The 140,326-nt window shown below is 41.9% G+C and overlaps 5 protein-coding genes and 1 long non-coding RNA gene across 6 annotated transcripts; 4 read left to right on the top strand and 2 right to left on the bottom strand.

Moving 5' to 3' along the window:
* Nucleotides 1-3,367: 3,367 nt before the first annotated feature.
* Nucleotides 3,368-18,265, bottom strand: ndnl2 (necdin-like 2). Its single transcript, XM_067447030.1, has 11 exons — nucleotides 18,153-18,265; nucleotides 17,796-17,858; nucleotides 17,333-17,446; nucleotides 15,701-15,764; nucleotides 14,572-14,651; nucleotides 14,399-14,493; nucleotides 11,308-11,387; nucleotides 11,170-11,212; nucleotides 11,009-11,071; nucleotides 5,351-5,465; nucleotides 3,368-3,559 (listed from the first exon to the last, which is right to left on the bottom strand). The coding sequence occupies exons 2-11, from the start codon at nucleotides 17,844-17,846 to the stop codon at nucleotides 3,500-3,502; spliced, it is 765 nt and encodes a 254-aa protein (XP_067303131.1). The 5' UTR covers nucleotides 17,847-17,858; nucleotides 18,153-18,265; the 3' UTR covers nucleotides 3,368-3,499.
* Nucleotides 18,266-19,303: 1,038 nt separating this feature from the next.
* si:dkey-150i13.2 (mitochondrial carnitine/acylcarnitine carrier protein) lies at nucleotides 19,304-43,561 on the top strand. The gene is made up of 9 exons (XM_067447028.1): nucleotides 19,304-19,469; nucleotides 20,094-20,168; nucleotides 26,405-26,532; nucleotides 26,764-26,854; nucleotides 29,038-29,155; nucleotides 32,973-33,045; nucleotides 33,120-33,229; nucleotides 42,909-43,030; nucleotides 43,162-43,561. The coding sequence occupies exons 1-9, from the start codon at nucleotides 19,359-19,361 to the stop codon at nucleotides 43,222-43,224; spliced, it is 891 nt and encodes a 296-aa protein (XP_067303129.1). The 5' UTR covers nucleotides 19,304-19,358; the 3' UTR covers nucleotides 43,225-43,561.
* Nucleotides 43,562-50,381: 6,820 nt separating this feature from the next.
* On the top strand, nucleotides 50,382-50,907 carry LOC137079440 (uncharacterized). The gene is made up of 2 exons (XR_010905515.1): nucleotides 50,382-50,686; nucleotides 50,839-50,907. It is a non-coding gene; the product is annotated as an uncharacterized lncRNA (long non-coding RNA).
* Nucleotides 50,908-57,924: 7,017 nt separating this feature from the next.
* On the top strand, nucleotides 57,925-69,311 carry tafazzin (tafazzin, phospholipid-lysophospholipid transacylase). The gene is made up of 13 exons (XM_067447027.1): nucleotides 57,925-58,047; nucleotides 58,200-58,327; nucleotides 58,822-58,944; nucleotides 59,397-59,525; nucleotides 64,892-65,020; nucleotides 65,103-65,148; nucleotides 65,245-65,330; nucleotides 67,661-67,741; nucleotides 67,830-67,871; nucleotides 67,952-68,014; nucleotides 68,089-68,141; nucleotides 68,236-68,313; nucleotides 68,394-69,311. The coding sequence occupies exons 4-13, from the start codon at nucleotides 59,417-59,419 to the stop codon at nucleotides 68,493-68,495; spliced, it is 789 nt and encodes a 262-aa protein (XP_067303128.1). The 5' UTR covers nucleotides 57,925-58,047; nucleotides 58,200-58,327; nucleotides 58,822-58,944; nucleotides 59,397-59,416; the 3' UTR covers nucleotides 68,496-69,311.
* A 12,788-nt stretch (nucleotides 69,312-82,099) lies between these two features.
* atp6ap1a (ATPase H+ transporting accessory protein 1a) lies at nucleotides 82,100-101,065 on the top strand. The gene is made up of 10 exons (XM_067447026.1): nucleotides 82,100-82,266; nucleotides 83,083-83,209; nucleotides 83,985-84,059; nucleotides 85,401-85,591; nucleotides 87,734-87,774; nucleotides 87,885-87,970; nucleotides 90,342-90,604; nucleotides 94,297-94,347; nucleotides 94,493-94,730; nucleotides 99,933-101,065. Exons 1-10 carry the CDS (start codon nucleotides 82,148-82,150, stop codon nucleotides 100,140-100,142), a joined length of 1,401 nt encoding a protein of 466 aa, XP_067303127.1. The 5' UTR covers nucleotides 82,100-82,147; the 3' UTR covers nucleotides 100,143-101,065.
* A 1,232-nt stretch (nucleotides 101,066-102,297) lies between these two features.
* tnnc1a (troponin C type 1a (slow)) lies at nucleotides 102,298-126,833 on the bottom strand. Its single transcript, XM_067447025.1, has 6 exons — nucleotides 126,705-126,833; nucleotides 119,895-119,925; nucleotides 115,626-115,772; nucleotides 112,135-112,249; nucleotides 111,913-112,049; nucleotides 102,298-102,950 (listed from the first exon to the last, which is right to left on the bottom strand). Exons 1-6 carry the CDS (start codon nucleotides 126,726-126,728, stop codon nucleotides 102,919-102,921), a joined length of 486 nt encoding a protein of 161 aa, XP_067303126.1. The 5' UTR covers nucleotides 126,729-126,833; the 3' UTR covers nucleotides 102,298-102,918.
* Nucleotides 126,834-140,326: the final 13,493 nt, after the last annotated feature.

Here is a 140,326-nt window from a genome sequence, read left to right as displayed (position 1 = left end):
TTGGAGTGAAGGGAAACATCTGTTAATGTATAATGTTCATTTATGTTTGACATTTATAGAATTTCTGTCATGTTGAAGTTTCGACCGTTACCATTGCACAGAAGAGTATAACATAACTCAAAGTCAAATATAAACAGGTCATATCCATTTACTCTAATTTATACCCTTTATTTAAAGTCAACTTAAATTAAAAAAGCACATACTAATAATATTAAATTCATCATGTGCTATAGACTAAATAATTTAGGGAAGTTTACTAAATTTATTCATGTAGATTCCACAAAAATTTTGGTCTGGAAACTCTCCATTGACAGCTCAATCCGAGGGGCGGATAAACGGCTGTCTGTCAAACTCCCTCTGCACGCGATAGGATAGCGCTACACCAACCAGAGCAACGAAGGTGAAGCAGAGCTCGCTGACAGATTAAACATTCACCGTATCCTGTCGGCTAAACTCCGAACACATCTTCCCTTCTTAAGAATGACTTCAGTGCCGTTCTTTGTTCTTTTCTCAGAGAAAAGCTTTACTCAAGTCTTCCAGAGTCCCGGTCAGAGCTGGTTCGAAATGCCTCCGTTCACCAGTTTCTGTGTTTACTAGAAGCATGCAAACGCAACTTGGCCGTCGTCATTATGGTCCCGCCCACCGACTCTATACACGATGTGATTGGCCCGACCAGAGTTAGGCGATTACAGCTCAGAAGGGTATTGAGAGTTGCTAGACGACACTCGCGGGCAGATTAGATTTGCTGCCGCTAGGGTGCGTCTAGATTTCTAGGCTACAAAAAGGTAACAACTACTTAAATATTATGTGTAATATTTTTACCATCATTTTTTAAAGTAGATAGTATATTGTTTAGTGGTTGCATGTAATGAAATTGTGTTGTCATTAAATTACAAAATGAATGTAATTGTTGTATTACTGATGTAAAATGTGTTAATTTAAAAATTTAATTAGTTACTAATCATATTAAAAGTAAATTAGTCTGCGTTGATAAAGTAATCCAAACCACATTTATAATGGGTAACTTAATACAGTAAGCGATTGCATTTCCAAAGTAACCTCCCTAACACTGAATGTGTGTGAGATTAAACACACTCTTTCTGTTGTATGACTGTGGGATTTCTGTAAATTGTCATGAATTTAATTCTACTTCCTGTGGGGCGGAGTCAATTCAATTCAAATTCAAATTCATACATTTTATGGAGGCCAATTCTGAATTTTACAAGCAAAATTAGGTATAAAGAAATCTGATATTCTAAATTCTTACAACAAAGGGGGTTTAAATGTTGTTGATTTTAGTTCTTCAAATTATACTTTTAAAATATATTGACTTCATAAAAATAAAATATATTGAGTTTCAAACAATGTATTTAAATTTTCTATGTAATAAAATATCCTTAAGTTTTAATTTCAAGGTAACTTATTTTTTTAATTTAAACCAACAATATATATTTTTTTTTTACAGTGTGAAATATCAAGATTTCATCTGGAATATCTTCCCACAAGTTTTTCATTTATTGGAGGAAAGATTTCTATTGATGTTCAATTACACAGCTGCTCTACGACATCCTCAATAAACCCGTCTCCGGTGTGACGACTCCAATCTTCAGAATAATCTTACGATTGATCTAATATGACTTAAGACCTGTAATGTCGCCAGAATCATAATCATACAGAGGAGAACTGGCCCCCCGACTGAGTCTGGTTTCTCCAAGGTTTATTTTTCTCCATCATGCCCTGATGGAGTTTCGGTTCCTTTGGTCGCCTTTGGCTTGGCTTGCTCAGTTGGGGACACTAACATTTCAACTATCACTGATTGGCCAACATTGTAGCTCTATGATAAATTAAAATATGCTGATAACATCACTGTTTACTCCAGAGCAACTGTACAGCCGAATCAAATCCTGCTGCAGTATTGTCCTGTTTAACACTGAAGCTGCTTTGACACAATCGGCACTGGAAAAGCGCGATATACATAAAGTTGACTTGATGATATTATTTCCAGATCTCCTGCTATCTTCTACTGGAATAATTTAATTTAAAAAAAAACTAAATTGGAAAAAGATTTAGTCCTTACAACAAAAGTATTTTCTCACTAATAGAGTAAAAGTGTCTTTCAAAATAATAATTTTACCATGTTACATATTTTATGATTAAATATAAAATTAAAGGGTCAGTTCCCCCAAAAATGAAATGTCTGTCATTAACTCCTCTCCCTAATGTCGCTCCACACCCGTAAGACCTCCGTTCATCTTCACACACCGTTTAAGATATTTTATATTTAGTCCGAGAGCGTATGCAAGTGTATGCACACTATACTGTCCATGTCCAGAAAGGGAATAAAAACATCATCACAGTAGTCCATATGAGACATCAGTGGGTTAATTAGAGTCTCTTGAAGCATCAGAAATACATTTGGGTCCAAAAATAACAAAAACTACGACTTTATTCAGCATTGGCTTCTCTTCTGCCCGCGTTCCTCCAAAGATTCAAACGGTGTAAATCGATCAATGATTCGGATCGCGTCAATCCGTCAAACTGCTGAATGCACGTGACATTGGCGACCCAAAGCATTGATCGATTCACTGATTCATAACTGTTTGAATCTTTATGGAATGAATGTTTTATTTTTATGATGGACGAAAGTTTCGGAAGCAGTGTGTAAACGTGATTGACACAACATAAGGTCATACATATATTTTTTAACGCAGAAATTTTGGATGAGAATTTCGGACTGTGCAAGGCCTGGAGTAAGATCTGACAGGAGGAGCTCAGTCCGCGAGGACGAGATGAACTTCTCAATCTGACCTCCTCTGCTCACGGACTCCTGATTTCAGTTCTGCTCATGTCTGGGAAACTTGTTCAGATTACATCTCAGCTGTTAAATCTTTTCATGTTCATGCAAATATTAAAATATTAAGAAATATGCTGGAAGAAAACCAGCCTGGAGCTTCTGACAGCAGGACTAAAGCTCTTGAGTTACACGGGTTTTCAAGCTAAAAGTTGCCCATGAACGCCGTCCCATTTCTTGCATGCGATGAGCTCGTAATCACGACTTCAGAAGTGGAAATATCATTAAATATTCCCCATAGCATGTGAAGCCAGCGTTACACCCCCATACTGTGCATAGCAATTTCTCCCTTTCACCTTCCCTTGGTACACCTAAAGTCTTCGGCCCAGATGTGATGGTTCGAGTGTGAGGCTTTGTGCACACACACATTGACCAGCGCATCATTCTCTAAAACGTCATGTGATTTTGAAGCACTGTGTGAAATTGTGCGGCTGGAATAAGCTGTTCATTATAAAGGCCCTTTGCTTTAAATCATCATACCAGACTGCTGGAGGAAAACACTGTGAACGCAGTAAATAAGAGAATTGAAAAATAAATTTATTTTGTTTACAAAATACAAAGAAATATCACAATTTAAAAAGTCTAGCGCACATAACATAAAGCATGTAAAAGATCAGTTGAGTATTGAAGTGAACGTTGACAGGCAGGCTAGGATGTGCTGGCCTCTCTGAACTGCTGAGTCCAGCTCTGAGGATCCTGCTCAAACAGCTGAGACAACACACACACACACACACACACACACACACACACACACACACACACACGATCACACTACTGACCAAACTCACACTCTATTCAGACGCATTACACTAAGATCTGTTCAGCTGGAAGGCATTATACACTAATAGCAGTTGAACTTATTCATGTTAAGGCTAAATCCCTGTCCAGAATATGTCAGAGCTAGTTATCAGCTCAAACTAAACGCTTCTTTTAAAGATCCTGTGCAAAGCAATGTCTCGGTTTATTAGCTAACAGACAATGATCGTGGATTTAAACACATCAGGGGTGAAAAAGACCCAAATGTAGGTCACGGTTTATGAAGTTTCATTTATAAGGCAGAGTGGTAATATTAGGGTTGACTATAGACATTTAAAAATTATATCATGTATTGCTTTAGGGTTAGCAATCATAAATACAGTAACAATTTGTGCTTTGAAAAGCTGTAGTCATATTTAGGATTAAAGGTAAAAGTAATCATGGGAGAAAAATCTATATAGATCACGGGTTTGCTTGTATTTATCAAAGGTGCACATATATGTAGAAAGCGCTGTAGATGCACAGCTTGAGATAAAAAGAGAAAGATTGCACACTTATAGAAGGCAAGATAGGGAGGTTATAATGAAAGCTTGTGTTTGGGTTAACGATAATGTCCGTAAAATGACTGCAAGCTGCCACAACTGTTTGCGTTATTTTCCAGACTTATGTCTTAAAGGGTTACTTCAGCGATTAGCATATGGCTTTGTATAAGTAGAAACCCTGGAGTATAATCAAATGATTGTGCTTTCCCCCCTCATATCCCCCTGAGACGAGAGATTTATGCATTTTATTTCTGGAAAAGTTCCTCCTATGATGCAAATTGACGATTTTTGCATCATAGGAGGAACGTTTAGCCAAAGGCTAAAGACTACAGCCAGCAGAGGGAGCCATTTCCACATGTTTTGAACCCGCTCATGGGGGATGGAGATCACACTCACAGCTCAGCTCAGCTACAGGCACTCATTTAAACGGAGCTATGGTGAGCAATGGAAGTCTTTTAACTTCTCAAATTAATTTCTATGAAAGTTAAGCTTGCAAAGGCATGAACTAAAAACGCGGCAGACTGAACTCGTGTTGTGAACGTATGCCGCGAGCGTAGTGGCGATTACCTCAGCTCTCATCATGAGACCTCATCAGCTCATTTATCTAACTCCTGCAGTCAGTGCTCAGTGCTGTGAGACTCGCGCGGCGACTCTCATTATATTGAGCACACACGTTCAGTTTTTAATTGTAGTGTCTTCTCCAACTCAGTCACAGTAATCAAGTTGGTGGCTTTGGGAATGGCCTCACAGGACAGCGAAGTATTCTGGGAATTGTAGTCTTTCATCCCCATGGGACAAAAATACATTTTCTGTCTTTTCTCAGTCTAGAAGGCACCAAATTCAAAAATAATTTCACATTTCTACTACATTGATGACCCAGTTTAAATACAGATTCATCTTCCCAGCGCTGAAGTACCCCTTTAAGGTGTAGGGTTGAAGCTAAACTGTGCAGGGCTCCAGGAACTGCTGAACTGCTCCGCTGATGTAACAGATATATTACAGTACACAGCTGGGTTACATGATTTAAATTACATTACACGATTTGAATGCATGATATGGAGCCAAAATATTAATTTTCAAAATGAATCAAAAGTGCCCCTCACAAAAATGTTAAATTATAGTGATACATTTTGTACATTTGATCCCTGCCTATGAGAAACTGTCTGCACGGTGGATGTAACATAAGACAAAATGAACAAACCTCTCCAACGAACTCCAGTATCTTGAGTTTGGACACCTCCTTCTCCGCCCGCAGACCCCATCTGAACTCATACTCCACCGGCTCTGTGTGGGGGATCTTCACATACTCCAAATATCTAAAACAGACACGTCAAATCAAAATGCAGTATTCAGTCCATCCACAGACAATCCATCATTTTGACCGATGCAGAGAGCACGGCAGTCAGAATAAGGTGGCACATGCCTATGCGGCACTGTAAAAAAGGATTTGAGGCTTTTACTCCCTCAACTAGTTTTCATAAGTCAGTTCAACTAAAATGTTGAGTATACTTAAGATATTAAGTTTACCAGTGCCCAACGACTCAGTTTAATCAGAGTAGTTCAGGCAACATCGATTTCTTAGCTGTATGAGCAGCCCCTGCATGAATACATCGGGAAACCCCGTCGATCTCTCCTACGAGCCCTCCAAGAACGAACTTCTAACTTTCTTATTTTATGAAAATGCTTGTTGAATTGAGTGTAAACTAGATAAATATTACACAGGGTTGTTGGTGGCCGCAATAAATATATTTTTGTCTGCATGTCACAGTGTTTTCCACATGACATACGGACAAAAATCGATTTAAGTTATAGTGGCCACGAATGTATCACTTGTTCTACGAATTCGTTCCTCGTTATAAATCTTTTTTTGCCCACAAAGTATTCTCGTCACTTCATAATATTAAAGGATTAGTTGACTTTTAAATAAACTTTTGCTGATAATTTACTCACCCCCATGTCATAATTTAATTACTAAATACTTCATTATGTTCTTTAGACGACAGGCTCTGAACGACAGGCTTTAAAAGAAGTTGATGTTGGTCTTCTCATCTTCTCGACTGAGGAAGGCGGAAGCAGCCAAGCAAAGGATATAGTCGACATTTGGAAGAGAGCATTGTCATACGTGATCTAGGGGATGTGTCAGATGCCTTTTCTACACTCTTTGGTCTTTTGTACTGCCTTAATATAGACTATCCCAAGAGACTAAGGTACACATTTGAGATGGTCCAGAAAGTTTTCATGGCCGTCTGGGACAAATTTAGCAAATCCTAAAAGATTCCTCTGATCCTAGGCTAAAATCTGACGTCTTTGGTCATTACTTTGACATGTTCACCGGCCGCCGATTAATGAGCGCTGCGATCAAATTTTACCTCAGACGAAATTCTGGCAGTGTCAGAAGATTTGGCACACAATCCTGCAGTGTGACTTCTCCTGCGACGACAGTCAAATATCTCAGTTCTTCAAGACAAACTATGACCAAAACGAGAGCTAGAGATTTCTCTGTAGTCCCCATTTCAGTCCCGCGTGTAATGCAGCTCACCGTCACTGAACGCGTCATTCATTGATGATTGTGGTGTGGCAAGCAGCGGGGCGAGGGACCGCGAGAGCGGGCCGGTGATTAACGTTCACGAGTGCCAGCTGCGTGGCACACCGGTCTCGTCTCGCGGCCATGTGACGGGAGCATAAAAGGAGGAGCAAGGACAGCGGAAGACGAGAGAGGACCAGGCCTGGATTTTATGTTATGTTTTATTTTGTGTGTTTGCGGGCAGTCGTCCGTGAGGGGCTGTCCGCGGTTTTACTTTCGTTTTGTTTCTTTACTTTAAATAAATGTTTGTTGAACGTTCGCCGGTTCCCGCCTCCTTCCTTCCCATCTACCAACCGTATTACATTGGTGCCGAAACCCGGGAGGAAGGAGGGACGCGCTGTCGGAGAGCCCTCGCTGCTGAGGGGGATCGCGGTGCTGAGGAGTTCGGGCAGCGCGGATGATGAAAGACCGCGAATGGCTGCCCGAGGCGATGGTGCTGGAGCGAGTGAAGACCGGTGGGATGGAGAGCTCGCTGCCGTGCCCCTGGGTCGAGGTGGGGTGGCGGCCGTCCTGGAGGGAGCGGAGGAGTTGCCGGCGTTCGCCGTGGGCCGGAGCCTGCTGCCATCCGCCGGAACGGGGAGGAGCAGGGAACGCGGAGCTCGCTGCCGACTGCCCTCAATAGGAGGAGCCACCGCCGGCCGCCAGGGGGCGGAGGAGGATCGGGCCGTCCACCGGGCGTCCAGCACCATCGCATAGCACCGCGAGGAAGAGCCTCTCGGCTGGTGAGGACCGAGCGGCAGTGTGTCGGGGAACCGGACCAGAATTTTTCTTTCTTTCTTTTTTTCCCTCTCTCCCCTCTCTCGTCCGCGGGCTCCGTGGGCTCCTCGTGCTCCCGTCTACATTTCTCTCGCCTCTCTGTCCTTACCCCCAGGTGCCGCGGCCGCCATGATCGGCCCCCCCGGGAGAGGGGGGGGAGGGGGAGTAGAGCGCCGTCTCGGGAGTGCCCCCCGGCCTGCGAGGGGCGATGGGGGTATGTGGTGTGGCAAGCAGCGGGGCGAGGGACCGCGAGAGCGGGCCGGTGATTAACGTTCACGAGTGCCAGCTGCGTGGCACACCGGTCTCGTCTCGCGGCCATGTGACGGGAGCATATAAGGAGGAGCAAGGACAGCGGAAGACGAGAGAGGACCAGGCCTGGAGTTTGTTATGTTTTATTTTGTGTGTTTGCGGGCAGTCGTCCGTGAGGGGCTGTCCGCGGTTTTACTTTCGTTTTGTTTCTTTACTTTAAATAAATGTTTGTTGAACGTTCGCCGGTTCCCGCCTCCTTCCTTCCCATCTACCAACCGTATTACATTGGTGCCGAAACCCGGGAGGAAGGAGGGACGCGCTGTCGGAGAGCCCTCGCTGCTGAGGGGGATCGCGGTGCTGAGGAGTTCGGGCAGCGCGGATGATGAAAGACCGCGAATGGCTGCCCGAGGCGATGGTGCTGGAGCGAGTGAAGACCGGTGGGACGGAGAGCTCGCTGCCGTGCCCCTGGGTCGAGGTGGGGTGGCGGCCGTCCTGGAGGGAGCGGAGGAGTTGCCGGCGTTCGCCGTGGGCCGGAGCCTGCTGCCATCCGCCGGAACGGGGAGGAGCAGGGAACGCGGAGCTCGCTGCCGACTGCCCTCAATAGGAGGAGCCACCGCCGGCCGCCAGGGGGCGGAGGAGGATCGGGCCGTCCACCGGGCGTCCAGCACCATCGCATAGCACCGCGAGGAAGAGCCTCTCGGCTGGTGAGGACCGAGCGGCAGTGTGTCGGGGAACCGGACCAGAATTTTTCTTTCTTTCTTTTTTTCCCTCTCTCCCCTCTCTCGTCCGCGGGCTCCGTGGGCTCCTCGTGCTCCCGTCTACATTTCTCTCGCCTCTCTGTCCTTACCCCCAGGTGCCGCGGCCGCCATGATCGGCCCCCCCGGGAGAGGGGGGGGAGGGGGAGTAGAGCGCCGTCTCGGGAGTGCCCCCCGGCCTGCGAGGGGCGATGGGGGTATGTGGTGTGGCAAGCAGCGGGGCGAGGGACCGCGAGAGCGGGCCGGTGATTAACGTTCACGAGTGCCAGCTGCGTGGCACACCGGTCTCGTCTCGCGGCCATGTGACGGGAGCATATAAGGAGGAGCAAGGACAGCGGAAGACGAGAGAGGACCAGGCCTGAAGTTTGTTATGTTTTATTTTGTGTGTTTGCGGGCAGTCGTCCGTGAGGGGCTGTCCGCGGTTTTACTTTCGTTTTGTTTCTTTACTTTAAATAAATGTTTGTTGAACGTTCGCCGGTTCCCGCCTCCTTCCTTCCCATCTACCAACCGTATTACAATGATATAAAGCTCCGGGTGAGTTTTCTTGCGCGCGTCCGTTTTTAGCGCGCCTAAACTATCATGCAGTCTGACATTAATGTCAACTGAGATCTTACAGTGTGACACGGGGATCATGTTCGTACAGTCTGACAAGGGACATTCGCAAAGTATTTTGAAAAATCGCACAGTGTGCTGGGCGAAACGGACGCGCACAAGAAAACTCACCCGGAGTTTTATATCATCAATGAATGACGCGTTCAGTGACGGTGAGCTGCATTACACGCGGGACTGAAATGGGGACTACAGAGAAATCTCTAGCTCTCGTTTTGGTCATAGTTGAAGAACTGAGATATTTGACTGTCGTCGCAGGAGAAGTCACACTGCAGGATTGTGTGCCAAATCTTCTGACACTGGCAGAATTTCGTCTGAGGTAAAATTTGAACGCAGCGCTCATTAATCAGCTGCCGGTGAACATGTCAAACTAATGACCAAAGACATCAGATTTTAGCCTAGGATCAGAGGAATCTTTTAGGATTTGCTAAATTTGTCCCAGACGGCCAAATCGTGGCCAAAATCACACAGTGTGCACTCGGCTTAAGGCTGAACGATATGGACAAAATTTCATATCTCGATATCGATACAATACGATATGACTACGTGTTCGGTGAAAACCAAGCATTTCTCTGAAAAATAAAAAGATTTAAGCCTACATTTCAAAAACTTGTGTCAGAAAATGTATTGTTTTTAAGCCTTTGGCACGTACGATCACAGGTGTAATCAGAGGCTGGTCCCTGGAGCGAATGATCGAGTGCATCACATGATCAACTGCTAATCCAAATGTTGACTTTAGCCAGTGCTCAGAGCTCTTATATCACAACTTTTCAGTGTTTTCAACCCCATACTGTTTATTTTAGGTTTCAAACATATAAATTCACATAAGTACTAAAAAACAATACATTTTGAGTTTGTAAAATACACACTGATGTCTATGGAAGAGGTAATAATAATCCTTTCCATTATCATCGACACATTTTATTCATATCAGATACACACATTGTGAATTGAGAAATGGATGAATTCACATGTTGTTAACATAGAGGAAATCCAACAGATCCAATTCTCTGAACTGCGTCTGCAGCACAAACTAACACGACGTCACCATGGAAATGATTTCAATTTAAGTTAAATGAGCTTGTTCATTTTTAGTGTGGTTGGTACCACTTTCATTTGGAAAGCTCACTTTTTTAGCTGTGGCCCCCAATCTCCATAGAGTCTAAGCCTTTGTTTGTTAACCCAAATGGCACACGGCTCAACTAAACTGCGGGTCCTGTTTAAATAGCAGGAGTTGAGTTAAGGGGTTGGTTCACCCAAACATGTAATCATTAATTCCTCTTCCTCATGTCCAAACCTGTCAGACCTTCGTTCATCTCCAGAACACAAATGAAGATATTTCTGATGAGATCTGAGCTCTCTGACCCTCCACAGACAGCCATTTAATGAACACGTTCAAGGTCCAGAAAGGAAGTAAAGACATCGGTAAAATAGTCCATGTGACTCCAGTGGCTCAAGGGAGAGGAATTAGTGACAGGAGTTACATTTGTGGGTGAACTAACCCTTTAATGTTAAAAGCTGCCAAACGAACCTTCAGCCCTTGGGGTGTCAGCAAAGATCTTTAACCATTACCCTCGAGGCGCCATCTAAAGCCACTCTCAGTGCACTCATTTCATTAACAGTCCCGCTGGAACAGAAACCTTTCCAAACAGTTGCTCAATGCTACTGTAGTTATAGCGCGAAGCCAAAGAAACGTGTCAGGAGTCCTCTGATGAAGATCATGAATCTTTCTCTGTCTTCATTCTGCTGGACCCCTTTATTGTCTATGGTGTGATATAAACCACCTGTTCATGGTCTGAGGAACAGCAGCTCTGAACACACCAACCCACAGCCCTCCGCTGTACCCGAGCTCATTAATGAGTATTCACAGTGAGGGCCATTTAAAGAAAGACAATCATTCACTTACTTCTGCCGTACAAACTCATCTGTGACCACCTTCTTTACATCACCAAACTCGTCATGCTTCTCCCTGTGCCGAGACACAAACATCACAAGTGACGAATTTAAAAACACTAAATTATTACCAATTATTTCTTAAATTAATATTTTAGGATCTCGTCCACAAACCCCGGATCCACCCGCAGCTTTTTGAGTGTATTCCACACCAGATCTACAGCATTCATGGGAAACACATTAGAAACATCACAGAAACGGATCAGCAGTATAATGGCATTGGTGTCATGTGACTGGGCGCGGTGCACTCACTCTCTTTGACGACCCCACCCTTCATGAAGACGACACTGAGAATGACAAACAGCAGGCCCTTCTTTGGGTTTTTAGGATGCCTGTGAGGACAGAAGAAACAGAAACATTCACCACAGTGAATCTCACAAAAACATATTTCAGTCCATCTGTCTGTCTGTTATATCCATGGCCGTCCGAAGCAAATAATAAGTGGGTGGGTCCGCTCTCTGACTCTCTCAGATTTTTTTTTTTTTTACTGGAGTAACGTAAGATGCAAATATACCGCCGTTTACTAAACGATTGATTGGGCCAGACTAAATTACAGAAATCAGTGAGTCATTAACCGTGGCTATAGTGTAGGGGTTAGAGACGCATGGCATCAAGTTTAGATGCAAATCAATCAGAGGTTTGAATCCGCCTTTTGCCGAACTCGCTCTACTCCCTTTTCCCATCACATATCAGATCGAGAGGCGTTTATTTTCAATAAAAAAGGAGAAAATATTAGAAAAGTGGAAATAAAGCATCTAACGGCTCTGTGAAATACTTGACTCTGATTGGTCAATCGCTCATTCCAGCGGTACGTTATTTCCAGATAACACACACCGCTCATCCGGGTACTGCGAGTTAGCTTGACCGGTTCTACTTCTGTGCTTAACGCTGGCGCCATCTTGTGGCTTAAACAGCCGTGGGTTACAATGGAAGACTTCAAGGCAGGTTTCCTTTATAACGTTTTAAATATGGATATTTTTCTTACACAAACGCATCGATTGGAATCAGAAGGCTCTATTAACCCATCGGAGTCGTGTGGAGCACGTTATTTGACGGACAGCTGCATTTTTATGGACTTCAAACACAACTACAACTACTGCTGGGATTAACGTTAGCCTGGACTTTTGAAATATAACTCCGATTGTATTTGTCTGACAGAAGAATGTCATAAACACCTATAATGACTTGAGGGTGAGTAAATCATAGGCTTGGTTTCATTTTTGGGTGAACTAACCCTTTCAGCATTCATTCTCAACATTTAGCAGCAATAGATAAAGGCTTAAAGCAGTCTGGAACTGTTTTTCTTTTGCGGAAGCTTTGCGGAAGAGCTAATAAAATATTTAATCTCAAGACAATATTTTGTGTCTAATTTATTTGAGACTAGTAGCCGTGTAATAAGCGGGATAATGTTTATCCCTCCGCTTCGCGTCGGGGTCCTGATCACTCTGTCGGGGTTTATTCTGCGATAACAACCGGCTGGGTGGACATTATCCCTTACTTATCAGTTAAACAGACGTGCTGAATTATATGATTCAGCCCATGCTGAATTCGCTAAGAGTGAGTCTAAAATCATTGGTCATAAAAAGTGTGTGGGTCTTGTCCTGATTCTGACACCAATGATTATATCCAATACTGCAATGTGACATTTTCATGGGAACAGAAAGATACAGATTCAACAGATACAGTCTGTTCAGACTAGTCTCCTAATTAAAACGCCCCGTTCGCACCATATGAGTGAAACAGGCCTGAGCCATAGATGGACATCCTTTCATAGGTGCACTGTTGATAAACTCAAACTTCAGCCATGGTGTTGACTGCGCTCAGGCTATTGGATGAGAACTGAACTGAGCTGGACGATTAGACACTGTTTTCTACAGAGCTGATTGAAAACTCATTTTATATTTGATAACTTTACACAGTTATTGAAATGAATCAACACTGAACTGATTTCAACTGAATAATGAATGCTGTCTTTTTAGAGCTTAATTAATTCTGTTTGCGCGATTAATCATTATTATTTTTTATTTCTATAGCACAGATAATACAACAGGCAAGGTGCTTCACAAACATTGTTTCTACGTTATCACTGTGAAGCTGCTTTGAAACAGTCAGTATTGTAGAAAGCACTATATAAAAAAGTGACTTGACTTAAACCCAGAATAGACAAAATAATTTGTAAGAAGAATTTAATTACTGCAGAAGCACATCAAGTCTTAACTAATTTTGAAAAACAAACCAAAGTGACCGCAGCTTAAAGTTAAACTCAAAACAGTAAATGTCCATTTTTGATAAAGGTACCGTCATGTGTACAAACCAAGCGGCAACCGGTCTCTTGAAGCCAATACTGAAGTGCCTTAAATTGCAGTTCCTCGAACGGCCACTAGAGGCAGGCTCCAGAAGAATCTCACTGAGCTCATGTTAAACTGCCCAAATTTACAGCAGAATAACACATTTAGTCTGGTACAAATGGTGGTTTTGGTCTATATGTACTGCATAATTAAGGGCGTGGCCACTTTGAGTGGCCACTTTACGCTTCAGAACGGCTCTTCAGAATCATATGGGTGATGTCACGGACACTACGGCCATATTTATTTACAGTCGATGGTACGACCTCAGTTCAGTCTATAAGCATGCAGTGTTTCTTTATGGAGTGACACCGCCATCTACTGGCCTGGCATGAATAATATAGCCTTTTTAGTTGTTTTCACGGATCCATATGAAGGGGAATCGTGTAGACAACGTTGCCGTCTGTACGCAAAAAAAGGAAAAACATTTCAGTTTTTAGTACACCGATGTCATGTAAACGTAGTCTTGGACTCAATTTTTTTTAATGTTACTCAAATTTAGTATTTTTTGCTGTTTTAGTGAATTTTTATTGTCATATTATGGAAGCCTTTGAAAGCACTGCATATTGTTTTCTTTTGACAGCTCTAATACATACGTGTACATGGAAGTGTGTTATAGTCTGTTAGTGTGTTTATTCATCTAAAGTGTGTGTGTGGCTTGGTAAACCCTACGCTATGAGGCAATATCCGCAATCCTTGTCGTTGTGGGGAAATGTTTTGGTCCCCTTGAGGAAAACATCCTATAAATCATACCAAGTGATGTTTTTTTTTTGAAAATGTTAAAAAGCAGAATGTTTCCTTTGATGGGTAGGTTTAGGGGCAGGGGCTGTGAGTGTGTGAGTGTGTGAGTGTTAGGTAGGTTTAGGGCAGTGTAGAGGGATAAAATATACAGTTAATACAGTATAAAAACCATTACGCCTATGGCAAGTCCCCATAAAACATGGAAACACAACGTGTTTGTGTGTGTGTGTGTGTGTGTGTGTGTGTGTTTTACTTACAAACTGACAGGCTCTCCATGAATGGGCTCCAGCTTATTGACCAGGATATAAATGTGATTTTTGGGATCAGTCTCCACCAGCTTTAATCCAAACACCTGCATCACATACACACGTTCACCACTGCTCAAACCTATTAAAGGGCATTTAGTCACAGTATTCTCCAGCTGCTGTACCTGCTCAAATGTACGGCAAACTCTGTTGTGGATATCTGCATAGAGGTTTTTGTAATCCTTTATCACATTTTTGCCAATGTCTGCAGAAATCAGCCAAAAGACAGCAAACACAAATAATTTTATTAAGTATAAATACAATATTTCCAATTATGAATAATTACTTATTTAAAATGCAGTACTACACTGCTCAAAAAAATGAAGGGAACACTTAATCATCACAGTATAACACCAGGTCAGTTAAACTTCAGGGATATCAATCTGTCCCATTAGGAAGCGCAAGTGATTGTGACTCGGTTTTACCTGCTTTGGTGCAAATGAAACTGATAACAGGTGCACTGGAGGGGCAACAGCAAGACAACCCCCAGAAGGGAAGGATTTTGCAGATGGTGGCCATAGACAACCCAATCAGGTACTGCCTTACAGGCTATACGTGCAGTCGCAAGGAGGATTGGTGTGTCAGCACAGTTTCAAGAGCATGAAGGAAAGACAGGCAGTTACATGAGGAGAGCTGGACTGGGGTGTAGAAGGGCAACAACCCAGTATCTGCTCCTATATGTGCGAGGACGAACAGGAGGAGCAGAAATGACCTCCGGCAGGATACTGAGTGCATGTTTCTGACCAAACAATCAGAAACAGAGTTCATCATGGGGGTGGCATGAGAGCCGGACGTCCTGTGATGAGGGCCAACAGCTCGTTTGGCATTTGCCAGAGAACACCAGAATCGGCACGGCTCTCTTCAGGGATGAGAGCAGGTTCACACTTGTGACAGATGTGAGAGGGACTGTGGCTGGAGATGCCGTGGGGAATGTTATGACGTGCGCAGCATCCTCCAGCGTGACCGTTTGGCCGTGGCTCAGTGATGGTTTGGGGAGAAATATCCTTGAAGGGTCGCACAGACCTCCACGTGCTAGCCAATGGCCTGGGAGGAAATCCCCCAGGACACCACCCACCATCATCTACAGTTTATTTTAGGTCTGATTTTGAATCCAGCCCTCAGTGTGTTGATGGTTTGGGTTTCCATTGACTGTTGCCATATACATTTTGTGATTTAAGTGTTCCCTTAATTTTGAATATGTGTACGATTGGGATGTAATAATAAAGTGTAATTTACTGACTGTAGAAGACAAACCTGCTCTTCGAATGGGTACTTTTTTTTGGTCTTTAATCAAGATGAACTGGACCACCTCTGCCACCTTGGCATAAAAGCAGAGAAATATATTCAAATATAAGCATTACTGATCAACATTTTTATAACATGTTTACAACACTTGTTATTCAGCAATAATATTAATGATTTGACTGCACTGACACTACTGGATGAGAACTGAACGGAGCGGATGATGATCATACACTGAATTCATAACTGATGAATTGTACTCAGTATTGAACTGAACTGAATAGTAGTAACAGTTTACTATTGTCTTTTTAGAGCTACTTTACAGCAGAACTGAACTCTGAATGCCCGTTCCCAAAGATATGCTGCTGCAGAAGGCTCATCATGGCCCACTGGGGAACGCTTTCTGACCAGAGATCCTGCCCGACTCAGAAACCTCGTGTGAGAGGCAGAGTCTGGTATATATTTTTCTGTGTGTTCTGCTAGAAAACGAATTGATCAGTTGATCCTCCACCATCATAGATAGTTATGATATAGTTATACTTCACTCATACTAATGGTAATTAAATCAAATGTATTTGAAGGGTTGTATATTTACTATCATTCAAAGGTTTAGGGTCAGCAAGATTTATTTTTTATTTTATTTGGATATAAATAAATACAAATTCAGCAAGAATGGATTAAAATGATCAAAAGTGACAATGTAAAGCTATCTATAAAGTTACAAAATAGTTTACATTTTTAAATAAATGCTCTCATTTTAGACGTTCAATTCATCACAGAATCCTGAATTTCTTTATGTTATATTAAGCAGCACAACAAAACATTAAACTTTTTTTTTTTTTTTGAGCAGCAAATCATATTGGAATGATTTTTGAAAGATCATCTGACTGAAAGCTGGAGTAATCATGGAGTAATAACCCATATGTGACTCTGGAGCACAAATCCAGTCCTGCGTCTCTCGGGTATATCTGTGGCAATAGCCGACAATACATTGACAGGGTCAAAATTATCCATTTTTCTTTTATGCCAAAAATAATGAGGATATTAAGATCATGTTCCATTAGATATTTTGTAAATGTCTTACCGTAAATATATCAAACATGTATTATTAGTAATAAAATGCATTTTGCTAAGGAGATTTTCTTAATATTTAGATTTTTTTGCCCCCTCAGATTCCAGATTTTCAAATAGTTGTATTTCGGCCAAATTTTGTCCCATCCAAACTTATTTGTTCAGCTTTCAGATGATGCATTAATCTCAATTTCAACAAAATGTACCCTTATGACTGGTATTGTGGTCCAGGGTCACATAATATGATGCTTGATATGGAAACTGTAACCATGTCTTGTCTCTTCCACAGGATAAGTACTTTCCAAATTGCCCCTTGAGTGCCTTCAAGTGATTTCTTAATGTTTGAGTTGAGGAAGTTCAGTGTTTATCCAAACTCAGTTGAACTCATGTACTCTGTTACTGCTAACTAACTTCACCATGTTCATCTACAGGACTGAACTTCATCAGTACAGACTCGACTTTTACAGAGCATTAACTCTCAAGCACAGATCTTAAATGACCAGACTAACTCCTTCACATGCAGAATATATGATTTAAAACAGAAATGAGTATCATAGATGCCTTCACAGGTACCTTACGGTCTATCTGGTCCGGTGTGAAGTTCTCTCGGGCTCTCTGGACCTGAGATGATGTGATCTGGCTGAGGTTCGCATCCTCATCTTCCTCATTTAGTGATGCCTGAGAGCGCTGTGGTCCACACACACACACACACACACACACACACACACACACACACACACACACACACACACAATCATTGACAATGCCTTGTCATAACTCATTACCAAAGTAGCTCTCAAAAATCAGAATTTACTTGTTTCCTCTGCCAATTTTACCTGCACGTTTATATAAACATCATTTGAATGCAAGATCTTCTTGAACAAGATCTTGATGATTGTTATTTAACTTCATTCCTTAGATGATTACCGTCATTAACGTTATACAACAGTTAAAATGCGATCGCTCACAATGTATTCATAAATTTAAAACAAGTATATTTAGTTTATTTAACACATCTGTAAGTGTGATTTCTTACTCTTTGAGTTTTGTTCTGAGAAGCTGAAACCGCTTTCCTCCTCTGAGACATATCGATCGATTCCTGAGTAACACACACACACACACACACACACACACACACACACACACACACACACACACACACACACACACACACACACACACACACACACAATGGAAGTTAAATAAAATACACACAAATCCATGTAAGTTACCGTTTCCCTCTCATTTTTGGAAGTTACAAACGCAATGCACGATATTAACAACACATTCAATTAGATAAACAATAAACATTAACGTTACATATGTTTGAGAAAGTAAATTATAATAATAAATGATAATGATAATATAGGATAGTGTTTAAACCTGTTTTTACCTGTCAGTGATGTTTATTCTCTCTCTCAGAGCAGCAGTTTCCCGGTTGTTTCTTCTGCTGCTGAAGGTTGAGAGTGAGCTAACAGCGCCAGGGCGCCACAGCGCCACCTGCAGGATTTGGCGGGTTCTGCATCTCCATCTCCAGCCTAAATAATAGTATGTGACAAAATTAGGAATAGTCAATACTTTTAGGTCGGATAGCATGTATGGAAGCTTGTTTCCGACATGGAATAAAAAACAAAAAACGTAATTGTGCGAGATATAAACCCGCAATTGTTAATGTTATAGAAATGCGAGATCAACTATTTCTCTTCAGAATTGTACATTTGATAAATATCTTTCACATTGCTATGATAGGAGTAATTCCCGTAATTAAATGCCTTTGTCACCCCTGAAACCACTGCGACTAAATGAGCTCACTTCACCCACTGTTATTATAGCTAATAAATGAATATAGCGTACGCAATGCATAGGCCTACATCTCTCATTTGCATCGTGCTTATAAGCTTTGTTTGTTATAATCTGAGACGGACACTCCGGACATAGGCTAGGGAAGCAGACCTATTTTACTGTCTACTCAAGTACATTTGTCGAGTAAATGCACTTTATCAGTTTTTTTCTTTGGAAAACATCTCATACTTTTCATTAAAATTGTAGTCCTTTCTTACGTGTAGCCTACTCAAGTAAAACTTTGAATTACGAGTAAAAATAATAAAGTATGCCTACAATATTTTTTTTATGTAATTGAGTATCAGCCTAAATCATATTCAATATGAAACATAGTGCATTAAAAGTATGAGTAAAACTTTTCCTAGAAAAACAGTATAGACCTCTTTGTTTTACAGTCTATGGCACTTGAAAAATTTACCAAGCAGAGTGAAGATGAATACTCCACCTTTGGTTATAATGAGAGTATTTGCGAGCGTGACATTTCAATTTACACACAGCTGGGTAGAAAATTAAACTTTGTGAATTGTAAATTGAGCGAAGCACTGGGATTCGGGCAAATATTTAAAATAATAATAATATTTTATTATATTTATTCTGCATGCGATTCTGATGGAATTGCCGGTAGAGGAGGCCATTGTAAAGGTTGAATGATGTTCTGCAAGCTCAGGGAAACGGTGGTAAAAGTCCTTTCAAAGCAGATGATCAACTCAGAGGTAGTTGTGTGTTTAGGTGAATACTCAGTAGTGTGTTTGTAATAATGGACACTGCAGAGTCCGACCGAAGGGTCTCTCCTCTGAAGAACTTTGTGGCCGGAGGGGTTGGTGGGATATGTCTCTTATTCGCTGGACACCCGCTGGACACTATCAAGGTAAAAAATAATAAAAAAAAAAGATCCCCGAAGATCAATAATACGATTCAGGAAATTGAGTAAAATGAGGATGAACATTAATTGACAAGGGTGTAGTTTATAAAGTAATATTTTGTATCTGCTTTAGTATGATTTAGTAGAAGATTTGGGGTGACAGTTTTGGCATTCATCTAGACAAACATAATGCATACTGCTCTGATAATATAATATGTAAAAAGAAGATCACAATTATTGTGCAAACTTAATTCTGTTCTTTACTTGACAGAATTTACTTGGCTGCCAAATATTTAAAATTATAGACTTACGAGTGCTTAATGTATGAATGCCTTTTTTATTTCTCTTCACAGTTCCTTCAATAATTGATTGCTCTGCAGTTTAGAGTGGTTAATGTTTTGAGGACAGATGAAGAAACACACTCACACAGACGTATCAACAATAAGACATTTTGTGACTGTAGTGATATGTTATCCAAAGACACAGAGGGAGCGAATAACAGATAACGCCAGCTTCTACTGACATAGGGCTTTATCAGTGTTTATTAGACCATGCTTTATCTCAGAGGAAGATAAACATGTCTTACTTCTCATTGCTGTGAGAGTTATATGAGTATGCATGTTTCCATAGGTCCGTCTGCAAACACAGGGAAGTCTCGTCTACAGAGGAACATATGACTGCTTCCGAAAGACGGTTTTCAAAGAGGTAATAGTTTTCTGTAAGCAAATGTTTGTGGAATAGCACACACACAAGTGTCCCCATCACATGACAGATGCCAGATATTACTGAAATACACTATACTGCCCTACAAAGGCAAAAGACCTTAACTCACTGGAGTGTGGAACTGAGAAAAATGACTTTAAAGATTTTTTGTTGTCCAGCCAAATTAGTTATAGGTAGGACACTGGAAATCTGGCATTTAGATGTTTTAGTAATGACAATTATCTACATACACTTTTTTTTTACTCAAACTTGACTTTTGACCCCTATTTTGAAGTTACGGCACTCTGCCTTTGTATTGTCTGCAAACAATGTGGAGTCATGCCAAGGCAAAAGGCAGTAACTTCCATATTATCAATATTTGGTTGCTGATCACCATTTGCAAAATCAATATAGTAACACCTTTATAAAATCTAATGATCATGGCATTTATTTTGGATGATTTACAATTAATTATAGCCATCTTATTATTATTAAGGACACAATACCTCTAGTAAAGAGAATCTTCATTGGTGTGCAGCAAAACTTACAGGTTGATAGGTGACACTGAATTATATGAACAAGATAAGATTATTTCTAATGAGTAAACATTTGCATATATAATGCAAAGATATAAAAAATAGAACAAATAAAAAATCTTGTAAAAATGCATGTGATAAATAAGACAAATAGCAAACAGTGCCGCTGGTTAATCAAGGGTTAAGTTTGGCTATCACGCTATTATATTTTGGCTAATGACAGCGCTGACTGGATCGGATTGCCCATTCATAGGCTAAACAGAGTAATTATTTATTGCAATATGTTTTTAATGTTTTTATCTAGTAAAAAAAGATACAATAGGCTACATAGCTTATGCTTTTACATCTTTGAATGAAAATCGCCAAGCCTAAAAGGACAACTTTTAGATTGATGTGAACGACAGGAATAATTCTCAGAATGCTTGTGGATTAAACATCCCCGATGACGTTCATTGGCATGGATTTTATCGGGTTTACAAGAAAAGGTAGGATATATGGATATAATTGCGAACTGTTACTAGCCTACTGATTGTATGCGTGATCGCACGCTGTCACTGCATTCGAGTAGCCTACACACACTCGTGCAGTGGGCAGCCCCAGACTGCCTGACAGCGCGCTGAGAGAATATTCTGCATTATGAAAACATGTATGACAGTACACAGGCTACACCGTAACTCAAACGCGGCAAACTTTAATAGACATTAATACAAAGGCGGGACACCATAACTGCATGTCGGTACCGTAACTTAATTTAGACGCATGGCTAAACAAAGGCAGAGTACCGTAACTCAGTTTGAGTGTTCTAAAACAAAGGCAAAGAGCGGTAACTGCTGTTACGGTGTTCTGCCTTGGTTTCTCCTGGGCTTTTGGAAGTTACTGTTCAGACAATCCATAATTTTCTCGAAAAAACAACATAATTGACTAACGATATTTATCCACATGATAAAGGAGGTCTTGAAAGTCCCAAAAATGTCAATAACTCATTTTCGACCAAAAACGAAGTTACGGCCTTTTGCCTTTGCACGGCAGTATAGTGCCAAAAGTATTGGGACACTCCTCCAGATCCCTGAGTTCAGGTGTTCAATCCCTTCATGGCCACAGGTGTATAAATCAAGCTCTAGGCCTGCAGACGCTTCTACACACATTAGTGAAAGAACGGGTCGCTCTCAGGAGCTCAGTGAACTCAAGCGTGGGGCCGTGATAGGTTTCCACCTGTGCAATAAGGCCATTCCTGACATTTCCTCACTACTAAATATTCCACGCTCAGCTGTTAGTGGGATTATAACAAAGAGGAAGCCATTGGGAACAACAGCAACTCAGCCACGAAGTGATAAATCCCAGAGCGGGGTCAGCTCATGCTGAGGGTCACAGTGCGCAGAAGTCTCCAACTTTCTGCAGAGTCAACAGCTCCAGACCTCCAGACTTCTGTGGCCTTCAGATGAGCTCAAGATCAGTGTAGAGAGCTTCATGGGATGGGTTTCCATGACCGAGCAGCTCATCAGAGCCTTACATCACCAAGAGCAATGCAAAGGGTGGGATGCAGTGGAGTAAAGCAGCCGCCACTGGACTCTAGAGCAGAGACGTGTTCTCTGAGCGACCAATCACGCTTCAGTCTGACAATCCCATGGACGAGTCTGGCCTCTTAGTTCAGTGAAAGGAACTCTTCTTCTTCAGCACACCAAGACATTTCGGACAATTTCATGCTCCTAACTTTGTGGGATCAGTTTGGGGACGGCCCCTTCCTGTTCCAGCATGACAAAGGCGGGACACCATAACTGCATGTCGGTACCGTAACTTAATTTAGACGCATGGCTAAACAAAGGCAGAGTACCGTAACTCAGTTTGAGTGTTCTAAAACAAAGGCAAAGAGCGGTAACTGCTGTTACGGTGTTCTGCCTTGGTTTCTCCTGGGCTTTTGGAAGTTACTGTTCAGACAATCCATAATTTTCTCGAAAAAACAACATAATTGACTAACGATATTTATCCACATGATAAAGGAGGTCTTGAAAGTCCCAAAAATGTCAATAACTCATTTTCGACCAAAAACGAAGTTACGGCCTTTTGCCTTTGCACGGCAGTATAGTGCCAAAAGTATTGGGACACTCCTCCAGATCCCTGAGTTCAGGTGTTCAATCCCTTCATGGCCACAGGTGTATAAATCAAGCTCTAGGCCTGCAGACGCTTCTACACACATTAGTGAAAGAACGGGTCGCTCTCAGGAGCTCAGTGAACTCAAGCGTGGGGCCGTGATAGGTTTCCACCTGTGCAATAAGGCCATTCCTGACATTTCCTCACTACTAAATATTCCACGCTCAGCTGTTAGTGGGATTATAACAAAGAGGAAGCCATTGGGAACAACAGCAACTCAGCCACGAAGTGATAAATCCCAGAGCGGGGTCAGCTCATGCTGAGGGTCACAGTGCGCAGAAGTCTCCAACTTTCTGCAGAGTCAACAGCTCCAGACCTCCAGACTTCTGTGGCCTTCAGATGAGCTCAAGATCAGTGTAGAGAGCTTCATGGGATGGGTTTCCATGACCGAGCAGCTCATCAGAGCCTTACATCACCAAGAGCAATGCAAAGGGTGGGATGCAGTGGAGTAAAGCAGCCGCCACTGGACTCTAGAGCAGAGACGTGTTCTCTGAGCGACCAATCACGCTTCAGTCTGACAATCCCATGGACGAGTCTGGCCTCTTAGTTCAGTGAAAGGAACTCTTCTTCTTCAGCACACCAAGACATTTCGGACAATTTCATGCTCCTAACTTTGTGGGATCAGTTTGGGGACGGCCCCTTCCTGTTCCAGCATGACAAAGGCGGGACACCATAACTGCATGTCGGTACCGTAACTTAATTTAGACGCATGGCTAAACAAAGGCAGAGTACCGTAACTCAGTTTGAGTGTTCTAAAACAAAGGCAAAGAGCGGTAACTGCTGTTACGGTGTTCTGCCTTGGTTTCTCCTGGGCTTTTGGAAGTTACTGTTCAGACAATCCATAATTTTCTCGAAAAAACAACATAATTGACTAACGATATTTATCCACATGATAAAGGAGGTCTTGAAAGTCCCAAAAATGTCAATAACTCATTTTCGACCAAAAACGAAGTTACGGCCTTTTGCCTTTGCACGGCAGTATAGTGCCAAAAGTATTGGGACACTCCTCCAGATCCCTGAGTTCAGGTGTTCAATCCCTTCATGGCCACAGGTGTATAAATCAAGCTCTAGGCCTGCAGACGCTTCTACACACATTAGTGAAAGAACGGGTCGCTCTCAGGAGCTCAGTGAACTCAAGCGTGGGGCCGTGATAGGTTTCCACCTGTGCAATAAGGCCATTCCTGACATTTCCTCACTACTAAATATTCCACGCTCAGCTGTTAGTGGGATTATAACAAAGAGGAAGCCATTGGGAACAACAGCAACTCAGCCACGAAGTGATAAATCCCAGAGCGGGGTCAGCTCATGCTGAGGGTCACAGTGCGCAGAAGTCTCCAACTTTCTGCAGAGTCAACAGCTCCAGACCTCCAGACTTCTGTGGCCTTCAGATGAGCTCAAGATCAGTGTAGAGAGCTTCATGGGATGGGTTTCCATGACCGAGCAGCTCATCAGAGCCTTACATCACCAAGAGCAATGCAAAGGGTGGGATGCAGTGGAGTAAAGCAGCCGCCACTGGACTCTAGAGCAGAGACGTGTTCTCTGAGCGACCAATCACGCTTCAGTCTGACAATCCCATGGACGAGTCTGGCCTCTTAGTTCAGTGAAAGGAACTCTTCTTCTTCAGCACACCAAGACATTTCGGACAATTTCATGCTCCTAACTTTGTGGGATCAGTTTGGGGACGGCCCCTTCCTGTTCCAGCATGACTGCGCTTCAGTGCTCAAAGCGTCGCTCCATAAAGACATGGATGAGGAGTTTGGTGTGGAGGAACTTGACTGGCCTGCACAGAGTCCTGAGCTCAATCCGATAGATCAGCTTTGGGATGAATTAGAGCGGAGACTGAGAGCCAGGCCTTCTCGTCCAACATCAGTGCCTGACCTCACTAATGCGCTTCTAGAAGAATGGGCAAAAATCCCCATAAACACACTCCTAAACCTTGAGGAAAGCCTTCCCAGAAGAGCTGGAGCTGTTAGAGAGGGTGGGCCGACTCCATATTAAACCCTACGGGTTAACAATGGGATGGCATTAAAGCTCACGTGCATGTAAAGGCAGGCGTCCCAAAACTTTTGGCAAATATAGTGATGTGTCATGGACACTCACTTCTGTTGTTGCATGTGCCAGCCTTAAACTCACGTCAGCTTTATTTCTGTAATGCTTTAGAAAATAGAGATTGTTAGCAGAATAAATTACACAAACTTATGAATACCAATTCACATTCTGCTGCAAAGCAGCTGTAGCAATATAAGTGTCTTTATTCAGTGCAGGTCAGTTCAATAGCTGTGTAAAGATTATCAAACAAGGTCAATTCAGTTCCAAGCACCTCAGAAGACAATAGTGTGTGTCATTATTCAGCTCGAGTCAGTTTAATGTTGATTCAGTTTGTGTCGATAACAGTGTCGATTTTGCAGAGCTAGTCAATCTTACAGCATCTTTTTCCTTGACATTTAACACCAAGTGTACAAATTTTGATTATTTTGTGAAGTGGCTCTCAGCTGCTTTTCCTTGAGGACCTACATTTGACATTGACCAAATTTGTTTACGGTACTAAAAATGTTATAAATGTGATTATTAATATATTTATGAATCAAGTCATGACAACTCTCTGGCTAAATATTTACTGTGTAATATTTTTATATGACAAGTGAAAGATGAATTAATTTACACCAAAATACTCTGATTGGATGCACAACCGTTGACTTCAACAACAGGAGATATGAGAAGAACTTAAAATCATATTTATTTTGTTAACCTGCGGTCCGCAATGATAGATGTTGGTAGTTTAAGTTAATATTCTGTTATGCTGGACATTTAGGGGAGTTTCTGCTATTAAATGTTGTGGTTACCACTGTGATGAAGAGTAGTGCTGTCAGTGGTGATTTTCACTTACGGTAATGTGTTTAAAGTCCCAGAGAACCGGAAGCAGCGAGTGAGTTTTCTTCAGTGCTGTGACGTATTTCCAAGTGAAAGTGAATATTGTATTGAACAGAGGGCCGGGTTTTACGTCAGCGCTCCACCTCTCCATCTCTCGCTCATAGCAGATGAACGGCAGAGGGGAGTGGTGACGCGTTTTAAACCGCAAGCCGTTGAACAGACATCATCTGAGACATCAGCTGAGAGGGAACGCTGTTTGCAGACCGGACGTAACTTCTCAGATTTTGATTAAAGATTACTACGGCAAACTATTTTTTTGTGTGTATTAACTTGCACGGATTAATTGTTCACCCTAAGACCTGTAATATGTGCTAACAAAGTAAATAAGATTTTGCTTTAATGAGGACTTTAATAACCTCAAATCACAATTTGTCAGTGAAGGAAAAGTGCTGGAGCAGGTGTGCCTGTGTTGAACCCTGAGCTTTATCAGAAATTGTATGTTGGGTCAATGTAACTCAATCAAGTTGAAACAGCATTCCCTTGTTTTGTGTTAAATAAACCTGATTGATTTAGGTTACAACAACACAGTTAAAATGTATAGGTATAATCAGGTAGAAATGCACATGTTCACTCTTCTTTCTCTGCCCTAGTTCCAGTCACATTCCCCTGTTTTAATGTCTGCAGGGAATATTTGGCCTGTATAAAGGGATGGCTGCTCCGCTAGCAGGTGTCACCCCAATGATGGCTTTGAATTTCTTTGGCTTTGGGCTGGGAAAGGAACTTCTGCACCGTGACCCCACCGTACCAATCACGTTAGTACAGGAGAGAAAGGGGACGTTTGTCACTCGAAACCATGTCAAGTCTGTGCCGAATATGTCACATTTAATACTTTCAGTTTCCGTCATGTGTCTGAAGGTACAGTTTGTAGTCTTAATAAAAGTAGTACAAATGTTTATCTTCATGTATCTGAAGACAGCAGCAGATTTGTTCAGTTTGATGCTTCTCTTTTCTCCTTCTCTTCCTCATGGCTTTATTTCTGTCAGGTACACACAGATCTACCTGGCAGGTATGCTGGCAGGAGTGTTCACCACTGTGATCGTGGCCCCAGGGGAGAGAATCAAGTGTTTACTTCAGGCAGGACACACACACACACACACACACACACACACACACACACACACACACACACACACACACACTACTGTCATAAATACACCTGTATCCATAGTCATTAAGCTTGGAACATACTCTGCAAGAACAAAGAAATGTGTTCAGTTTCTCGAGGTGTCGAGAACAAGCTGCGAGAACTCACAAACCAGGGCTGGAGAACAATAATCTTTGTGCTCTGTTACTATTGATATGAAACAAAGTCTCAGATTTAAATTACAACCGTTTTATTACGAAATGTAAAAAATCAATACCGTTTTTTGTGCTGTGGCGCAGCTCAGTAGCCTAGAAATCTAGACGCACCCTAGCGGCAGCAAATCTAATCTGCCCGCGAGTGTCGTCTAGCAACTCTCAATACACTTCTGAGCTGTAATCGCCAAACTCTGGTCGGGCCAATCACATCGTGTATAGAGTCAGTGGGCGGGGCCATAATGACGACAGCCGAGTTGCGTTTGCGTGCTTCTAGTAAACACAGAAACTGGCGAACGGCGGTCTTTCGAATCAGCTTTAACCGTGACTCTGGAAGACTTGGAGTTAAGCTTTTCTCTGAGAAAAGAACAAAGAGCGGCACTGAAGTCATTCTTAAGAAGGGAAGATGTGTTCGGAGTTTAGCCGACAGGATACGGTGAATGTTTAATCTGTCAGCGAGCTCTGTTTCACCTTCGTTGCTCTGGTTGGTGTAGCGCTATCCTATCGCGTGCAGAGGGAGTTTGACAGACAGCCGTTTATCCGCCCCTCGGATTGAGCTGTCTATGGTGAGTTTCCAGACCAAACATCTTGATGTGGGTCTGGCTTGTCAGAATAGCAGCTCAGCTCAAGAGAAGATTAACTGATCATCTCTTCTGCTTTAATACCAGTTACAGCATGAATGAGCATCTGAAAGTGTGTTAAAAGAAAGAGTACAATTTACTGAAATCAGTATCACGTCATGTAATCACTTAATCGGTGTTTCAACCGTGTGAAGACGTCAGTAAAACAGCTTATGAACAATATCACATAACGTCACAATTACCTCAGAAAAACCACATCCAGTGTCCATAAACTCGCCAGTCAGCTATAATGAACTCTAGAGGTCAGCATTTAGATAAATATATGCACCATATTACATATTCATTATAATCTTTATATATATTTTCAGTCACCGTTTAAATATTTGTAGAAATATTTCATATAACTTTATTATAATAAAAAACATCATTGAGTGTTTGTATAGAAATCAGTATTATAGTAGGCTGACCTCTGAGTCCCATAGTTTACAGCATCAGTTCAGAGATTTGTTTTTCCTGAGAAAATTGGCCATGTATTGTACCTGATTCATATCCAAAATAATCGATATTGAATCGAAATTAAATCGAATTGCAGACTTGTAAATCGAATGGAATTGTGAAATGTCTGTCGGTATACCCAGCCCTATTAACTCCACAACGCCGTGCCAAACTTGCACAGAATGTTAAAGCAACAGACAACCAATCACACACTCATATCTGGAGGCTTCGGACAGTCACGGAAACACTCTCCACTGGATATAAAAGTCAATTCAGCGTTTGAAAGGAAAAATGTCAAATGTTGACAGAAAAACGACACTTTGAGTGAAGAAGAGATTGTTTCATTCCTTTATAGTCGGAAATGTCCATCAGTATAAACTCGATATTACAGTCAGCAATATGAACATGCTAGAGCTTTTATGTAAAAAGATCATAAACTGAACAACGCATACTGCGTTCATCCAATCAATTTCACTGACACCGCAAATAAGAACATTACTATGATTGCCCATAGGATTAATTGCATAGAGTGTGTTGGTAGCAGCACACGAAGAAGACAAAAGAAGATATAAACAATTAAGTCTTGTTTATATAAGTCTCAAATGACTTTACCCCCACGTCCTCATGTTAATCTAATCCCGTCCAAATAGGGCTAATAACCCGGGGAAACTGAGCAGAATGTCAAAACCAAACATAACCATTACAGACATGTGCTCTGGAAATGTAGTTCATTGACTTTATGTCTGTGAAATCACATTGGGCCGAGTCACAAGAGGGAACATTTATAAATCACTTCAAAAGAAAGAAAATAATTAAGAATGTGTGTGTGTGTGTGTGTATGTGCGTGCGTGCATGCGTGCGTGTGTGTGTGTGTGTGTGTTTTAGACCCAGTCGTCGGCCGGGCAGCTGAAGTACACCGGACCAGTGGATTGTGGACTCAGACTTTATAAGGAAAAGGGAATTTGCAATGTCTACAAGGGCACTGTTTTTACTCTAATCAGAGGTGTGTGTGAGTAAACTATACTGTATACTGTACTGTATGTGTGTGTGTTCTTCAGATGTGATATCATATAGTCCCTGACCTGTAGACTAAGATCAACAGCTGGCCTTATGGATGCTGCACACACAGTGACACACACACATTAGCTTGGCGAGCCAGTTTGTCATGCTACAGCTGTTTTAACACATCAGCAACCCTTACAGAAAATAAAGATACGTCGAGTTCATTTGCTATACTTTATTAACTAAGTATTCTAATATCACTTGCACGTGTACTATTTCAATACTAATTGGGACTAAATTGGCTTTGAGTAAACAACTAATTGACTGTTTTTTCGTTTGTGCTGCAACTATACTACAAATTAATTTATAGGAATACTGATAGTTTAATCATAAACTATCGGCTCAGCTCCTTCTTCACCACAACAGACCGGTACATCGCCCGCATTACTGCAGATGATGCACAGATCCGTCTGTCAATCTCCCGTTCCATCCTTACCTCACTCGTGAACAAGACCCCAAGATACTTAAACTCCTCCACTTGAGGCAAGAACTCTCCACCAACCTGAAGTGAGCAAGCTACCCTTTTCCGACTGAGAACCATGGCCTCGGACTTGGAGGTGCTGATTCTCATCCCAGCCGCTTCACACTCGGCTGCAAACCGTCCCTGTGCATGTTGAAGGTCCCGGTCTGAGGTTGCCAACACGACAACATCATCTGCAAAGAGCAGCGAAGAAATCGCGTGGTCCCCAAACCGGACACACTCCGGCCCTTGGCTGCGTCTAGAAATTCTGTCCATAAAAATTATGAACAGAACCGGTGACAAAGGGCAGCCCTGCCGGAGACCAACATGCACCGGGAACAAATTTGACCTACTGCCGGCAATGCGAACCAAGCTCCTGCTCTGGTTGTAAAGGGACCGTACTGCCCTAAGCAAGGGGCCCCGGACCCCATACTCCCAGAGCACCCCCCACAGGGTGCCACGGGGAACACAGTCGAATGCCTTCTCCAAATCCACAAAGCACATGTGGACCGGTTGGGCAAACTCCCATGAACCCTCCAGCACCTCGTGAAGGATATAGAGCTGGTCCAGCGTTCCACGCCCGGCACGAAAACCACACTGCTCCTCCTGAATCCGAGGTTCCACTATCGGCCGAATTCTCCTCTCCAGTACCCTGGCATAGACTTTCCCAGGGAGGCTGAGGAGTGTGATCCCCCTGTAGTTGGAACACACTCTCCGGTCCCCCTTCTTGAAAAGAGGGACCACCACCCCGGTCTGCCAGTCCATAGGCACTGTCCCCAACCGCCACGCGATGCTGCAGAGGCGTGTCAGCCAAGACAGCCCCACAACATCCAGAGACTTAAGGTACTCAGGGCGAATCTCATCCACCCCCGGCGCCTTGCCACCGAGGAGCTTATTAACTACCTCGATGACTTCAGCCCGGGTGATGGACGAGTCCCCCTCCGAGCCCTCAGCCTCTGCTTCCTCAAAGGAAGACGTGTCGGTGGGATTGAGGAGATCCTCGAAGTATTCCTTCCACCGTTCAACAATATCCCCAGTTGAGGTCAGCAGCTGCCCATCTCCACTGTAGACAGTGTTGGTAGGGCACTGCTTCCCCCTCCTGAGGCGTCGAACGGTTTGCCAGAATCTCTTCGAGGCCAACCGATTCATGTTTTTGCCTCCACAACCGCCCGGGCTGCCGTCCGCTTGGCCTGTCGGTACCTGTCCGCTGCCTCAGGAGCCCCACAAGCCAGCCAGGCCTGATAGGACTCCTTCTTCAGCTTGACGGCATTCCTTACTTCCGGTGTCCACCACCGGGTTCGGGGATTACCGCCTCGACAGGCACCGGAGACCTTACGGCCACAGCTCCGAGCGGCCGCGTCGACAATGGAGGTGGAGAACATGGTCCATTCGGACTCAATATCTCCAGACTCCCTCGGGATCTGGTCGAAGCTCTGCCGGAGGTGGGAGTTGAAGATCTCTCTGACAGGGGGTTCAGCCAAACGTTCCCAACAGACCCTCACAGTACGTTTGGGTCTGCCGAGTCTGTCCAGCTTCCTCCCCCGCCATCGGATCCAACTCACCACCAGGTAGTGATCGGTTGACAGCTCTGCCCTTCTCTTCACCCGAGTGTCCAAGACATACGGCCGGAGGTCAGATGAGACGACCACAAAGTCGATCATCGACCTTCGGCCTAGGGTGTCCTGGTGCCAAGTGCACTGATGGACACCCTTATGCTTGAACATGGTGTTCGTTATGGACAAACCATGGTTAGCACAGAAGTCCAATAACAGAACACCGCTCGGGTTCAGATCAGGGGGGCCGTTCCTCCCAATCACGCCGCTCCAGGTGTCTCTGTCACTGCCCACATGGGCGTTGAAGTCCCCCAGTAGGACGATGGAGTCTCCAGTCGGAGCACTTTCTAGCACCCCTCCCAGAGACCCCAAGAGGGCCGGGTACTCTGCACTGCCATTCGGCCCGTAGGCACAAATGACAGTGAGAAACCTATCCCCGACTCGAAGGCGCAGGGAAGCGACCCTCTCGCTCACCGGGGTGAACTCCAACACATGGCGACTGAGCTGGGGGGCTATAAGCAAACCCACTCCAGCCCGCCGCCTCTCACCATGGGCAACTCCAGAGTGGTAGAGAGTCCAGCCTCTCTCGAGAAGTGTGGTTCCAGAGCCTAAGCTGTGCGTGGAGGTGAGCCCGACTATTTCTAGTCGGTATCTCTCGACCTCCCGCACAAGCTCAGGCTCCTTCCCCGCCAACGAGGTGACATTCCACGTCCCTAGAGCCAGTTTCCGTGTCCAGAGATCGGGTCGTCGGGGGCCTCGCCTTCGACTGTCGCCCGATCCACTATGCACCGGCCCCTTATGATCCCTCCTGCAGGTGGTGAGCCCACAGGAGGGCGGCCCCACGTCGCTCTTTCGGGCTGAGCCCGGCCGGGCCCCGTGGGGGAAGGCCCGGCCACCAGGCGCTTGCATACGAGCCCCAACCCCGGGCCTGGCTCCAGGGTGGGGCCCCGGCTGCGCCATGCCGGGCGACGTCTCGGCCCTTGTTTTTAATTTCTTCATAATGGGCTTGTGAACTGCTCTTAGTCTGGCCCGTCACCAAGGACCTGTTTGCCTTGGGAGGCCCTACCAGGGGCATAAAGCCCCGGACAACATAGCTCCTAGGATCATTCAGGTACTCAAACCCTTCCACCACGATAAGGTGACAGTTCAAGGAGGGGGGGGGGGGTTTAAATATAATGGTCAATAAATATAGTTTACTATTTATATATTATTTATGCACTACTGTACTATACAATAGTATACTACTATGTCCCCTTTTAGGTATTAATTTTTATACTTGAAATATACCAATGTACACTACCAGTGGACTACACAAAAGCTCACATACTCTGCAATACATCTGTGTTCTTCATAAATCAAAATAGTTGTATGCAAAAATGTAAGTTTATAAGATAGTATGTAAATCTATGTGAAAAAAAAGTATTTAATAAGCTACTCAATAAAAAAAGAGTAGAGACAACCACAAGCCATGTATACATTGAATACTTAATTATACTGTACAGTATATCTCAATCAAAAGACTGAGTTCAAATATAGGCCAGATATACTTGACACTTTTCTGTCAGTATAAGAATATTTCTAAGAAGTACATACAAAATAGTTCTTATTTTTTTAGTTTAAAAGAAATATACTTGAATCAACATCTTTTTGTAAGGGGATTGTTAATCTGCCTTAAGGAGCACAGCTATGTATATTAAGAAGATGATTATGATTAACACTAACTGTTTTCTTTTTGATGTATTTAGATGTGCCCTCTAACGGTGTATACTTTCTAACATATGACTTCTTAAAACACTATCTGACCCCTGATGGAGAGTGGTAAGAATCAGTCTGTTGTCCTGGACATCAATAATATCAAGGTTTTGATCTAATATTGATTTTCTTTCCCCAAGTGTTCATCATCTCAGCACATCCAGAGTTCTTCTCGCGGGGGGGATTGCTGGCATGTTAAACTGGCTGATTGCTCTGCCTGCAGATGTGCTTAAGTCAAACTACCAAACAGGTACACAACCAACATTTCTTCAAATTCAATTATCTGACGAACATGCCATACACAGTTTACCCTAGAGCCACACATGACACTTAAAAAGGAAGTTGGTGAAATATGTGGGCAAATAACCAAACGGTTCCTCCACTTTGGCGTGTGGTATTTCAGTGAAAACCCTCTGCAAACTAATTTGCCAGTTGCAAGCTGTGCAGCGTGTAAAAGCTGTTTGCATACACTCTCTGGTGGTTACGGCTGAAGTATTTTGTCGAAGGATGGAGATAAGTGTTGATAAGTGACTAAACTAAACCCACTAATCCAATCGTAGCGCACAGGAGCCATTACTACCTCTCACGTGACTTCCCCCATTCATTCTTAATTACCCCCCCACTCAACCCACTGCACGCTTTGGGGTTTCACTTTTAAGTCAGAGTAGCCAGGATGCCAGCCGAACTTAGCCCCGCCCACAAAATCTTTAGGTCGGACAGTTCGGGCAGATCCATAGAGGAGTAATTATCGCCGAACAGAAACTGTTTGGACCAATGAGATCATCAGGGCGGGCTTTAGCCGATGACGGACAGATGATCAACAGAAACTGACCAATGAGATCATCAGGGCGGGCTTTAGCCGATGACGGACAGATGATCAACAGAAACTGACCAATGAGATCATCAGGGCGGGCTTTAGCCGATGATGGACAGATGATCAACAGAAACTGACCAATGAGATCATCAGGGCGGGCTTTAGACGATGATGGACGGATGATCAACAGAAACTGACCAATGAGATCATCGGGCGGGCTTTAGACGTTGACAGGCAGATGATCAACAGAAACTGACCAATGAGATCATCGGGGCGGGCTTTAGACGATGACGGACAGATGATCAAGAGAAACTGACCAATGAGATCATCAGGGCGGGCTTTAGACGATGACGGACAGATGATCGACAGAAACTGACCAATGAGATCATCGGGGCGGGCTTTAGCCGATGACGGACAGATGATCAACAGAAACTGACCAATGAGATCATCAGGGCGGGCTTTAGACGATGATGGACAGATGATCAACAGAAACTGACCAATGAAATCATCAGGGCGGGCTTTAGCCGATGATCAACAGAAACTGGCCAATGAGATCATCAGGGCGGGCTTTAGCTGATGACAGACAGATGATCAACAGAAACTGACCAATGAGATCATCAGGGCGGGCTTTAGCTAATGACGGACAGATGATCGACAGAAACTGACCAATGAGATCATCAGGGCGGGCGTTAGACGATGACGGACAGATGATCAACAGAAACTGACCAATGAGATCATCAGGGCGGGCTTTAGACGATGATGGATAGATGATCAACAGAAACTGACCAATTAGATAATCGGGGCGGGCTTTAGCCGATGACGGACAGATGATCAACAGAAACTGACCAATGAGATCATCAGGGCGGGCTTTAGACGATGACGGGCAGATGATCAACAGAAACTGACCACTGAGATCATCAGGGCGGGCTTTAGCCGATGATGGACAGATGATAAACAGAAACTGACCAATGAGATCATCAGGGCGGGCTTTAGCCGATGATGGACAGATGATCAACAGAAACTGACCAATGAGATCATCAGGGCGGGCTTTAGCCGATGACGGACAGATTGATCAACAGAAACTGACCAATGAGATTATCAGGGCGGGCTTTAGCCGATGACGGACAGATGATCAACAGAAACTGACCACTGAGATCATCGGGGCGGGCTTTAGCCGATGACGGACAGATGATCAACAGAAACTGACCAATGAGATCATCAGTGCAGGCTTTAGCCGATGACGGACAGATGATCAACAGAAACTGACCAATGAGATCATCAGGGCGGGCTTTAGCCGATGACGGACAGATGATCAACAGAAACTGACCAATGAGATTATCAGGGCGGGCTTTGGCCGATGACGGACAGATGATCAACAGAAGCTGACCAATGAGATCATCAGGGCGGGCTTTAGCCGATGACGGACAGATTGATCAACAGAAACTGACCAATTAGATTATCAGGGCGGGCTTTAGCCGATGACGGACAGATGATCAACAGAAACTGACAACTGAGATCATCAGGGCGGGCTTTAGCCGATGACGGACAGATGATCAACAGAAACTGACCAATGAGATCATCAGGGCGGGCTTTAGCCGATGACGGACAGATGATCAACAGTAACGAAATCATCACGTCATCAAAGGGGCCTGGTTTATATTTGTTTGAATCCAAGAGCTTGTTTGTATCTGCATCACCTTCACAATTTCTCTCTGAAATGATGATCATGTTGGGTAAGTACTCTGTGTATCAATAAATTATTTTATTTTTTTACAACACCGGCAAAGAACGTTCATTCCAGCACACGTGCATACAGGGTTGCCAAGTTTTTACAACAAAACCCGCCAACTACTAGCCCTAAACAATAGCTTCTCGGTGGGGTTCTCTGGGAAAAAAATGGTGTTTGGGGGTAAAATATGTGTTATTTTGGCAAGGTTGCTGCTAAAATTCGCACTCTTGGGTCTATATATCACATAATAGTCGCTCCAACCTGCGGACATAGAAAACAACCAGTGGAAAAATTGCAGACTTGGCAACACAGTTCAGTTGAGCTCCGTTGACATTTGACAATGCATTGCTTGGTTGCTCTGATTGGTTGTTGGTCTGTCCAATCGAGGTCTTTCCTGGTTGGGTTGAAAATGCCCCATAATCACAGCCCAATGGAGCACAGACTCATATTCTGACTAGAGCTGAGTATGACCACATCAGACTAAAGTCAGGCTAAAGTTGGGCTAAAGTCAGGCTAAAGTCGGGCTAAATTCAGGCTAAAGTCGGGCTAAAGTCAGGCTAAAGTCGGGCTAAAGTCGGGCTAAAGTCAGGCTAAAGTCGGGCTAAAGTCGGGCTAATGTCGGGCTAAATTCAGGCTAAAGTCGGGCTAAAGTCAGGCTAAAGTCGGGCTAAAGTCAGGCTAAAGTCAGGCTAAAGTCGGGCTAAAGTCGGGCTAAATTCAGGCTAAAGTCGGGCTAAAGTCAGGCTAAAGTCGGGCTAAAGTCGGGCTAAAGTCAGGCTAAAGTCGGGCTAAAGTCAGGCTAAAGTCGGGCTAAAGTCTGGCTAAAGTCAGTGGGGACCAGAGGAGGAACAAGAGATGCGTTCTCCCACTGTAACCTCACCTGCGGGTGCGGGAGTTACTTTATCAAAACCAGAGACTTTTACACTTTTTAATGTCACATTGTAATATTTGTTTATAGTTTTATAAGTTTTATATAGTTTCGTAGTTTTATTTTTGTATTATTGATTATTTTCTCATCCAGTTTTTTTTTCTACTCGGAGGACACGCCCCTGATATATATATATATATATATATATATATATATATATATATATATATATATATATATATATATATATATATCGGTCAGGCATAACTGTCTCATGTCTGTCTTGTTGAGCACATGTGGTGTTTTGATATTTTCTAGCCATGTGCTTTGGGTTGTCATGTTTTGGTTAGGTCCTGAGTCTGACCCCGCCCCTCTTGTTATCTAATTATTGATTATTTGCCCCTCTTGTCTGTCTTCCCTCATTACCTGCCTTGTTAGTCTCCCTGTGTTTGCTGTGCTGTGCTAGTTCGTTATCTTCTGTTCCATGTCTGATGTCTCCTGTTCCCCGCTTAATGTTCCTGACCCTGGTATTTTGTCTTTGGTTAAGTTTGGTTTCCCAGCATGGGGGTGTTTTGTTTGTTTTGTTATATTTTTGTAAATAAATCAATTTTCCTCCTGCATTTGAGTCCTCGCTCTCTTCTCTTCTCTGCACCCGCAACCGTGACATTAGGTTTGTTTGAGATGCGCCTCGCCTGAAATAAAGGCGGCGGAAGTGATGGGAGGAGTGAAAAAAGTGCAGGCAAGCCGGACACCTACGAGATCAGGTGTGTGTGTGTGTGTGTGTGTGTGTGTGTGTGTGTGTGTGTGAGATTACAGTTCTCTCTTCTCGTAGTGGATCAGACACCTGCGAAATCAGTTGTGGATATCGCCGGTATGTCAGTCTCTATCTCTGCTTCCTCCGGCGGTAACTTTAGCTCATCACGGGCCTGCCCGGCTGCTTGTGGTGCTCTTATCGCCGCTAAGGACCTTCACCAATTCTGCGTGGTTTGCTTGGGCCTCAAGCACGTGCAGGAGACCTTAGAGAACCCGGAGAACTGCAGTCACTGCCTAGTGCTGCCAAAGAAACTCCTGCGTCGCCGCCTTAAAGTTGCGCTACCCAGTGCAGCGAACTTGACTGCTCAGACTCGGATGTGGGACACGGTGACGACAGCTCGCTACCCGGGACCCCCCGGGACGCGACTGCTCTTATCTGGGCTGACCAGCCCAACCCTGAGTTCCCCGAAGAGGACATCTTTGCGGGCAACCGCCCGCTCGCCAACGATCCGGCCGGGTCTGGTGACGAGGACGATGCGGGCCTTCTCGGGGTCTCAGAGGATGAGGAGGCCATCCCGCCCTCTGGTTTTCCCCAGGCCAGCGCCCCCGCGGCCTTGCCTCAGTCCATCCTCCTGGACGTGTGTGAGCGAGCGGCCGCTCATCTCAACATCGAGTGGCCTGCGCCACAGAGTGCCACCGACCAGGAGAGGGATCTTTATGACGGGAAAGTACTGGGAGCTCCCCCGGGCCCTAGGAAACAACTTTTTCCCATTCTCCCAGCGTGTTTGAAGCACATGAGGCACTTCTGAAGCGACTCGCTGGACTTCAAACACGGTCTCGCGGGTCTGGAGGTTAAGGATATGGCGGCTCTCGGTATGGGCGAACCGCCTGCTATCGAAACCCTCCATCGCCAGGCACCTCAATCGAACCCAAGGAGGGCTCCTCGCCCCTCCTAAGCCGGCCCTTCCTAATAAGATGGACCCTTTTTCTGCGTCGGTACACCAGGCCGCTTATAAATCCTCGGCCTTGGCTGTGAGGGCCCTTAACGTCTCTTCCCTCCTCTCCGCCTACCAGGCGGAGATTCTGGACGAGCTGGGCCAGCAGCTGGACAAGGGATCTCCTTCGCCGGCGCTATGGAAGGAGATTGTCACGGTTAACGATCTCGTTCTCCGTAACGCTCGTCAGGCCGTCCAAGCCTGCGGGCGCTCTATGGCGCTCTCCGTAGTGGGAGAACGCGCGCTCTGGCTCGACCTCTCGGACCTCCCGGATAGTGAGAAAAGACGCGTCGCGGGCGCCCCGGTAGAGCACGGACGGGCTCTCTTTGCCCCCGCCGTCGCACTGATGCAACAACGGTGTGACGATAAGAAGAAGGAGGACGAGGCCTTCAAGCTGTGCCTTCCTAGGAAAGCCGCCCCACGCCAGGTTCCCCCTGCGCGTTTGCCTAACCCCCCGGCCCCGGGACGTGGTTTTCAACAAGGCAAAGGAAGGCCCCACAACAAGCCCGCGCCACGGCAGAGTAACCCACCCTCTGCTAAGCCCTGGGGGAAACCACCTCCTGCCGCTGTGGGAAAACCCCCGAGCTCTACCCCCACCGACTCCAAACGCAAGCGGCCGGCCTGATGTTTGACCGATGGGGGATTGCGGTCTACGATCGCGAGCGACGAGCTCTTTGGGCCCTCTTCCTGCCTAGAACCCCGTCCAAAAGACAGAGGGTCTCTTCTGAGGGGTGCCCCCCTCCTGTGGCTGCCCAGCCCATGTGTTCAGTGGATGATGTGTGTTCCCCCCGTTCAGGGGGTCTGTTGTGAGGAAATGTGCCCAAGCAGTGTCACCACACTGCACTCATTGTGTTCCCCTCACCCAGTTAATAAAGGCTTCGGCCCCAGTTTTTTTCCCTAAAACAAAACACACTAAAAATCATTAAAAACACAGTAAATTTAACAAATCAAATGAATTTGTTACAGAGAGATACCCTCTCTCTGCAGGGGACGTTTTCTCTGCAGGGAGTGGATAGCTCTCTGAACTCACGCATGCCGTCCCTAGTTTCTCCACTAGAGGGTGCCATTGCATCACAAATGAGCCAGCTGGGCAAAGAGGCTAGCACGATGTGAGTGGGCACGCTCGCTAGCCATGTGCCTGCTTGGCGAACTGCAGAACCACCCGAATGGGTGTTGCGTACAATATCGCAGGGTTATCGTCTGCAGTTTGCAATGAAACCCCCACGTTTCAGCAGCGTTCGTTTTTCTCACACTGAGGAAAGCACGGCGCATGTTCTGAAGGAGGAAATCTCCTCTCTGCCGAGCAAAGGTGCGATTCAGGTGGTACCCCACAATCTGATAAACCAGGGGTTTTATTCTCGTTCTTTCCTGGTCCCTAAGAAGGACGGTTCTCTTCGTCCAATTCTGGACCTCAGGGTGTTGAACAAACATTTGAGGAAATACAAATTCAGAATGTTAACCTATGGTTCGCTCGCCTGCACCATTAAACGGAACGACTGGTTCACATCAGTCGATCTGAAGGATGCTTTTTTCCACATGAGCATTTACCCACCACACAGGAAGTTTCTTTGTTTCGCCTATCAGGGCATTTGTTACGAATTCACGGTCCTGCCATTCGGTATGTGTCTAAGCCCTCGTTGCTTCTGTCTGTGTGTGGAAGCGGGCTTGACCCCCCTAAGAATGTCTGGTCTGCAGATCTTGACATACATAGACGATTGGCTCATCATAGCCGATTCGAGGGAAAAGGTGTTGCAGGACACCTCCCGTGTGCTCGCGCACATCACATCCCTGGGCTTCAGGGTAAATGTGAACAAGAGCAATTTTACACCCAGTCAGAGGGTGATCTTCCTGGGCATGGAGCTGGACTCAGTCTCCATGCGAGCGCGTCTCTCTCTGACGAACTGTCTGTCACAGTTCAGAGAGGGGGCGAGGGGACGATATCGCACTTGTCTCAGGCTACAGGTTCTTATGGCTTCATCTATCCAGGTTTTGCCACTAGGACTCCTGAGAATGAGGGCGTTCATGAAATGGGTTTTGTCACTTTATTTCAGCCCGTTACATGATCTTTGCCGCTCCGTAACAGTGCACCTGCGCTGCAGCTCTGTACCACTGGAAGAGCGCAGACTTTTACGCACAGGGCACCCCTCTGGGGACTGTCATGCTGCGGGAGTCGTAACGACGGACGCGTCCTTAACAGGCTGGGGTGCCATCCAGTAAGGCAGAACTGTGAACGGTTTGTGGCCGAGCAAACTACGTTCAGAGCACATACATTTTTTAGAGCTTCTCGCCATTTGGAAGGCTCTGAATCATTTTCTGCCTCGTCTGCAGGGACATCATGTGCTCGTACGCTGCGACAATACCACGGCAGTGGCTTATATCAACCGTCAAGGTGGCGTGCGCTCGCCGAAGCTTCATGCCCTAGCTTACAAGCTTTTGGTATGGAGCAGACGAGTTTTCCTGTCGTTACGCGCAACTCATGTTCCCGGGAATTCTGAACAGAGGCGCGGCTCTTCTATCGAGGGGTGACCGTCTTTTTCTGGCTAACAGGACCTCACTGTGAGTGTATTGGGCAATCGGGGAGCTGTCCATGTCTCTCCCATAGGTGGATCTCGAAACGAGATGATGAAAGAGAACAATAGGTTACTGTCGTAACCCCGGTTCTCTGAAACATCGAGTGGAGAGATCCACCAGCTTTGCCCCGCTTGCCGCACGAGAAGCGAATATACTTACTGATGTACAGTAGCGTATGCAGCCTATATATGCCCGTGGGTAAGGGGTGGGGCCTTACTGGGCATTGGCTGCGTGCTCCTGCCTGTCTTGTCAGACTTGGTTGGACAATTGGATGCTTCTGCAGAGGTCAGGTACGGATGCCCTTCCCATAGGTGGATCTCGAAACGAGATGTTTCAGAGGACCGGGGTTACGACAGTAACCTATTGTTCTGTTGCTTTTATATGAAAATAAATATTATGAACAAGACACCCAAAGTTTTTGTTATTTATTTCCTTTCGAAAGGCCTGTTTATCAAGCATTTTTACTTTAATTACACACGTTTTTATATATTTTTTATAAATATGACAACAAACACATAACACACAGAGAGATCGCACTGTCCGAGAGTTTGGGAATATTCACACACAATTTATTCACATTAAAACATGATATCAGAGTTTTAAAATCAAACATTTTAATGGCGATGGCGCTGTCCTACTTCCTCCCGGGTTTCGGCACCAGTGTGATAATGTTCGTGGTTGGGAAGGAAGAGGACAAGGGGTCGGCTTGACTGCTGACGCTTTTTATTATAAATCAAGAACTCAATAACACTGTTCACTCTCAGTGAGTGTCTATTTCTCTCAGTCACTTCCAGGTTCTGGTTTAAACGTCCGCTTCCGGGTCAACGTACTCAGGTCAGGGTGGAGCGTCAGCAGTCCCTCTCTCTCTCTCATGCTTCCGATTCCACAGGCGTTTTATCCTCTCCCCACACCCATCACTGGAACAAGATACAGGTGTTATCAATCTGCGTCCAACCCACTCACTTACCGGTCGTCCCGTGGCTCTCTCTCCCGCTGCAGACCTCGCTGAACCACGCCCCCCTTGCCACAGTAAGGATTTGAGCAAGTTTGACAAGGGCCAGATTGTGACGGCTAGACGATTGGGTCAGAGCATCTCCAAAACTGCAGCTCTTGTGGGCTGTTCCCGGTCTGCAGTGGTCAGTATCTATCAAAAGTGCTCCAAGGAAGGACCAGTGGAGAACCGGCCACAGGGTCATGGGCGGCCAAGGCTCATTGATGCACGTGGGGAGCGAAGGCTGGCCCGTGGGGTCCGATCAAACAGACGAGCTACTGGAGCTCAAACTGCTCCAGAAGTTAATGCTGGTTCTGATAGAAAGCTGTCAGAATACACAGAGCATCTCAGTTTGATGCGTATGGGACCAGTCAGGGTAACCTCTGACCTCTGACCCCGCTGAAAGCACCAACAGTGGCACGTGAGCATCAGAACTGGACCAGGGAGCAATGGAAGAAGGCGGCCTGGTCTGAGGAATCACGTGCTCTTTTACATCACGTGGATGGCCGGGTGTGTGTGGCTTACCTGGGGAACACATGGCCCCAGGATGCACTACAGGAAGAAGGCGAGCCGGCGGAGGCAGTGTGATGCTTTGGGCAATGTTCTGCTGGGAAACCTTGGGTCCTCCATCCATGTGGATGTTACTTTGACACGCTCCACCTACCTAAGCATTGCTGAGACCATGTTCAGCAGTCTGCTGTTCTCAGCTGACAGGAGCGTCACCGGTGTGTGTTTTCTGCTGCTGTCGCTCATCTGCTTCCAGATTAGCCGTGTTGTGTGTTCAGAGATGCTCTTCTGCTGACCTCGCTTGTGCTTACTTGAGTTAATAGCGCTTTTCTATCAGCTGAGCCAGTCTGGACGATTTTCTATACGGACATGAAATAAATACATACAAATAAATGACGTTAGCCTTATGTAATTTGCAAGAATGTGTTTTTAACAAAAAAAAATGTATTACTCAATAATGGAATATATTTAATTAACCAATTGCCACATTAGTATAACTATGTTTTGGAGGAGAAAAAATATATTTTTTAATACATATCATTTTACTCCATTTAAAATCCATAAATTGAAGATTTTTTTACAGTGCGATTGCTCATAATTACCAAAGATGCCTATACTGTAATGAAGCTTTATACCTATTGCATGTGGTATTACTGTAGACTATGGTTTAACCCAGAAGTGTTCTGTCCCCTGTCCCACAGCTTCAGATGGGCGGTACCAGGGTTTAAGAGACGTGTGGAGAACTCTGTTGAGGGAGGAAGGAGCTCATGCTCTCTACAAAGGCTTAAGCGCAGTCATGTTACGAGCCTTTCCTGCTAATGCGGTGAGAAAACAACCTCGTGCAGTACATTTACAGTATCAGTTCAAGGGGCACAGACTGCTAAAACGAGTGTTGGTATGTTTGGAAATGTCCTGCTTCTCTCAGTGTTATCTCTGTGTTTCTCCTGCGTGTAGGCTTGTTTTCTAGGATTTGAGGTTACCCTAAAGTGCTTAAACTACATGGCTCCAGACTGGTGATTTCACGATGACAACCCACCAGGGTTCCTATTGAACACATTGTTCACTGTCTTCACTGAGGGACAGGGAGACACGAATGCTTATTGGTGTATCTTTTCCTCGCCATTTAATTTAGAGCAGATGACAGGTTTTGTGGCTTTACAGGTTACAGTCAAGTCTGTTACTTTTCTAAGACACTCTCTTCTGTCATGCATATACTTGAATGTACTTTATGTATATCATATATGTTATCTTATTATATTAATTATTTGCTATTTAATACTAATGATACTGTTTAATTTACACCTGACAATGTTTGAATTGACTTCTGGGTTTTTAAAAATGTGTTTTGCATTAAATACCTGTATTTAAAATGATGTTTTGTGTGCATTAATGGGGTTTCCTCAGCCTCAGCAGCAGCTGTAGTGGGGACTCCCAGATGTCCTCTCCAGCATACAGGACAACACTGACAAAAAGGCTCTTCTTACTCAGTGTTTTCATCTTGTTTCTAGTCCAAACATCTAACAATTCTTAAAACAAGAAGTATTTACTAGACAAGCAAAAGTAATTGTCTTGTTTTGGGAAAAAATAACACAAAAATAAGAGTTTTTGCTTAAAATAAGCAAAGTAATCTGCCAATGGGGTGAGAAAAAAATTCAAACAGAAAACAAGATTATTTTCTGCTTTCCCCATTGGCAGATTAGTTAGCTTATTTTAAGCAAAATCTCTCTTCATTTTGGTGTCCAATCTGGTGTTGTTCATGTTCTCCAGGACCTCCAAGTCAAAAGAGTCCACAGACTGACATCGAGAGAGAGATGTTTCGATTCTGTCGGAAGGATCCCTTTTTCCTTTTGGGTTAAAGCCCATTGCTCTGCCACTTCCACACCTTTTTCTTTTTTTCATGCAATACATCCATTTTTGTATTTATTGATACAGCCATTATTATTGCTTTCTCCATACTTCTAACTGATTTCTCCAAGTGTCTGACCTGCTGTGTGTTGTTGCTGGTGCTGACCCGTTGAGAGCTGTTGGTGTGGGTTTGCTGTTCATCCTCCGGAGGTCATTTGTCAGCCGTTTGTGTCACTGAGGCTGCTTCATTTCAGTTAACTCGCCACTACATTTCAAAGTCATTTAGAAATCACAACGATTTACGCTTCGAAAGGAGGACAGCCTTCGAAATGAGACACAGCCCTTATAAGGAGCATGTTTTGTGTATCCTCTCTGCCTGTCACCTGCCCCCAGGTTAATTATTAAATAGCTTTTACCAAAGTTATGCTGCTTCCATCAACTGTCAAATTGAACTTCCATGCCAATATCAGTGACTTTTTCATTGTCGTGTAAATGTGTTCAATCATAGCCAAACCAGTACGATCTGATTGGTGTGAAAGGCTCGTTTTTGCACCGCTGATCTCTTGAGCATAATCCGTCTGCTCGTTACTGAATGTTGATCTCTCTTTTGCCACCAGATAGGCTGATGTTAGTCGATCAGCTTTTCTCTGACAGGAGCATCGTTCACCTTCTGTTAGTGTGGCTTCTTTTCTACACTTCTAGAAGAAAAGGTTATATCTGCGCTGTATTTGGACCCCTAAAAGGTTCTAGAGAAGTGCCAAAGGGGCTCTGTCTTGTCACTATAGAGCATTTTTAGCATAAAAGGTTCTTTGGAGTTGATTATACTCAAAAATAAACTTTTATGCTAAAAAGGTTCTATAATGACAAGAAAGAGCCCCTTTGGCACTTAAAGGCACAATATGTAATGTTTCAGCATTAAAAATATAAAAGATCACTATATCTATTTTTAAAGTTGTGTGTTTACATTATCCCGACAGTTCCAATTAACTTCTAAATCCAGAGAAATTAATATTTTAATTCGAAGACACGGACCGTGTCTTTATTTCCGTTATGTTGCCCGTCTTTCACGTCATATCCACGTTTGCGTCTTGCTTCCTGCGGAACCGCCAAACTCAAAGAGGAACACTGACAGTATAAGGGGAACCCCCGTATAAAAAAGTCTGTATGATAATGGATCACGACTACTCTTTGCCTGTACGTTTTGCCAGCTCAACAAAGCGCAAACGTACGGGTGAAAAAAATGACCCAAGAAGATTTTGGGACAGTAGAAGAAGCAAGAGACGTGTAAACCTTGGAGAAGCCTTTGAAAGATGGCGAAATCTTCGTGACAAGCTCGGACTGCAGAGAGATATGCTGATCTCGCTTTCGTTTTAATAAACAGGTAATTTAAGTAACCATTCAGCTAACATAATAATCATATAATCATGTTTGCATATTGCATAGCGATCTTGACCACATTGAGACGCGTTTAGCTGAATACGTATAACGTTACATTTTGTATTGCATCGGCTTTTCAAACAGGCGGATTCTGTGTTTTTGGAGACTGAAACAGCTTTTTTTTTTTTTAACTGATTCAAAAGTATATTTCTATCCGTATATTTGGTGACACGATGATGTCGTGTAAAACGCAGATGGACTAGCTATTATTGGTTTTATATGTAGCTGGAGAAAGTAACGTTAGCTTCATAAGGTAATATGCCACTATCTTGGTCAATTAATATAAGGTGACCGTCACTTTTATCATATGTTAATACTAGCTACATATAATATTGATTTAATAATGATCTACTTATTCATATATCTCTGAGTTCCAAAATAAATGTTTATTAGAATGATTGATGAACGTGGGGAGCGACACAGCGCGTGTTCCAATGAACAACGTATTGCTGGTGCTGGTTCTCTCATTTACTATGTTTTATGTTGGTAATGATAAACTAAATTGAAATGTATTTCCTTATTGAACAGTTGATATACAGAATGTTCGACAATCGCGGATGCCATGTCAACATATCTATAATTTGAGTAACTCAAATTATGATGCGGTTAATATGTCAACATAGCCTACCAACTTATAGGTATGTTGACATAGCGACCGCCCGCACAACATTCTGTCTCGCACATTAGCTAACGTTACTGATAAGTTTGTTACGTAACGGTAGCTCGCTGCTATTTTTATTAGATTGACATTATATAAAGTGAAAAGCCTTAACTAAACTTAACAATAATAGAGATGTAATATAACAATTACCTTGTCAGTGAACATGTTTTCTGCTGGAGATGCCAGATTCGCTGGTTGACAGTAACAATGACAACAACTCCCATGAGCCCACACACTTTCCCAACGTCATCAAAGTACGTCTGTTGTTATTATTTTGAATGAGTGACCCCTAGTGGCCAAAAGTTGCATACTGCACGTTTAAAAAGGGTTCGAACACTGCAAACACATGCTGTTCTTACTTAGTGTTTTTGTCTCGTTTCTAGTCTAAACATTTAAAAATTCCTACATTAAGAAACATTTACCAGACAAGTTTTTTGCTTAAAATAAGCTAAATAATCTGCCAGTGTAAGCAAAATAATCTTGTTTTCTGTTAGAATTACGAATGTTTCTCACCCCATTGGCAGATTATTTAGCTTATTTTAAGCAAAAACTCTCTTCATTTTGAGTTATTTTTTCCCAAAACAAGACAATCATTTTTACTTGTAAAAACCAAGCCTGCAGCACCCCTCTCAGATACTGAAGCTTTCGCGCCTCGATCGCCCCCCGGTGGCCGGTCCCAGTATAGCTTTCGCGCCTTGATCGCCCCCGGTGGCCGGTCCCAGTATAGCCGCCCCTGTGTGTTTTCTAATGGACGCGAGTCAAACTAAACAATAAAATTACACCTCAAATATTTTTTCCCCAAAGTTAGTTCATGTCATTGAAGGCAGTTATCATCACAATGATTTCATTTCAAGTGTTCGTTTTTAAAATAAGTTTAGTGTTAATTAGTTATCTGATGCTGTAAAAACGGGGGGTGTGACGTCATGATTGACAGCCGAGATCGACGTCTTCTCTGAGTGAAGTTCTCACTGAGGCACTAACGGACTTTTTTCTGGATTTTTGGGAGCAGATTGGAGCTTTAGCTTTAATTTCTACATTTCCATAACTGTTTATTTCACACCAACATAATTAATTTTTTTACGGTCTATAGTAAATACTTTTTGTTGTAAGAATTTTTAGATGTTTGGACTAGAAACAAGACAAAAATACTAAATACTAAATAAGAAAAGCATTTTTTTGCAGTGGACCTTTTAAGGGTTCCAAATACGCAGTGCCAGTAGAACCTTCTAATGTCCTGAACCTCTTCTTCTAAGAGTGTAGATGCGTCTGATGAGCCAGACTATTGTTTAAAGCCCCACTTGGCTACTTTTGCTCTCGGGGTCCCCCTACAGTTTGGAAAAAATAATGTCCTCAAATACTGTTGTAAGAGCTGTCATCCTACAACAGGGGATGCCATCGCGCGTGCATTTGTTGACATGACAACCCTGATAGCCCTGAACTAGTGATGCGCGGTTCGTCTCATAACCCGCGGACCCCGTATGTCTATTTAATGGTCGCAGGTGCGCGGCGGGTTGTAAAAATATATACAGTGGTGCGGTGCGGCCAAATAACTTCATAAAAGCGCCCGCGGGTCGGTGCAGCACTAACAGTTCCCCTGAAAACTGCAAGAGGAGTTCAGATGCAGGTGTTCTTCTGGCGTCGCGTGTGAAATGTCTTCATCCCAGGTAACGTTACAGTCAGTGGCATATGCTCCAGCATGTCATATGAATATAATTTCATGGGTTTTATTTTTTTCAAACGCCAAATAATCACGAAGCTCACGTTTACAAGCCAGCGTCATTATAGTAGTCTATTGGTTAGCGTTTTACAGAATCTATATGATATTTCAGTTCAATGTTTGAGTGGTAGCTCACCGTAACAAGCAGGACAGCATCGGTCGGGCACGCCTCCTTCAGCTCACGCCGACGAGCAAACGCTGGTCACATGTTGATCCTCGTCCTGCCTTTAATCCCATCACTTTTTCATTTCCTCTTATTGCTTTCCTCCAACAAAACCTTTTCTTTCTTATTTGTCTCTGCTGCTTCAGACATGACTATATTATCCGACGAACAAAGTTGGGCTCGCACGTCCGAATGTAAGGAAGTGTGTGTGTTGGTGGAAGTGACGTATATGCCGTAAAGCAGTCAAGTTTTGTAGTTCTTTTCTTTTTCTCGGGTTACTACCCGAAACCCGAAGTTTAAAAGTACGATTAAAAACGATACAGACCCCATCAGGCTATGGCAGACGTGTCATTCAACCTATTGTAAGTCGATTTATCATCACAAGAGTCTTAAAAAATATATTATAAAGGTTGAAAAGTTACCTAGTGCTGCTTTAACATTCATTGCTTGGACCCTCCATTCCTCTGCCACTTTAACAGGTTTTGGTTTTGGTACACATTTTTTATTTACATGTCATGCAATCCATCCAGTTTTGTTTTCATTGATGTACAGCCATGGGGAGTATTGTTTCCTCCATATTTCTCCTTGGAGAGCCATGTAAAGCTGCTGTTATTCGGCCTCTTGTGGTGTTGTGGCAATTCCCAATTGTCTTCAATATGTCAAAGAAAATCTGAGTCGAAGTTCCAGGTCTCAGGAAGGTAAACTTTATTGTGTGAACAACAAAGTGAGACGCCAGCTGACCATCTGATTCTCAGCTCACACTTTTATATACAGTTCTAGCTCATGATTTCATGGCAGGTGCAGTACTCCCCACACTCTTTGCCATGTGGCTCCATTCATAAACGTATCTAGCCTTCTTCAAAATGGTGGACGAATGCCACTTGTTTTTCTTTCTCATCCAATAGGCATCATTCTATTTATCTGTGTTGATCACCTCATAGTTTTCCCACAATTATATACAAACGCCCCTTTTCTTCTAAGGGGCTGCTTGGCAAAGTTACCACTGGCAGGGGCGTAGCACCAAATTTTGGGCCCTGGGTACAAACCATCTTGCTGGGCCCCCGTACCATGTATGTGTATGTATAGAAAACTGACTTCTAAGGCCCCCCCCTGCCTCGGGCCCTGGTTACTCAGTACCCTTTATCCCCCCAGTCCCACGCCCCTGCCCACTGGACGTTAATTATGACCATGCTGACTCATCACCTGCATCCCACACAACAAGGATAAGCTTCCTTTGTTGGCCCTTCTTTGTTTATTTATTTATTTATTTTTATCTTTTTTGATGCATAGTCTAAGTGTACTAAAATAGTTTTCTACTAAAATGAATTTCCTCTACAGTGGCTAAACCGGTGCTGTGCTTGCCTTAGTGTTGGTCCTCCTTTACCTGCACTCCAGACAATAAAACATTTTGGTCTCAATTAAAAGAAACATACATAATACAAATAACCGTTCAAAAGGTTTAGATCGGTAATATTTAGTAATATAGTCTCTTCTGCTCACCAAGGCTGCATTGATTTAATCCAGTAATATTGTGAAATATCATTGTAACATGCTGATTTGTTGCTTAAGAAACATTTATTAGGCTATTATTATCAATGTTGAAAACCGTTTTTTATTTTTTTTTATTCTTTGTTGAATAGAAAGTACAAAAGCATTTTTTAATCTAAAAATAAATATTTTATGTATGCCTTTATTGTCAGAACATTTCCTTGCTAAATAAAAGTATTAATTCTCTCCTCCTACCCCCCAAAAATTAAAATCTGACTGACCCCAAACTTTTGAACAGTAGTGTATAATGTTACACAAGCTTTCTGATTCTGATAACTGGTGTTCTTTTGAACGTGTCATTATTATTATTTATTAAGATTAAAATAAATGGGCACCCCCCCCCCCCCCCAAGTCTATTTTTTACTTCCTCCATTGGAGCACTGCTCTGAAGTGACACAGATCGTGATTCATGATGAAAACAAAGTTAAGGCAAACCTGTGCGAATTGACAAACTTTTAGAATTAGTTATGGGACGGGGAGTGTTATGGGTGTATGCAAAATAATTGTTTAATCTTTGTTTGTATAAGAGAGCTATGGCATGTCTATCTTGAAGGATAAGCGATGTGACAAGAAGTTGTTTGACATACTTCTGTATAAGCCAAAAAATGTAGTTTTTTGTGACTCAGAAATAATGCCCCTTTATTATACATTTATAATTAAAGTTGAAGCTAAGTGAAATAGTGCGTTCTTTTTCCCTGCGTGAGAACTCTTACAAAACAACTGAACAAGATGGAAAATACAAACAAATGTATACATTTTTATGAACAATTAAAAATATACATATTGTAGCTGTCGCAGATAGAGTATTTTTCTTTCTGAATATTTTGGTCACTTCTTGAAAGTTTTGTTTTGTTTGTTTCAAAATGTTGGGATTCATGAACACTTATTTTGAGAATAATATATTTATTTTGCATGATAGTTTGGCAATAGTGACACCTACAGGAGAAATTGAGTAACCTAGGACGTACCAGTCATGTGATTTGATTTGCATTAAACATGGAAAACATGAGGTGTTGCGCACACGAATTGAGAGTTCTGAAGATTGAAAAGAGTGTTTGATAAGAAGATGTCTCCTAATGTCTCCTGAATCCTGATTGGAAAGCACACGGTATGTTTGTTTATAGCTTGGTTGTTGTTTGTTTATAATTTAATGTGCTATGTGTATTAATTTCAGTTTCATAAGATATGGTCGTAATCGAACAACGTCATGGAAAAAACAACTTAAACACGAATTTGATTGTAATTTTTATTTATTTTCAGTTTTTCACGTTGTCCATTTGATATGTGTGATTGTCCTGAAGACAATAAATATTGAAGACATCGAAGGCATCAGTTGAAGCGTGGTTTTTCTGGTCCGGAGAAAACATTCAGGAGCCGTTATAGTGAAAAACGTGTATTAACAACCCCTTGGAAGAGTGCAAGAGTTCATCATGGAAAAGGAAAGATCGTTGCCAGCCCTCGATGTGAAGAGCATTGTCTACGCGGTGGAAAATGTGGCCATTGGTGAAAGTGAAGATGTCGCCATTCAAGGGAGCATCGCGATTTCGTTGCATTAAAACTCCATTGCGTTTTACGTGTCTGCATTCCTTGCCGCGCAGAAGAGACACGCAAGAAGATTATTGCTGCAGTGACGAATGATAGCCACAAGGAGGTAGTGTCGCGACGTGTTGGACAATTAATTTGTCAATAAGAGTTGCTACCTTTGGATTTACAGGTCAGACTGTATCTTTTCAGCTTAATCTCATTGGATGTTGCCTTAACACATATTCTAGTTTAAATTGTATGCAAATTGTTGAAACAAATATTTGCATTTGATGTTTTTCTAAGTTGATTGAAGTGAGTAACTTGTTTAATAATTGACATTTTGCAATTACCACGTAATATTAAGGCTTGTTATCAGTGTTTAAAGCTGAATAATAGTGTGGTTTAAAGCAAGGTACAGACATGGAGCAAAATAGAGCAGACAGTTATGTCTTAGACCAAGTAATTCAAGCTCTTGAAGATGAAAAGGCACAATTAGAGGGGAAATTAAAAACTGAAATTGATGTCTTTGACAGACAAAACTATGAGGAACTCTTAGCAGAAATTAATGTAGATCTGGAAGTTAATAAGACGAGACTCCTGGAATCATCATTACGAGCTGAGCAAGAAGTTAGGCGATCAGAAAGAGAAAGGCGTCCAACAGAAAAAATGCTTGAGTTGAGACATGACGGGTTAGCAAAAAAAGAACGCAAGTTTATGTTCACATACTTAAACTTCAAAGCTGAAGCGCAGTTTATCAGATCTAAACTAAAAGAAGAATGCTCTAAAAATGAGTTGAATGACATGATGGAAACGGTAGAGAAACGTGAGGCAGAGTTAAAACAGACATATGAGAGTATACGTGCACTGAACGTCCCATCTCAAGATATCAGAAGGAGAATGGACAGCTGCTCTTCAGTTACTAGTGAAATAACCGCACTTCTGAAAAGACGTTGCACAGAAGTTGGCACTAAGGCGTTTGATGCTGAAGCTGTAAAAGAAACACTCACCCAGTTACTGCAAAGAGATGACGCCAGGTCAATTTATGGATCAACTGTGTCGAGAGCTGAAAGAGATAGTCAGCAGGGAAGTCATATGTCAGTAAAAAGGGCGGAAGCAGCGGCACGTTTAGCTGCAAAGCGCGCTGAACTAAAGAGAGAAAAAGAAATCTCAGCTCAAAGAAAAGAGGTACTAGCTCAACAAGAGAGGTTGAAAATGCTGGAGGAGCAAAGGGATTTTGAAGTCATGGAAGCTGAATACATTGTGTATGCAGAAGAGGAATCAAGATTGAATGCTGAAATAGGAGAGACTAAAGAAAAAAACACTCTACCTCCACGTCAGCATCCACTGCAGCACAATAACCCTTCATGCGACAAGCTTTCCCAAAAAACTCAACCTTGCTCTGAAAATGAGTCAGAGAAAAAAGTAGATGAGGTCTTGTTAGTGAAAGCACTAAAAGAATCCCTGGCCATGACTAAACTTCCAGCTCCAGAGCCGTTCACGTTTACAGGTGACCCACTCAAGTTCACTGAATGGCGCACTTGCTTTAAAGCTTTGATCGAAACAAACTGTACAACTCCCGCACATAGGCTGTTCTATCTGAAAAGGTACATAAGTGGAGATGCGCTTAGTGTACTAGAGGGAACATTTTATAGGAGTGATGAGGATGCATACATGCAAGCTTGGGATACACTGAACAAACGTTATGGACACCCTTTTGTCGTTCAAAGGGCTTTTAGGGCAAAGCTGAGCAATTGGCAAAAAATTGGACCTAAAGAATCGTTGAAATTAAGGGAGTTTAGTGATTTCCTCGTCTCTTGCAAAAATGCAATGCCGCATGTACATGGTTTGGGAGTTTTGGACGATTGTGAAGAAAACCAGAAATTGCTGCAAAAACTTCCTGAATGGGTAACAACTCGCTGGAATAGGTATGTCACTAAAGCACTAGATGAAGAGAAGCCATATCCAAATTTCACTGAGTTTTCAGACTTTGTGGCAGAGGAGGCACGTATTGCATGTAATCCTGTGTCCTCACTACTTGCTTTAAAGCATGCAGATGAAAGGCCTGCAAGGGAGCAGAAACGTCTCAAGGCCAGTGCTCTGGCGCAAAATGCTAAACCCATTGCAAAGAGCTTGAGTGCATTGGAAAGTGAGAAAGGCTTCAAACCCAGCCCTTCTTCCATTCAGGATAAGAGGCAAATAGAATGTGTTTGCTGTCAGCAAAATCACTTTATATACAAATGTGAAAAGTTTGCGGCAATGCCTCTTGAGGAGAAGAAAAGGTTTGTCATCAACAATAAGATGTGCTTTGGTTGCCTCAGAATCGGTCATATCTCCAAAAACTGTAAAAAGCGAGCTACTTGCAACATCTGTAGACAGAGTCACCCCTCTCCACTACACGAAGAACGCTCTCAAGGAGTAAAACCAGAAGCTTCACTTGAGGAAAGGGCTTCCACTAGTTTATGCAGTGTAGAGATGGACAATGGTAATCATACTTCGATGATCATTCCAGTGTGGCTCTCTTGTGCAACAAAAGACAGCCCAGAAATTCTATCCTATGCATTACTGGACACGCAGAGCAGTAATACATTTATCAGTCAGGACATCTGTGACAAACTGCAAGCAAACACAGAGTCTGTGAAATTAAAGCTGTCCACAATGACGGATAGAGCTTCAATTGAGAATTGTCAGAGAGCAATTGGGCTAAGAGTGAGAGGTTATAATCTGCAAGAGTACATTGAGCTTCCACCTGTATACACTCGAGAATACATTCCCTTGGAACGAGATAACATTCCTACTAGCAAAAAGGCTCAAGGATGGAGTCACCTGCTCAGTGTTGCAGACAAGATGCCAGATTTGTTGGATTGTCCTGTAGGGCTTCTAATTGGCTATGATTGTCCAAGGGCTCTGAAGCCAACTCAAGTGATATCAGGAAAGGATCACGAACCATACGCAGTCAAGACGGACTTAGGATGGAGTATAGTGGGATCCATAACACCCAGTACTTGCTCTAGAAATGTAGTGGGGTTCTGTCATCGCATTTCTGTAAAGGAACTCCCAGCTATCACACCTGCCTCTGTGATCAGGGCATTAGAAGCAGACTTTCGGGATACAGACTCAAGAGAAAAGACAATATCTCAGGAAGACATTCAGTTTCTTCAACATTTGGATGAAACAACTCAGCACAACAGAGAAGGACATGTGGAAATGCCCTTACCTTTTAGAGAACGTCCTCAATTACCGAACAATAAGCAGCTTGCTACAGTTCGCTTAAAACATTTGAAAAGAAAACTGGAGAGAAATACCAAATACAGAGAGGACTATGTGAGGTTTATGGAGAGTGTATTTAGAGATGGTGATGCCGAAGAAGCAGAGGCCACATCAAAGGAAGGCAATACATGGTACATTCCACACCACGGGGTGTATCATCCCAGGAAGCCAGAAAAAATAAGAGTGGTATTTGACTGCTCTGCCAAATTTGAAGGTACGTCTTTAAATGACCACTTACTCACAGGTCCAGACTTAACAAATGCTCTGACAGGAGTGTTGTGTAGATTTCGTGAGCGTCAGATTGCAATTGTTTGCGATGTGGAGAAGATGTTTCATCGCTTTCACGTCAGTCCAGATGATCGTGATTTCTTGAGATTCCTATGGTGGGAAGAAGGGAACACTGAAAAGGAACCTAAGGAATACCGCATGCAAGTGCATATTTTTGGAGCGGCATCCTCTCCGGGTTGTGCGAACTACGGCATGAAATATCTTGCCAGTAAATATGAAAAGGACTATCCACTGGCAGCGAGATTCATTCGCAAAAATTTCTATGTGGACGATGGACTGGTCAGTGTTGATTCCATCGAGAAGGCCAACAGGTTGATTGGTGAAGCGAAAGAAGTCTTGGCAAAGGGAAAACTGCGTTTGCACAAGTTTGTGTCTAATGTCAGAGAAGTCTTGAGTGCAATTCCAGAGAGCGAACGTGCCAGTGTTGTGAAGGATGTAGATCTGAACTACAATGAGCTTCCAATGCAGACTGTACTGGGAGTAAAATGGAACATAGAGACTGATACATTCTCATTCAAAGTTGACCTTCCTGAAAGAGCTGCCACTCGGCGAGGCATTCTGTCAGTGGTTGCAAGTGTGTACGACCCATTAGGTTTTATCGCTCCTTATGTCTTGATTGGGAAAAGAGTGCTCCAAGAGATGTGCAAACAAGGGGTAGGATGGGATGAACCTCTTCCCTCTGATCTGAAACCAAAGTGGGATACATGGCTCCATGACTTGGAGAATCTCCAAAGGGTTCAAATACCAAGATGCTTCATTCCTGAAAATATGGGCAAAATCCAGAAAATAGAGCTGCATCATTTTTCAGATGCCAGCAGTGAGGGTTATGGGCAGTGTTCATACATTAGGATTGTTGCTGATGAACAAGTGCATTGCGCACTGGTTATGGGTAAGGCTAGAGTAGCACCTACGAAAGTTTTCAGCATACCACGCCTTGAGCTGACCGCAGCCACAGTTTCTGCGGCAGTAAGTCATGTTCTTAGAGAAGAGCTTGATCTGAAGGTAAATGAGGAGTTTTTCTGGACCGATTCCCAGGTAGTCCTAGGGTATATCAAGAATGAAGCTCGGCGCTTTCATGTCTTTGTAGCTAATCGTGTCCAGAAGATTAGAGACTCTACGGATCCAGGGCAATGGTTCTATGTGGAAACAAGTCAAAATCCTGCGGACTGTGCATCTAGGGGTCTCAAGGTGGCAGACCTGATGAACTCAAGTTGGTTGATGGGTCCCAAGTTCTTATGGGAACGAGATATTATCACTCATGGAAATCCCCCAGAGCTTCTTGTAGGTGACCCTGAGGTAAAGGTCTTGAAAATAGATGCTTGTGTAAGAAGCAGCTTTCTTGAAAGACTATCAAGATTCTCAAATTGGAATACAGCCCTCAATACGATTGCAAGGATTAAAAGACTGGTGAAAAGAGACAGGTCAGGGTTCATTAGTGTAGAGGAGAGAGAGAAAGCAGCTTTTGTGCTCATCAAAGCAGCACAAAAAGAAGCCTTCGAAGAAGAACGGAAATGGCTCGATCAAAACCCTGCTAAGGTGCCAAAGAATAACAAGTTATACCAACTTGATCCTATCCTCCAGAATGAACTGCTCAGGGTTGGTGGACGCTTAAGAAAATCTAATGCAGCATTTGAGGTGAAACATCCAGTAATTCTTCCCAAGGAAGGCATTGTCACGCAACTAATCCTTGACCATTGTCACAAGAAAACTCAACATCAAGGCCGAGGTCAGACCCTGAATGAGCTCAGAGCCAGTGGATATTGGATATTAGGTGCCAGCAATGTAGTGGCCAAGTACATCAAAAATTGTGTTACTTGCAGAAAGCTGCGTAGACCAGTTGAAGAACAACGTATGGCTGACCTTCCAGCAGACAGAGTGGAACCCTCTCCCCCATTCTCGTATTCTGGTATTGACTGTTTCGGGCCCTTCTACACGAAACAAGGTCGGAAGGAATTCAAAAGGTATGGTCTGTTGTTTACGTGTTTAAGCTCCAGGGCTGTACATTTAGAAATGTTAGAGGATCTCACTACCGATGCATTTCTGAATGCTCTAAGATGTTTCATAGCAATCAGAGGAGCCGTTCGACAGATTAGATCCGACCAAGGCACGAATTTCATGGGGGCGAAGAATGAGCTGGAGAAAGGTTTGAAGGATCTGGACCAAGAGAGGATCTCAACCTATCTTGCAAGTAAACAATGTGATTTCCTTATGAATGTTCCTGAAGCAAGCCACATGGGAGGTGTGTGGGAACGCCAAATAAGGACAGTTAGGAGTGTGATGAATGCTGTTCTGGCTCAAGCTAAAGGAAGACTGGATGACAGCTCATTAAGGACATTTTTCTACGAGGCAATGGCAATTGTAAATAGTCGGCCGCTTACGACTAACACAATAAATGACCCAAAGAGTGTTAAGCCTTTGACACCTAATCATCTGCTCACGATGAAGACTTCAGTGCCTCTTCCTCCTCCTGGCAAATTTGTCCGTGAAGATCTGTATGCTAGGAAAAGATGGAGAAGAGTGCAGTACTTGTCTGAGCAGTTTTGGAGCAGATGGCGCAAAGAATACCTGGCCAACATAAGCCTCAGACAACAGTGGCACACGCCTAGAAGAAATGTTCACGTTGAAGATGTCGTAATTGTCAAAGAGGACAATGTTCCCAGAAATGAATGGAGGCTAGCTAGAGTTGTGGAGACAATGATGATGGTTTGATGGACGATGATGGTTTTGTGCGAAAGGTTAAACTCCAAATGGGACAAAGTAAGTTAGGAAAAAAAGGTGAACGATTGACGCAAATGTCACTTTTGGAGCGTCCAATCCAAAAATTAGTGGTAATCGTTGAAAATAATTCCTAAACTTAGTAGAGGAACCACAAAATGGGATTAGACAAAGTAATCTTGACATCTAAAATAGTGCTGACCAAATAGGGTTTAAATAGAAGTCATCAACACTGGTTGTGAAAGTGTTAAAAGGTGAATGATAGTTAAATAACAGCTTAAAGGAAAATTACAGGCTTTATTGAGTTGATCAAAATATTGCTGACATAAATCCTTGTAATTTTGGTGGCAGTGTAGCTGTCGCAGATAGAGTATTTTTCTTTCTGAATATTTTGGTCACTTCTTGAAAGTTTTGTTTTGTTTGTTTCAAAATGTTGGGATTCATGAACACTTATTTTGAGAATAATATATTTATTTTGCATGATAGTTTGGCAATAGTGACACCTACAGGAGAAATTGAGTAACCTAGGACGTACCAGTCATGTGATTTGATTTGCATTAAACATGGAAAACATGAGGTGTTGCGCACACGAATTGAGAGTTCTGAAGATTGAAAAGAGTGTTTGATAAGAAGATGTCTCCTAATGTCTCCTGAATCCTGATTGGAAAGCACACGGTATGTTTGTTTATAGCTTGGTTGTTGTTTGTTTATAATTTAATGTGCTATGTGTATTAATTTCAGTTTCATAAGATATGGTCGTAATCGAACAACGTCATGGAAAAAACAACTTAAACACGAATTTGATTGTAATTTTTATTTATTTTCAGTTTTTCACGTTGTCCATTTGATATGTGTGATTGTCCTGAAGACAATAAATATTGAAGACATCGAAGGCATCAGTTGAAGCGTGGTTTTTCTGGTCCGGAGAAAACATTCAGGAGCCGTTATACATATGGTATTATGATATAACATACTGTTCAAAAGTTTGGGGGCAGTGGGCAGAAAGGTTCTTTTTCTGTTGTCTTTTTTTTTTTTTATTAAAGAAATTTATATTTTTACTCTGCAAGAATGCATTAAAGGTATCAAAAGTGACAGTAAAGACATTTATAATGTTACAATGTTATAATGTTTATAATGTAAAATATTTCAAATAAATGTTCTACTGAACGCTATAAAAATGAAACAAATGAAAAAATCGACACAAAATAGCTAAAGCATAGCACACCGGAAAATTGTAATTAGACAAAATACGTTTTTGTTTATTATTCGCGGCAGACTTTTGAGTGGGCTGCTTTTCTGCCACCACTTCCCAATCCGTGTGTGTCATAAAACGCGATATTAACATAAATAACATGCCCTTCAGAAGTCCTGCGACACCATTTTTGTCCTCATAATACTATATCATCAATACTATTCTGATTTATGTGTCGGACTCGTCACATACCTCAGGGCTCAGGACCAAAGGAAACCAATGAAGAACACTACAAAACTACAACTCCCACGATCGCTCACGGTGGAGTAGTACTTCCGGTACAGCTGCATTTGTGCGGCCATCGGCTGACGGGACGGAAGGTGGGGATATTACAACTAACCTTACCTTTTACAATAAATCTAACTCACTACAGACAGTCTCACAACAACTAACTACATCCATAACTAAAATCAGTGCTGTTATATTGTTTACGTAGTTTAAAATTAGGAAGTTTCTCATGTGTTTACTTATTTAGCTTTCAGCAGATTTGATGGTATATTTTTGTGTATGTATTTGTGTAACGTTATTTACACATCACACTATTTCTCAAGATTGTGTCATTTGTATTTACGGCTGCTCCTGTATTTTATTTGGACAAAGAGTTTATGCTTATGCTTAAACTAATTTACCTTACAATTATTACATGCCATTGCCACATCTGATTCATCTGGAGCACATACTCAGCAAATTAACTGCACACACATGTACAGTCCTATTAACAGTCTTGAGATGTGAAAGCCTGCTCTTTCTTTATTTGTTGTGGTGTGTGTAGTGTGGCTGAATGCTGTGGCGATGCCCTTGGAGGTGGCCTGGCCCTTCCCACAATGCCCCCGCCTGGGCTGGAGGATGTCCAGCCGAGCGGTCACGGGAATGGTGGGCTCATACAGTTACCTTTGGACCAGTGAGTCATGCTTCTCCATACTTGTAGTTTGAACTATGAACTTAAAGCGATAGTTCTCCCAAAAATGTAATTGGCCCATGATTTACTCACGTCATAATATGACAGGGGTCCACAGACACGGTCCTGGAGGGCCGCTGTCCTGCAGAGTTTAGCTCCATCCCCAATCAAACACACCTGAACCAGCTAATCAATGACTTACTAGGTCCTATAAAGGCTCTGATTAGCTGTTTGAGGTGTGTTTGATTGGGGATGGAGCTAAACTCTGCAGGACAGCAGCCCTCCAGGACCGAGTTTGGGGACCCCTGTCCTATGACATTCTTCTTTCAGACGAAAATGTAAAAAGTCGTGGTGGTGAGATGAAGCCTCATGAAGCATTGGAGCTTTTCAGCCAAATGGTTCACAAAAGGGTTCATTTTTCTAGGCTTCATTTGCTCACAATACCGCCTGGTGGTCAAAGAGTGTAAAACAGATACATTACAGATGACCATGATGTGATCTGTGATCAATTAAGGCTTAGATATAACGGTGAAGAAAAGGATAATTAATTTCCACATAGACAAATCTATTTCAATTAATATAAAGTGTATTTTCTGGCGGTAAATAATGAGTGTATAACATAACCGTGTAATAAACGTATTGGCTTGAAATTAATGGGCTATCAAATGTGTGTAAATCAATTATTTGGAGATAGGCATGAGGGGCAATATTACTATAAAACTGTAAATTGGGCAGAGGGCAATATCCGAACCGCTTTCTGAACCAGTCAGGCTTTAAGCGAGGCTTCGGATGTCATCGATGGCGTCACTGGTCTAAACTAGGGGTGTTCGAGTCCAGGTTTTTTGGAGTCGACTCCGTTTACTTTACAGGGTTAGAAATCAGACAAAATTGCTGTTGTTACAGACTTAAATTATTTCCTCCCAACACAAAGTCCTAAAATCCTCTTATTAAAACCACACACTTTCAGCTGGCCATCCAAATTAGTCCAATTTAGCGATGACTTTCGTGGCTGTCAACATTTCTGTGTTAGGCCTACATAACCTAGGAAAAGTCACGAAAAAGATGTTGTCGAGTGATGGCGCTAAACGCACTTGATCATTGTCTTAAAAGGTAAGTTTAAGATACTATACATAAAATAATGCACACTGTTGATGCGTTTCTTCTTGATATTTTTATGATTTATGGTTAGTTTAATAAACACATGGTTACCATGGGAAACCAAATCTATATTTATTGCAATAATATATAGTCTAACATCAATTAAACTAAAGCTAGCATGGAGGAAGCCTATAATTACAAACTAAAGTCGCTGTGATTGTTTTTATTTCCAAAGTAAGCACTCAAATAAATGTGACAGTTTCTGCGAGAGCTCTGTGACGCGGTGTATGAGGCCTACACGACGTCAGTGTATTACCTCGCGGCTCGCTTCATTTCACTCACTCCTTGCTCATAGTGCACGCACCTTCCATGCACTTCTTTAGATGAGAGACTCAGTAAACGAGAGCGATTTCAGACACAGCAACAGAGTCGACCCCGAGAGCTGATTCCTGTACTGGAGTCGACTCCGACTCTACGGCTATTCAGAGTCGAGGAATCCACTCTTTTGGAGTCGACTCCCCATCACTAGTCTAAACCAGCGGTTCTCAAACTTTTTACACCAAGTACCACCTCATAAAATATTTTTCTGTCCAAGTACCACCATAGTGACCAACATTTAAAAACAGTAGCGTAGTAGGCCTAACTATTTAGCTAAAGTTAAAAAACGAGGCAGTTTATTCCAAATAAGTATATTTATTATTGTTAAACTGTAAATGCACAGTTTGAACATCAACCAGCCTTTTAAGACCATTCATAATGGTCTTAAAGGGTTACTTCACCGCTTTTTCATATTAAACTATGTTATTCCCTTAACTAAAACGAGTTGACACACACCTCTCTCGTCTCAGTGCGTGCTCTTAATCTCTCTGACGCGCGGTGATGATCTGATAGCATTTAGTTTAGCCCAGTTCATTCATTATGGTACCAAACAGAGATCAAGTTAGAAGCGACCAAACACCTCCACGTTTCCCCTATTTAAATACAGTTGCACGAGTAGTTGAACGATCAAGTATGGTGACAAAATAAAACGTGGCGCCTTTCTAATCGGATTAAAAAGGAGAACTATAATGTATGGCGGATTAGCACTTCTGAGAGTACTTCGGCTCGGCGCAGTAAAAAGTCCCGGCCGAAACATCTTCCCTCACATCTCCCCCTCACTCTCTCATTTCTGTCAATACACAAATCCGCCGCGAACTTTATGGGCGCCGCCATCTTGCCTGCCGCCATTACTGCGTGCCTGCGAAGTGCGTGACGGCGTGACGGTGTGACACTTGCCGGTGTCCTCTAATGACATTTCAATGAAAGCGGATCCTGCACATTAAATAAAATGTCTGGTGAAAGGGAACATTGGGTAGATGATGTCAGGCATTGGCCAAAACGTACAGAAAGGTAATTTATTGACAACAGGATGTATTAATGTATAAATGCGTCTGCCAAATGTAATGTAATTAAGATAGCAATAAAACTGAGCACTGTCATTGTGAGCTGTGTTGCTAATATTAGGGCCCTGCTTTCCGTGATCACGGAATTGTTTTACACAAACACGTTTTAAGAACATGAAATAACGAACAGTTAACAGTTAACATAACGTTATGAGGACTTATGCTGCACTTAGAGCAGCGCGCGGCAGTAATGCACGACGCGCTGTAAATGATAACAGAAAATAAATAAAACATACGTTCCTGTTACAAAGGGATTTTAAGTCACAATTACACAAATGTAACTTCGTAGTTTTCTCTATTGTTACTGACATATGGTACGAGTCCACTGCCTGAAAACCTCACGACACTGATTCATACGCAGCGGCTGATCCGTGATGTAGGATGCAGTATCTGGCCAATTCATCCCGAACTCATGCCCTGTAGTTTAGGTTCTGACGCTCATCGCATGCCAGATGATTAATAAAATAATCTTATACCTGTAGGAAGATGTATTCTATTGCTACAACTGGTCGTGGCTATTTATTGCAGCTTGTGAACTGCATGAGCACATCGGTAGGTCACGCGCAAGTTTACGTGCTGATTTAATAAGGCCATATTTTTTGTAACTGATCATTTCATATATGTCTAACGTTAATTGTGACTAGGTCCCTTTGTAATGGACACGTATGCTTTAATTATTCTCTGTCTTTAAGTGGTTTTCTTTACGTTCATCACAGCGCGCCGTGCATTACTGCCGCGCGCTGCTATTTATTTATATATTAATCAATTAATTGTATTATTATTGAAAGTATCAAGATTTACAAACAAATATCTCTGCATAAAATCAACTTCTTCGAATTCGAAATAGGATACAGAAAAGATATAGCCTGAGGGAGCAGCTCTTAATATCCTGAATACAAACAGGGGGAAAATAATAATAGTATGCATTCGTAACAAAAATAAAATTAATTTATAAGGGAAAAAAAGGTAGGCTATTATAACATGACATGAGGGGAGAATCAGTCATTGTTAAGCTATTAACCTCATTTGAGAAGTGTTTTCGTGTACGCACTGCTCTAAGTCCTTAGCAGCAAGGCACGCAGTAATGGCGGCGATGCTTTACTTCCGTGTTTCGCCGGATTTGTGTATAGGGAGATGTGAGGAAAGATGTTTCGGCCGGGACTTTTTACTGCGCCGAGCCAAAGTACTCTCAGAAGAGCTTTTTAAGACCATTATGAATTAAATTTAAGACCTATATTGCGAAATAAAATAAAAAAATGCATAGGCAATGCAGAATCACTAAATTACTTGCAAAGCGAATTCATTTATTTAAATTGAACAAAGTATTAGTAATCTAATCTTATTATGCATAGCTCAATCCCACCGGGATTAGCATATATATATATATATATATATATATATATATATATATACACACGATACATACATACGTACATATACACACACATCCACACACGTTACATGTTTATTTTATCAAAAATATTTTGTATTTTATTTTGTGGTAGCCACAAATTTGCGAACATTTTTATTTTTTTCATAATTAGGATGCCTCATTAACCATAACAATAGTCACACATGGCAATAAAACAAACAAAATGAATGAATCTTGTTTGGTATTACAAATTAATATAAGTAAAAAGTTTTCAAGTAATCAAGTAAACTGGTCAGTAATACTAATAAAATATATAGGGCCTACTTATTAACAAATGACAATAGAAATCTGTTGTCAGAATAGGAACGCGCGCTGCGAGAGAGCTTTTCATAATTTATCCACCTCCACCTCTTCCTATCACAGCCAATTCATATTTAATCCAGCAACTGAATGATTTAATTCAGTGATACCACACTTTGAGAATCACTAGTCTAAACGACACAAGCCTCGATACGTGCTTCACTGAAAGCTTCCGGGATTTCTCGACACACGCTCCTAGGCCTCGGCGCAGAACGTAAAAATGTCCCGGCTCTTCCAAGTTTTATAATGGCAGTGAATAGCTGTTTCTGTTTTGAAGTCCATGAAAGTGCATCTAATCATCATCAAAGTGCTCCACACGGCTCCAGGGGGGTAATAAAGCCCTTCTGATGCAGAGCCATGCGTTTGTGTGAGGAAAAATATACATAATTGAAATGTAATAAACTAAAATAACTAGCTTCCAACAGACGGCCGTATGAACGCATCGATTTCCGGCGAAAGAGTAACCCCTGAGCTGACATCGGCACACACGGGAAGAAGCGCAGAGGATGATAAAACACCGGCCGTGACCTAGAGTCTAAAGCGAGAATTTCTGAAGACAAACGTCGGAAGATTTTGACATGAGTGAAGAGGGGCTGGAGTTTGTTGGCCAACCCTATTAGTTTGAACCACGAGAGACGTCTAATCTTGCGATACTCCTGCGTCATACATCGCGTCACAAGTTACTCTTTTCAGCAAGTCGACTTGCTTTTTGTAAAGTTTTAAATACTGATATTTATCTTACAAAAACGCATCGACTCGCTTCAGAAGGCCTTTATTACCCCGTGGAGCTGTGTGGAGCACTTTAATGATGGATAGATGCACTTTTATGATAAATAGATGACCCTTTTATGATAAATAGATGCACTTTTATGGACTTAAAAACAGAAACAGCCAAAAACTGGCATTATAAAGCCTGGAAGAGCCAGGACGTTTATTAATATAACTCTGATTGTGTTCTTCTGAAAGAAGAAAGTCATATAGACCTAGGATGGCTTGAGCGGGAGTAAATCATGGGATGGTTTTCATTTTTTGAGTGAACTAACCCTTTCAGACAGATATCACTGAATGACCTTCACTTCATTTGTCTGCCTCTGTAGAGTATTTTAACTCATTGATGGTGCACAACCGGGATGTGTTGTTGGGCCTGGTGGATGAGCGTCCTCAGGACACACCCCTCATCACATTGTGCAACCATCAGTCCTGTATGGATGACCCTCACATCTGGGGTAGGCGGAGCCTCAGAGACTTTTCCAATACATTTGCCAGCACACAGTATATTATAATAAATGTTGTAATGGTGTTTTTCAGGAGTCCTGAAGCTCCGGCATCTGTGGAACTTTAAGCGGATGAGATGGTGTGTGTGAATGAAGGCAGAATCTGAGACTGGTGTAAAGGTGTTGTCAGTTCATATCATGCCATCTGGTGTGTGTGTGTGTGTGTGTGTGCCCAGGGCACCTGCTGCCTCTGATATCTGCTTCACCAGAGAATTACACTCCAGCTTCTTCAGCAGAGGGAAGTGTGTGCCTGTTGTTAGAGGTAAGCTCATCTAATGCCACATTTACTCATTTCTCAGGGTTCACACTCGTCCCGGAAAAACTGGAAAATTGAGGACACATTTCCCAGTTCTGGAAAACACAAAAAAATTAGAAAATTAAAATGTCCTGGATTTTTTTTTATTTATTTTTTTATAAAGTTATTTGTTTTTTTTTGTGACAGAGAACAAAAAGTTCATCACTGGCCCAAAATAATTACATAAACAAAAACATTACAACATTTCTAATATATTTCTTCAATGATCAATCAACTTTATTTATATAGCGCTTTTACAATCACGATTGTGTCAAAGCAGCTTCACAGTGTCAAACAGGATAATATTGCAACAAAATTAGATTTGTCTGTACAGTCGTACTGGAGAAAACAGTGATGTTATCAGCTTATTTTAATTTATCATATAGTGTCAATGTTGGCAGATCAGTATTATAGTTAATAGAATTAAATAAAACCTAATTAATAAATGTTATGTGTATATTTAGTTGAATAACTTGGATCATAATGTTAGTGTCCCCAACTGAGCAAACCAAGCCAAAGGCGACCAAAGGAACCGAAACTCCATCAGGGCATGATGGAGAAAAATAAACCTTGGAGAAACCAGACTCAGTCGGGGGGCCAGTTCTCCTCTGGCCTATTAACACACCGTGGAGGATTATTATTCTGACAACCTTACAGGTCAGAAATCATATTAGATAGGAATATTAAAAATTTCAGGGTATCCCGGAAGAGACGGGTTTATTGAGGATGGTGCGTCGATTAAACAAGAGTATGAATACATGAAAGATCTGGCTTTACCTGTTACCACAAGTCTATTATTCAGTCAAATATGTTATTTGTTTTGAAGCCATTATCTGTGCCTTTCTGAATAAGGTAAGTGGCTTCTGGCACACATCCGTATGAATGGCCTTATGGGAGGCAGGGAGCCGTGTTTAGAAGCAGTCATGGTTTGGAAGAGAGAGTACAGTCAGACTAAAGGGATAGGTCACACCAAAAAGTCAATCAAGTTGTTCCTAGTTCCTTCTTCTGTTGAACACAAAAGAAGATATTTAAAGCATGTTGGTAATTAAACAGTTGACGTTAGCCATTGACTTAGCCTTTGAGTAGGAAAAAAATGCAATTCGTTAAAATATCTTCTTTTGTGTTCAACAGAATAAAGAAACTCATAGAGGTTTGGAACAACTTGAGGGTGAGTAGATGGCAAAATGTTCATTTTTTGTTAAACTATCCCTTTTAGCTGAAACGTTTCAGTGTTGAGGAAAGAATTACTAAGTGCGCTGCGATTAGAAAAAGAGTAATTTATCTCTACATGATTGCTACGCCTGACTTTAAATGAGGTGAATCACAAGTTCATACCAATACTACAATTCTCAGAGCTTCTTAAATCTCATTTCTATAGGGCTTTAAAGGGTTAGTTTACCCAAAAATAAAATCTCTGTCATTAATGACTAATGTCGTCTTATACCCGTTAGACTCATCTTCTATCTAGTTCATATTCAGACATAGTTAACGATATTTAATATTTAGTCCAGGAGAGCTTTCTGTTCCTCCATTGAAAACAGATGTACGGTATACTGTCCCTTTCCAGAAGGTCCAGAAAGGGAATAAAAACATCATCACAGTAGTCCATATGAGACATCAGTGGGTTAATTAGAGTCTCTTGAAGCATCCAAAATACATTTGGGTCCAAAAATAACAACAACTACGACTTTATTCAGCATTGGCTTCTCTTCCACGTTTGTGTTCAATCCTCAAATAAAGATTCAAACGGTTATGAATCAGTGTATTGATTCATGATTCGGATCGCCAATATCACGTGATTTCAGCAGTTCATTTTTGGGTGAATTAACCCTTTAATGTATTTATTTTGATAACGTTTATTTAAGGGCAGTTTAATGAAATTAAACCGGTGTTGCATGAACGCTATTGGCTAGCGTCTGCATTAGGATATTTGCATAGGCAGGGCTCGAGACTCATTCTTCCCACTGGTCATCTTGGTGTGACTAACTTTCTCAGGTGGTCGCACCGATGTACAATTTAGTCGCACCCTTTTTTATATGATTTTTCTGATTCTCAAATACAAATATGTAAGTGAATGTGTTTTGTCGTTGAAAAATATAATGATCATGTTAGTTGATCTATATATTCCTTGATGACGTTAACATCTTGGTTCTTGGTTGCATTGGCTCTTGAAAATGTTCTGCTGCGAGCAACACGTCGTAACCCACAATTCAGTTCGGCTAAGCCTGACGTCAGCCATTCAAAGGAAATGAGAAGTGTTGAACGCATCAACCAGCTCACTGTCCTCTGTTTTTCAGGAGATGGAGTCTATCAGAAAGGAATGGATTTCCTGTTGGAAAGGCTGAATCAGGGCGAATGGGTTCACATATTCCCAGAGGGTACAAACACTTTATTCACACATTATTATTTGTTCAGAATACAGCTTTCCCAATGTCTTAGGAAATATGGTACATTTTCTCCTCCCAGGTAAAGTTAACATGACTGGAGAGTTCATGAGGATAAAATGGGGTAAGAATTATTCTCCAGTAGATGGATACCACTTGTTTTACCTTGATTCTTGGTTAAATAAATGCTTTGTTTCCTGACAGGAATCGGACGTTTGATTACCGAGTGCTCCCTTCACCCAATCATTTTACCTCTGTGGCATTTAGGTAAGCTACGCACGTACAAGTTGCAGCCATAGCTTCATGAGTGAATATTTGAGCGATTCCTTGTCTTTTTTCAGGTCTGAATGACGTCCTACCAAATCAGGCTCCATACATCCCTCGAGTAGGACAGGTTAATACACATTTTCCCTGTGTGATGCGTCATATTTTCCATTGTCACGCTGAACAGGTTTGACTCTGAGTGCACTTTCCTTCCTTTTGTGCAGCGAATAACCGTTCTAGTTGGAAAACCGTTCACGGTTAGACATCTGGTAAACTCACTGAGAGCTGAAAACACGAGTCCGGTAGGTGGTCATGTCGCATCCAGATGAGTGTTTCAAAATTATAGTCTTGCAGTGGAGTATAATTTCTTTTTTTTCTTCAGATGGAAATGCGTAAAACGGTGACAGACTTTATTGAAGGGGAATTTTACAATTTGAAAGCCCAGGCCGAGGCTCTTCACCACAGGATACAGAAGCGCACGTAACGCCCCTCACAACACACACACGGATGATTAGAGACCGGGAGGGCCACGCAGTCCTTTTCAGGATTATTATTCTATATCTGTGATGGTGAAGTGATATGGGTGGTGTATCAGTGGATGTGTGTGTGGACAGTCAGATATGGGCTAAAGGAAAGCAGAGCTCTTTTGTTGTTGTGAATGAGTTGTGACTTTTTTTAAGCCATGTTCAAGACCTCAGGAAATGCCTTTCAGACTGTTCAGCACAATGTGTCGCAATCTGCCACAGTCTTTGTTTTCTATTTAACTGCGCAGAATATTTAACCCCTCAAAAAAAAAAAATGTTTTTGAATAATGAAAGTAGCTCTTTTCCTAACGCATGTCAGTGAGATGAATTCTCTTAAACATCTGAACATGTTGGTTTGCATGCTCTGTGTTGTCATTGCTGGATCAGTAATTGTCATGACAGGCGAATTAACAATGCCAAATTCTTGATTGAAGCAGTTAGTAAATCTTTTTAATGACAGTACTAGCCGTTTTTATATTTGGTGCAGTATTTTTTGACTGTACATTCACTGTAAATACAGAACTGTGACTGAACACAGGCGCTAATTATGTCATGATGCATATGTGCATCTTATTTGTGCCTAACCCACTTATATCTCTTTCTCATTTGCATTGAAGGAACAAACAGAATATTTATAATTTAGCTGTAGCATGATACTTAAAACCCTTTGATGGCGTGAGAGTTGATCAGAACCACGAGAAAGCTGATAATGTTTTGTTAGGGATACATGGACATTGATATACTGTTCAAAATCAAAAAATAAAAAGATAAAACTGGCTACATTGTAATTTTTATATCATCATCATGGCATTATGTATTTTTCTACAACAACTACTCAGTTTTAAACAATAAAGAGTGATGAAAATGTGAATGGACTAAATATCTATATAACAAATCTCTCTCTCTCTCTCTCTCTCTCTCTCTCTCTCTCTCTCTCTCTCTCTCTCTCTCTCTCTCTCTCTGTTATGTGTTTTTCCTTATAGGGTTACTTCAGCGATTAGCATATGGCTTTGTATCAGTAGAAACCCTGGAGTATATTCACATGATCGTCCTCATACCCCCCTGAGACAAGAGATTTATACATTTTATTTCTAGAAAAGTTCCTCCTATGATGCAAATTGATGATATTTGCATCATAGGAGGAATGTTTGGCCAAAGGCTAAAGACTACAGCCAGCAGAGGGAGCCATTTCCTCATGTTTTGAACCCGCTCATGGGGGATGGAGATCACACTCACAGCTCAGCTCAGCTACAGGCACTCATTTAAACGGAGCTATGGTGAGCAATGGAAGTCTTTTAACTTCACAAATTAATTTCTATGAAAGTTAAGCTTGAAAAGGCATGAACTGAAGCGCGGCAGACTGAACTGGCGTTGTGAATGTATGCCGCGAGCGTAGTGGCGATTACCTCAGCGCTCATCACGAGAGCTCATCAGCTCATTTATCTCACTCCTGCAGTCAGTGCTCAGTGCTGTGAGACACGTTCAGTTTTTAATTGTAGTGTCTTCTCCACTCAGTCACAGTGATCCAGTAGCGGTGGCTTTGGGAATGGCCTCACAGGGCAGCGAAGCATTCTGGGAATTGTAGTCTTTCATCCTCATGGGACAAAAATACATTTTCTGTCTTTTCTCAGTCTAGAAGGCACCAAATTCAAAAATAATTTCACATTTCTACTGCATTGATGACCCAGTTTAAATACAGATTCATCTTCCCAGCGCTGAAGTACTCCTTTAAGGTTATTATCCACCTCATTTAATAATCATAAACATGGTTTGTTGAGCAGATAGTTTTATTGTTTATGCACTGTATTTTTCTTATAGTTATTAACCTATAGTGGTTAATGAGTCTGAAATCTCACACATTCACAGAAAATAGCTTGTTTTAAAATAAGAAGGATGCAGTATGATGTTACAAGACCAAAAGAAAATTGTTTTTAAATCATCTGTCAACCGAGTGCTGAAAATAAGTGTGCGGGACATGAAACTCGAAATGAGAGCTGATCAAATTCATAAATGCCATATTTAAAAAATAAAATGCTCAAAACAACATATAGACAGTAACAAATAACAGCAAAAATAAAAATAAAACAAGATAAAAAGAGGGAATAAATAAAATGTCAAACAATGTTATAATTTGACGTGTGTACGTTAATCTTATGACTTTAGCAGACGTTGGATTTTGGCTCATTACAACCATCACTTAAAGGTGGACTGTGTACATTTAGTGGCATCTAGTGGTGAGGTTGTAAATTGCATCCCCCCCTCCCTTTCGGAGCACATTGAAAAGCTACAGGGGCTGACACAGGACAAGTGAAGTTATTAAATGTAGTTTCGGGAGGAGTACGCCCATCTAATCTTTCAATTAATACCAAGGTATAAAACTAGCAGTTTACCTCTCCCCCCTTTTAGTTCCTGCAGCATTTGGCCTGCCCAAATCTGCTTGACTGACTTCGCTGACAAAATATCTAACCTACATGCACTTCTTCAAGTCAGCCGCTGATCGGTCTGCGCATCGCTGTATGAAGTGGAACAAGCCTAATGTGTGGTGGCTGTGTCAGTCACGTTGAGTTGACGTCCTGTAGACTTAGAAGGACCGCAGAGTAATCCCAACGCTGGAAATTGGACTGGGTAGTGGGACTTGCTACCCGGTCATATTGTGTGTACAACTCAGTAACTGACATTGAAGATTCGTTGAACCATTATAAAGTCCAAAAATACCATAAAGAGAAGTAATATAATTCACAACTTAAGTAGAAGAGAACAAGTTATTTTCACACACTAAAGAACAGGGCATTCAAATTTAAATCATACTTTGCATATAATGGGGAAGCATAACACAGGTTTATGTGATGTCTGTTTAATAGAGGAGACAGTAGAACATGTTTTGTATAAATGTAAGGCTTATTATAAAGAAAGGATTCTTAAGGAAGAGTTACAAGTAGTAGGGTGCCAGGAGTTTACTATAACCAATTTATTAAATGATGGTCCAAAGTCAAGAAAACAAATAAAGGCAATATTGAGATTAATTAAGAATAGTGGGCTATATAATAGGATATAGGAGTATTTATTCCTATTTCATTTTTTTCACACTCCATCACAGTAGGTGGCGGTATGCAGCTTTAAAGTTGGTTCGCAACCAGCCATAAAACCAAAAGAAGAAGAAGATTGGTTGAAGCACATTAGCTGTGTCTCATTTGGTCAAATTTCGAAGGCTGCATCCTCCGGAGGACCCGTCCTGTGTAGGATGCAGTATACGGAGTGTCCTCAATCAGAATTAAACGAGACGTCCTTCGTAGGACACACAGGCAGGAAGTATCACGTTGCTATGCCAACAATTTCAGCCTCGTTGCGCTCTCACGCCAGTTATATGAATGAAAATTATTAATAACTTGAAAATGACTATGAAATGTTTCTTGTCTTGACAGCAATGTACTGTTCTAAACGTTTAAAATGCACTAAACAGTTGTAATCCTGTTTACCACAACTATCTGTTTGAGGTAATAGAGCTTAAAAAAAAACAACAAAAAAGCTTGAACTACTTAATTTAAACACCACACCTACGCTCGCATGTATATCTGGCGGTGGCGCCGTTTTTTCATATAATATAAAAAAAATATGATGGTTGTTAACGGAGACGCAAATAATTGTAGGTTATCTCCAGCCGTGAAGGATACTCCTCGTGCACACTCCGAAATCCTGTGAAAGAAGGACGCATTCGAAGGTCGCGTTTGGAGAGTCCTTCTCACTTTTTTGAAATGAGACGGCCTTATGACGTATGCACCCTTCAAATGCGACCTCCGGAGGACGCAGCCTTCTGAAATGAGACACAGCTATTGTTGTGATCATTTTACGCTCTGACCCATCACTAGGAGTTACTATAGGAACTAATTGCCAGTACACTAGCCATAGTTGTGGTGCTCCTTTTGAATTGTTGTGACTTATTTGGGTTGCGATGTATATTGGTTGGTGTGGGTATTTGTGTGTACGTGTGAGAATGGTTGTAGGCTAGTCTTGTGCTTGTATTAAGATGGGAGATACTGGCAGTTGTTTCTAATTTTCCCCCAGTAACTATGACCAGATTTGTGGAGCTCTATGTGCAGTGGGATCAATCCAGGACATTCCTTGCGTACCATAACAGACACCATGCCGGACTGTGTAAAGGACTACACTTTTTGATAACTTGTCTGCTTTTATTACTTTTTTATCTTGTTTATTTTTTTATTTTATTTTATTTTTTTGAATAAAAGTGTCAATAGTGTCCAGCCCTCAGTAAGAATAATAAAGGTGGTTTATATTGAGTCCTGGTTCTCAGTAATTAACCTAGGTGGCGTAGTCGGCTACTTTAGTATTTTAGGTCAATTGCAACAGTATTTCTAGTATTTTAATTATTCTATTGCTTCCCCAGCACCACTCACATCACCACGTCATCTGGTGCAGTTGGCAGGGTTATTTGTTTGAACCTGTGTGAGAGATCATTGAGGATGTTTTTGACACTCATTTAATAGATTGAACTAGGGTGTTGCAAAAATGTTGATGCCAGTTTTTCCTGGGGCTCCTTGGGTTCCCAAATTTAGTGGGACAGGTGGTGATTTGAGTTACGGGGATTGGAAGGAGCAAACGCAAGGACTTTAAGAGGCTCAAGAATTGACAGAAGCAAAACAAGTTAAGATTTTATTAGGAGCTTTGAGTGGGGAGGCAAAACAAGAGATAAGTGTTTTGGCAGAGGTAGAACGTGATAAGTTGACCAAGTTTTTTGACCAATTAGACACTATGTTGGAGAAACCCCTAGGCCTGTTCTCCGGTCGCATTTTTTTCAGCTGCAGGCAGAAATCAGAGGAGTCAGAGCTGCATCAAGAGGCATTGTTGCTGGAGGTGGAATACATACATGGAGGTATGAAACTGGATCTGCTGCTATAAGTCAGTCTGATGTACCGAATCCACACTCACAGAGGCCTGATTGGAAGGCTGAGTTAAAGCGTGAGATTATGGAGGAAGTTAAGGACCAGCTTTGAGAGTTGACTCAGGAAGAGGTAAGGGAATTAAGAACTCCTAATTCTGCAACCCCTGTAGTCCATGCACCCTCACAACAGCCGGGCTTCCCTGTGCCTAGGAGGAGAGAGTATCAGCCGATGAACCGATGGGACTCTGATGGTAGACCCATTTGTCGCGTTTGCCAGCAGCCAGGTCATGTAACCCGCTATTGTAGAGAGAACAGAGAGCCCAGACAAGCTTTAAACGAGACTGCCCTGTTTTAGAGGTCCAGATGACAGGACTATGTGTTCCGACTGATAAGAAAGGGAACCACTCTTTTATTGATAACCACTATTTTATTGGTGACTGCCCTATGGTGGATGTTGTGATCCAGAATGTTCCAGAAGGCCTGTTAGACACTGTCGCAGGTAACCCTGATGCGACAGAGTATGTTAGAAGATACTGTTCCTAACTATAGATTGGGTGATGCCCCTCTGTTGACATTAAGAGCTGCAAATGGCCTGGAAATTCCTTACTTGGGGTGTGCACTATTGGACATTGAAGTGGCAGGCATTCGACTTTGGGTAAGAGGTGTTGTGATTGTGAGGGATGAATTTTCGACTAATCATTTGATCATTTGAATGAATGTTATCTTCTTTTCCAGAGCTTCTCTCAGTCCTTCTCATTTCGGAAATCTACAGAACAGCGGAGGTGGAAGCGGGCCATGGCAACATGTCAGAGCATTGTTGCTGGGACTCAAGATGACGGTTTCCTTGGCTATGTGTGGCCAGCTAGTGGCCGCAGGAGATGGAGTCCACCCCAGAGCGAGGTTATTGTGTGGAGCCGTGTCCGAATGGGCCGATATCTTGATTTGACCCTGAGCGCAGACGGGGTCGTCGACATTTGTATGGTGGAAGCTGGAAATCCTGAAGAGGAGGCAACTGCTGAAGGGGTGAGTCCGTTGATGCTTGGCTCTGATGTAACTGACCAACAACGTCAAGTTTTTGAGGGAGTGGAGTGGAGTGTTTGCAAAGAATGAGGATGACCTGGGTTTTACTGAGACTCTCCAGCATAGGATCCATACTGGTGATGCACCTCCTGTTTGGGAAAGGTTTCGACCCTTACCCCCAATGATGTATAAGGAGATGAAACTGCTGTTGGCAGGTATGTTAGAAAGAGGAGTAATTTCTGAAAGTAAGAGTCAGACCCATCTGAGGACTCCCCCAAGGCATGTCAGAAATCGACCCCTCTCAGGACTCCCCCAAGGCATGTCAGAAATCTTAATGCCTGATGTCATCTTTTTCTTTTTCATTGCCTTTTTGGCCTCAGTTTTGGGGAGAACATTTCCAACTCTGGTGTACTCTCCCATCCATGGTGCCAAAGTGGACCGCCGTACAGATGTGGAGAATTGGTTTGCCACAGTGGTTCCTATTAGTTAGAACAGCCTTTCTCAAAGTGGGTGCCGCGGCACACTGGGGTGCCCCCTGACTGTGTCAGGGGTGCCACCAAAAAATTACGTAGGCTAAAAAAAAAAAAAAATCTGAAATTTCATATATAAAATATATTTGAATTTGTATAAATACATTCAATGCCTCTTCATAAATGCCTCTTCTTCTTTGTATCCCTTTCGCACGTACGATCACACATTCACGCATGTGATTAGAACGGTCAGTGCATCACGTTCATTCAAATGTGCTTTCGCTTGCACTGAGCCAGAGACAGGCGCACTCAGAGCTGTCATATATCACAACTTTTCAGTGTTTTCAGCCACATAATGTTTATTTTGGGTTTCATACATATACATACTAAAAAAACAATACATTTAGAGTTTGTAAAATACACAATGATGAAAAATGAAGAGGCAATAATAATCCTTTCCATTATAATTAGTTTTATTCATATCAGATACACATTGTGTCAGTAACTTTAAAGTTGACTCTATTCTTCTCCCAGTTCACCTGCCACTTACTTTTATGTATTTTGGGAGAAGTGGATGAATTCACGTCTTGTAAATCCAACAGATCCGATTTTCTGAACTGCGCCTGCGGCGGTGATGGCGGCGCCCATCGTGTATACAGCTCAACTAACGCGATCGTTAAGGTGTTTAAACAACAAAACACTTCCACTTGTATATATTTGACAATCGGAATATTAGATATTTTATTCCATATCTAACAAATTTGTGAATATTTTGAATAAAAAGGGAAAAATGACATAAAAGCAGATCATCATTCATTCAGCTCTGTTGTTGCTGCGGTGTGTCACATGACAAGCAATGACGTGTCACCATGGAAACCATAAAGTGACACATTAATAACAGTCGCTTTGAAAAACTCACGCAGGGGGGTCAGCCAGAATGTTTTACATTTGCGTGTGAAAGGGTTAAACATATGAGCGGATTAATAAAATTGTAAATTAATTTTAGATAAATATATATATAAAATTAACCATAAAAATCCGTCTCACATCAGTAACTGTCATGACGTCCTAACCGGGGTCGCGTGACTGTGCAGTTGGCTACATTGTTTTATAATTTAACCGCGAAAATACATTTGATTTCACAAAGAGCAAGAAACAAGCAACAGCAGCATGGATCGTTTTTTAAAAAGAAAAGCCCCACAAGAACCGGACAGTTTTTACTTTGAAATGGAGTATTATGCTCTGTTCATTACTGTCCGGTCTAAATAAACATTTGCATTTAAATTTGGGTTATGCAGTGTTTTCAAATTATATTTTAAACTGGGGTGCCTTGAAATGTTATGCACTTTTGAAAGGTGCCCTGACTGAAAAAAGTTTGAGAAAGGCTGAGTTAGAAACACGACATTGTAAATGCATTTTTTCAAACATTTTGATTGTGTTGTTCCTTTGCCTAAAAAGGTAATGTTCATACCAACGTTTTCTACATTTATGATCATATTGAACAAAGTCACAATATTTGAGTCACAAACCTGATATGAGTCCTTCAGCAGTTTGCGATTTGTTCAGATCAGACCATGACTTTACAATGTCCACTTGCAAGTCTTTCTCAGATATGGGATCTGGATCTGGCCTTTTAAAGGTCCCAACTGGAAATTAAGTATTATAGTTATTCCAAGACATAATAAAAAAACCTCTTAGGTAGGTTATTAAATACTTCTTCCTTGCCCACTGAACATTCTTGATCCAACCATGAATATGTTTAGTGTTGTCACCTAAATAATCTATTATCATAATTGTCACTTTACAAAGGCTGAATTCCAGACACCAGAAATAATCTTACGTGGGACATCAAAGACCAGTTTCCAGTTAGCATCTGCTATTACCACAGCTGGGTGGTATCCACACTGGAAGCAAAAGAAAGTCAAACCAAAATGTTGTCAATGCCAAGAAGTGGTGGGATGCTTTTCGCAGTGTTTAGTGGGGGTAGCAGATGTCATTAAAGAATGAGGTGTCCAGCATGCATCCACTGTTTGTCTTGATCTAAGATTAAAAATACAGTTAAAATGATATATTTTATCTTTAAATTCATGCACATTTATTTATGTACAAACATGTATCTGAGCATACTTTATTCCAGATGTTTTACACAAAGCATTTATGATTATGAATGACTTACTGCCAAACCAGACAGCAGAAGCTCACACAGTGTAATTGTCATGAGGACCTGGTTATTGGAGGAATCCAGATGGATATTCCTGGAATCTCACAATGTTAGCACACGTTAGACACCATTTCACAGCACCTGAAACACCTACAGATTGAAAAGCAGTATTTTTGTTTTTGTTACCTAATTCTTCATAGAACTAATTTAAACAATAATTTTATTCTTCACTGGAAATGATTTAATTAAAAACAGCGATGAGTGTGATACTGTAATGTGTAAATCTGTACAAAAGAGTTGTTTACTGACCTTTCCTGACATAGCTAATCCCATACACAGTTGCCTGGGTGGTTAACCTCATAGGGATGCAATGCTGGAGGAGTAGGTCCAGGACAGTAGGGGCGGGCGCCTTCTTTGGGGACAAACATGATGGAGTCCTCAGCTGTAAAGCTATGTCCTGCAGGCATGGAATGCATTTTTCTTTTAAAAGGTACTCTGTCATTTTGGAAGCGTTCACATTGTGTGGCTCACATATGGTACTGCTCTCAAACAAATGACTCTCCAAGTCATCGATGTCCTCTGTTTGATTGCCTGAGGTGGCCTGGGGACTCCTGAAAAAGCCACCACATTCCCATCATACGATGGATACAGCAGTGTGATCTCCTGTTTCCTTGACATTGACAGCTAACGTCCTAACACTGAATCAAACATAACTCGTGTTCGTCTAAACTGACACCAGTTGTCAGTCATAATTGAGAAAACGGAAAAAAGTACCACCGTGCAGAATATTCTTCAGCCATAAAACATATGGGAAACACTATCATGCGTGATGGCGCTATTTTTAAGTGCTTGACATTTAGAGTGTGACGACCCTGAGTTTCCCTGCTTTCCTAATTGGGCAGTTTCTGATTGGTCTCCTGTGCTAATTAATAATTAATTATAGCGTATATTAGAGTGATGTGTTTCATTATCAGTAGCTTCCTCTGTGTGATAGACCTTCTAAGAGATGGCTCTGTGAAGGATGTAAGCTCTTACTGATTATTTCTCATTTGTTTTTGTTTGCAATTTCCTATGTCATGTAGTATCTAGCTACCGGTATTCTGTTATAAGTTTGTTTCTTTGTTATCCATAGACATCTGTTTGTTCATATTCATTCTTTGTTGTGTTCATTTCACTTTAATAAACTAGTTTTCATTTACTAGTTGTTAATTAGCTGTTGTCCGTTTTCCCCTTTGTTATGTTGCGTCTTGTAACGAGCGGGTGGTATCGAGCCCCACCCAGAAGACATTAGCCCCTTACTCAGCATGTCTTCCAGTGTGTACATTATACTTATGTGATGCTGCTGGCTTGATGTATCGGTGAGCATGCTTTGTTCTTTCTAAGTGTGCACATTCTTTACCTGAATTCCCAGAAGATTTTTCATAAACTGATGACACTTTTCTACCTCACAGTCTATTGGCTGATTGGTTGATTTAATTACGTGAACAGGCAACATTTGGTTGTTGTATTTTGGAGTGACATAAATTCCATTCCTGTCATCAACACACATCATGGGTGTAGCATTAATGCTGTGTACTTCTCTGTGTCTGAAGTACTTGGCTGAACTGAAGCACAGCTGTGCAGTGGACACACAAAACGATTTGCCTTTGAGTCCTGCTTCTCTACGGGGTCCCTGGTCACATCATCAGGTATTTTTTTTCAAGATGCTTGTTTTAGAGCCCAAGTTCTTCGCGGTCACTTCTAGTGCATCATCAGTTTTCGCTTTTAACACTTCTGGCTTCTCTGTGAAAAAGAGACAGTTATCAAAGCTGTCACTTATCTAGTCACATAAAGTGTTTTTGATGTTTAAATGAACAAACTGAAAGTAGATAAAAATACTACTTCAAGATAAACTATGAATTAGATGGAGAAGAAATAACAAACAGACAGGGTTTTGTCACTTCTGTCTAGCTTTCTCTTGGTTTTGTGACAGAGTCCTGACACTCCTGTAGTTTGTCTTGTGTGAGCGCGTAGCTTTGAGCATGCTTAAGCTGCGTGCTCTTTTGTCCTTGTAGTTTTTTCTGTGGGGCGTGGTGTTTGGATCCCAGCACTTCGGTCTAGTTGGGTTTCGGTTTTGTGTTGGGATTCGGACATTGATGCTCCTTGTGTTTTGTCTTCATTGAGCGCACAGAATGAGCTTTCTTTTTTCTGTCTTGCCATGTGAGGGTGCACGCTTCTGTCTGTGTTTGTCTTGAGTTGTGTATCACCCAGCTAGCGTTTCACTAGCTGCATGCGTTCATGTTTTGTGTGAACAAGCAGTTTATGAGTTTTCATTAGCTGCATGTTCATGTCACGTTTGGTGTGAGCACATTTTCATGTGTTTCTTGTTCCATGTGCTCATGTCGATTGTCTAACCCCGCCCACCTTGTTTCCTGATTATTGATTAATTTGCCTCACCTGTCTTCCCTCGTTACCCTTGGCTGTTTGCTCCCCATTTAATCTCCTTGTGTTTGCAGTTCTGTGCTGGATCGTCGTCAAACTTACCTCATGTTTCCGTGCCTGTCTGCGTTGTCAAGTCTTGTTTTTCCCCCTTTGGGTAGTTTTTGGTAGTGATGGCGAAGTGGAGCTTTCTGAACCAGTGAAGCTTTCAGCACAGTTGTATCAGAAAAAGGTTCATTACTCGAAGCTTTTCAAGTCAGAGCTCAACGAGGACCTCTGCTGGTGAAAGTGAGGAAAAGCGCTGTGTCGCAAAATGTTTTGCAACCGACGCATTATCTAGAAGCAAAAAGTGAATTAATGGATTGATTAATAATTTAATCAATATATTATATATGACATTATATGACACAATATGTTCCATTGCATACTCCTAGTAACCAAATGACCAATAAAGATATGATTTTGTATTGTGAATGTGAACATTTTTCCTGTTTGTAAACAAATAAAGCTCACGAATAAAGGAAGTATGCTAAATAAATGCATGCACACAAGGAAAAACACACACACTTTCACATGATTATATAAGGATAAGCCTATACTTGTCTCTAATGTATGAAGTCATAGGCTAGTGCGGATTAAATAAATAAATAAATAAAAATATATGCGGCAGAACAAAAGCCAAATAAATGATCAACCTTATTGGGCGAAATCAAATGAAAGTGTTCCCACATTTCAGAACGCCCTCTCTTTGCAACAGGGTCCATAACAAACTCGCGCAATACAAAAAACCCGCTCAATGCAACGCAATACACCTCACAGGCACGCCCTGTGTCGCGCATTTTTAAACCTTTCTGAATCAGTCACCTGGGTGTTTGTGAAACAAAGCTTCGGACGTCATTGGTCACGTGGTTTTGATAGAACGAATCAAGCATCGATAAAAAGCTTCACAGAAAATAGTTTCATTTTTTTGACACACGCTTCGGAGCTTTGGTGTCACTGTTAACATCACTAGTTTTTGGTTTTGTTTTATTTAATAAAGCCCATTCCTCCTGCAACTTGAGTCCTTTTCCTTCAACAGACTGACAGACCTTTTTTGGGGGAAACGTCTATTAAATCTTCAGCTTTTCTTTAACACTTCTGGCTTCTCTGTAAAAACAAAACAACAGTGGTTGTCCCAGCTGTTACTTCACAAATGTTGTGTTTGATGTTTAGAGTAAGTTGAAATACTCCTTCAAGATAAACCTTGATTTTACTTTCAAGATTGACTTTTTCAGTTTGAAGTAGATTATTTTGAAGGCAGTTTAGTCTATCAGACAGACTGATGTAGGAGTAGGCCCTACTTGTAGTCAGACATTTTAATCTAGGAAGGAGAAGAATCTTTTGCCAAATTTGGTGTAATGTACCTTGTCTTTTTTCTGGTGCAATGGCTGCAGGAAATATATGACACTGTTAACTTGATAAGCAGTGCATTTTTAAGTACTTTAGTAATTATATCACTGCATCTTACAGTTTAAAATGTAAGAAGATAGCGCAGCAAAAGACCTACCATGTCTGCCTTTTAAATGTGTCATGAAGTTGGATGACCATGTAAATGTGTCATACTGACAAAGGGGGCAATGGTAAAGGCTTCTGGGTGATTGTAGCTTTTCCTTGCAGAAGCTAGGCCACCACAAATTTCTCTGCAAAACCATTTCAGATAATTGATTAAAATGCATTACATTATCCAGTTCAAACCAATTGAATGGCATCATACACCTCTGATAATTCAAATATATTCCATACCTTGACCGTTTTCATAAAAATAAACGGCATCTCTGAGATTTTTTTTTCTTTTCTTAAAGATGATCCTTATTTGCCAGTTCCTTTTCACAAAACACACATTCAGAGCCGACACAGGCCAATAATGATACAACATCAGAGAACGTCTGATGTGACTCTGTGAAGAACAATAACAATGTTGGTTTTGAATTTAATCACCCTCCCACAACTTAGACATGGCATATTTGCAATAACACCATGTCTACATACTGTTGCAAATATGTATTAACAAACAAGATTACGTTTAAACTTAGCCTACTCAATAAATATAATCAAAATATTGAAAAAGTCAATAAGTTTTTTTTTTGTGAACGCGTTTGTGTTAAAGCTGCAACGAGTTATACCTCTCTTAGAAAAACAAAAACAATTGTTAGAATATGTATAAACACTTTTAATATTATTTTTCGTGATCACAAGTCAAAAATTCAAAATCAGTTTTCAGTATTGCTAATCCTTTTATTATACTTGGCAATTTTTTTTATTTACAAATGCAATTTATGGGTAAGAACCGCTTCTGTCATTTTTTTCTGGTGTTTTGTCTTTTGATGGGCACGATTTATTTTTACCCCCATTACCCCTATTGTCACATTTTTTATGATAGGCCTATATATCTTATTTACTGTTATTCTTGTTGTCGTGTACTTGTTGCTGTTTCTTGCAAGCATGTTGGCATTAATAAAAGAAATGGGAGAAATGGGAAGCACCCTCATAGGACCGAGGAAGAGTTGATGACGGCACGCTCCGATCTCCGGTTAGCCAATCAGCGCGAGAGAACGGATCAGCTGAAGATGGCCGGCGGTGACGTCACTCACGGTGGATCAGCTGAAGATGGCCGCTTTGAGGAAGGTCTGCGGTAGCTCCAGGATGATTTTGCTTCTCTTTCTCTGTGTGTTCGCAGCAGCGAAGAGCGATGAGCAAGTCCCTCTGGTCGCCTGGGCGAGTGACGGGTAAAGACTGACATTATATGAGATTAGTCTCGGAGAACTGACGGCGGTAACGTTATAGCTTCGGCTGTTTGCTAGCATGACACGGTCGCTGTCCAGTACTGAAACCCGGCTGAGCAAACACGTTTAATATGAGCTTTAAGCTGTTCAGTTCTCTCATAAAACACATATTTAGTAAATATATGTAATAATAATATTATAGTATACTCAGTGTTAATCAGCAAAAAAGCGTGTTTACATTACTGTTGAGCGGTGATGGTTGTCTCAAAGCCAAGTAACGTATGAAGACAGCATTTGACCGTCTTGAATATACGTACCTTAAGGGCCAATTTTCACAAAATACATAATCCGAAAGCTGAATAAATAAGCTTTTCCATTGATACGTGGTTTGTTAGGATAGGACACACTATTTGGCCGAGATACAACTATTTGAAAATCTGGAATCTGAGGGTACAAAAGAAAATAAAAATCTAAATATTGAAAAAATCGCCTTTAAAGTTGTACAGATGAAGTCCTTTGCAGTGCATATTACTACTAATAATACATGTTTAATATATTTACGGTAGGAAATTTACTAAATGTCTTCATGGGACATGATCTTAATATCCTAATGATTTTTGGCATAAAAGAAAAATGGATCATTTTGACCCATATTAAGTATTGTTGGCTATTGCCACAAATATATCCATGAGACGTATGACTGGTTTTGTGCTCCATGGTCACATATGTCTACATAAGCAGTTCACTGCTAGCATGTGCCTGAAGCCGATGTTTGTGTTGTTTGTAAAAGTTCCGTTGATTGTATGGGTTTGTGTGCAGGTTCGTCTTGTCTCCTGTGAATGCTCCAGCTGCAGGACACACTGTGTCTGTGGAGGAGCTGGAATCAGCCCTGAACCGCGCGCTGAGCACTACACCCAATAATCTACTGCTCTTCCTGCAGGATAAAGTATATCGCATATACACATTACACATCTATTCCTTTTATATTTCCAAACATTTCTTCTGCAAGGTTTTTTTATTGAGTAAGGAGTCCTGCACCACAGTCTGATGTCTATTAAGGACAAAAAACAGAACAACAAAAACAAAGATCACAATATCACCCATGATAGATATACATTTTGAACTGCTATACCATGAGTAAGATTTGTAATTAAGGCTTATCGATTACAATTCTTTACGATTCCTAATTTCGATTCCAGTAAGGTAAAAACAAAAACCTTAGATATTATTCACATTTATTCTTATTGCGAAGCATTTCATTGTAGCTGAATACCATGAACAAAAATCGACAGGCTAAAGAACACTTGCACTTGCCTGTGGTTTAAAAATACCATAGCAAAAACAACTACTAATATAAATTTGTGTCTGTGCGCACGTTTTAAGTGTGCAGAGCACAGAAAACAGTGGTTAACAATGGTTAAAAATAACATTAAAATGCACACACAGGAACCGATAAGCAGAATCAAAATGTGTGTTTCTTATCAAACCACTGGTTCTGGGAAATTTCTCGATACCATCCCTAACCATGAGAAACATTGTCAGAAGAAGACAGTTAATGAATGTTTAGTTGTAATAGACAGCAGTCTGAAGTGATTGGTTCTTGCTTTTGTGAGATGTATAACTCAAGTGACACATAAACCCAGTGCTGCTCTCTCAACCAGTGGCATCAGGCTAGTTCAGCCTAGATCTAACCGATTGATCTCCCTCTGTTTCTCACTCAGTTGAGTGTTGATGACTTCACAATGTATGGAGGAGTATTCGGGAACAAACAGGATAGTGTCTTCCAAAATCTTGAGGTATGCTGATGTTTTTTCTGTCACTGCTTTTGATATGTATTACTGCTTATTATTTTGACTTCAAATAACTTGCAGGAGATTGTTTTTGTAAGTGATATCAACTGATATTAGGCAATATAACTTTCAAAATGTATTTTGAAACTAAATACTAATGTTTTGTGAAGCCAACACTGTAAAACATTGCCAGGAATTTACAGGATTAAATAGTATTATTTTACAATAACTTTCTGAAATCAATCGCATTTACTGTTATTCAAAAGCAAAATGATGCTGACATCACAATAATTTACTGTGAATTCACATTATAAAGTCTAAGTTTTGAAGTCACCATGATGGTGATCAGTATTTTATTAGCTTGGGATCTTGGACCTTGTAAATGAATATTCAAATTTCTGATCTAGTCAAGTCAGAAGTGTGGCAAATTACACATTTGTTGAAACAATGACAAGCTAGAATATAAAATAAGCTAAATGGCTGGTTTTAAGATAGTCAAATTATTATTTCAAAATAATATTATTTATCATTATGTCAAATTATAAATTATTATTAGTGTTATTTCAGAATAAAGATTTACTAGTTTCTTGTTTCAAATTCATAATTGTTTGTAGATGGATATTTCACAATAGTAAAGCAACTGAGATTTATGTTTGTAAGGTGTGATATCATCTTGGAACACAATATATTTTTCATCAATACTCGACACACAAAATACAACAGTGCTGACACTCAACAAATAATAATAAAAAAGATAAATTCTGAAAATTACAAAATAAACCAACAACACAAACTGCGAAAAGTGAAGCAAAAATAAGTTCAGCTGCACAGATAAAACCAGCAAGAGTCAAGAAACTCCACAGTATAATCTATTCACGCCGCACTGCATTCTGGGTACCTTCATAGCACATATGCACTGTAGAAATACAGGAGGATATTCAGAGTGCAGTTTGACACAAGAGATGTCCTACTGAGGAATTACTCTGAAAGTCAGGCAATAATTTACCTGGAATATACTGTCATCACAAACTAGTAGTTACCATTAACTAACAGGCCACAGTCCTGCAGAGTTTAGCTTAAACCCCAATAAAACACACCTGAACCAGTTAATCAAAGTGTTACTAGGCATACTTGAAACTTCCAGGCAGGTGTGTTGAAGCAAGTTGGAGCTAAACTCTGCAGGACAGTGGCCCTCCTGGACCAACTTGGGACACCCCTGCTTTAGACTATCAGTGCTTGTCAAGGTGTTATTTTAGATAAAATCACCCTGAGAAGTGCCTGTTAGCCCTAATATTAATAAGCATCTGTGAAGTTTTGCTGCTGTATGAAGCTCTTTTGGTGTCCTAGGCGGCTCTGCTGTCCTCCTCTTCCTTATGGTTGCCGTCTGTATCCTCGTCCGCGGCTGCTTTGGTCTCCACACTGCTGCAGAATCAGATCGACGCGGCTCCGCTCTACATGACCCCGGACACACTTGCTCAACTCCGCCTCAATGCATCTGTGGCTGCCATGCTGGTGTTTCGTCTCCCTTACAGCAGCGGGTAAGCCAATCTCTGACACTCGCTCCAGTTCAGCGTGGAATACTAGCACACTCTGAACACATTTTATTAAACAGTATGTGGAAAATCATTATGCAGTGGGAAACATTTTAACATTTCTGTTGCACTGTCACATGACCTCATTCATGCAAGTAGGAAGTGCCTTTCAGTTATCATCTTCAATTTGTGTTTATTTTACATCTTTAATTCAGTTTGGGGTATAAACTGCACGGTAATTTGACTGTTCATACTGTGGGAATGCAGAAATGGTAACAGTATGTTGATGTAAACAGATTTGTCATGTAAACGTAAACCAGTGATGGAAATGAGCACAGTTAGGCCTGCATTTACACTGCAGCTCTTGGTGCCCAATTTCAATTTGTTGATTATATCTCATTTTTTTTGATGACCAGCTCACATCTCCTTTTAAAAGTGACCCATATCCAGAATCTGCATTAGCACTATACATTTTGCACAATAACCATAGACGAACTGACGGGGAAAAGCTACGGAGGAAAGGATTAAAAAAATGTTTCAATGGTGATAATACAAGCTTCTGCTTTCAGTGAAACATTGGTCTCTTTAGGCGCAGAAAACAGAGGAGAGCCCTTGAGGTCTGGGCAAGAATCATGTGATCACGACTGGTGTCTGTCCAGCTGAGTTTGACGTCACTCACCACGTCGCTTTTCCAATGATGTACGAGTCGCACTGACAGGGGAATATACGATCTGTCAGCTTACATGGCAGACACAAAAGCACGCTTCTGATTCATTTCAGATTTATTTCCAAATATGAATGAGGCCTAAAACCGATCTGAGAATATCACAATCCATGTGATGAAGGGAACAGCAGAATGCTTACTATGCACATTACACATGTTGTGCAACTATTAGAGTGGTACAATAGTATAGTACGTTATTCTGAACACAGACGCTTTTAGGGTGAACATCTCTTTAGGCAAGGCAACACAAGGCCAGTTTGGTTATATAGCATATTTCATGCACAATGGTAATTAAAGTGATTTACATAGAAAAGGAATTAAAATAATGATACACTTATCACAACATATGCATGCATAAGAAATAAAATAACAATCATATTTAATTTAAGGCTAAAATACTATTCCTGACCACCTGAATCATAAAATTCGGGGCTAAATAGAAAGGTCAGAGATTATCAGTTCGCGAGACACACTAGTAGCAACTTCCTGGCTTACTAGTGACCTCCTACCCTGCAATAGGGAGGAGTTTACATTAAGTTTTTTATTTAAAGCAGGGCCGTGACGACCATACATACATTAAGGGGGAAGAGTCCAACCCAATAATTAGAGATGGACAAATTCCCCACAAAAAAAAAAAAAAAAAAATCTTGCACTGCTCTACTGGACTTCATTAGGCATCCCTTTGTATGTTAGGATGACAGAAAAGTTTAAAAGTTACATTTTTAGTCTGGTCTGTCTCAGCGGTCTAAAATCCCTCATGATTGAGATGGCCAATCAAATCAAAGCAGTCAGGGTTTACGCTCTCTTTTGGCTCTTCACACAGATGAGCGAGTCTATGGCTTATTCTCATTGTGGAGACTATTCTTTCCAGTGAAAAACAAAATGCACACACACGTGTCCCTGCTCTTAATTTACAACCATTGAACATCTGAGGAAAATAAGCCTGAGGGTGGATTAGGACCTGGGACCTCTGACACGGTTTACTAAAATATATATATGTAACGGAGGCCAGCTAGTAGAAGTTGCTGTGTGAGTAAACCTCACTCCTCTGACCTCAAGAGACGCTCTAGCGACTGACGCTAGAGGTTGCAGCCTTTAGCCTCCTTGTTAGAGCGTCCGACTCTCATGCCGGCGGATCCGGGTTTGAGTCCCGGTCCGAACAGAAGGGGTTACATATATTTGACAATATTGACAATATATTATTTGCAAATGATTATCCCAAAATGATTACTTCCCATCTAGAATTAGACATGGAATTTAATTCGCTGTTCTGTTTCTTTATGCTTTATTACAAAAAAAAGGTCCCCAAATGGTAAAGTGAAAACAGACAAAAATCCCTTATATGTTGGACCTTCTTTAAATCTGAAAAGGAGATGAGAGAAACATAACTCTTGATATTATGAGGACTGTGTTTTTCTTTGCAGGGCTGATATGATGTCTACTAAAGAGGTGCTCAGTGGAAACGGTACGTGTGGTATTCAAACAGCCCTAAAACCCAAAGCCAAAAAAAAGCCAAGATAAAATGACCAAGAAGAGTTTTCCTGCAAATGAATGTCATTGTGTTGTTTGTTGTAGATGAGGTAGTTGGTCAGGTGCTGAGCATCATGAAAGCTCAGTCTGTGCCGTATACTGCAGTATTCACTGCGCTGGGGCCCTCAAGGGTAAGTGTACACTTACACACCTTCAGCTACTATGACCAACACCTTACAGTAGAATGGGACTCATTTTATATGACAGCAACAGTATGCAATGCAATATAGCTCATTTTACTTTCAAAAAATGAAGGGCTAGATGGTGAATGGCTCGGGGCACACACTCTAAAAAGTTTGGGAACAAAATGTTTAATCAAAAAATGTCAAAAAATCTTTTTGATGGAATTCACAGTTTTGAATCCAATTTGTCAACACAAGAATACCAAAGGATTTTAGCATTTAATGATATATTGATTATTTTAAATTATATATATATATATATATATATAAACATTAACTCGACATTAACGCTTGTCAAGGATAAGTGGATTTTTTGAAGGGGCAAGTGAAAGATAATTTTATTTGCCCGACCGGACAAGTATCCTGATTAAAATGTCATTAACAAAACATAACTGGGGACTCACCAAACCGCGAGAATGATTCTGCATTATTTTAGTGTAAGTGGCGATCGATAGTGGAGGATAATATAATAAATAATGCACTGACGCAGCCTCTCAAGGAGAAATCTCAACAAACGAGCGCAGCTCAAAGATACTCAGTTGACTTACTGTCGTAACACGATGTGGAGTTTTAATATTTATAACTTATGATAGAGATGAGCAACATCACACGAGCAAGAGTGCTGAGTACCATCCCGACTGAAACTGTGGCACTGGTTTCATTTCAGGGTTTGAATGAAGGACTCGCTCATGAAGACCTGGAGGTTTACTTTCATGCTTAAGAGAGTCATTCGTTCAAACATGTCTTATTTTATATTCAAAGCAGTCTCATGACAGTGCAATTTTTCAGTGTAATGATTTAATTTGATTGATAACAGCCTATAGTGTCTTCTTATTATAATTGAATTTATTGATCAAATTTAAGAATTTAAAATACAAGATGGAGCATATATTAAATATATATATATATATATATATATATATATATATATATATATATATATATATATATATATATATATATATATATATATATATATATATATATATATTAGGGATGCACCGAATCCAGGATTCGGGTTCGGATTCGGCCGAATATTGGGCTTTTTGACTGGGTTCGGTTTCTGCCGAACCTTAGAATTTTTTTTCCACCGAACCGAACCCGCTTGCACTACGCGATACTGGTCGAACATGATGCCGTGGTTGATTATGGCAACGTGTTTACTAGGTGGACCGTTCGAATGCAGTAGGCTGTGAGAAAGTGAAAATAGAACTTGTGAACAGAAAATGTGTTTGGCAGTACTTTCAGTCACAAGAAGGCAATTCAAGTCGAGCTATATGTTCAATTTGCAATGCCGATTTGTCTCGTGGTGGCAAGAACCCTAAACAATAGCCTGCTTGTTATCATCAGGTGTCATCACTAATGGCCAATCATCACTTAATTAATCTCTTAATTGTCTCATTACCTTTAACACTTCTTCAGAGCTACTTTTAACAGTTGAGTGTGGAGCCAAATAAACTCTGAGGAGAGTTAATTTAACACTGGAGTTTTTGCTGTGTATATATATATATATATATATATATATATTTTTTTTTTATATATATTTTTTATTTTTATTATACCTTAATAAAGTTAAAAACAAATCATAAATATGCAGATTTATATGTCAAAGCTGCATGAACACTGATGCTTCAGAAGAAATGATTATATTTACAATACAAAAAAAATTAAATAAATTCCGGACAAGCAAATGTTTTACTCTGTGAATGACTGATCTACTTTTCTGAAGGACAAGCACATGAAAGGCGTAAAGGACAACTCTGGGGAATGTTTAAGTTAAGTTTAAGTTTTAAGTTTATTTGCCTTTTTTCCGGGTACCGCTGAGTTCCCACGGGACTTCAGCGCGAGACACAGCTAGCCGGCTAAAACAGGTGAATTTAAACAATGGCTAAGTGGCTAAACTCATCTCGTTGTCATGTGAGGGACCTGTTCATGTTGGACAGACATTTTAATTGCATTTTGTGTCTGTTAAGAGGCACAAAGACACCCTTTACGTCTATGCCCCCATTACTGCTGTTTTACCTGAGGGGGGGCTCTGGGCATTAACTGTAATAACTCCGTGTTGGAAACACCAATCCGTTTAGTATAACGATCAAGATTAACTTAAAATTTCCCCGGAGTTGTCCTTTAATGTCGAGCAAATGTATGACATTGTTTGGCCAATCGTGTGCAGCTGCATGAGCACAGGTGATAAGACATGCATACAATACCTGTAGCCGCAGTGGAAACTTTTACTATATTAATTAGGCATGTTGCACCATTGTTGTGTGATTGTGTCGCACCAGTGAAGGTAATTTGTGGTGGCTTGTGTGTGTCTCAGGTGATTGAGGAGGCGTCTCCAGCGGTGCACACTGTGTGGTCTCGATCCCTCCTGCAGTCTCGCCGTGAGGAACCTTCCGCTCCCAATCCGCCTGTGGAGTTTAAGGAGAAGGGCTCCACCTGCATCCTCCTGTGGGCTGAGACAGTGGTGGTCAGCCAGTATCGCTCCGGAAAGTGGGAGAGGCATGACCTTACCTCCAAAACCTTTGGTAAAGGAGTGACACCCAACCTGTCTGGATCCTCCTGCAATGAGACTCACTCCCGGTAAATAGTGCCCAGCTGCTCTAACTAATGATCCCATGTGGTGAACATCAAGTTATTAATGTTGTTTATATGTGGTATTTTAATATGCTTTAATTCATCAGTCAACTCCATTGTTTGCTAAGTGTTTTCTCCTTAAAGGGGTGGTTCATTGTTTTTTTTCTAGGCTTGGTTGTGTTTATGGGGCGCAGTATAACATGTCTTAATATTTTTTTTTTTAAATGCTTTATTTTTCTTCTATTCTCCCTTTATTCCACACCGCTGTCTGTGCTTTGAATGGCTCGTTTGCTTCCTGCTTATACGAAGCCCCTCCCTCTGAAAAACGCAATGGTCTTAGATTGGTCAGATGGCCAAATGTAGTTTCCTGTATTTTTATTGGCTGAAGAGCCAAGCACAGGTTGCCAGAAACGCCACGCCCCTTCCCATTACGGGCAGAAGTCACATTTGCGGAGACTAGCGAGGGTTTATGATTTCACCAACCCAGGAAGAAACTCGTTGTAGTCCAAACCGGCCATTTTTGAAGGCAATAAACTGCCGTAACTTTAAACGACAATATCTCCGTTTGCAGTGAACTTTCAGCGCTGTAACTTTGCAGAGACTGTTTATGCTCAAGCAGCGACATTACACACTAACTAAAGTTAAAAAAGTCAAATCGCATGCAGCCACCCCTTTAAATGTTGTAAAGTTAAAAACAGGATATAGCCAAGCAATACAAGGGTTCTGTTTTCCCGAATAATAACCTATGCACGATTGTAATTGTGATATGGATTTTATGCAACCATTCAATAATCTAGAAGTTAACATTAGGTGAATTACATCTTAGACTAAGAATACTGTCCAACGAAAATAGTTCCAAGGAAGTCCACAGTTGCACCTCTCCGAGCAACACAGATGTTTTCATTTCTGATTGAATCAGTGTGTTTTTGAATGAAGTGGTCTAATGAATGACTTCAGCTGCATCCGAAATCGCATACTTCCCTACTATATATAGTAGTTTACGAGTTCACACTTACGTATAATTAGAGGGAGTAAAGCTTTATGCATATTTGAGAGGTAAGACTGCTATAAATAATATAATATAAATATAAATAATATACACACAGCAGTCTTACCTCTTTTCATTGACAGTTTATCAGCATCCCTACACCACCCCTCCTCCACACTTCTACTTCTAACCCCTTCTATACTCAGTTTGGGCCAAATTCAGAGCTTGGAGTCCTCCCATCAGCACGCCAAATACGTTCTGGAGGAACACGTTCAAAGTTCTGGAGGAGCACGTTCAGAAAATTAACATGAGGAGAGAGCATTCAGCCAATCAACGAGAAGATATACAGTATTGTTCAAAATAATAGCAGTACAATGTGACTAACCAGAATAATCAAGGTTTTTCGTATATTTTTTTATTGCTACGTGGCAAACAAGTTACCAGTAGGTTCAGTAGATTCTCAGAAAACAAATGAGACCCAGCATTCATGATATGCACGCTCTTAGGGCTGTGCAATTGGGCAATTAGTTGAATTAGTTGAAAGGGGTGTGTTCAAAAAAATAGCAGTGTGGCATTCAATCACTGAGGTCATCAATTTTGTGAAGAAACCGGTGTGAATCAGGTGGCCCCTATTTAAGGATGAAGCCAACACTTGTTGAACATGCATTTGAAAGCTGAGGAAAATGGGTCGTTCAAGACATTGTTCAGAAGAACAGCGTACTTTGATTAAAAAGTTGATTAGAGAGGGGAAAACCTATAAAGAGGTGCAAAAAATGATAGGCTGTTCAGCTAAAATGATCTCCAATGCCTTAAAATGGAGAGCAAAACCAGAGAGACGTGGAAGAAAACGGAAGACAACCATCAAAATGGATAGAAGAATAACCAGAATGGCAAAGGCTCAGCCAATGATCACCTCCAGGATGATCAAAGACAGTCTGGAGTTACCTGTAAGTACTGTGACAGTTAGAAGACGTCTGTGTGAAGCTAATCTATTTTCAAGAATCCCCCGCAAAGTCCCTCTGTTAAAAAAAGGCATGTGCAGAAGAGGTTACAATTTGCCAAAGAACACATCAACTGGCCTAAAGAGAAATGGAGGAACATTTTGTGGACTGATGAGAGTAAAATTGTTCTTTTTGGGTCCAAGGGCCACAGGCAGTTTGTGAGACGACCCCCAAACTCTGAATTCAAGCCACAGTACACAGTGAAGACAGTGAAGCATGGAGGTGCAAGCATCATGATATGGGCATGTTTCTCCTACTATGGTGTTGGGCCTATTTATCGCATACCAGGGATCATGGATCAGTTTGCATATGTTAAAATACTTGAAGAGGTCATGTTGCCCTATGCTGAAGAGGACATGCCCTTGAAACGGTTGTTTCAACAAGACAATGACCCAAAACACACTAGTAAACGGGCAAAGTCTTGGTTCCAAACCAACAAAATTAATGTTATGGAGTGGCCAGCCCAATCTCCAGACCTTAATCCAATTGAGAACTTGTGGGGTGATATCAAAAATGCTGTTTCTGAAGCAAAACCAAGAAATGTGAATGAATTGTGGAATGTTGTTAAAGAATCATGGAGTGGAATAACAGCTGAGAGGTGCCACAAGTTGGTTGACTCCATGCCACACAGATGTCAAGCAGTTTAAAAAAACTGTGGTCATACAACTAAATATTAGTTTAGTGATTCACAGGATTGCTAAATCACAGAACAAAAAAATGTTTGTACAAAATAGTTTTGAGTTTGTACAGTCAAAGGTAGACACTGCTATTTTTTTGAACACACCCCTTTCAACTAATTGCCCAATTGCACAGCCCTAAGAGCGTGCATATCATGAATGCTGGGTCTCATTTGTTTTCTGACAATCTACTGAACCTACTGGTAACTTGTTTGCCACGTAGCAATAAAAAATATACTAAAAACCTTGATTATTCTGGTTAGTCACATTGTACTGCTATTATTTTGAACAATACTGTATAGTGTGTATATATATATAGCTTATCGTTGATTGACTGAGTGCTCTCTACTCATGTTAATTTTCTGAACGTGCTCCTCCAGAACTTTGTTAATAAAACATCATTAGGTGAAAAACAGTACTTGACAAAAGAAGTGTCTGAATTCACAGTACTTAAAAAGAGACATAAAAGAGTAGGCAAAAAGTACCTGGATGAGCTACTTCTTGCCGGCGAGATTCTGAAGTGTGCATAAGATGGACAGTTTACTGTCCCGTGACATAACTGACGTAAGCGACGTAACTGGTGCTTGTAGGTCACATGACATTAACAACATGGTGAATGAAGCACATCCAGATCACATTCATACTAAAAACACGCATACTATATAGAACACTTTTTTAGCAGTTGTGAAGTAATTACTTATTCAGAATAAGTACCAACTCAAGAGAGAATGTGATTTCTGACACAGCCAGTCACTTGCAAATGCTGCCTCTGGTCTATACATACCTTGTGCAGCACAGACCACTGTGACCAAAAGAAAATACTTTTCAGAAAACTGTGCATTTCGTCTAGGCCGTAGTCTTTGCAGTGTTCTCCAGTCAAACCTTTTTGGTCCAGATGGAGGGTGAAGAAAGGCGACAACGTTGCTTTTGCCGTTGCTAGTTGTTTGATGCCAGCAAGGTGTGTCATGGCTTTTAATGTTTGCAGTTGATGAAGCACAGTATTTCACTGGTGAATTTTCTCTCGAAATACAGGTTGGTTCTGAATTATGAAGATGTCCTGGATTACCGTTCATTCAAGCTTATGTAAGTGTCTTTTTTTCTCTTATTCACACACACACACACACACACACACACACACACACACACACACACACACACACACACACACACACACACACACACTCTCTGTCTGTCTGCTGGGCTTGACTGTGTTCTATATCCTCTTCAGATTTGTAATGAACCGGCGTCACTACAAGGTTTCTGCACGCCATTGGTTCACCATGGATCGGGTTCAGCTAGAGTATGATGGGAAAATGGCCTCCTTCAATGGCAGCCGTCACATCTATGCCCCGTCCGAGTACTCGTACCGCTGTGAATCTGTAAGCAGTTCCTACTACCCTCAGCTGGCGCCCCACTCAGAGAAGGACAATGCCAACGACTGGCACATCTCTTTTGAGGACTTCCAGGTAGGTTCTGACAAAATGGAACCAAAAGCAACTAGACTTCTCATGGTTTAGAGTCTATAGTGAACATTTTCCATAGTAAGGCAAAATAAGCAGACCTTAGGCCCTGGTTGCAGCGAGCAAGAGAACAGCTTTCCCAATTCCAGGCAAAACACCCGACTAAAACTGTTGGACATTAGTGTTCCCCCTGAGCTTTTATCTGTTGCAGAAGCTTGATAAATTAGAAATCATTTTATACCTGCGTTCACTTTCTACTTTCTGTCTACCTGCTAAGGAGAATGGTGTTTGTCTCACGTGCCGCTTTCCAGTCTGATACTTGAAATTCCTCCTCAAGATCAACTCGCAGTAGTTCCCTAACATTAGAGTTACCCCTGTTCACATTCACGAGTACATTTTAAAAGCAACTAAATGCCAATCCAGGAGAGGACATTTAGGGTGTGCCCGAGCACATTTGACTCCCAAAGTCTGGATTGTTTGACTAGTGTGATCGCTCCATTCTGTGTCTGGAGTTTCATAGTCTTTCATTAACTTATAATAACTTTCTCCACTTCCGAAATTACTTCACAATAATCTAAAGCCTCATACACACCGGGATGATTATCATGCACGCTTATCGGCAGCGTTTTTCGATGCATCTTTGGCCCCGTTCACACTGCAGGCAAAAGTGGCCCAAATCTGATTTCTTTGGGGTCAAGTTCTTCAGAGGTAGTGTGAACACTCAAATCTAGCCCAGATCTGATTTTTTCAAATCAGATTTAGACCACATACATATGTGGTCCTGAATCAGACCAAGATCTGATTTTTTTTCAATGCGGCCGCAGTGTGAACAACCAAGCAGATTTGATGCGACTTTTACATCAATCTATGTTGACATTTGTCACAATTATGCCCCGGCGAGTTAGCCCTAGACACAGACACAGACACAGACAGTAACATTAAAAACATGACTAGATATGGAGAACAGCGATGGAGCAAGTCAGTGGAGGGCGAGTGAGGTGTTAGACCTAATTAGTATATGGGGAGATACTTCAATTAAAGCTAAACTAGAAGGAGCCTACCGTAACCGCTCCGTTAAAAAAAAAATAGCACACGAAATGGAAGAACGGGGACAGAAAAACGTGGCTTCAGTCCCAAAGAAAGGTGACAAAAGGCCAAAATAACCAATTTTGCTCTCTTTCTTTTCGTTCTTCTCCTCTTCAGCACCTGCTCATTAATGTTATGGCTTCCATTATGCAAACATTTTTAAATAAAAGCGAAAGTGCTTACTTCCTCTATAACCCCCCAAACTTTAGTGCAGCAGCGCGCTGTGTCTGATGTCATTGATATTGTTCTTTTGCACATGCGAGTTAGTTTGAAACCTCAAACAGTTCACACTGGAATCAGATATAGGACACATTTTAAAAGGCAATGTGAACAGCCAAACAAAAAATCAGATCTGAGCAAAAAATCTGAATTGAGCATTAAGACTTGCGGGTTGAACTACCCACAAGTGTTGTGTTCATACCCAAGCGATTTTCACTTGTGATGCGTTGAGTGAATGTGCAAATTCACTCCCTGACAGTAGATGGGGGTTTCTGATCTGTTCACGGTTCACGCATTCCACGCACTGCCCCGCAGCTTGGGTATAAATACGGAAGTGGAATACCGCATCATTGCTTTTCAACTGAGGAGGCGAGACTAGTGACTATTAGATTACGCTAGGGAAGCGAGCCCGTCTCAGGGAGATGGCACGCTGTGGAGCCACGTCCTTCAGTGGATGGAGAGGTGGCGAATACACACAAGGACTAACCTACCGGGTAGTACTACCTATGGCAGTCTCTGGGTGGATCAAACCTGGTCCCAGTGGGGAAAGAACACGCCCAGAGACGACAGAGCGGGCTCTGTCCAGGGAAAGGGAGCCCTAGCGTTAGACGGCAGCAATGTCTGACACTGATGGGGTGACGGAGGAGCTTGACAGAGTAAGCCGTTTCTGGAGAACACAACTGGAGAGAATAGATGCACGTATCTGGCCCAGAGGGCGGGACTGGCGTTGCAAGCCGACCCAAGACTTAGCACTACTCGCCACTGGGGGTGAGGATGCGGGAAGATACCGGCTCTACACTGAGGCTATAGAATCTAGCGAATGTGTTAGCTGTCGCCCATTCCGCAGCTCTACATATGTCTGTCAGCAAAGCACCTTGAGCCAATGCAGAGGAGGAAGCAACACTTCTTGTTGAGTGTGCTCGTACCCTGAACGGGCAAGGCACATCTTGGGACTGGTAAGCCAAGACTAGAGCATCCAATATCCAGTGGGCTAACCTCTGCTTGGAGACAGCCTTTCCCTTCTGCTGGCCTCTGTAACAGACGAAGAGCTGCTGTGAGGTCCTAAATCTTTGAGTCTGGTCAACGTAAGTGCGGACGGGACATAACGCTAGGGCTGGGTCTGCCTCCTCCGAAGGCAGTGTTTGCAGGTTCACCACCTGGTCCTGAAAGGGAGAAGTAGGAACCTTGGGCAAGTATCCAGGCCGGGGTCTCAGGACGACGTCAGAGTTGGCTGGCCTGAATTCTAGGCACGATTCATTGACCAAAAGTGCATGCAGGTCCCCTACCCTCTTGATTGAGACCAATGCAGTCAGGAGGACTGTCTTCATGGACAGGATTTTTAACTCAACAGACTGCAAAGGCTCAAACGGAGGACCCTGAAGTGCTCTGAGCACCAGGACAAATCCCAAGAGGGTACCGAGATAGAACGAGGAGGATTTAGTCTCCTTGCACCTCTGAGGAACCTGATGATTAAGTCGTGCTTACCTAAGGATTTACTGTCTACTGCTTACTGACGCTATTACTGTGACGTACACTTTGAGGCTGAAGGGAGACAGCCTTCGCTCCAGCCCATCCTGCAGGAAGGACACCGTTAATCAAACACCTTCGGGGGTCTTCCCTGTGGGGCTTCCCTGGAGGAACCGTCTCGATCGCGTCCTTCGCCAGCAGGACATGCCTCTCTCCGACGTGACCATGTTCTCCTGAGAGAACATGAATCAACCACGAACGCAATCTCACATGTCCACGTTACATGTCTACATGTGAGAGCGTCCGTAGCCGTCAAACGAGGATAGGAAACCATTGCATCCAGAAAAGCACGGTTTGAATGAGATCTTGAAAAAGACGCAGGGTCAAACCGTGTTGCTCTTTTAGAAAAGGAAAACTGCTCTTTATCAGTGCCGAGGCACACAGGGGAATGGCCGTGGCTGTCAGTGGTTTAATAGTGCCAGCCCACTGCAAGCACTCAAGAATGCCCAGCGAGCTGTGAAAACAGCTGTTTTGTTATAAACAGGAAGTATGCTCACGCCGCCGCTGTAATGCACCATATCTCCAATACCTTCCAGAGATCCCTTTCTGACTCAAAATATAAACACTCTTCGCCGAACCACACTGACTTGCAATAATGTTTGGCTAAAGTAAAAAGCAATGATGCGGTATTCCACTTCCGTATTTACACCCGTGCTGCGGGTCTATTGGCTTGTTTTTAATCACTCAAAGTAGATTGGTCTCTGAAAATAGATCCCAATTCGTCGATCAGTTCTGATGTACGTCGAATGTGACCGACTGAAAGGGAACTGTACATAAAATATGACATGTTTTTGATGAGTTTATAAAGTAATACATTTCTCATAATGTAATTTTTTTATAACATGAGCAAACGATTTTATTACAATTTGAGAAAATGATCACATTATGAACATTTTATCATGATAATTGCCCCGGTCTGCACGAGCCTTAAAGGGGGGTGAAATGCTGTTTCATGCATACTGAGCTTTTTACACTGTTAAAGACTTGGATTCCCATCCTAAACATAGACAAAGTTTCAAAAACTAATGTTGGACGTTTGATGGAGTATTTCTGTGTCAAAAATACTCCTTCCGGTTTCTCACAAGTTTCGGCGAGTTTTTTTCCTGTATGGGTCGGCTTGACGTTAATAAGAGCGGAAGGTCCTTGTATGGGCCGTACGGGCTCTTCTCCCGGTAGGGTGCGCGCGCGCGTGACTAGAGCACGGCGTAAACAGTCTCTCAGATGCAGATCCAGTCGTCCGTGAACACTTGTGGCGCCGCGCTTCTCTTTATTCCTATGGGTGACGTCGAGCGACTTCAACGCTTCAGCACAGCATTCCGGGAAGGCAGCGCTGCATTTGAACCGATTTGAACGCAGAAATGACGGGAAGCTTCAAGGCATCGCTTCAGTCGCGTCTCAAAGTGGATTTACACGCCACTGCTGTCAGGACTTCACCGAATCATACCAAAGAAGTGTGTTTTTGACGGAGCAGTCCCAGCGATAAAGGTTCGGTCCTGCTTTGGAAGCAGCCGGTGAGTTAACTTAAACTGCTTCAAATGTCTGTGCTGTTGGCTACGGACGCATGAGTAAACATCAGTAAACGACACGATCGCGTGCTTCGTCATTCAAATGCGCTAACGGTTACTCCATTGCTGTTCTCTGTATAACGTTACACTAGTCTGACGTGCAAAACCGTTTTGCTTGCTACTTCTAAGGTCTAGTCGCATACAATAGTCCATAAACCGAATCATGTCCTCATACACTGCGAGTAAGACACAGAAATGTGGAGAGGCCATTAAATACAGTAACTTACATACCACAGAGACGGACGTCCTGATGTTGCCGTTTCTCCTGTTCAATTTATTTCTCCCTCAGATTTGATTGTGGATCATTATCTGTATTAGCTGAGATAGATGGGCTTCTCCACGCTTGAGGACGTCACCGCTTTGCGCGCTTGTCATTCTTTAGCTCCGCCCACACGATACGCCTCCAGGCGCTCGGTTTTTTCCAGAAAGACTCGGTACAGCCTATATTTCTTTTATAAATATGATAAAACTAAAGACTTTTCGGAGATATGAAGGATGCAATACTACTCTATAGGTACTCAAGATTGACATGAGATTGACTGAAACTGAGTGTTCCCCCCCCTTTAATAACCAAGGTTTCACAATCCAATTGAATCCTGATGATTAAATCAAGTCCCATCCTATACTGATTCCCATCCAATGCCATGTTCTACTCAACAAAATGAAAGACAGGTGAAAACCTGGAATAGTATTCAACCCAGTAATCTCTCTCTCTCTCTCTCTCTCTCTCTCTCTCTCTCTCTCTCTCTCTCTCTCTCTCTCTCTCTCTCCTCTCTCCTCTCTCCTCTCTCCTCTCTCTCTCTCTCGACAGGTCCAGGGCTTTAATATAGCTGGGAATGACTTCTCTTATGCCAGTGACTGTGCCAGTTTCTTCACTCCTGGCATCTGGATGGGGCTTGTCACGTCTCTGCTCATGGTGTTGGTTCTCACTTACGGCCTGCACATGATCATGCAGCTCCGCACCATGGACCGCTTCGACGACCCCAAGGGTCCTGCCATCTCTGTGCCCCAGACCGACTAAAAGTCATCCTCACAGCACCAGTCTCTGCTTTATTTAGAGAATATTTCATTCATTTCTTGTCATTACGTGTGATTGTACAACTGATTTGAGTGTGACAACAAATATGAAATGAAGAATCATTTTTGGATCATTTAGGAAGTTCTCAGTGGTGATTCTCTTGAGACTTTAATGCAAAGCATTTTTTATAATCAAAATTTCAGAAATTAACAACAAATATTAATATGATATAAATACTTTACTATTTAAATAATATTTCCCCTCAGAATTGACTTTTTGCGAGATTCATTCTTAAGTATTCTTTGAGCGAAATATCTAGAAATGCACTACATTATAATTCTTTTTATATTTTGTTTACATTTCCAGAAAAAATCGTATTGTCTTTGCAGATCGGGGCACCCATTAAATGTAAATTGTACACTTTACACTATAAATTATTCGTATAAAAGAAATATCTATTAACAGACATCCTAATGTTTGTGTGCTGTAAATATGAGAAGTATTATTTATTGGTGGTACTGTATGTTTGAATCCAGTGTCTGTTTTTGAGTTTCCCCACTGTAGTTTCCTCATAGCTGTGTGTCCAGTGTGTGTTCATAGATGTTTCTGTGAGCTGTTGTGAGAACTGACCAATATGGGTTTTGATTTTAAGGGAACATGTTGTGAGCTGTATTTAAATATTAGAAAAAGTTTACCAGAGGCATTTTAATATCAGCATGATGTGTCTTTCTTTCAATAATATTATTGTAGTGAATCATTTGCACAAATAGCTCTCATGAATAACATGTTTATGTTGATGGCACGTCTGGTTGATACTTACAAGATGAAAAGTTTGTCCATTGTCATCTCATGCCGGCACGTTTTGGAGGTGTATGCTCCTAAATGTATATATTGTGTCGGTGTTAAATAAACTTAATTGAGACACAGCGTTTGAACATTTATTTTACCTGATGGTTTATGTGCTTATGAAGGTTTATATTGTGACCCTAGAGCACACAACCAGCCAACAGTACATTGTATGGGTCAAAATGATCAATTTTGTTTTATAGCAAAAGTCATTGATATTAAGTAAAGGTCATGTTTCATGTAGACATTTTGTAAATGTCCTACCATGAATTTTATATACATATATATACAGTCGTGGTCAAAATTGTTGGTACCCCTGGTAAATATGATCAAATATGGCTGTAAAAAATAATCTACATTGTTTATCCTTTTGATCTTCTATAAAAAGTATCCACAAAAATCTAACCTTTCATTTAAGTAAAATAATTGACAATGGGGGTAAATCACATTATGAAAAATGCTTTTCTCTAAAACAAATCGGCCACAATTGTTGGTACCCCTAGAATTTTAAATGAGTAAACTGTCTCTGAAGTATATTTACATTAATAATACCCTCAGTCAGCTCTAGGAAGGGTTCTGGTCATCCCAAACGGAGGCCACTGTGCTCTTAGGAACCTTAAGTGCAGCAGACATTTTTTTGTGTCCTTGGTCAGATCTGTGCCATGCCCTTTTTCTGTCTCTGAGCTCTTCAGGCAGTTCCTTTGACCTCCTGATTTTCCTTTGCTCTGACATGCACTGTGAGCTGTAAGGTCTTATATAGACAGGTGTGTGACTTTCCTAATCAAGTCCAATCAGTATAATCAAACACAGCTGGACTCAAATGAAGGTGTGGAACCATCTCAAGGATGATCAGAAGAAACGGACAGCACCTGAGCTAAATATATAAGGGGTCTGAATACTTAGGACCATGTGATATTTCAGTTTTTCTTTTTTAATAAATCTGCAAAAATGTCAACATGATGCTGTGTGTACATTAAAGAGAGAAAAATGAACTTAAATGATTTTATCAAATGGCTGCAATATAACAAAGAGTGAAACATTTAAGGGAGTCTGAATACTTTCTTTACCCACTGTATAACTTATGTACTATCTTACATTTCTTCACAACACAGGCTAACAGACTAATGGTCATTGCATAAATACATTATGGGAACATTAATGGTGTGCATCTTGAGACAAAACAATGGTGCTGACATATTTTAAGATATGCTTTCAGTTAAAACAGCTCAAACATTTGTTTTAGTCTGAGACTAGACTTAAGCCTTGTCTGTGAAACTGGGCATCCATGTATGACTCAATGAATAAAACAGGCCACAATTCTCAAAAGCTTTATTCTATTTTCATGAATTTTGTTAATTTGATAGATAAAACACACTCTCAAATGTAAACTCGATATTTACTTTAAACACTTTTTTGAAAGATGTGGATTATTGGATTAAATTTAGGATAACTATTTCTTTCCCAGTGTAAAACAGACAGCAGTAAAATGTCATTAAATTTGAGAAATAATTTGAGGAATAGAGCAGAATGTCAGACAGATTTTTTTAACCTTTTTATTATTTGAAATTAGCCTCTTGCAAAATAAAGTCACACAAATATTTAGGCTCAGATCCCAAGTCTGGTCAGTGTGTAATCATAACTGATTTACTAAAGAAATGCCAAGGTCAAATGTTTTCAGTAAAATGAATAAATTAGTAGACAAACTAAACCCTATGAAAGTCTTAAATCTACACAACTTGGTTTTGACTTCAAAATTTGTTTACAAGTGTGTGCAATGATTAAATCTTAAAATATCATCTTGAAAATTATAGACATATTAATCAGATACATCATAGACTGGCATATCCTCTGTTGATCTCTCTCATCAAGCTTTAATATTTACTATCAGTGTGACAATCCAGGAAGAAACATCAGGAAGACATTCGTTCATCATTTATTCCACCCCTTTCATGAACTCCAAGAACTCTGCAACAGAAGGATAGTGGAGAAGCATGGGACAGGGACAAGGATGGAGTTGTATCACACTCGGTCTTTAAGGGTTGACTCAAATACTTTTACTATAGCAAAATTGTGCAATCTTCCATCATTACTAAACACCATGGACACTGCCTCCTTACACCATTGCTGACTTTTTTTTGATAAAATTTAAACTTGTTCCCTGCCAGCATTGTTTTTTTTTTTTAAGTTGTCAGCCACCACCAGTTTTTTTATTTTATTTAACCAGTTTTTTTATTTTATTTATCATTTTCACAAATAGAAGATTTTGTTGTATGAATTTGAACATGCAATGAACAAATGAACAATAAAACAAAAGAATCTTCTAGATTAATGCATTAAAATATTATCAACACTTGAATGTCGGTAAGTTTTTATGAAAAAGCAACATTTTGAAGAAACAGCTGTGAAAATCCTAAGTGTTTCCAAAAGATTACAACATGTGCATAAGCAATGTCTCTTTTGCTTGTTTCTGCTTCTTTTTTCACCTCTGTTTTGCTCCAGAGATTCTGTACTGTTTTAGATGTGAAATAGTTCCCCCTACCCCTGACACTATGGGAACACCGAACCAATTAACCAGGCTGACACATGCTCCCATAACACTGTTTGGAAGGTCCTGAAGCTTCTATGTTTAAAAGGACTCTAAACTAGTCTGAGCCATGGTCCAGGAAAGTCTAGACCCCTTAGAGCAGACCTATCAGAAAATAAACAAAGCCTCAGCTAAGTCCATGACCCACATCTAACTATATATATATATATATATATATATATATATATATATATATATATATATATATATATATATATATATATATATATATATATATACACTCTAAAAAATGCAACTCAACTTGGGTTAAAAACAACCCAAGTTGGGTTGAAAATGCACCGACCCAACAATTGAGTTGTTTTAACCCAATAGTTGAGTTGTTTTAACCCAGTGGTTGAGTTGTTTTAACCCAGTGGTTGGGTTAAATGTTGCTTAAGACAACCCAATTGCTGGGTAAGAACAACTCAACCATTGGGTTAAAACAACCCAATTGTTGGGTCGGTGCATTTTCAACCCAACTTGGGTTGTTTTTAACCCAGCATTTTTTAGAGTGTATATATATATATATATATACAGTCTTGTTCAAAATAATAGCAGTACAATGTGACTAACCAGAATAATCAAGGTTTTTCGTATATTTTTTTATTGCTACGTGGCAAACAAGTTACCAGTAGGTTCAGTAGATTCTCAGAAAACAAATGAGACCCAGCATTCATGATATGCACGCTCTTAAGGCTGTGCAATTGGGCAATTAGTTGAATTAGTTGAAAGGGGTGTGTTCAAAAAAATAGCAGTGTGGCATTCAATCACTGAGGTCATCAATTTTGTGAAGAAACAGGTGTGAATCAGGTGGCCCCTATTTAAGGATGAAGCCAACACTTGTTGAACATGCATTTGAAAGCTGAGGAAAATGGGTCGTTCAAGACATTGTTCAGAAGAACAGCGTACTTTGATTAAAAAGTTGATTAGAGAGGGGAAAACCTATAAAGAGGTGCAAAAAATGATAGGCTGTTGAGCTAAAATAAATCTCCAATGCCTTAAAATGGAGAGCAAAACCAGAGAGACGTGGAAGAAAACGGAAGACAACCATCAAAATGGATAGAAGAATAACCAGAATGGCAAAGGCTCAGCCAATGATCACCTCCAGGATGATCAAAGACAGTCTGGAGTTACCTGTAAGTACTGTGACAGTTAGAAGACGTCTGTGTGAAGCTAATCTATTTTCAAGAATCCCCCGCAAAGTCCCTCTGTTAAAAAAAAGGCATGTGCAGAAGAGGTTACAATTTGCCAAAGAACACATCAACTGGCCTAAAGAGAAATGGAGGAACATTTTGTGGACTGATGAGAGTAAAATTGTTCTTTTTGGGTCCAAGGGCCACAGGCAGTTTGTGAGACGACCCCCAAACTCTGAATTCAAGCCACAGTACACAGTGAAGACAGTGAAGCATGGAGGTGCAAGCATCATGATATGGCCATGTTTCTCCTACTATGGTGTTGGGCCTATTTATCGCATACCAGGGATCATGGATCAGTTTGCATATGTTAAAATACTTGAAGAGGTCATGTTGCCCTATGCTGAAGAGGACATGCCCTTGAAACGGTTGTTTCAACAAGACAATGACCCAAAACACACTAGTAAACGGGCAAAGTCTTGGTTCCAAACCAACAAAATTAATGTTATGGAGTGGCCAGCCCAATCTCCAGACCTTAATCCAATTGAGAACTTGTGGGGTGATATCAAAAATGCTGTTTCTGAAGCAAAACCAAGAAATGTGAATGAATTGTGGAATGTTGTTAAAGAATCATGGAGTGGAATAACAGCTGAGAGGTGCCACAAGTTGGTTGACTCCATGCCACACAGATGTCAAGCAGTTTAAAAAAACTGTGGTCATACAACTAAATATTAGTTTAGTGATTCACAGGATTGCTAAATCCCAGGAAAAAAAAATGTTTGTACAAAATAGTTTTGAGTTTGTACAGTCAAAGGTAGACACTGCTATTTTTTTGAACACACCCCTTTCAACTAATTGCCCAATTGCACAGCCCTAAGAGCGTGCATATCATGAATGCTGGGTCTCATTTGTTTTCTGAGAATCTACTGAACCTACTGGTAACTTGTTTGCCACGTAGCAATAAAAAAATATACTAAAAACCTTGATTATTCTGGTTAGTCACATTGTACTGCTATTATTTTGAACAAGACTGTATATATATATATGGGCAATGAGGAGCATAAAATCTGGAGTAAGTGAATGAGAAGAGAGTATAACGACATCTTAAACATCTATCCAGCTCTACTTCTAAAATGTTTTATCAGGGAGCCAAACAGCAGGCTTCTATATAGTAAAGCAAGCTCACCTTACTTTTTAGGCTAAGGAGTGGGGCCCAATCTCTGTTTACACCATCCCAGTCCTAAATAACAGCCACAAGTGCCAGGCTCAACCTAATTCATCTCTAAAAACAACCTATTGTACCCCAACACCTTTTATGCCATCCCATTGTTAATCCGTAGGGTTTAATCTGGAGTCGGCCCACCCTCTCTAACAGATCCAGCTCTTCTGGGAAGGCTTTCCTCAAGGTTTAGGAGTGTGTTTATGGGGATTTTTGCCCATTCTTCTAGAAGCGCATTAGTGAGGTCAGGCACTGATGTTGGACGAGAAGGCCTGGCTCTCAGTCTCCGCTCTAATTCAGTGGCGGCTGGTGATATATTTTTTTGGGGGGGCGCGGGGTTTTTTTTGGGGGGGGGGGGGATTTACGTATATTTAAGAATAATTGCGTATATTTAAGTATAATTATGTTAATTTAAGTATAATTTACTTATAAATTATACATAATAATAATAATAATAATAATAATAATAAGTATATAAGTATATATAAGTATAATTACTTATAAATTATTTTACTTATTTATAAATCAAATAAGTAAAATAAATACAAAGCAGTACCAAGAAGCATGTTGACTAAATTCAAGCATTAAAGAGAAAACAGTGTCTGCACTTTTTATCTTTTTACATATTTATTTCCCATATATAATTGAACAAGGAAAGGAAAAAACAAAAGTAGCAACAACAGACTGGCATGTTGACTACTTGAACATAAATTTTGCTCTCCTTTCTTTCTGGCCAGCAAATTTCTCAATTACTCTCTGATTAAAGTCAGTCATCTCAGTGACAAGTCTCTTTTCCATGGAGAGCAATGCAAGTGCATTCAGCCTCTCCTGGGTCATGGTGTTTCTGAGAAAAGTTTTTATTCTTTTCAAGGTCGAAAAACACCTCTCACTCACTTTGAAATAAGAGACAGTGAAAGCAAAAAAAGGGCAATGCTACCGTCACATCCAGTCAGCCACCTCCTTTTCTCATAACAAGCGCGGGTGAAGCTCCGAGTGTAGCTTCGTCCTCTGTCACTGGACTGCTGCTGAAGTTGTAAATCGGGCTGGTCCGGTCCGAGATCCTTAATTCTTATTTTTTCTTCCAGCGAACGCCTTGTGAAAGGATTTTTTTGTAAATCAATCACAGAATTTAGTTTGACTGCTGCCATCTCTACGAATGTTTAGGCGGGCGGGGTCGGAGTGACGTTGTCACCAACGCTCTCTCGCAGTAGTGGCCAAGAGCGTAACATTGAATGACAGTTGACGAGAACCAATCAGATTGGATCAAAAAACATGTATGCAATTCTGATTCGCCAGGGACGCAGCGACCTGCGCCCGGAGGAGAATCTTTAAGAAACCAATTAGAGACCAGCTTCAGGTCACATGCTGCCCGACGATTTATGGACTGAGATAGACATCCATTTGTCCGGCGTCCCTCGCCCATGAAACCGCATGAAACATTAAAAAACATATAAAATAGTTTTTTTTATTAAATGCTGAGGCTCTTAATTACCCACTCATACATCATATGAGTAAACTATTTTATTTTTATTTCATTTTTATATAATTTTTGTATACATGTATATTTCTGGAATTGTCATGGGGGCGGCGCCCCAGCGCCCTCTATTGACAAGCCGCCACTGCTCTAATTCATCCCAAAGCTGATCTATCGGGTTGAGCTCAGGACTCTGTGCAGGCCAGTCAAGTTCCTCCACACCAAACTCCTCATCCATGTCTTTATGGACCGACGCTTTGAGCTCTGGAGCACAGTCATGTTGGAACAGGATAGAGTTTCTTTCACTGGAACCAACCCCAACTGGGCCAAGACACACCCCTCAAAAACAACCCCACCCCAAAATCCCCCTTTCACCAATCTTTACACGGTCAGGCAAGTCCCGTTCTCCTGAAACCGCCAAACCCAGACTCGTCCATGGGATTGTCAGACTGAAGCGTGATTGGTCGCTCAGAGAACACGTCTCACTGCTCTAGAGTCCAGTGGCGGCTGCTTTACTCCACTGCATCCCACCCTTTGCATTGCTCTTGGTGATGTAAGGCTTGATGAGCTGCTCGGCCATGGAAACCCATCCCATGAAGCTCTCTATGCTGATCTTGAGCTCATCTGAAGGCCACAGAAGTCTGGAGGTCTTGAGCTGTTGACTCTGCAGAAAGTTGTAGACTTCTGCGCACTGTGACCCTCAGCATGCGCTGACCCCGCTCTGGGATTTATCACTTTGTGGCTGAGTTGCTGTTGTTCCCTATGGCTTCCTCTTTGTTATAATCCCACTAACAGCTGAGCGTGGAATATTTAGTAGAGAAGAAATGTCAGGAATGGCCTTATTGCACAGGTGGAAACCTATCACGGCCCCACGCTTGAGTTCACTGAGCTCCTGAGAGCGACCCGTTCTTTCACTAATGTGTGTAGAAGCGTCTGCAGGCCTAGAGCTGGATTTATACACTGCGTTAAGAATTATTAGGCACATTGATTTTCTTATCATATTTTGTTCCAGGCACATATTACCAATTCCAAACCTTATAATATTTATAAGTGATCTATAATTGTTAATGAAGGCTGGAAATTAAAAAAAACATATATAGTGTTTAATTTTTTCACATCTGTTTTTGCAGAGATAAAAAAAAAAAAAAAAAAGAACTCGCAAAATGTGCTGCCAGATTCTGGAAGAGGAATTGCCTTGAGCTCATGAACACATGTGCTAACTGTTCGGCATTTGTCATTGAAAGCATATTTGCCGTAATTTAGATATATTTTTAAGATGGTAGAATGCAGTTTTACAGATTAAGTTGTAGTATATTTAATAGTACTTAGGATTAATATGATTTGGAATGGGTAAAATATGCCTGAAAAAAAAAATGATAAGAAAATAAACGAGCCTAATAATTCTGCACGCAGTGTACACCTTTGGTCCTGGAAGTGGTTGGAACACCTGAATTCAATGATTTGGAGGGGTGTCCCAATACTCTTGGCAATATAAATTGCCAAAGGGGCCCTTTTTAAAGTAACCTGGGGCCTGTACCATGAAGCTGGTTTAGCTGGCTAGCCAGATTTGTTTAGGCTTAGTTTGTGCCAATCCTGGGTTTTAGGTACTATTAAAGTGGTTTGGCTTTTAGCTGTGTTCATCGCCATAGTAACTTACCCTCCACAGCTAACCTGCTCTGGGGCAGGTTATGTTCTGGATGCTAGATCTCAAACTGAAATTGGGCCAATCAGCTGTGAGTAAAGGGACACACCTCTGATGCAATAAAGCCACTCCCCCTGTTTCTGCTTCAAATTAAAGGTCACTACATAAAAAAAAAAATTTAAAGACTAAAGCGTCTGACTTTTAACAATGCTTATTTATAAAAATAATAATTTTGAATGATTTAGATATAATTTATGTAATTATTATACCCTTCATCAATTACAAATTTATCATTTTAGTTAATCAATCATTAATAGGCACTTTGTTAAAATTCATATAAATAGCCTACATAAAGTCATATAAATAAGCTTTAAAATCTATAAATACAACTATTAAAAAAAGAAGCTTACTGAGCTTAAATGTTCAATTTTCTTTATATCAAATAAACTACCTTCATAACTTTTACTTGCATTGACGTATACTATTTTTTCTTTAAGTTGTCCTCTTTCATAGACAGCTTTTCTTCTTGCTGTGATTTTTTTTTTTTTTTTTTTTTTTTTTTTGTCACAGCTAAACTCCTGAACTCAGGATCAAAGCCTGAGTTGACAGAGAAAGTTGATGATAAGCATCATGGGACCAACAAAGACTTAATACAATGGTTTGGTTTTGTCAACTTAAAACTAATCCTGTAACCCTGAGTTTGTTAAACTACCATAATGGTACAGGCCCCTGGTCTCATTGGCAAAATGAACCTGTGGCAACGTTTTTGCAAACCACAAAATATGTACCAATAGGCACATATCACTGCAGTTTCCAACAGGAATAAATCTTTAAAGGTAATAAAACAGCATCGTTTTTTGTTTTGTTTTTTTAAATGAATACATTTCGCAGTTCGCGTGACTTAATCAGCTCCATATGTTTAACTTTTCTGACATATTAAGCTTACTCGATAGCTCAGCTGGTACAGATTTGTACTTGCAATGCTGAAAGCTCAGGAACGAGTCCCGTGAGAAACGAGTCATGATAAAAGAGCTCAAAGACGAGTTTAAAACACAAGCTAAGATGACATGGATACAATCTTATTTTTGTCACATTTGCTTTTGTTAACACTATCGGTTAGGTTTAGGGTTTAGTGTGGGTGTACGTAGAAAAACCAACATAACAAAACACACATCTTTTCCGGAAAAAACTAAGCTTTTAACGCCACCCAGTGGACATTTTACTTTGAAACTGTTGTGATAGGTACATATTGGTGAGTATTTTGTGTGCCACAGGTACGTTTTTCCAATTAGACCAGGCTGTCTTAAAGACAAAGAAGCTGATGATATTCTCAGGCATCTGTCTTATGCATTGGGCGCACCTTGCAACATCATTACACTGCATCGGCCATTGAATGGCAAGTTTGTACACACGTGCCCCAGATACCACACTGAAAAAAATGACTTTGTGGTATGGTAAAATCTATTACATTAATTCATGTAATTATTACATTGTACAATTAAGTTTAAGTTGGAACTATATATCTTAAGTAAAATGTACACAGTCTATTCATGTAATAACTTAACTGAGAAAAAAGAGTAAATTTTATCATATATTTACAAATAATATTTAATGTTTTATAGTCACAGCACATTCACCTAAAATAGTAAGTAAATTTTACTCTGAAAAGCAAAGTGCATTTGAAAATGCGCACAGATTTTTCGCAAAGATCCAACATGTTCAGTGGTGGCAGAGATGGTCATTTTGGGATGTTGCTTTTATGTGGCTGACTTATTCTCAATAAGTTTTAACTTTTCACTGAACGTGAGTTTTAATCACAATAAAGGTAGCCAACGCTACATAAGTTCTTATTGAGAATTAATAGAGTTTTTTTATGTCACCATTATGGCGATTAGTGTTTTCTTTAGTTGGGCAATTTGGCGACTTTTTAATGTTAATGTTTCTCTCACTGCTGTGACTGAGTTTGCTATGGCAAGAAAAGCAGAGAAAACATGATCAGATGCTTTTGGCCGCTTGATGATCAGAATATGATCATTGTGTAGTGGCTTAATTCACCAATCTTATACGTGAATATGAGCAATATACTATTAACCTTGTTTTATTCTAGAAAAGATCCAGCACAGTTTTAACCAGAAAAGTTGAATACAATTTATAACAGACTGTACACTAAGCACTTTGAACATCTGCAAGCTTTTCTCACACAGAGATATCAAGATTCAGCCTAAGAATCTCATCAATGGTGACATGCTTCATGCCACAATGCATTCTGGGAGCATCATGCAAAACTAAGAAATATCAGCAATATTCACTTGGGTTTGTAATTGGATGCAATGGTAATCTGAGTGAAAGTTACAATCTATAGATGAGTATTGCCAGTGCAATTTACTTGTGTATTTTACATAAAAAATAAGTGGTTCTAGTAAGTAAATATTACTTAGAATAGCCCGAGTAAATATTACAAGCACTTTCTGTGTGGAAAAAGTTTCCTAGCTTTTTTTAAGTAAATGTCACTCCAAATTTTTTTCAGTGCAGGTTCTGTGAGGGTGCATCCCCATAGCATAAGCAGCTGACACACCGTGGAAGTTCCCTCGAAAGAGAACATGGATTGCCGGAAAATTCTGTCATTCTTGGGAAGCTTTGTGTCATAAATTATTGGAAATTCCTTCAATGGCGGGGAAGGAGGTAAGTGCAGCAAAATCAAACTTTTTTTTTCTCTGAAAGGAACTTAATGAAGTTCCAGATGTCTAGTTAAATGGGTAGGCTTTTATAAAAGTTAACATAACTGTTTAAAGAACTATAATTATGCATGTTGAGTGAACTTGAGTATAACACTGAACTTAAAGTATAAGTGAACTTAAGTATAACAAATACTTACCATCATAATCAATTTTTCCATCATTGTTTTTGTCTCCGTCCCTCATCAGTTCATCAATGTCGTCTTCAGTTATGGTTTCTCCTGTGCCTTCCAGCATCAGCTTCAGTTCATCAAGATCTATGTACCCATCTGCATTCCTGTCCAGGTACAATCAAAAACCATCAGAAACCACTGATCCCACCACAGGTCAGTTCTCTTAATTCAGTTTAGGGACACACATACTTATCAAACATACGGAAGAGTTCTGCCAGTTCTTCCTCTGACTTTCCTTTGCTGTCATCTTTCATGCATCTCACCATCATGACCAAAAACTCCTCAAAATCCACCGTACCACTGCCTGCATACACACACCAACAAGCATTTTTAGAATTTCAATGACATTACATACAGACATTTTTTTTTTTACTTTAAGCCGCATTTTAATGCCCCCAATATATTTTTTTTAAATATAATGATATATTATTAAATAAATACACTCGCCTAAAGGATTATTAGGAACACCTGTTCAATTTCTCATTAATGTAATTATCTAATCAACCAATCACATGGCAGTTGCTTCAATGCATTTAGGCGTGTGGTCCTGGTCAAGACAATCTCCTGAACTCCAAACTGAATGTCAGAATGGGAAAGAAAGGTGATTTAAGCAATTTTGAGCATGGCATGGTTGTTGGTGACAGACGGGCCGGTCTGAGTATTTCACAATCTGCTCAGTTACTGGGATTTTCACGCACAACCATTTCTAGGGTTTACAAAGAATGGTGTGAAAAGGGAAGAGCATCCAGTCTGCAGCAGTCCTGTGGGAGAAAATGCCTTGTTGATGCTGGAGGTCAGAGGAGAATGGGCCGACTGATTCAAGCTGATAGAAGAGCAACTTTGACTGAAATAACCACTCGTTACAACCGAGGTATGCAGCAAAGCATTTGTGAAGCCACAACACACACAACCTTGAGGCGGATGGGCTACAACAGCAGAAGACCCCACCGGGTACCACTCATCTCCTCTACAAATAGGACAAAGAGGCGACAATTTACACAAGCTCTCAACCCAATAGAGCATCTTTGGGATGTGGTGGAACGGGAGCTTCGTGCCCTGGATGTGCATCCCACAAATCTCCATCAACTGCAAGATGCTCTCCTGTCAATATGGGCCAACATTTCTAAAGAATGCTTTCAGCAGCTTGTTGAATCAATGCCACGTAGAATTAAGGCATTTCTGAAGGCGAAAGGGGTCAGGCACAGTATTAGTGTGGTGCTCCTTTAGGTAAGTGTAGATTGGTATTAATGATAAACACGTTAATAATAAGAAAAAAAAAACACTACTACTTTTCTAAACACAATACACTTTTTTAATTGAATACAGTACTGATACTTTTGTTACAATTTTAACAATACCGATACTGATTATTTCTTAAATGGATTAAATGGATGTGATTTTTGAAAATTTTACACGGTCATTACACAAAAAATTACACAAATCATTACACAAATCACAACTATATAACACATATATTTGCTATTAATAACACATTTATCACAAAAGCAAATATGAACACAACTAAATACAAATGTGTACCAATAGGAGTAAAATTATCTTGTATTTTATAGAAAAATTGATTAATAATAAAGTAATTTATTATATGTGAGGGTATTGTTTCTCAAATATTTAAAAAGTACTTAAAACATTTGAAAGAGATGCAAAAACCTACATTTTGTATTAATATCATTCTAATAATCAATATAATACCCATCCCTTGGTACTTTTACACTTATATCCTAAGTAAATGAAGACATCATTTAATTTTTTGGGTGACTATTTCCTTGAATGGAGAAAGTTGGAATATAATATCAAAATCTCTGAGATTGCAAACAGATTGTAGTATTTTATGAAGATGTATCATTATAATGTCATGTAAAACGTCAAAGTTGCCTTGCTATTTCCTGTAAGATATACGAGATCGCTACAACTGAATATATGGGTTCACTCACTAACACCTTTTAGTTGATATTAGTGTTGTAGTACCTTTGTGTTATATTGTGTGTTTTGGAGACCATTTTTTGAAGGTCTTGGTCTCGACCGTATTCGCACTCACTCTCGTCTCTGTGAGTGGAGTCAGGGCAGTCAGGATTTTATTTCAAGATCAGTCAATACCACAACATTGGGGATATCACTAAATGCTGGTGTATTGTCTGGTTATTCAATTTCTAATTAGATTAAACAGTAACAAAAGAAATCAAATTAGAAATGTTATTGATTGTGATGCCAGATCAGAAATACACACCACACACCCGCTATACACCACAGAGGAGAGAGCGTGATCGCGCCAATTCACACTCAAAAAAATTAATCTAGCTGTTTGCTCAGTTTATTTAAATAAAATAAGCTGAAACAACAAAAATCTTTAGTTTTTTACTTAATTGCCATTTTACTCAATTTTATTACGTTAAATGCACTAGAATTTTTAAAATGTTAAGTTAACCTGAACCATTTGTGTTGGGACTACATGAATCATTTCTGTTGCGCTGACTGAACTGGGCAGTGTATTTCTAGTTCCCAGCATGCTTTGCATAGAGATGGATCCGGAGAGTAAATGTTGAAATGAAGTGCTGTCTAATGTGTTTTTTAGTGAAGGGAAATACCTGTTAACGTTTGAGGTTATATTTGACAGTTATATGTGACATTTAAAAGTTGTGTTGATTTTTTTGAGGTTACCATTATGGTGAAGTGTAGACCGTGTGGTTAAGCTATGCAGTTCTCCATGCGCTGTAACTGTGCCAATGCCAGTGATGACACTTGATCGTTACTTGCATGTTACAATTAGTAAGTGATCAAGTGTTGTCAACCAATAGTTTTTATAGAATTAAAGAAATAAATTCATGTGACACAGCTCCCAGACTAAATATGGTCATCAGTTCTACCCCTTTAAATCCTACTTCATCTAGTTGGAATGACATGATTTATTTTGTAGTTTTAATTAAATGATTTTAAGTTCATACAACAAGATTACAACAAATTATTTCAAACCAATTCAAATTTGTTGGAAAAGCATAATTCAATTTTGTGGAAAGGCTTTCCTTAATTTAATTTTATTCATTCAACAGTTTATTTTTTTGAGTGCAGTGTATGGGGTTTATTAGGAGGCCATGATTGATAAGGGCAATGGAAGAAATGTGGCCAGGACACCCGGTTTACCACCACTGTGATTTGAATGGCCAGAGTCAGGACCTCGGTTTAACATGTCATCTGAAGGATGGAGTACAGTGTCCCCATCAGTGTTAGGACCCCTGCTGGCTTCACTAACACCTCTTCCAGCAGAAACTTAATTTTCATAAAAAATTGCACGATTGTAATCGTAATATTGATTTTATAGGTTCAATAAGCAAAATGTTATTTTTGACACATAATTTCTTGCAGTTGTTATTGTAGCTTCTGTGCCACCTCTGCAGTTTGTTGTTTCTGATTTCATTTGATTGGCTGTCTTATTTAAAAAAAAAATGTTTTTTAAATATCTAATTCCTCAGGCAGTAAATGTGGATCTATTAAATGAATTTGAGAAGAGCTGGTCTGGCCTTAGTCTTGACTCTGTCTTGCCCTGCCTTAGTCTTGGTCTTCTTCTTTTCTTGGTCTCGTTTTAGGTGGACTTGACTAAAACACTTGTTGACTTTACAGGTTATGGTTCTGGAATGTTATATCTTGTGGATTGTTGTAGACTTTACCGTCCTCATCCACCTCATCAATCATCTCCTGGAGTTCTTCCGGCGTGGGGTTCTGGCCCAGCATCCTCATCACCTTCCCGAGCTCCTTCGTGCTAATACAGCCATCTTCAGCATCCTGAACGAAAATATCAAATGCTGCGCGGAACTCTACAAAACACAACCACAGAACTTTTGCAGTTAGTTAAGCTGTTGTGTACTGTATAGTCTCAACAACTTAATGATATTATTAAATGTTTGCTTAAAACAACCCAATCTCTGGGTTATAATAACCCATTTTCAGCATTTTTTAGAGTGTACAGTATACAGTGGTTATGGAAAGTATTCAGACCCCCTTACATTTTTCACTCTTTGTTATATTGCAGCCATTTGCTAAAAAAGTTTTTTTTTGGACAGAAAACCCCAGAATTGTTGACATTTTTGCAGATTTATATAAAAAAAGAAAAAATCACATGGTCCTACGTATTCAGACCCTTTGCTGTGACACTCATATATTTAGCTCAGGTGCTGTCCGTTTCTTCTGCTCATCCTTGAGATGGTTCTACACCTTCATTTGAGTCCAGCTGTGTTTGATTATACTGATTGGACTTGATTAGGAAAGTCACACACGTGTCTATAATAAGACCTTACAGCTCACAGTGCATGTCAGAGCAAATGAGAATCATGAGGTCAAAGGAACTGCCTGAAGAGCTCAGAGACAGAAAAAGGGCAAGGCACAGATCTGGCCAAGGTAAAAAAAAAAATTCTGCTGTACTTAAGGTTCTTAAGAGCACAGTGGCCTCAATAATCCTTAAATGGAAGATGTTTGGGACGACCAGAACCCTTCCTTGAGCTGACCGTCTGGCAAAACTGAGCTGTAGGGCGAGAAGAGCCTTGGTGAGAGAGGTAAAGAAGAACCCAAAGATCACTGTGGCTAAGCTCCAGAGATCCAGAGATGGGAGAAGTCAACCATCACTGCAGCCCTCCACCACTTGAGGCTTTATGGCAGAGTGGCCCGACGGAAGCCTCTACTCTGTGCAAGACACATGAAAGTTTGCTAAAAGAAACACCCGAAGGACTCCACGATGGTGAGAAATAAGATTCTCTGGTCTGATGAGGCCAATATAGAACATTTTGGCCTTAATTCTAAGCGGTATGTGTGGAAAAAAAAAATATCACCTGTCCAATACAGACCCAACAGTGAAGCATGGTGGTGGCAGCATCATGCTGCGGGGGTGTTTTTCAGCTGCAGGGACATTATGACTGGTTACAATCGAGGGAAAGATGAATGTGGTCAAGAACAGGGATATCCTGGACAAAAACCTTCTCCAGAGTGCTCAAGACCCCAGGCTGGACCGAAGCTTCACCTCCCAACAAGACAATGACCCTAGCTAAAATAACGAAGGAGTGGCTTTACAACAACTCCCTGACTGTTCTTGTATGGCCCAGCCAGAGCCCTGACTTAAACCCAGTTGAGCATCTCTGGAGAGACCTGAAAATGGCTGTCCACCAACGTTTACCATCCAACCTGACAGACCTGGAGAGGAATGAACTGGCAGATCTGCTAAGAGGAATGGCAGAGGATCCCCAAATCCAGGTGTGAAAAACTTGTTGCAGTTTTTCTTTTTTTAATAAATCTGCAAAAATGTCAACAGTTCTGTGTTCATTAATGAGAAAAAAAATCAACTTAAATGATTTTTAGCAAATGGCTGCTATATAACAAAGAGTGAAAAATGTAAGGGGGTCTGAATACTTTGTACACTGTATCTCCTGTATATGCTCCTGCACTGAAACTACCAGGGTGTGTACGGGGTTATGTTAGTTCCTTGCCCAGCAAGACTCAAAGAGACACCACTTCCTGGCATACCGTTTTCTAGTGGAGGGATTTCTATCATGGAGCTGAATACACTGTATCTCAAAATGCTAAATGTTTGCCTTGGAGTGGAACTTAATGCTGCCTCATAATGTTGATGCCATGGGAACACTTCTGCGTGAGCTGGTGTCTGAAGCATGTGTGATGATTTGGATCTTGATTGGCTGGTGACAAAGCGTGGTCATGTGAAGTAGCGTCATCCATAAATAGCCACATGAAATGTCACTAGCTTCTTTGTCTTCAGGAAGCTGCTTTGCATGAGTGTGGAACATTTTGTTCTCTCTGTTAGAGTTAAAAATAAAATAAAAAAGAAGTTTGTCTACTGTCTGTATCTGTTGAGAATGACACCAAAAAATTATAAGTAGTGTGTTCCACCATGCCCTCATTATATTACCAGTGATGACAAGTACAATCTTTGTGTTTCTGCTTGGGAAGCTGATGGGTGGGGGAGCAATCCTGGATGGTTGCCCAGCCCAGAGGATAGGGGAAGTCTAATATCTCTTTTGGGACATACATTTCCTGGAGATGAAGGATGTAATTCTAGCTTTGAGGTAATTTCTCCTGGAACTGAGGGGTTGCCACAAACTGGTGCAGAAAAGCATCTTGGTAGTCTCATATATAAATCCCCAGGTTGGTGCAGGAGATTCTGCCCTGGGCTCAAAGCATCTTGTTCTCTCTGAAATGTAGATCTGTTTGCCTCTGAGGAATCACTGTCCTCTTTGGTTCTCCCTCATACTGCCAGCTCTATTAGGGCTGGATGTCATGGTAAGGCATGCCAAAGCTATGTCTGTATGCCTTTCCTCCTATTGCTCCTAATATCTCTCCTAGTAGGCTCTCTTTGGGAGATTCCCAGGCTCGGGGCTCAATCTTTTAGCCCTGGCCTGGAATATGGAAAATGTGGGTCCAACCCCTGATGGGAACCAGCTCATACCTTTCCGATCTCTCAGTCAAGGTTGTTGAGACCATTCTGAATGCTAGAGCTCCCTCCACTAGAAAACGGTATGCCAGGAAGTGGTGTCTCTTTGAGCCTTGGTGCGCAAGGAACTAACATAACCCTGTATACAACCCGGTAGTTTCAGTGCAGGAGCATATACAGGAGCTCCTTTAAATGGCTTTTCAGATCTATTCCCTGCTATGCTTAAAGTATACGCTAAATCTGATTTCCTCAACCACATAGATGGAGTAACTGTGGGGAGGCATCCGCTTATATCCCACAGACCATGAGTTCCTTCCTGGGATCTTTCCATAGTCCTAGAAGGATTAAGAGGCTCCATTCAAGCCTTTGGAGCCAGCATTGGATAAGTTTGAAGAGAAGGCATGCTGGTCCTCGCTGCACACATGTATCAGGTTTTACAGTCTAAATTTGGATTCAAACCCAGGAACTTATGTCCTTTTGGGTTAGTTATTTTGTACCAGTTCTCATTGCTTTGAGGAACATACCTCCTAGGGGAACTACCTTGTTGGAGAAATGTTATACTTCTATGTTTGTGCTGCGGCAGGCTAACCCTTTCCTCACAAATTTGCCTATATTCATTAATGAGTTGGTTTACCCCGGGTTTGTCTCTTTTGGGTAACTGTTCAAACCATAAGGTATTACATAAGTTATTACATAAGGCTTCAGCATGGCGATGTGGGTACAACCACTTCTATAGCATCATTGTTGTGATGCAGCGTTGAGTTCCACTTGAAAGGGAGTGTCTGAGCCCCTGTTTACACCTGGTGTTAAGATGCATTTTGGTTGATCGGATCAAAAGTAGACGAGGGAGATGCATACTTGTTTACACCTGGTGTTTTATCTCTTTTGTCCACTTTCAGCCACTTCTGTCCTGATTTCTTTGAGGGCAGGGTCTATGGGTGGGTATAATCATATGTTGTTTTTCAGATCTTTCAATCTAATGGACAAAATAAGCCTGTGCAATTAACATAGGAACATGATTTTGGATGGCCAAATTACTGTCCAAATATTCAAGTCAACCTTATTTATATAGCGCTTTTTACAATGACGATTGTTTCAAAGCAGCTTCACAGTGTTAACAGGAAAATAATGCAACAGAATTTGATTCAGCTGTACAGCCGCTCTGGTGAAAACAGTGATGTTATCAGCTCATTTCAGTTATCATATATTGTCAATGCGGGAAGATCAGTAATATAGTTGATATAGTTAATTTAGTTTAGTAATTCAAATTATTTGGATATTTAGTTGAAATTTTAGTGTCCCCAAATATCAAATCCAATTTAAATAGCATCGGGTCCATTTATATTTTTATTGTTATTTTACACTATTATCGTGTCATTTTTTACAGCACTGTAGGTAGCAAAAAATGTATAATCTAGACCCATTTTAGAACATATCACATAACATTTTGGCTAGTCTGAGACCTAATATGTAAACCAAAACTATATGTAATACTATACCATACCGTTTTTCTGCTCATCAGTGAGCTGCTCTGCCTGTTGAAGACATCAATGGATCAATCATTATGGCAAAGTCAAAACATGATGTACACTACACAAATAAACACAAACATGCACACAGATATTGTGTGGATTTGTGTGATATTGGTATTTTTGTAACAATCATTAAATTAATTTTAAAAATGAAAAGGGTTGCATCACAGTTGTCACACTTAGGTCTGAGGAAGATGAAGACGAGGATCAGGTAAAGGTAATTACAAAGTTTATTTACAGAGAAGACAAAACCAGACACTGAACAGAAAACAGGCAGGAACTAAGGCCCCGTCCACATGAAGCCAGAGCTTTCCCAATCCGATCTCTCCCCCCCCTCATTTCAAGAAATATCTCCGTCCACACGAGATCACCAAAACCGACTCAAAACAATGTAGTATGCCAGGCCATGTAATTCTGCCACAGAAATACACTGAAGACTGAGAAGAAGAGTTGTGGCTAGAAGGGTTATAGCAGTGGTCGGAGGTGAGGCAAAATCTCACAATAAAATAACAATAAATACATTTGCTACTTAACAGATATTTTATTAATGCCTACACCTACCCCAGCCCTAAACCTACACTGTAAAAAAGTGTGTCGTAAAATAACGGTAATCTACTGGCAGCTGTGGTTCCAGCAATGTACTGTTAATTTACAGCCCTCTACTGTTTATATACAGCTCTCATTTTTACAGTATTTTACCGTAATAATACCATGAAAGGTAACTTTTAATTTGGAAAACTGATCGCTTCAAACAGTTCTCATTTTAAAACTAGTATTTATAGGTGTTTGTATCGTAAAACTTCATTTGAGTCATTACACACTTGTAAGGTGTAGTAGTAAAATGATTTAGAAACATGACTTTAACTTCAATCTTTGGGGTTCGTTGTGAGCAATAGCACACACGTATGTGATAAATTACTCAACAAACGGCTCATAACTGCATCAGCAAACACAGTCACTGCCGTTAAATAAAGCATCAGGCAGCATATCATCAATGTTTCTCTGCTCATCCTGGACTGAAGCACAGGCTCTACTCTTCAGCACAACGGTAACCCACAAAACTAATGAATTCAACTAAAAGATCTCTTCTATTAGCCTAGAAATCTAGACGCACCCTAGCGGCAGCAAATTTAATTTGCCCGCAAGTGTGGTCTAGCAACTCTCAATTCCTATCTGAGCTGTATTCCTCAGAATCTGGACGGCCCAATCACATCGTGTATAGAGTCGGTGGGCGGGGCCATAATGATGACGGCCGAGTTGCGTTTGCGTGCTTCTAGTAAACACAGAAACTGGCGAATGGCGGCATTCTTTCGTATCAGCTCTGCCCGCGCCTCCGGAAGACTTGGAGTTAAGCTTTCCTCTGAGAAAAGAACAAAGAGCGGCACTGAAGTCATTCTTAAAAAGGGAAGATGTGTTCGGAGTTTAGCCGACCGGATACGGTGAATGTGTAATCAGTCAGCGAGCTCCCCTTCACCGTCGTTGCTCCGGTTGGTGTAGCGCTATCCTATCGCGTGCAGAGGGAGTTTGAAAGACAACCGTTTATCCGCCCCTCAGACTGAGCCCTGTCTATGGTGAGTTCCCAGACCAAACATCTTGATGTGGGTCTGGCTTGTCAGGCTACTCTTCTATATCATCTTGTGCAACAACACATAAACACAGGTCATTTTAATATTTACTCTCCTTATCAGTTACTGACTTTACACAACTTTTTTCTAATAACTTTCACTAATATTTCAGTGAAAATATCTTGATTCATCTGGTAAATCTGACTGTTACGTTTTACAGTATATTACTGTTTTTCCTTGATTTAACGGTAATCTACTGGCAGCTCTGGTTCCAGTAAAGTGCCGTTTTTTTACAGTACTTTTCCGTAAATGAATTTACAGTTTCTTACTGTTAATTTACGGTTCCCTCTGTGGGTTTTTTCATCTAACCCCTTTAACCCTTTTAACCCCACAGCAAAATCTTCAGTTTTAAATGAACACTGAAGAGTGTACACACAACAAAGTGTTAGAGTAATTGAAGCATTGATGAAGTTAATGAGATAATTAAGAGATTAATTAACTGATAACTGAGAACACCTGTTAACAAGAATCACTGAAGGACAGAGAAACACAAGAACTACAACTGACTTCAGCCACAGCTTTAGATGAAATCAACTGAAGATAAAAGAAGACATTAAATCTCTGAAGATCTCATCAGAGGATTAAACAACTCCACAAACATTATTACCAGCTTCACACATTACTAACCAGACTGACTTTATTTCTGTCAGACGTCTACAGAAGCTCTTATTGAGAATTATCAGATCTTTAGGTGTTGATGTTTAATAGAAAATATTTGGTCACCATTATCGTGACCAGTGTTTGCTTCAGTTGGGCTCTTGGCCCTTGACTTTGTAATGATAGTCTTTCTTTGTCTGCTATAACTGTGAGTTTCTTAAACACATTTATTGTAGCAAAATAGCTAAGGAAAAAAAATGGTCTGAAGTTATTGGCTGTGGTTTGCTATAATTGTAATAGGATGTTTAGCTTGTTAATCTTGTCCAGTGTTTTTCCCTAAACAAACCCATTCTTTTAAAAACACATATCAACTCTTATTTTACGTTATTAAACTGGGACCCTTCTGAAATTATCAACCACTGATTAGGAATTAGTTATGAATGATTTATAAAGTCATGATTTTAACAAATTGTTTGCTCTCTGCTGTCATTTAGACTCGCATAGACATGAAGAATCAGCATATGAATCTCAACAATGGTGACAATCAATAAAAAAAACCGAACAGATCAACTCTGAACATCACAAAACACTACTTAAAGTCAACACAAAAACAGCACCAAAAATAAAGGCAAATAGTAAGAATTAAAGAAAAGAACCAGGCTATTCAGCAGCATCATTTATTCGTGCCGCAATGCATGCTGGGAGTTTTGAGTGTCACCACGGCTGAGATTCATACGCCGATTCTTGATGTCTGTGTGAGTCAGATTGATTCAGATGTTTTGACCACAAGCTGTTCCCATGCTCTTCAAAGTATCTGGTTGTTGCAACAATGAGGTTATAAAATTATTGGGTTCAAGTTTTACAAAAAAATTGGCATAAGCTATATGTTTATAGATAAGACTAGTAAATTATTAGTGAATTAAACCATTATTAAATAGTCAACATAACCAACTCATATTTTTTTCTCAGCTTTGCTTGCTAAATCAAATGTATTGAAAACACACTATTACAGCAGCGAGAGAAAAACTAATGTTATTGTGTCAATGTTCAAGAGCCCAACTAATAGAGGTGTGCGATACCGCTAGATTTGGTATCGATCCGATACCAAGTAAATACAGGGCCAGTATCGCCGATACCGATACCAATACCGATACTTTTTAATAATTAAGGTGGATGCATCTTCAACCTAAATCTAAATTAATTTTCATGACTTTTAATTTGTTTTTGTGATTTCCATTTTGGGTTATTAATCAGTACTACAAAAGCTTTTGTTCAGAAACAACTTTTGGTTACTTCTGTTTTATTTAAATAAACAAAGTTACAAAATGATTACTTCACAAATATAAAAAATGTAAAAACAAATTCTCTTTTCAAGTAGCATGTTAACAAAAACTGTTTCTCCTCTTTTGTGCACTTCTTTTCAGGATTTTTTCTTAAATAAACAAAGTCACAAAGTTTTACTTCACAATAAATATAAAAAATGTAAAACAAATTCTCCTTCTAATCCGATATAATGCTGAAAATTAAAATGCGCGGCTGAGCGGCGCGCGCGCCTGACTGCTGGTGGTAGCGCTAGTGGTGAGTCACGTGACAGTACAAAACAGGAGAGGGGGAGGAGAGCAGTGTCGAGCATGAGCAGCACTCTTGAGAGCTTCCTCTGCTCTGTGACAGCAGCAGCATTTTGACAAACACAGCCAGGTCGCAAAACGAGAGAAACTGAAACTTAAGTATCGATATTTTCACGTTGGTATCGATCAATACCGATACCAACGTTGGTATCGATATTATCGATATTAGAATCGATCTGCCCACCTCTACCAACTAAAGCAAACACTGATCACCATAACGGTAACGTCAGAAGAAACAATCAAACATCATCTGATAATTCCCAATAAGAGCTTCTGTAGACGTCTGACAGAAATAAAGTCAGTCTGGTTAGTAATGTGTGAAGCTGGTAATGCTGTTTGTGGAGTTGTTCAATCCTCTGATGAGATCTTCAGAGATTTAATGTCTTCTCTTTATCTTCAGTTGATGAAATCATGTTTCTCTTTCCTTCAGTGATAACAGCAGGTGTTCATCAGTGTCTGAATTCACTCTCTTCTTTCCTCTCTCTCTGTTGAGTGGTCTATATCAGTGAACTAGTGTAGGGAATAGTGAATAAGGGGATAGGGAGTGATTTTGAACACAGCCTCTGAGTGTCAACTTTAAGCGCTGTTAATTCACTGTATATTACTGTTGGCTATTTTCTCGAAAATGACAAATATTACCCAGAATGCATTGTTTTCTACAGTATATTACTGTTTTAATGGAAAACAGCATTTTACTGTCAAAATGTGGCCGTTTTTTTACAGCATTTTTTTACAGTGTACCCATAATGCAGATACGGTAATTCAATGACGCGATATTGATGTGCGCATGCCTAGAGCCCGTAGTTGTATCCGTTAACTCTTTCACCGTGCTGGACGTAGTGTGCAGTGATGTAGTGTGTTGACATCACTGTTTCACAAAATATACGGATTGGCTGTACACACGAAAACGTAAGAATATGATTTTCAGATTTATCCACTCTAGGACCCGGTTTCAGAAAATATCGGATTCACGCTTCCAAAACGCCGGATCCGACGAAACACTGATGCGGTACAAAATGTATACGTATACAGCTAAATGCGTAAAAAAAACATATTTCTAAGTTGTGTCCCCATTAACAACATTAGTTTCCTTAAGTCCAAACTCTAATTTTATTCAAAGACACACTGAAATTTGTTATTTTGCAGATTACTCAACACCAATAAAGGTATATCTGGGTTAAAAATAACACACCGCAGATACATGATATGAGGTGGCCCAACAATGGATGGGGTAATCCAGAAAAGATATTTCACGAGACAGCTGCTTAAATAAGAGTGTTCTGATCCAACACAAACCACCAGACTGATGTGACACAAACACCAACCAGGATGTTCTTCCCAGACTCACAGTCCCGTGTATATCTCAGACAGAGATCAGTGGAGATAACCCCCCCCACACACACACACACACGCACACACACACACACACACACACACACACACACTATACACCACACACACACGCACACACAATGCTGGAATCTGACTTTGAGTGTTTTATCTTAAGCGCTGCATTTCCAGCATGCAGACACTCATACACGGCTGAGCAAAGCCTGCCAAATTTAGCCATGGGCGGAGGCGGTGCTCCATGTGTAGTCATGACTGATGGTGCTGCTGCCCTCTCCAGCGGCTCCTATCTAACTCTGATAATGCTCAAGAGTCGAGGTATTTTGAGCTGTCTTTTCAAGACTTTAGCATTATGTTTCCGGCTTGAGGGAAGTCTCGTTTATGCACATTATAATATGATTTACAGCCATTGTTGCTGCAATAGAGAATATAATAATGTTATAATAATGTTTTATTTTGAACATTAATATCTAGTAGTATAAATCCTTATATATAATAGCCTCAGATATTATTAAATCACCTTTTCTATGAATCAATAATGTGTTTATGAAGATGTATAATACTCCTTATGATGAGTATGTTTTTTCCTTAATATTTTTTATAAATTGAAACTTATGGTTACATTTAAATGGTAAATGGTGGATGTTACAGTAATGCATTATAGCGTCAGATACAGGAAGATGCCTCTTAAGTGCATCAATGTGGCCATTTTTAGATTTAAGTTTAGCATGTGTAGGCAATATACATTTTTTTTTTTAACATTTTGTTCTAATCATTTTGTTCAAAAACCGATATAGCCGTCAGACAAAGCAGAGTAAAAGAGAAGTGTCTGAAAGGTCCATTTATTCTATGACTTTGTCCTGCAATTCTGATGAATTGATTTCACTCAAACAGCCTGTAGGGTTAAATCAATAGCCAAGACGTCTGAAGTGTACATCTACCCCATGGAAGTATTGAATAATAACCCCATGAATTACAGTACATATTAAATTAAAAAAAAATATAACACTATATCAACATGCCACTTCATGGGTAATCTTACCCCAAGGGTGTAATGTTTTTCATACTGTATATTCTGTGCCCTTACAGTGTCCCTACCCATCACAGAAAACAATATTTTAAGGAAAACCTAATACTTTTGCAGTTAATGTTGGTATAAATCATTCAGTATTTACATTTTCCCATTCTGTGAGCTTAACTAAAGAGAGAACTATTTACAGTTAAAAAGTTAAAGAAACAAAGCATAAAACAATCACATTTTTTACATATAAAAATTAGTTAATTGCATTGACAATAGACAAAGAACTGACTATTTGTAAATATCATATTAATATATTAACAATAAACAATAGATTGTAAATCATTTGTAAGTACGTTATTACCGTCTACTTGTATAAAGTGACCCAGTGCCAAGAAAAAAATAAAACAAAATAAAATACTCTACTCTTTAAAAGTGCAACCATGAACAGCTAATTATTTAGATGTATTATATAACAGTAGTTCATGAAAAAGTGTATTATGAATGCTTAATTCATTGTTGAAAGACTTTGTTTTAAACTCAAGAAAGTTGAACTCATGGACTCACCGCTGCTTTGTAGATATCGTTCATCGTGAGGAGATGTGAGGAGATCAGAAGGACAGGACGCTAGTGCAGGACACAGAGCTTTATATTGGGAGAACAGGACACCCTGTCCCCTCTCTGGGACGGCCCATCACTCACTCCATCCTGATAAAACACTCATGTAGTCATGGGGAGGGCTCAGTCAAGAATAGAAGGCCAAACTATCTCGTCATTAGGACTGATTCTACAACAAAGTTCACTATGTATTTCTAATATACTGTACTCAGGTAGGTATGATGTCAGTGTCAAATTAAAAGTGATCTGTGGAAATTTAAACTAGAACAAGCCACCTGTGGCCTGTTGCACAAAGCTGGTTTCAGTTGTTACCCAGGTAATTTCGAGATTATTTTGAGCAAACTCTGGGGTTTTTTCGGGCTCAAGAAGCTGGATTGGTTTTTAGCGGTGTGTATCATCATGGTAACTGACACTGCAAGGCTAACCTGCTCTGGGGCCGGTTTATTCTGGGTTAGAGATCGCAAACCCAAACTGGACCAATCAGCTGCAAGTAAAGATGCAATAAATAGATGCCTGATACAGCTTTCCCTGAATCTCTCATTCCAAATTAAAGCAGTTTATGATGAAAAAACTTTAGAAATAAAAATGTGCATCTTTTGGTGCTAATTATTTATTATATTTATATTATATGCATTATAATCACTTTGAATTCATTTAATATATTCATTATATTAATTGACAAGTAGCCAAATAGTAATATAACTAAAATCCCCAACTGAATGAGGGAAAGTCAAAAAACCTTTAGAGAGACCGACACAGGCGGGCTTCATAAGGAGAATGAAAGAACCGGAAGAGTCATTTCGTTTGAACACCTGACCGGACATAGTCAGATCTATGGTAGAGTGTAATGGTGCTATGAGCGATTGAGTGTAAGCGGAACGCAATAAGCAATTGTGTTGCCAGGGCTGCAGATAGAGCCCTAGACGAAGAAAAGCACTGCTTGTAAAGCTGGGACCTCCAAATTGTAGAATCTTATAAAAGTGGGCGGAGAGGCCCAGCCTGCCGCCGCACAGATATCTTCCATGAAAGTGCCACATGACCAAGCCCAAGACGAGGCCATGCCTCTACTGGAGTGGGCTTTAATGCCTGTAGGACAGGTTAGGTTCTAGACCTATATGCTAGTGGGACTCCATCCACTATCCAGTGTGAGAGTCTGTTTCATGACAGCACAAACTTTAGTGCGGCCACCGAAGCAATGAAGAGCTGATCCGACTGCCTGAAGGGGGCGGAGCGCTCTAGATACAATCTCAATGCTCTGACTAGGCAGAATAGGTTCGCGTCTTATTCTCTCTGAGACGCGGGTAAAGGAAGCAGTGTAATGACCTGCATACTGAAGGGGTTGATAGCACTTTGAGTATAAAACCATGCCTCGGTTTGAGCACAACCTTGAAGTTGCTGGACTCAAACTCAAGACAGGAAGGGCTCACGGAGAGTGCGTGTAAGCCACCCACTCGCTTAACCGAGGCCAAAGCCAGCAGAAAAGCAGTTTTGAGTGATATGTGCTTCAAGCTCGTGGTCTGAAGTGGTTAGGAGGGGGACCCTTCACGGCTTCTAAAACCACGGCGAGGTCCCAAATAGGGACTGAGCAAGAGGCAAGAAGGGTTTAATCTCCTGGCCCCTTTAAGAAAACATACAATAAGATCACTTTTCCCTAGTGAATGTGCCGCGATCAGAGCGTGGTTAGCTGCTATGGCGGAGACATATACTTTGAGCATGGAGGGGGAACAACCCGCGTCTATTAGCTCTTGGAGAAAGCAAGCAGTTCCGCCAGTTCGCATGAGTGTGTGTCGATGTTTCGCGCAGCACACTGATTAGAAAACCACTGACTATTTCAAAGCAGCGCTGCCAGATAGCGGGGGCTCTAGCTTCCGAAATAGTGTTCATAACTTGCCAGAGAGGTTTCCGGATACCTGTTGATGGGCGATACGTGGAGGGCCCACAGCTCGGGACTGGGATGCCAGATCTTCCCTTTCGTCTGCGTAAGGAGGTATTTCCTCAGCGGAATGGGCCATAGGGCTGTGTCTGACAGCTGAATCAGTTCGGAGAACCGTGTGCGGTTCTTCCAAAGTGGGGCTATTAAAAGCACTGTGGATACTGTCTCCCTGATCTTTTTTGATGGTTTGCAGCAGCATCGCGATCGGAGGGAGCATATAGAGGGAGTCTGGGCCAAACATGGGCCAGGGCATCCCTGCGTTTGCAGAAAAATATTGGGCAGCGTGTGCTGTGCAAGCTGAAATGCGGGTGAAGAGACCATTCCCCTGGGGGAATGGGTCCTCTGGATAACATGTCCGGACCCTGATTCAGAATACCTGGCACGTGAGCCGCCCTTAGGGAGCTCAGATTGTGCTCTGCCCATAAAAGGAGATGCTTAGCCATGCAGTGAAGAGAATCTGGTCCGGTTCCCAGACACACTGCCGTTCGGCCCTCCGCCCGCCGAGAGGCTCTTCCTCGCGGTGCTGTGCGATGGCACTGGACGCTTGGTGGACAGCTCGATCCTCCTCCGCCCCCTGGCGGCCGGCAGTGGCTCCTCCTACTGAGGGACCCGGCAGTGAGCCCCGCGCTCCCTGCTCCTCCCCTATCAGGCGGACGGCAGTAGGCTCCGGCTCATGGCAAGTGCGGCGACTCCTCCGCTCCCTCTCGGAAGGCAGCCACCCCACCTCGACCCAGGGGCACGGCAGTGAGGTCTCTGTCCCACCTTCCTCGCTCCAGCACCATCGCCTCAGGCAGCCCTCGCGGTCCTCATTCATCCGCGCTGCCCGACCTCCTCAGCACCGCGATCCCCCTCAGCAGTGAGGGCTCTTCGACAGCATGTCCCTCCTTCCCCCCGGGTTTTGGCACCAGTGTAACGAAGTTCTTAGCTGGCAGAAAGGAGGCGGGAACCGGCGAACCTTCAAAACTTTAATTCAAAATAAATAAACAAAACGAAAGTAAAACCGCGGGCAGCCCCTCACGGACGACTGCCCGCAAATACCCACAAAATAAAACGTGGGCAGCCCCTCACGGACGACTGCCCACACAAACATAATAAAACTATCCAGGCCTGGTTCTCTCTCGTCTTCCGTTTATATTGTGTGTGCGAGAGTGGGCTTTGTGAAAAGTGCTTGGGTGCATTACATTTACATTTACATTTAATCATTTAGCAGACGCTTTTATCCAAAGCAACTTACAAAAAAGGGGAGAGTAATAGAAGCAACGAAACAGACAAGGCCAACAACCTGTAAGAGCTGTAAGAAATCTCAATTAATTAGCACAATACACAACAATTTTTTTTTTTTTTTAGACATCTACAACAAAAACTCACGTACGCAAAATGCCGAACACTGGATTTTGATAGCTATGCAGGAGTGCAGACTGTAAAGTGGGCACATTTCCTACATAGAAAAAGCTCTTTTGTGTGTAGTTGTAAACAATGTGCAGTGGCGCGCACAGTGTAGTGGGCGCAACCTACGTAGAATACCCACGGTGCAAACCAGTGAGCGAGTCCACAGGGGTAAACGCACACAGCATTAGTGTGCAGACGAGCGTGTTTAACACAGGCTAGTTGACAGCAATATTTAATCTCCAGTCACTTAACTAAGGGAACTGGGAGAATGTAAGGAAGTGCGGGTGGTATGGGAGCCATTCCACAATGCCGTTATGCTCTAGTCTAGACTGAAAGCGTGTTTGACCACAGGCTAGTTGACTGCAATATTACATCTTCAGTCACCTGAACTAAGGGAACTGGGAGAATATAAGTAAGTCCATGGTGTAATCCGCGGCGGCAGGATTTATTTGTGATTTTGTGGGGCTGAATTAACAGCTCATATGTAGGGGTGCACACTGTGTAGTGGACACTTTGTCTACAGAGTAAAAACCTTTCCAGCCGCCTGAATAAAGGGGACTGGAAGTGATAGAGTGAAAAAAGGCTTAGCTTGGCAGCCATATTCCGACGCCCTTATGCTCTGACAGTGAGCGTGTGAGTCGCGCTCTAGTTAGCAAACACGCGCTGTGGAAGGGGCGCTCGCTATCATGACAAGGCAGCCATTACAACTTCCTTGGCAGTAAGCGTGCGCTGCAGCGAGAACGTTCTTGACATACCCAACAGCCTGAGCTCGCTCGTCTAACTTACTCTAGTATTTTCTGTCCGCAGCGGTTCTTGGCGCGACGGAACGAGAGAAGAGGAAGAGTGAGGAAGACTTTGTCTGTCCGAGACGCTTCTTCAGCATGGCGTGAGCTTCAGCTGGAGTTTGTTTATTTACTCTAGTATTCTCTTTCCGCGGCAGTAGTGTGACTGAACGAGAGAAGTGGAAGAGTGAGGAAAACTCTGTCTGTCCACGGCGCAGCACGGCGGCATAGTGACGAGAGCTTTGGCTCAAGTTTGTTTATTTACTCTAGTATTCTCTGTCCACGGCAGTAGCGCAACTGAACGAGAGAAGAGGAAGAGTAAGGAAGACTGTCCGTCCGCGGTGCTTCATCAGCACGGCGGCATAGTGACGAGAGCTTCGGCTCGAGTTTGTTTATTTACTCTAGTATTCTCTGTCCGCGGCGGTAGCGCGACGGAACGAGAGAAGAGGAAGAGTGAGGAAAAAATCTTTCTGTCCGCGGTGCTACTGCAGCACGGTGGCATAGTGACGAGAGCTTTGGCTCGAGTTTGTTTATTTACTCTAGTATTCTCTGTCCGCAGCGGTAGCGCGACGGAAGAGAGAAGAGGAAGAGTGAGAAAAACTCAGTCAGTTCGCGGCGCCTCCTCAGCACGGCGGCATAGTGACGAGAGCTTCGGCTCGAGTATTCTCTGTCCACGGCGGTAGCGTGACGGAAAGAGAGAAGAGGAAGAGTGAGGACAACTCTGCGGCGGCGGCGGAAGAAGAGCCGCGGTGGCGGCAGAGTGAAGAAAGCTTCGGCTTGAGTTTTCTCATGTCCTCTAACATTCTCTCTCCGCGGCGCTTATACAGCGCGATGTAACGAGAGAAGAGGGAGAGTGAGAAGGGCTCCGTCTTTCCGCGGCGCTTATACGGCGTGGCGGAACGAGAGACCCCTCGCATAGAACAAGCCTGTAAGCTCTTAGAAGTGGCGTTGCAGCGGCAACACACACACACACACACACACACACACACACACACACACACACACACACACACACACTCAACATAGACACACCGAATAAAGGATATTTAATGCCGGATGGCGCAGCTGGAACACAGGTTGCTGAAGGCGGAGACCCGGTGGGAATCCGGCGTCCTCAGGTCTGCAGGAATGTTCCGCTGGTTGCTTTTTGACAACGGTTTGCTTGATTCCGGAGGTCAGAGACGGTGTCGCTGAAGGAGATAAAATCTGACACCTATGGTGAATCAGGGTCTTATATAGCCTCCTGTATGCTAATATAAGTCCCTTTTTTGGCGGTCTCTCTGGAGCGCCCCCATTGGTTCGCTCCTCTCAGCCGCCTCACCATAGGTTCCTGCAGTTGCTGCGGCCCGGCCAATCAGAGCGCTCCTCGTGCTATTCCTATTGCTGTGCAGCTGCACTGCGCTTTACATAGATACCTTTATTAATAAAGTTTTGCTAAAAAGGAGTTTTTCTCGTACGCAATACGAGGAACCTCTCTCAAAAGGGAACTTACAAAAGCATCAAAAGTTTTCAATGACTTCAGTCATTAATAGAGAGTTATCATGCTTTTCACTATAGAATACTGATACAAATAATTAGTAATTATTTTAGAAGGATGTAGTAACACCTGAGTAATTACTAATTGATTACTATGACCTTCACTTTAAAATTAATTATATATTATATTAATCATTAATTATATATTACATCAACAACATGTATGCTTGACCCTATACCAACTAGGCTATTAAAAGAGATACTTACAGAGGTCATAGATCCTCTGTTTATTATTATTAATTCATCCTTGACATTAGGATATGTACCGAAAACTTTTAAGTTGTCTATAATTAAACCACTTATTCAAAAAACTTCAACTTTATTCTAAAGAATTAGTCAATTACAGGCCAATCTCAAATCTACCGTTTGGAATGGAATAAGAAATGGTATATGTGAGGATTTCCAGTCAGGATTTAGACCGTGTCATAGTACTGAGACTGCTCTCATTAGAGTTACAAATGATTTACTCTTATCATCTGATCGTGGTTGTATCTCTCTATTAGTGTTACTCGATCTTAGCGCTGCATTCGATACTATCGATCACAATATTCTTCTGAATAGAATCGAAAATGATGTTGGCATTAGTGGAACTGCATTGGCATGGTTTAAATCATACTTATCTGACCGTTATCAGTTTGTAGCAGTAAATGAAGAGATGTCACACCGATCACAAGTTCAGTATGGGGTACCGCAAGGCTCAGTGTTAGGACCACTGCTCTTCACCCTGTATATGCTCCCACTGGGAGATATCATTAGGAAGCATGGCGTTAGTTTTCATTGTTATGCTGACGATACTCAGCTCTATATTTCCTCACGGCCTGACGAAACCTACCAATCAGAAGATTAACGGAATGCAGAGCTGATATAAAAAATGGATGAATAGTAATTTCCTGCAACTTAATTCAGAAAAAAATGAATTTTTAATTATTGGACAGAAAAGCTCCACAAGTAGTAACCGAGAATACTGTCTAACACTTGATGACTGTTCTGTCAAGCCCTCGTCGTCAGTGAGGAACCTGGGTGTGCTCTTTGATACCAATCTTTCATTTGAAAGCCACGTTTCTGTAAAACTGCATTCTACCATCTTTAAAATATATCTAAATTACGCACATGCTTTCAATGCAAAATGCTGAACAGTTAGTACATGCGTTCATGAGCTCAAGGCTAGATTATTGTAATGCTCTACTGGGTGGTTGCCCTGCTCGCTTAATAAACAAACTCCAGCTGGTCCAAAACGCAGCAGCTCAAGTTCTTACTAGAACCAGGAAGTATGATCATATAAGTCCAGTTCTGTCAACACTGCACTGGCTCCCTATTAAACATCGCATACATTTTAAAATCTCGCTTATTACTTGCAAAGCACTAAATGGTTTAGCTCCCCAGTACTTAAGCGAGCTCTTAACACATTATACTCCATCACGTCTATTGCGGTCTCAAAACTCTGGCCAGTTGATAATACCTAGAATATCTAAATCAAATGCAGGCGGTCGATCCTTTTCCTATTAAGCACCTAAACTCTGGAACAGTCTTCCTAGCATTGTTCGGGAAGCAGACACACTCTGTCAGTTTAAAGACACACTCTGTCACGTGTCAATTGGTGTCTCCTCCGAATTTGCCTCACCGGCACGTCATCCTCAATAAACCCGTCTCCGGTGCAAAAACTCCGATCTTTAAAGTATTCATATTCTTGTGTAATCGATGTGCCTTCCTAATTGAACCCGTCTCTTGCGTGATACCCAAACATTTGGAATATTCCGATCTAATATGATTTCTGACCTGTAATGTTGCCAGAATAATAATCCTCCACTGTGTGTTAATAGGCCAGAGGAGAACTGGCATCCCGACTGAGTCTGGTTTCTCCAAGGTTTATTTTTCTCCATCATGCCCTGATGGAGTTTTGGTTCCTTGCCACTGCCCGCAACTATATATCTGCCCGCATTGACACTATATGATAATTGAAGTGAGCTGATAACATCACTTTTTTCTCCAGAGCGGCTGTACAGCCAAATCAAATTCTGTTGAATTAGTTCCCTTTATCGAGGGAACTCGCACTGCGTCATCGTAGATGACACATCGGGGAACGCCCTCGGCGTGACGCTGCTGAGTTCATATCAAAAAAGTCCAATCTTGATTGGTGTTGCGTGATGACGTAACAAGTGACGGCATACCCGGAGGTAAAAAGGGACGCCGGCACAAGCAAACGCAGCTTCCTGCTTTCAGCGGTCACGCTCTGTGTTCTGTCTGTCTATTTGGTGTTGTTTGTCTCCTGTTGCGAGCGAGCAATTCAGACGGTGTGTGCCTCCCTGTCCGCGTTTTATTTCGGGCACGGACACACACCAGCTCTGTGTGCAGTGTCTCGGCGTGCAGCATGCCCGGGCCGCTCTCGAGGGAGCGGCTTGCGGCGAGTGTGATAAGCTGCCGCTGAGAGTGCTGCGCTCGCGGCTGGCGGTCTTTGACGAGGCCGGCCAGCCTCGCGGTTCTGGGCCCGCTGTTGCCGAGGCAGAGCGGCACCGCAGATCCTGGGGCTCGCAGATGGATCTGTCAGCAGGATTAGGGAATGTTGAGGCATCTCTCTCTTCCTCTGACGATTCAGAGGATCTTCCGCCACGTGTGGAAGCCCGCGCTGCAGCTTCTTCCCACAAGGCGGAGGATCAGGTGCTCATGCTGTCCGATTCTGAGGGGTCGTTGACGATGAGCACCGAAGCCGGCGCAGTGGGGCAGTCGCCACCCCACTCGCAGGCTATGGAGGAGCTCGTGGAGGTTTTGACTCGCGCTGTGGCCAAGCTTAGTCTAGATTGGCCACAAGAAGAGGTGCACGTCCAGCCGCCAAATAAGCTGGACGGGCGCTTCTTCAAGCGACGAGCCCAGCCTCCACGCCGGGGTCTGCCGAGTTTTCCCCGACCTGCACAGTGAGCTGTGTAGGGCGTGGGAAAAACCCTTCTCAGCGCGTTTAACTACGCCCCCTGCACTTGACTTCGCTAACGTGCTGGGGGCGTCTAAGAAGGGATATGTTGCGCTGCCGAGGGTTGAAGAGGTGCTCGCGGGCCACCTCTCACCCGAGACAGCAGCTTCATTGAAGACCCCGGCATTGCCCTCGAAACCATGCCGAGAGACATCAAAGCTGGTGGGAAGGGCATATAGTGCGGCTGGTCGCGCTGGTGGGTGCCTGCACACTCTCGCGGTTCTGCAGGCCTACCAAGCGGACTTGTTGAAGGAGCTCGATGAGGGCGAGGGTCCCTCCCCAGAGGATGTGACCGAGCTGAGGAAGGCAGCGGATTTGTCTCTCCGCGTCACCAAAGAGGCGGCCCGTGCTATCGGCCGCTCCATGGCGGGTTTGGTGTGCGCGGAGAGGCAGCTCTGGCTTAACCTGTTGGGGATCAGGGAGAGAGACAGACACTTTCTCCTTGATTCCCCCGATTTCGCCTTCTGGCCTTTTTGGCGGCGCTGTGAGCACCGTCGTCGAGAGGTTTCAGGAGGTGAAAAAGCAGGCTGCCGCATTCATCCAGTTCATCCCTCGCCGCTGGGGCTCCTCCAGCAGGGCTGCCTCGAGTGGGCAGTCTCAGCCAGCACAGGGCTCCTTGCACCGTGAGGTGCAGAAGCAGAGCGTCGCTTCTCGTGCCCCTCCTGAGGGAGCTTGGCAGAAGAAGCGGCGCTCTCGCGGGAAGTCTTCGAAGCCGAAGACCGACCTGAGGGAGGTCATTCAGGCTAAGAAGGCTTCCAAGCGGTCCTAGCTGCGGCAGGACCGCTGAGAGCTGTCCCCCACGGGGCGGAGTGACCGAGGTCGTTCTCCCCCCGGAGCTCTCGGGAAATCGATGTTGTGCTCCCGCAGTCAAAAGGGCTCCGGGCCACGTCATTTCGCGCGCGGCTCTGACCAGCACATATAAAATCTGCGGCAGAGCAGCGAATGCATTCGCACACCGAAAATCTACCTCGACTAGTCCCTGCCGGTTATCCGCTTCAAGGAGTCGAAGGAGAGGTTCGGTCAATACCCCAGACCAGCCTCGAGAGGCTGGTGCCCTTATCAGAGTATCTCGGCGCATGGTCATGCCTTCCGAATATCTCTGTGTGGGCCCTGCGCACTGTAGAACGGGGCTACAGACTGCAGTTCAGAGTTCCTCCCCCAAAATTTGGGGGGATAGTCTGGACGGTGGTCGGTCCCGAGCAGGTGGGGGTAATGGGGCAGGAAGTACACTCTCTGCTGGTAAAAGGGGCGATAGAAAGGGTCCCCCCGCCAGAGAGGGAGGTCGGGTTCTACAGCCGGTACTTCATAGTCCCCAAGAAGGATGGGGGGTTGCGTCCAATTTTAGATCTCAGGCTTCTGAATCGGTCTCTGAGGAGATACAGGTTCAGGATGCTAACTATTCCTGTTATCGTGAGTCAGATCCAGTTCGAGGACTGGTTCGTCACGATAGATCTAAAGGACGCTTACTTCCATATATCCATCCTTCCCAGTCACAGGAAGTTCCTGAGGTTCGCTTTCGGGGGCGAAGCGTTCCAATATCAGGTCCTTCCCTTTGGCCTAGCCTTGTCACCTCGCACCTTCACAAAGTGCATTGACACAGCCCTGGCTCCGCTAAGACTCCAGGGCATCCGTGTACTGAATTATATCGACGACTGGCTGATCATGGCCAGATCGTACGATATGGCAGTTCAGCATCGAGATGCTGTTCTAGCCCACATGAGGTGCTTGGGACTGAGACTCAACACGAAGAAGAGCGCGTTGACGCCCTCCCAGAGAATCACGTTCCTGGGAATAGTGTGGGACTCGGTAACGATGCGGGCACACATGTCACCTGCACGTATCGAGACCATATGGGCGGAAGTCTCCAGTATAAGGTTGGGCCACAGCATCACTGTCAAGCAGTTCCAGAGACTGCTGGGTCTCATGGCAGCAGCGTCCAGTGTGATTCCGCTCGGCCTGCTCCACATGAGACCACTACAGTGGTGGCTGAGAACCAAGGGGTTTTCCCCGAAGGGGAATACCTTCCGTATGATCAGGGTAACGCGCAAATGCATTCGTTTCCTCGTTATATGGAAGAAACCTTGGTTTCTGTCCCTGGGGCTGGTATTGGGAGCATCATGTTGCCGGAAAACCGTTTCAACAGATGCATCCCTTACTGGTTGGGGCGCGGTCATGGAAGGCCGAGGAGTGAGAGGTTCTTGGACAGCCCAGCATGCTTCATGGCACATCAACTGCCTAGAGATGTCTGAAAAGCTCTGAGGAGTTTTCTCGAGGACCTTCGCGGCCACCATGTCCTGATACGATCCGACAACACTGCCGTAGTATCGTATCTAAATCATCAGGGGTGTCTAAGATCGCGCCCTCTGTACAGACTGGCGCATCAGGTCCTCCTGTGGTCCCATGGGAAACTGTCATCTCTCAGGGCAGTTAACATCCCGGGGGACCAAAACCAGGGAGCAGACATCCTGTCAAGGCAGGGGCTGATGCCCGGGGAGTGGCGTCTCCATCCAGAGGTGGTGGAGGCCATATGCGAGAGGTTTGGCCAAATGGAAGTGGATTTGTTTGCGTCTCGAGAGACGACCCACTGTCCACTTTGGTTCTACCTCAGGCGTCCGGCTCCGTTGGGCCTGGATGCCATGTCACAGGCGTGGCCGAGGCTGTCTCTGTACGCATTTCCCCCGATTGCTCTGCTCCCGGGAGTTCTGGAGCGTGTCCGCCGGGAAGGCATTCGCCTGCTTCTGATAGCACCCCGGTGGCCGACCAGGGTATGATTCTCCGACATTATGGACCTGCTAGACGACCTTCCGTGGCGGATTCCTCTGAGGAGGGATCTGTTGACTCAGGCGGGGGGCTCGATCTTTCACCCCCAGCCAGAGTTATGGAACCTGTGGGCCTGGCCCCTGAGGGGGCAGAGCTCATAGAGGAAGGTCTGTCAGCAGGTGTCGTGGAGACTATACTCAGCTCCAGGGCTCCTTCCACCAGGAGGCTGTACAACTTGAAGTGGAGAGTGTTTTCCATGTGGTGTAGAGACCGTGAAGTAGACCCAGTTAACTGCGCTGTGGCTTCAGTACTGGAGTTTCTGCAAGATCGGTTTTCCGCCGGGCTTACCCCGTTCACACTTAAGGTGTATGTGGCAGCGATAGGAGCTTTCCACGCACCGTTAGGTGAAGGACCTCTGGGGAGGCACCATCTGGTTGTACGGTTCCTCAGTGGAGCGCGGAGGATGAGACCTGTGGCTCGTTCCAGGATCCCTGCGTGGGATCTGGCAGTGGTGCTTGAAGGGTTGGTTGAGGCCCCCTTCGAACCGCTGGAGTTGGCTGAGGCCAAGAACCTTACGCTTAAGGTAGCTTTTCTCTTAGCCATCACCTCTCTGAGGAGAGTGGGGGACCTTCAGGCATAGGCAGTCACACCCAATTGCTTGGAGTTTGCCCCAGGCGGAGTGAAAGCTATCTTGCGGCCGATCCCGGGATACATTTCCAAGGTACCGTCTAATGCGGTACGGTCGGTGGTTCTCCAGGCTTTTCATCCCCCGCCTCATGTGACGGCAGATGAGGGCAGGCTTCACCTCCTCTGCCCGGTGTGGGCATTGAGGATTTATTTGGAGAGGTCTGCCCAGTGGAGGAAGTCAGATCAGTTGTTAGTGTGCTTTGGTCCACCTAGGAAAGGGCTGCCTGCGGCAAAACAGACTATTGGTAACTGGATTGTCCAGGCAATAGCCACGGCCTATCAGGTGCGCAACTTGCCTTCACCTATAGCCGTGAGGGCTCATTCTACCAGGGGCATGGCCTCCTCGGTAGCCCTCCTTTCTGGAGCTTCTTTGCAAGAGATTTGCGAGGCGGCTGGGTGGGCCACACCGCATACTTTCGTGAGATATTACAGTCTGCACCTCCCGGTGACGCCAGGCGCTAGGGTGCTCACCCCCTGATTATGCACTCCGGTCCATATCATGGGGCCCAAGATAGGCGAGGACTAGTGGGTACTCGTTCCTCGATGTGTCATCTACGATAACGCAGTGCGAGTTCCCTCGATAAAGGAAACGTCTCGGGTTATGAATATAATCCATGTTCCCTGAGAAGGAACGAGAGACTGCGTCTTGTAGCCCCGCCTATCTACAGAGCGTCCTGTTTCATAGCAGTAAGCTGCGTTTGCTTGTGCCGGCGTCCCTTTATACCTCCGGGTATGCCGTCACTCGTTACGTCATCACGCAACACCAATCAAGATTGGACTTTTTTAAATATGAACTCAGCAGCGTCACTCCGAGGGCGTTCCCCGATGTGTCATCTACAATGACGCAGTGTCTCGCTCCCTCTCTTTGAAACAATGGTCATTGTAAAACACAGGCACCACTCTTCTGCATAATGGTAACCCCAAAATTACAGAAACTCCTCTAAATGTCCAACATTACTGAACATCAAACACTTACATAAACTAACAACATATTTCCCTTTACTGAAAAACACATAAAAATAACACTTTAATTCCTAAATTTACAATCCTAATGCAGTCCCTTGCGAAGCATGCTGGGAACTACAGATCCACTGCCCAATTTGTTCGTTTTACTCAGCAATGTTAAGTTAACGGAAAAAACACTTATTCAGTGAAGCTGATAATACTCATTTTTAGTAGAAAAAACTCAGTTCATTTAATTTCATGTAGTTACATGAGTTTAAAAAAAAATGTGAACAAGGATGATTTGAGTGCAACTAACAACAGTGAAAGTTAATTTTTTTTAATGATTTTCGGATAAATAATATTTCCGACAAGCAGAACACCTCTACCTGAGATTTGTAGCTGTGAAATGCTAGAAGGGCACTCAGAACAAGGGCTGTGAAAGAAGCATCAGCAGCGCAAAGTATTTTAAGGGAAGTCAGACAGGACAGGCTGCAAATCTCATTGCCAATGAGAGAAGTGTGATTGGACAGTTATTCTTGAGAGGTACTGTGCACACAATGTGGTACCACAGTCACTT

Source organism: Pseudorasbora parva, chromosome 6 (assembly GCF_024679245.1).
Source record: "Pseudorasbora parva isolate DD20220531a chromosome 6, ASM2467924v1, whole genome shotgun sequence".
Classification (NCBI taxonomy): Eukaryota; Metazoa; Chordata; class Actinopteri; order Cypriniformes; family Gobionidae; genus Pseudorasbora; species Pseudorasbora parva.
This window is presented reverse-complemented; position numbering and strand designations above follow the sequence as displayed.

Bases quoted from the DNA above. Each gene is read 5' to 3' on its own strand.
- ndnl2 (XM_067447030.1), bottom strand. From the start codon at position 17,846: ATGTCTCAGAGGAGGAAAGCGGTTTCAGCTTCTCAGAACAAAACTCAA. The intron at 14,652-15,700 runs GTTTGTCTTCTA...TGATTTCTGCAG, and splicing joins AGTACCCATTCGAAGAGCAG to ACATTGGCAAAAATGTGATA. The intron at 5,466-11,008 runs GTAAGTGAATGA...TGTCTGTTTTAG, and splicing joins GATGAGTTTGTACGGCAGAA to ATATTTGGAGTATGTGAAGA.
- si:dkey-150i13.2 (XM_067447028.1), top strand. From the start codon at position 19,359: ATGGACACTGCAGAGTCCGACCGAAGGGTCTCTCCTCTGAAGAACTTT. The intron at 20,169-26,404 runs GTAATAGTTTTC...TAATGTCTGCAG, and splicing joins GAAAGACGGTTTTCAAAGAG to GGAATATTTGGCCTGTATAA. The intron at 26,855-29,037 runs GCAGGACACACA...TGTGTGTTTTAG, and splicing joins GAATCAAGTGTTTACTTCAG to ACCCAGTCGTCGGCCGGGCA.
- tafazzin (XM_067447027.1), top strand. From the start codon at position 59,417: ATGCCCTTGGAGGTGGCCTGGCCCTTCCCACAATGCCCCCGCCTGGGC. The intron at 65,021-65,102 runs GTAGGCGGAGCC...GGTGTTTTTCAG, and splicing joins GGATGACCCTCACATCTGGG to GAGTCCTGAAGCTCCGGCAT. The intron at 68,015-68,088 runs GTAAGCTACGCA...GTCTTTTTTCAG, and splicing joins TTTACCTCTGTGGCATTTAG to GTCTGAATGACGTCCTACCA.
- atp6ap1a (XM_067447026.1), top strand. From the start codon at position 82,148: ATGGCCGCTTTGAGGAAGGTCTGCGGTAGCTCCAGGATGATTTTGCTT. The intron at 83,210-83,984 runs GTATATCGCATA...TTTCTCACTCAG, and splicing joins TGCTCTTCCTGCAGGATAAA to TTGAGTGTTGATGACTTCAC. The intron at 90,605-94,296 runs GTAAATAGTGCC...CTCGAAATACAG, and splicing joins TGCAATGAGACTCACTCCCG to GTTGGTTCTGAATTATGAAG.
- tnnc1a (XM_067447025.1), bottom strand. From the start codon at position 126,728: ATGAACGATATCTACAAAGCAGCG. The intron at 112,050-112,134 runs GTATGTGTGTCC...GTACCTGGACAG, and splicing joins CTCTTCCGTATGTTTGATAA to GAATGCAGATGGGTACATAG. The intron at 102,951-111,912 runs GTAAGTATTTGT...CTTCTGTTGCAG, and splicing joins TGGAAAAATTGATTATGATG to AGTTCTTGGAGTTCATGAAA.